Genomic DNA, 121896 nt, shown 5'->3' on the forward strand with positions numbered 1-121896 from the left:
TTAACCAGGTGACAGCTATAGGTCTAGCCCATGAGTCTTTGATGTGGGGACATGGAAGGTTTTAAGACAAGTGAGAAAAAGCCATTCTGAAAACTGCTGCAGGACTGGAAGTGTTGCACGAACAGCCTGTGCTGGTGCAGTGTGGTTTCAGTTGCTCGCAGTTTGTGTAGAGGTTTCATATCACACCATGGGACTCTCATCGTGTGTAGCCTGACATTTCTAGAGCAAGCAAAGGCAGCAGTGAACATCAGTGCATACATAACAAGTGCTGGAGATATTATCTGGATCTCCAGATGGGTTGCATGAGGCAGTTATGAGACTTCAAGCTGGCTAGACTTCTACAACAACGACAAGCAAGAAAAAAAATTAAGTAGCTCATTGGTTTTTCCACATACCTCAGGCCTTTGAAGGGACAGAGGTCACTTCACAATAATCCTTTCCTGGATGCTCTTGTCCAAGAGTTTTTGTTCCTCCTTGATGAGTTCAGCCCTGCTGCAATGATGTCCTTGATAAGGAGGCCAACTTCATCACCAGGAAACCTCTCTTTCCAGGCTGATTTTTAAACAAAGGTGTTTCAAGCATATGCAGGGTGTGAAAGAGAGAGGGGGAAAGGAGATGAGTTTATGCAGGGCTGATATAGGACCTTTACCCTGGCAGAGAAGATGAGAGATTTACCCTGGCAGTGAAATTAAATGTGCATGACAGCTGAAGGTGAGCATGTGTGTTAACAAACACCCCCACAAAGACAAAGATGAAAAGGGAGCTAAAGAAAGCAAACACCAAGGAATTCATACCACTCAAAGACATGGTGTGATCCTATTGCAGCCGCTCCACCAGCTGCACATCTGTGGCCATGCCGTGTGCTGCTGTGCACAGCCCCTCCTGGGACAAAGTTTACAGTGGGGGACAACATGCTGTGGAGTGTGGGTGGGACAAGGGACAGGACACGGGCCAGGCAGTACAGCTGCATTAACTCCTTTACAGGTAGCTGGGGTGAGACACAAACACACAGCGTGACTATCAGCCTCCCGGCCACACATGATGAGCCCTCCTGCCACCCACCCCCAACCACTGCATTAGCCTTCAAGGCTAAAACATCACGTGCCCAGGTGACCTCGGTGAGAGCTGCTGAGCAGCATGAGACATTGCTTGATAAGCCAGCCAGGAGGGAGAGAAACAAAACGTGGTGGCAGCTGCCAACCCCCATCCAAATTATGGATGAGCCAGCAAGCCAGCCAGTGGGTTTACTGCGGTGGCCTGCAAAAGGGCCTACGATAAATCCAGGATTCCTGACTCAGATTTTTGCTGCCTCCCTTGCCCTGGTCCTGACCACCTCTTTCTTCACTCCCCAGCCTGAGACACAGAGAGTGAGCGTCAGTAGATTGCAGATAACACCACTGCATCAGTTTAGGCTCAAGGTATGTTTGAGGTACAGATAGAAATTTTCCCTGTGATGGGAAAAGCAAGCTGAGGGAGCATCAGACCAACAGCACAAATGTACCCTCGAGTATGTGTCTGTGCTGGGTCTCCTTGCCCACAGCAGGGAAAGACCACCCAGCATTACCCCTAACATGAGATACCCTTGGAAAAGAAGTCTCAAGCTCTACAGCCATGCCTCCTCCCCTTGTGCTGCCGTTCCCACAGTGGTCTCACACTCAGCCACCTTGGCACCCTTGTTGGCTGCCCTTGCTACATTTGACTTCTTCCCCTGTGAAAGTAAAAAGACCAGATCTGGACGCAGACACTGCTGAGAACAGAACAGTCTCCCCACTGTGGGGAGCAAGGCTAGGAACTGGGTTCCCACTTCCCTGGTCCCTGGCCATCCTTCCTGGACTCTCGCGGCACTTTTACCCCATGGGACAGCACATCCCTTCCTCTTCCACCTCCTGCGGCACGAAGCAACTCTGGTTACTCCTCTGGCCAGCTCTGCTGCCCAGCACACATCAGTGAGCCATCACGGTCCTTTCTGAAGGACAGGCAGCTCTCATAGCAGTAAACGCCAGGGTAGAAGACAGCAGAAACTTTATTCTTCACCCCCAAGAAATGTCCACAAAGTTGCTGTGGTGTCCCTGCCACAGCAGGGAGCATTCTCTGTCCCCTTGCTTCTTGTAGTGTTTTTATCTGCATGACATGAAGATGCTGCAGTAGCTGGGACTCAGCAGCAGGTCCCAGGAGTTATGACCAGCAGGACACCCATACAGCTGTTGGGACTACCCCAGTCCGATAGATTCAGGCCTCCCTGGGAACTCGTGAGGGTTTGGCCCCGAGTATTAAAGTTGCTCCAACAGTAAAGGTTTTAAAAACACTTGCAACCAGAACTGTGGCCAGGATGCTGCACTTGAGAAAGCTTAGGAAAAAAAGTCCAAAAAAATCAATATGTATACTTCCATAATGCATCAAGCTCTAAATTAGCCATTTCTTCGGGCTCCAGCTCAAGCACATGAAATCCTCTCCTGTCCTTAGAAGGGGAGCACCCCAGGGAGAAGCAGATCAAGAATCCTTAGAAGCACTAAGGAAGCCTCAGCGGGCTGCCAGAAGCAGGGACCCAGCTTCAAGGGCACGAAACTTCACTGCCTGGGCTAAAACACTAGGTGTCTCAGCTTGGGGGCATTGATCAAAACCAGCGATCTCTTCAATGCCTAGCCGCTAGAGTAGAAGAGGGACAGGTATTTATACACAGCATGTGCTATGCTTGCAATGACCAACAACCAGCCTGGGATGAGCCCAGACTCCTCTAAGGTTTTGGACAAAGGGCACCAACGAGCTAATGAGCTGCTGAGCACCTCATCACTGTTGGCCCAGCTACCAGCATCTTAAATAGAGCGAGGTTTTCAGTGTAGATGCACAACATTCCCAATTCATAACCATAAAGACATGCACCCCTTCCCTTGAAATCGGTTTGAATCCTGAAGCCGAGGAGATTTGCAAAGCAAAAACGACTGGTGCACTTCTGGCTGCCTCCATAAACCATGCGGCTGATGGCCAGCGGTATATCAGACTGGCAGAGGAGGGAAAGCTGTCGTTACCTGGTGTTCAAACAGCTCACAATTTAGCCTGCTCGTGCTCACCAGAATTTAGGCTGCTTTAAACCATAAGCCCACAATCTCAGCCAAAACTGAGGAATATGAAGCAAATTGAGAAACTCAGAAGCAACAGAAAACCCAGGGCCAAAGCAGAAACATTAAATACAGTTCACCTTGCCCATGTGCAGAATCAACCGTAACCAAGGCATCCCTGCTGAAGGCATGGGGTCCTGATGAGCAGCTTGAGGGAGGGAGAACCACTCATTCACATGAAGATGCAATGCCAAGAGAGACAACAATGCCACAGAGGAGATGGCAGGAATCAGGTGGAAAAAACATTTTTCAGGGCCTCCACAGTGACCCAGAGCACTCCCACTGCAAGAGGCATTTCTTTAAAAAGCACTCTCGATAGGGATTTATGGGTGAACATGACTGTATATTTTACAGTACATTCTTATGGCCTCATCGGTCAATAATCTGCATTTAACTCAGTCCCTTCAGAGTGTGATGGGCCATAACGCTTGTGAAGCAGCTGCTACATGCTGAAATAATAATCAAGGAAGCAGAGAGCAGAGCTGGTAATTGACTCTGCTAATGTGCAAGTCAGGACTTTGAGTTATTGATCAGATGTGCTTCAGTGGCTCAGCAAGAGCCCAGTCCTCCATGCCTAGAGGTTATCGACTCAGATGTTACCAAGGGGTGGGTCCTCTCTTCTCCCTACATACTCCCTTTTTGGATCGTCACCTATTCTGGATTTCTTTCAACATTTCCGCAGGGTCTGGTCTAACATAGACACCTGAAATTACCCAGTGAAGCACCTTTGTCCCTGCTGCCAGCCTGCTGGTGTCCTACACACCCAGATCTTCAGTACCAGGGACATAAATATGCAATGCTGAGGAAAATGACTTTCACCCCTCAGTACCTCTTCCTGGCACCATCCTTGGCATAGACACCCCTTCCCATCAACCCCTTTTCCTTCTACCCCCCAAGTGAATCCATCACTTCCCCCTTCAGGTCTTCCATCCACCTCTCCTCCTCCTTCTTGAGTGACCTAAGCTTCACTGCAGCTTCGGCATGTTTCTTCCCTGTCCCAGAGGTTACCGTGCCATGGCTGATCAAGGCTCTGCACTGACACCTCATCCCCCATGCCACTGCTGCTGACTCCCTCAACTCCTAGCCGGTGTTGGAGCCATAGTGATAAGCCACTTCCTCCACTATTATCTGGATGTCTGCAGTCACGTCTTGAACGTGCCCTTGCAAAAAGTCTGCTGAGAAAGCTATATAAATGATGTCAGACAGTTCTTCTTTCTCAGCTAATTCACTGGTTTGTTCAAAGACTTGCAAGAGTTCAGGAAATGCGGTTTCCTTTTGCAGAATCTCTGCAGGTTGCACCTCCGAGCAGTCTTACCCATGTAAGCTTCACGGCCAATTCTCCTAATTTGCTAGGTATTGCATTCATTTGCATGCATGTTGAACAGGCCTGTAATTCTCCAGATCATCCTAAGAGCTGTTAAAAAATGTGAGTACAACATTCTCCATCCTTATCAAACACTGCTTTTTCTTCTGAGTTTCGGGGGGGGGGGCTGGTTCACGTGTGTGTGTGGTTTTGTTTTTTTCTTCAACGAGAGAAGAAACATTTCTTTTCAAGATGCAGCCCTTTCATCCTTGTGTTCCTCAAGACCTCTTGGCTGTACACCATCGTGACCTGGCAGCTTACTGATACTTATACAGTCTGGTTGTTCCAGCTCCTCCTCTCTCAGTCTCTGATGTTATCTCACCTTGGTCCAGAAAAGAGCAAGGTCTGCGTAAGCACCTCTAGAGCCACCTTTGTAGTGGAAACTGATGTAAAGGAATTATTCAGCCCTTCAAGAACACCTTTAGTTTCCTTAATTGCTCTCTTTTAAGTATAGGTGACTCAGTCCTCTTGGTATGGGTTACTTGGGAAATTAATGCTTTCACACCTCTAGGCTTCTGCATGCTTAAACCGATTTTGATCATCTAAGACTGGGAAAAATGCTGTCCAGTGAAGGGCATGAAGAACTTAGTCTGGATTGTCCAAAAACACTTGTGAGATGCTTTAAGCTAGTACCTTAACAGGAGTCTTTAATAATTCAGTGGAGAAAGGTAAAAGAGTCAATGGCTGAAAGTTAGAGCCAGACAAGCCCTATCAGGAAAAAAAGCCACATGCTCTTATCTTGAAGATAATTATCCACTGTAGTTCACTCCAAGGGGAGGGCTGGAGTCTCTCCATCTTGATGTCCTCACCACAGCAACATCATTCAGACCTAACCCAAGATACCTGGGTGAAAAGCTCTGTCCCGACCGAGGTCAGTCAAAATGCTCTGGCAGCCTTCCTGACTCCAAATCCCACACGTAGCCCCCCCCAGTGCACATTGCCACACTTGGCCCCCCGCTCCCTCCAAGACGCCAGCCAGAGCAGCCCCTGGGAGCAGCTGTGCAATGTGATTAGTGGCCACACAGCACCTGCCCAGGGCCTCTCACTCTCCTATATCCCACCCCCCCACCCCCCCGAAAGGAGCTGAATTGGGGCAGCAAGGTGTCCCCTGCCATCATCCTGGTGCAAGGGGTCCCTCATGGGTCCCTGTCGTCAGAGGCCAGATGATGTGCAGAAAGGGCTAACGGAGACCCACAAGCCACCAGTCCGCTGTAAAAACTTTTAAGAGGCGACTAAGAGAGGTGTGACGTGTGGCCTGGTAACGGGGTGGGAAAACCACCACGGCGCTGAGCTGTCTCTCAGGTGACAGCCACGAGTCATGCCACCAAAGACCGAGCCGGTGGCGGTGGCAGCGGTTAGCTGCACTTCGCCTCCCGGCACACGCAGCTGCCGAGGCTGGTCTGCCTGGCGGTGGGGCGGTGAGCCCCCCACAGCGCCAGACCCCGCTGGGGAGGTGGCCCGAGCAGTGCTGCCGGTGCTCAGAGACGTCCACCGAGCCACAGTGAGAGCCAGGGGCTGCGCCGTGGGAGAGAGCCTGCAGCTTGCAGCATGCCCCTCCTGACCTAGTGTCACCTTCGCCGAGCTCAAAACTGAGCAGATGCTCTTCCAGGGCCAAGCAGAGCCCCTCGCAAGGCCAGCAAAATAATTCTCTCTCCAGCTATTGCTTATGAGGCAGGATTCTGCTGGTAATAATACTGGTTTTGACCAAAACAACAGGCCATGGTGATTTCTTCCAGAGTTGCCATGGTTTGGTGATTCTCAACATTCTGAAGCAACAAATCATTGGTTTTAATTTGACTTTCTTGGAGATCTCCCTGCAGCCGCCTTCTCTGTCTCTTAACCAGAAACCCCACAAGGGCTCTCACTTCCTTGGATCACTCCTTACTGCTCTGTGGGCCGTGGCTCTGGGGCCAGTGTCATAGTCTCCAAGCCACCCTTCTTCAATGCCTCCTGAACAGGAATCAGAAACAGAGGTTCATCCTAACCAGGAGTTGGATTTCAAAATAAAAAACAGGATTCAACAGCCAACAGAGCTGATAACAGCTAATGGGCTTCAGGTGGAAGTCTGGCACTGCTCCCTGCCCACCACTGTACCTCTTTGTGGGGAGGATGGGACAGGCTGGACTCCCCAAAACCTAGCAGAAGAGGTCAAGTATTGCTTCCACCAGATGATAGGTGTCCAATGGACTCCGCTTCCCTTCTGTCTGCAGAAGAGGAGAAAGTTAGCTTCCCATTCGACCGCAACCTGCCAGGTGCTGTGGGACAGGCCCGTGTTCCCACAGCTCTGTATGGCCCTTCTAATTTTCCAGGTTGTCTTTCCAACCGGATTCATCTACTGCCAGATATTGCTCACCTTGCTGAGTCTGTAGCTCATGCAGCTGCTAGATTTTCACAGAGGTTCAGAGTTTTTACCAAGAGTAGCAAAAAGTTGACAAGATGCTTGTGGTTTTGCTGTGGCTGACAGAGTGCTGAGTTGCAGCAAGAGAAACAAGAAGGCTCTTGTTCAGCTCACTCCTATGATGCATGAAAAGCTGAGAAATAGCCAGGCAGGCAGGGAAGCAATGGCTCCATATGGAGACTTGGGATGCTGAGGGTCAGCTCTGCAACTCAGAGATGTAGAAGGTGGGGATTTTGAAAAGAAAAATGGCATTTTACAGAAAGAAACGTAAGCAGTTTCCACACAAGCATCAAGAAAATACTTTCCAAATGCCCATGCCAGCTGGACGGAGCCTCACCTGGAAGATGCGTATGCGCAGAACATGAAGTGCCGGGCAGCAGAGCTGCAAGGCAGGAGCCACAGCGTGGGCGCTGGTGGCCTCCCCCAGTCCCAGGCCTCAGCACTTCCCATGAGAAAGGAGAAGCTGCTGCTCTGCAGGGGTGGGGAGGCCACGTATCACAGCACCTTGGGGTTCTGGTTGCATCAAAGACTTCCTGACCGATGCTGCAGTTACTTTATCCACCCTCAGCATGTGAACAACCCCTGCCACCCACGCTGGTGATCAGCTGCCCTCTGCCTGGGGGGATGGCAAAGCACTGCAGCGTGGCAGCCAGCCAAGTTGAGTAGTAACTCCCCTGCAGAAACACAAACCCTGCAGACAAACGATCTGCCCCCCAGGGCTCTCCTGACTTTGGTTGCATGGAGGGACTCAAGGACCACAGGGTCCTGATGGACAAGGTGAACACGAGTCGGCAGCGCACTGCTGCAGCAACAAAGGCAAATCGGATCCTGGGCTGCATCCACAGGGACACTACTAGCAGAGATAGAGACGTGATCATCCCACTCAGTGCTTGTCAGGTCACATCTAGCATGCTGTGTCCGGTTCTGGTCCCCACAATTCAAAAAAGATGTGGACAGACTGGACAGGGTCCAAAGGAGGGCCACAAAATTGATCGAAGGGCTGGACAACCTGCCCTATGAGGAAAGACTGAAGGAGTTCGGTCTTTTGTCCCTAGAGAAAGCTCATCACAGTTTTCCAGTACCTAAAGGGTAGCTACAAATTAGACAGGGGCTCTCTCTTCACAAGGAGCTACACAGAGAAGGAAAGGGGCAACAGGTACAGGTTGCACCAGGAGAGATTTCATCTTGATACAAGAAATAAATTTTTTACAGTGAGAACAATCAATCACTGGCACAACCTCCCCAGGGATGTGGTGGAGTCCTCATCACTGGAGGTTTTCAAGACACAACCGGACAGGGTGCCAGATAATCTCATCTAGGCTCTCTGTCCCATGAAAGGTTGGAACAGATGATCTTTCGAGGTCCCTTCCAACCTGGGCTGTTCTGTGCTTCTATGAGACTCGTCCCATCTCCAGACCCCAGCCTCCCTCCAGGTCTTTGCACCTTCTGGCCCCTGTGCAGCCCCTCTCCTGGGCATTTCCCCTGCTACCCAGGGACGCTGCCTCCAGCCATCCCTCCCAGGGTCCCCTCCCCTGCCTCTTACAAGGAGGAACCATGACTGCGACGTGCCCAGACACCATGTGCCCTTGGACAGGAGAAGCGTTGTCTCTGCTTGCAGGCCCCTCACTGCTGCTTTTCTTCTTCAGAAGAATTTGTTGCCTTGGTCATCCTTCCATCTCCTCCTGAAAAAGCAGACAATAAAAAGGGAGACAAGCCTGCCACTTTGTTGCCCCTAATCAGAAGGGTGCAGGGAGTGGGAGAGGCTGTATTTAGGAATGTATCTGAAGGATTTTTGATATCCCACCCACATACTCATTCAGCTGCTGGATCCAGACTCCTCTGTGTCATTTATACTAATCTGTCCCCTTCTGCTTCACACCAATCACCCTTCAGCATGAGATCAGACAACTCCTACACCCACAGCAGCACACAAATCACCAGTCCCAATCCTGTCCCAAATAAATCAGGCTAATCTACCTATTGTAGAGGAACAGGGAACAAATCACCCACTAACCAAACAGAGCCAGGGAAGTGCTTTAGAAAGAGTGCTGCAAAACACACCCAACATGGAAACAGACTCCAGCTACAGGGCAGGTCCCCAGCTCCCAGCGATGGATAGATGGTGCTGACAGTTACCCAAAGGTTTCACCATACGTGTGTGTACACATCTCTATTGCCCATGCTGCCCTGCCTGACTTCAGAAATAGCTCCCCTCCAGCTCAGCAAGGAACATTTCTACACTGGAGCTTCTAACCTCCATCACATCAACGGGGACCAGATCTGGGGATGCTGTCCCAAACCCTTCATCCCCCACTCCACAGCATCTGCAAATGAGACGGAGGTGGAAATGTCTGATCCAAACCTGAACCAACTGCCTCAAAGGTTCAGAATGAGTTTCTGGTCCTAATCCATTACTAAATGCTGGAAAGTTCAGAGTGCCTTACAAGCCTGCTAATGAAGCAAGTGCAATAGAATGCACAGGAGCCCATTTCTGTGCCAAAAGTTAATTCAATTTTGTAGAGAAACTGCATATTCAATACTGGGCATCCTGTGATCACTCAGTTCCAGTCTGCTCTTTTCCTTCCCTAACAGGATTTTCCCAGCACTACTTACCTCATCAGCCTTTCATTGCTACTAAGCCAGGATTCCCGGACAATCTGTCCCACTGCCTCAAAACAAATTTCTGTCTATCACTAACAGGTCTGCAGCACCCATATGTCCTGCAGCCTCCACTGCTAACAACAGTCTTAATCTTATTCCTTCACACCAGTTATCAAAGTAACACTCTGAGGCAGGAATTTCAGATCATTAGCAGAAAACAGAACCAATTACGAAAAAAACAGCCAAGAGTAAGAGATCTCACACTGGATTAAAAATAGATTGTTTTTATTCAATTCTCATGACTTCAATTTGGCACGCAAACAGCAGGCTTTGCAAGCTCAGAAGAGAAATGCGCCTGGCTAAGAGGCCGGCAGAGATGGCCTGCGTGGGGATGCACCCCCCCAGCTCACGCCTGCAGCGTGGAGGAAGGTGTGCGCAGCAGCACGGCTTGTTTTGTGGGCCTGGGATAGCTCCCGGGGGACCTGGGCAAGACCGGCTGGGGAGCGGGCAGGTTAAGCTTCTGTGCTGGGTGGCCGTCGTTGCTGGGCACGTGGGATCAGAGGCCCTGCTCGGAGCTGAGGAGGCAGCAAAAGGGTGACAAAAGTTGCTCTTCCCATGCAAATCTGTTCAACACTTCATACACTGACATAGGTCACGGGCCTCCTCAGGGATTTGAAAGCATCTGAGGAGAAAGACTATCTGTCAGGCACCTGCAGCTCCCCTCATTGGTCTTGCTGGAGGGTTGTAATTTCCTTTGACAGCATCCTTTCCTCATACCTTCAAAAGCTTGGAGCTGAAAACCACCAACAAAGGAGAGACATAACTGCTGCCATCACTAGCGTGTGCTTTCGATGGTAACAGCACGGCAGGCGCTGACAAAACACAAAATCTGTCCCAAAGCAGGGAGGAGGATGGGAGGATGCCTGCAAAGCCAGTGTGGCTCTCAGCAAGCACTAAGAAACAACTGAAACTCTGGGAGATGAAGCGTGTCTTCCATCGCCCTGTCGGAGAAAATTTGGAGAAAGAATAGTTTCCAGCTGTAGCAGAACACCGAAGCCCAGCAGTGGGACAGTTTCAGCTGCTGCCCCCAGGCTCCAGCACAGGCTTCACCTCAGTGACCGTCACCACCCCAGTGCGTGCAAGAGCCCAGTGCCTGATGGGTGACCAGCGGGGGGGATTGTTCATATGGACTCAACAGCAAGTCAATAGCTTCCATGTGGAACATTACATTAAGATGGGTTGTTTAAATGCCTTGAGAGTTTATTTTGGCTGGGACAGGCACACAGGCTCAGGGGAGGGAACAAGAACACTCGATAGAATTTGCACGAGGATTGTTTGTTCTTCAGCATCTGAAAAAGAGTCCCAAAGTGCTATCATCAGTAGGCTTAAATTCATGATGTGGGGCTCTATAGTGCTGCTGGGAAGTGCTTGGGGGGGTCTACAAATAGGCACCTCACCAAAAAAAAAGTTGAAAGGCAATGTGAAATAAAGAGGGAATAAGAACATGGAAAGTTTGTGTGAAGAAGGGTAGCCGCAGCTTGGCTATACAAAAGCTTCATCTATTCCAAGTATAGCAAATGGGAATAAAACTCTGAGGCAGACCTTATTTGTCCTATTAATTTGGCTGAGCATAAAGTCACAACAGAGGGGAAAAAAGAAAAAAAAAGGAGATACACAAAACAGCCTTAAATAGCTTAAACTAAACCAAATCATTTATCAGCACACAGTCACAATAAAAGCAATTAGCATGCAAGATATTAAGAACCTATCCCATCTTTAAAATGTCTATGGGCCACAAATAGAGGTGCACAAAAGATAGATTAGGAACAAATCTCAACCTCTTATGCCATCAATTCTTAAGTTAATTATCTGATAATCACCATGGCGTTCATTTACTGAATAAATATCCCATGTAAATTTAAATCCACATGTAAATAGAAAAACAGTTAATTAAGGAAACAATAAAGTACCCAGCAATGTAAACACTCTGCTGACTCCACTCGCCATTAGCAGGAAGAGTCTGCTGGAACTTTGTGCTGAACTCCCAGATTGAAGCACAGGGGTCTATGTGCTGGGGTCTGTACTTTTGGCAGCAAAGCAACATGTGCTGTCATAAAAAAATAAGTTGCAAGTTTGTCAGTGGCAAGGAAGCACAAGAAAGCCCGGATCTCAATTCAACATAGCTTATCCTTATTTCTACCTCCATCAAATAAAGCACATAAGCCTCCATGGAAATCACATGCTTGCATCCTGAGCTGAATAGGGATAAGCAAAGAACATGCTTAAATATTTTGCAGAATTAGATCCACAATCTTCATTTCATACTGCAGTAATTCATGTTCAGAGAAATCTGTTACTATGGAAACTTATTTTGGGTCTAGCAGAGAGATTTTTCCCTTTGATTCTCAGTTTTAGAGCCAGTCTTTCCTCCTGTCTCCTTCTCTAGAGATGTTCTTAAACAGCAGATTTCTGATTTCTTTGCCTGTTTCACAGCAAACTGCTGTGTCTAAGTTCCCTCATTTGTTAAGCAGAGAAAATTCTCAACTATGCTACTGTGATGGTGTGAAGTCCTCGAATGGAGGATGCTGTAGAAAAAGAAAGGATAATCTAAAAACTTCATCTTGCCTAGTAGGGGGTGGAGGAGGAGGAATGGCCCTGCGTGGAAGGTGTGGGTGCACTGCGCGTGTACACAGCAGCAAAATGATGCTGTCTGTTTCAGTCTATCTTTCCCCATAACTCACAACTTCTTGTTTGCGATCTTGGCTGCTCAGAACATCATGCGGATGTTACATACATCTGGCTATTCTCACATCAAGATCTTGCTTCCGAATGATAACAGTCAGCTCAGAGCCCGTCATTTTATATGTGAAGCTGAGACTGACTTTTTTGCCACCATCTCTCACTTTAGTCACCTACACAGAATGTCACCTGCTGTTTCATTACCCAGTCACTCAGTCTCACAATGCCCCTGTGCATTTCATCAGAGCCAGCCCTTGTTCCTAACACCTTGACTAACTTAATATTATCTTTCTTTGCTTAGTAGTCATCCTCTTTTCCAGACCATTTGTGTGTTCGTTGAGCAGCACAGATCTCATCACTGCTGACCTCCCTTTTCTGTCGGAACTATTTACTTTCTTTTCTGCTTTGTATTTTTAACAAACAGTTTATCCATGCAAGGACCTGCTAGTTTTATCCCATCGTTACTTAGTTTCCATAAGATCCTTCGATGATGGACATTGTGGGGACTCTTTTAGCTCTGCACAAACTACATCCATGAAATTTTTCTCATCCACATGCTTACTGACTCCTTCAAAGAACCTTAGTTTTGTGACCCACACCTGCCTTTTTCAATAGCCAGACCATTTCTTCCTTGCTTGGTGCAGAGTTCAATCTTCCCAGCTGCCTGCAGGTCCCTCAGCCTTCCCGTCTGGCTAGTCTAGCATAGCAACTTGCAGAGCCATCCAAGCCTCTGAATATCCATGTGAGACATACAACAAACTCTGGCCTGATCCTAGGACCCAAGAGCCTTGTGTTAGTGAAGAGTGTAATAAATATCCCTGTAGACATTCATTCTTCAAAACAGGTCAGATCTTTGCCCAAAACAGAGTCTCAAGAAGATGCAGTTGTCCAATGTGAGCTACCAGGCTCCCAGATCCCTGCTTCTGGCTTGATGGCTCTAGAGTCTGCCCCAGAACTGCCTCATCGGTTGAGTCACAACAAGTTTTGTCTTGTTCAAGTCCAATTAAATGCCCAAATGATAGCACAAAATGAGCTACTTAGCCTTCCACACCTTTTCCTCACCTGGGGAATGCACCAAATTGATGCTCACATTCTGAGACCAAAGAGCAGGACGACCTTGCATTGCCTGTACAGGATGTGTGCCTTGCATAGACGTGTATGTTGATAGCTTCTCTCTAGGCACAGAGGGGCTAGGGACTTAGCCACAGGCATAGCTTCCCAAGGACAGAATACAGGGGACCTCGTGCCACACCGATGGTGGTGAAAGTTACCCGTGACATCCCCATCCTTCCTCCCCATCTCTTTAGACCTTCAGTAATTCCTCTCTGAATTGCCTGCCTCTCCTAACATTATCAGGCAGAAGCGTACATCCCACTTCATTAAGCCTGTAAGCCACTGGTTGGATGATATCTGACTTGCATCCGTTTGCAATTTAAAATGGGCATTTGCTTCAGATCAAAGTGGTAGTGGCAGCAGGGACAGAAATTAGCATCTCACGGTCTCTCTCTCCCTGGTTTCATTGCCACAGTGTGTCTCCCTCATTACCAGGGAAATGAAACATCTTTACAGTTCAGGCTGCCTCTGCCTTTTATCCTGCGGCCACCGCACGAGGCATTACTGCCACATTTAACAGTGATTGGTCACGGCCCTTCTTTTTCAAATGGGACAGTGGGCCTCTCCTCCCTATTAGCATCCCATGAGGGGGCTGCGAGGAGTCACAGCCCCTTGTGGTTTGCCATACTACTCCCAGCATTCACCCATTCATTCCCTCACACTTAAAATAACAATAAAACCAATGTTTTCCCTCCTGCTGGTGAATTTTCACACTTAGTCGACAGTCGCAGCAACGAATGCTCCTCCCACCCCTACAAGGAGCAGGTAACAGCACGCACAAGGCCGGAGACCGGGTCACCCCCTGCTTCGCAGCCGCCCCCCCCCCACGCTTTGCCTTCATGATGGTCCCCAAGGAGGAGTCTGAGGACAGCACCCATCACAAGGGCAGGTTCCAGGGATGCCGGAGGAGCAGCTCCCTTCCCTCTCCCCTCACTTTGCCCAGCAGCCCAGGCACACAACCTGCACCCAGTGCCTGCAGAGGGAATAAGCACAGCATCAACTAAAAGACAAAATAGCCCTTGCTCGGATTATTTTTAAATAAAGCTGCCGCTGGAGGTGAGTAGTTTGCTATGGCAGTAGTGAGCTTGTGCCCACGCGTCCCTGGAGAGCTCGCTAGCACTGGCTGTAGAGGAGGGCTCAGCTCCCTGCCAGCATCACTTATAAACATAGAACTCTCCTTAGAAACATACAGGAAAAAATGTAATGAATGAATGAATGAAAGAAAGCAAGCCCAGATGAGCACATGCTCAAATTTGTTGCTTGTGGTATTCTGTTTCCTGTCTAGATTGCAGAAGCAAGTAGTGTCTGGACCTTACTTTCCAGTTTGCGTTTCTAAATAGGAGCTGCTATGGAGACATGCTTGTGTTTGGTTTAAATGATGCCCACAAAAGGATTTTTGGGGTTTGGGGTTTTTCTTTTAAATGCCCAAGCAGGTAGGGGACTATTAATCTTGTCAGTCCCACAACCAGCCTCTTTGCTGGTGAGTGCAGCTGGCTGAAAGGGTGCTGAGCTGGACCCTCCTGCTTGCTGCGGTAGCAAAGCGAGCCAGATACCACATTACCTCTCACACATCCTTCCCGCCTTGAGCCCCATGGTTTGTACTGCTTCTGCCTTGGAAAGCATTGCTCTAGGGCAAGGACTGCTTCTTCCTGCCCTTTGCAACAGCACTGTAGTCCCATAATATCTGCTGGAATAAAAGAGGGAGGAGGCAGAGGATTGGAGGAGAAGGACCAAAAAAACAGCAGTAAGCAGATATGATGCAGCAGTTCCTTGGTGTTAAGGAAGGTTTAGAGTCCTAAGAGAGGTTCTGCTTTGTTTTAGGTGCCAAAGCCCAAGGCCGAAAGACGCGCGAAACAAGCAGGGGCTGTGGGAACCAGCTGGAATGCAAAATAGCACCACGTGAGACCAAAGCACATGTCAAAAGTGCATCTTTTATTTCCAGTTTTTAAATATTGTATCACAGGAAGAAAACTGAATGTCAAATTTCAAAACCAACTTAAACTTAATAGGGAGGAATGAAGAGATGCTGCTTGAGAGGGGACATCCCAGGAGAAATCCAAGTCATTTGTTTGGAAGCATTTCTTGAAAGTTTGGCAACCTTCCTCAACAACCTTGCCCTGGCAGTACAGGGCAGCACACTGCTGCTGTGCCCTCTGCTCCCAGGCAGCGGGGCAGGCCAGGAAACCCTGAGCCTTCGGCTGCCAGAGGATGCAAAGTACCTCCTTGCTTGCAAGCCACTTCCCACCGCTCCTGCACAGCAACTAACTCATCACCCACTCTCCCACCTCGCAGGATAGAGGAGCCTTGCAGCAAAAGGTCCTCAGTACACCCATCTTCAGGTGAGAGAGTCACTGGTGTGATCCTTTGTCCCACTGCGCTGGGTGAGCTGCCCCAGCGGTCACTGAGCACTGGCTTTGCTCCTGCCCAGAGGCAGGTGCCATAAAAGCATTCCAGGAAGGCAACGCAACACGGGGGTTATATTCCCACCCGTCCTGCCCTCACATCATCCATCTTCTGAACAGTGAGGGTCTGCCAAGCTGCAAGGTTGTGCTGGCTTGCCTGGGAGGCAGTGCTGCTCTCCTCTCGCCTTATAGTTTCCATACCTTCCTATAGAAACACAAGAGCACAACATAGCTCTCATGTTTCTATAGCCCCATTCAACCACTTCCCAGTGGATTAATTCTTGTTGGAGGCAGCTCTGCACTGCCCTGTAGCCCCTTCAAGCTGCTTTAAAGCCTATGACAGGACCCTGGACCTTCCCACCGCACGCTGCCCTCACACAGGACGTTCCCTGGGCAAGGATGGGGGACGGGGTGCAACAGGGGCACTGCTGTGCTGCAGGGTCTGCGCTATTGCACTGTTTTCCCCCACGGGGCTGTAACAGCTAAATATATATTTTATCGGCTGTTCTAATTTACATCAGAGGCTGGACTTGGAAAAAAGGTGGCAATGGGGGTGGGTGAAGGTGGCCAAGAGCCCCAACAGCAAAATCAACACCATCCCCTGACCCACCACACATACACGTCTCTCTCCCTCTCATACATTTACCTCAGCTGAGTGAAATGTTCTCTTTAAAAATAGGACTGGTTTGGAGCTTTTGCTGTGATAAGTTACAACTCTTTCTAAGTTCACTCACGGAAAAAAAAAACATCTTAAAACATATAGCCGAAAGGTTTGGCAGTGACCCACCAAAGCCAGAAAAAAAATAAAGAGGAAAAAACCCCGCCACTGCAAAACCACACATTTTTCTTGCAGACCCTTTTATCAAGGCCCTAGGCATGCTTTGCAAACTTATATTAAAACCTCTAAACCTGTGTGAATAGAAAGCTGCTACTTCCATAGGCCTCTGGTTAACTGAGCAAAAACGGGACAGAAGAAGAAAGCACCCTGTTGATGGGGAGACCTCCCTCTCTTTGCCCACTTTCTTCCCCCAGTCCACCAGACACAAAAATCTCGTGTTGCAGTAGAGTCTGCAGTTTTTTACACGAAGATCAGATGGCAGCAAAGATGCCTCCACAGACTTGCAACACAGTGCCGAGGTGGCCGAGCAAGGGGCCAGCGCGGGCTTGGGGGATGCACCAAACCCAACCAGGTCACTCACAGCGCCTGCACAGCTTACGGAGACTGACCCCCACACGTGACCACGGCAGCAGGGTAGGGGCTGTCCCACGCCACCACCCCAGCAGTCTGCTAATGAGTAGCAACCTAAATAAGTTTGATTTTTGAGCAGAAGGCTGGTCTTGATGAGGTTCATCCTAAGACACGTAAAGAATGGGCTGTCAGGCCATCTGTTAGTGGTTTGCTGTGGTAACACCTGAGGAGTGTGAGAAACCGAGTGACAAGAAAAGGGCAAAATTATTTTTAAAAAGAAGGGGAAACTGAACACCTGCATCTTCTTAACTGCAATCCTCAGGGAGATGCAGGGACATAGTAATTACAAGCACCTAGAAGAATGCAAGAAAAAAAAAGAAACTTTTTTTGGTTTGTTCTGAACAAAAACAGAGCACGTCAGACCTACCTAATCTTCCCTGCAAGAAGTAGTCCTATGGGAAGCTAAGGAAACAATCCAAACAAAAACACAGGAGGACAGCACAAAATTGGTAGATAAACTACATGCAGAGATTAATTGTTACTAGTTTATGGTCAAAAATGGTTCCTTCTTTCCTTTCTCACGCCCTAACACACCTACATCTCCTTTCTGTGTCCCCTAATTACGAGCTGGATGCTAGGCAGCCAGTGTATGGCTGGCTCAGGGCTGGCTGTCAGGCAACTCCCACTGCAGCCTTCCCTTGGTGGGACAGCTCGCCTGCCTCCTCTCCTTCATCGGCTACCACTTTCCACGAAACATGTAGGAGTTTAATGTCCTGGGAGCATCTGCTTCTCTGTCAAAACAGACTGAAACTGGTCCACGAATTAAACCATTACTGAGACAGGACTAAGACAAACAGACAGCAGGATCTTTTGCAAACTGGTGCAGAAAGCTGTTCAACAGGCCCATGCAAACAGTGCTTCAGTTAGATAGGAAAAGTCAACAGCCTGAACACACAGTGGAGAAACAACTTGCTAGACAGCGAATCTGCAGGAGAGGAGCCTGCCAACTGCAAGCCAAGCGCAAACAGTGCCACATTGTCACAGGCACACAGAAAATCAAACATCCTACTGGGATGTGTAAACGGGACATAACCCACAAAGCGGGGAGGAAACCTCTGCAGAGAGCCCCACATGCGGCTCTGAGCACTCATGCCACAGGAGAGACAGCTGGGGTCAGGGCAACAAAGAGAAAAGCTGCACGAGGTCCGGGAAACATAACCCACAGGGAAAGGCTGAGCAAACTGGAGCCAGCCAGTGCAGACAGAGGAGGCTGAGCAGGGAAACAAGAGCAGTAGTCTTCAAAATTATGCAAAAAGTGTTTTTTCAAGGAGAAAGGGAAGGAAGCACCTCCTAGTTCCTCGGGATACAGGGCAGGCAGCTTTTCTAATTGTAAGGAAGGTAAAGGACTTGAACAGTTCATCTAGAGGGGCTGTGGTGTCTCCAACCCTCCCTCCAGTCAAAGGAAGCAAGTTCATAAATGTCTGCCATGATTTCCACACAGCTGCTTTTATCTGAGGACAGCGCTTTGATCATCACCCTGACGCCTGACCTTACAACTTGCTGGGACCACGTCCCACTTTGCACAATTAGGGCTTGCGTATCCCTTGACTTATAGGGATGGGATCGAAATCTCCTTTCCTCTAATGCATCAGCAAGCCAGCCTTCAGGTAGCAGAGCTCCTCAGCCTTGAAAAAGTGAGCCTGAGCTGGATTCCAGAGCATAGAGGAGCTGCCCTGCAAGCGCACACATGGCTTTTTTATTACATGGTACAATCGGGAGGTGTCTAATACCACGTCCCAGCCATGCAGCTTCAGCATGAGGGGCTGGGTGCTGTCTTCTACAGCAGTCCCAGCAAAGGAAGGAGCTGGAAAGTCTTTGTACACTCATCTCCAAGATGGCTTGGTGTCTGCTTCTTCCTCTGGGCTCCAAGACTCTGTGCAAGTCCCTTACTGGGTCAACAAGATTCAGTTTTTGTGGATGGCTATGGTACCCCTGCTGTGGACTTTCTTCAGCCCCAGCCAGCCTTGCTCAGTCCTCATGTTCCTGTGACAGGTTTTGTGATCCTTTTCCTTTCAGAGAAGATGCATTTTGGGCACAGGTGCTCCCAGAATGAGGGGACAGCAGTGTCTGAGAGCTTTTCCAGCAAAGGGTGGACAAAGGCAAGTGCAATGCTTTAAATTGGACACCAATACTCTGTTTCCAGCTCTGCCACTTTTTTTTAGCCTGCACACCACATAGATTTTTTTTCAAGTCACCTAAAATGATTAGCAATTTGATACCTTTGTGTCGCAGTGCAAAGAGAGCTGGTTTTCCCCCCTTATACCTGTAGAGAGTAACACCACTTCCATCCACAGTGGGAGACACATACTACTGCAAGGACCTCAAATATACCACAATGACCAGAGTGTGAAATAGGTGGGCACCTAACATAAAAGACAGGAACACCTGTTATGAAAAAACTATTTGCTTAGTAATTCAAAGCCACTTCATTCCACTGCAAGTAAACACACAATTTTAAGGATTCATTGCAAGAGCTACTACAAAACAATAAAAAGCACCTCTCCAAGTACTCAGTCCTCCTCAGGTGTCCAGTTCTACTCCTTCAAGTTACATCTGCCATTATAGATCAGCTAAGTTTTCTTGACCCCTCCAGCTCCTTGTAGTTCCATCAGCTGGTCTCCTGTGACATTGCCCTTCTTGCTTTTTCCGAATTTGAAGTACAAGCAGAAGACAACAAGGGCCAGGAGAAGGATCAGAACCAGTGGTAAGTAGAGGATGAAGTTCAGCAGTGGTGGGGATGAGCAGATCCTAGACAAAACAGTTGACTCTGGAGTAAAAGAAAAAAAAAAGAAAAAAAAGAAAAAAGAAGTGAGGCCCCAAGCTAGTTTGAGTTTCTCTCTCCTACTGTTTCTACAGGTTATCTTTTTACCACTTTCCTCTCAATCTTCAACAGTTACCACGAATTTTTAAGAATTCATACAGGCTACCCGACGAGAAGGGGGAGAGAAACCAGGTAACTTGCCTCAATTTCTTGGTTTTGGAGCTCAGATAGGGCCCCAAGTCGTTCAGCTGAAACATCCCAACAGAAACAGCATGGCTCTCCAGCTAACCCGTGCCGGACTGGGCTCAGTAAGGAAAAACCACATACCCTTCACCCCCTGGGTCCCTGCCCAACACCAGTGACAGCGAGGTGAGGTGGAAGCCTGCCAGAGGCTGCACCACTGACAAGGAGGGACAAGAGGAAAGCAAAGGAAACCAGATCCAGAAGGTCCCTGACTTCCCCAGATGCCTGCCCCTCCTTGCTTCTGCGGCTCTGCTATCAAATTTCAGCCATGCTCAGCTGCAGGCAGCTGTGAGCCCCATCCCTGGCAGCTCCTGCAGAATAGCTCCCCAGTTGAGGTGGGGGCTGCCTGTACTGCTGGTGTACCCTCTGGGTACTTCACAAAACCATGTTTGATAAGTCCCATGCTAGCTGAAAAGCTCTCATTTACAGCCTCTCCATTTTTGTCCTGGGCTCCTTACAGCCACCCATTAATCCTGGACATCAAAATCTCCTCATCGACACGTAGCTTCAACATCACAGACTGACCTCAGACGCACCTGGCCTACCACAAAGGGTCATGCCAACTCCTTTGGGTCTGCTTTATCCACCTTAAAGCAGTGTTCCTCAATTCTCCTCTTTACCGAAGACCCACGTGCAGATGTTTTACGCTTGCTCTGCAGAGCCATGCTGAGCATGCAGGTCTGCTGATTTGAAGCTGTCCGTGGGGGACCCACACAGCCTGGTGGGTGAGGGATGAACCAACCTGGGGGCTACTCCTGGTTGTGAAACTGGCTTTCACCTCTCTACCTCTGAAGCTCTGCACCCCATCTGCATAGGTAGAAGCAACATTTACTCTCCCATAGGAAGACAGGGAGAAGTCTCCACTACATGAATGCCTCTATAGTACTAGGGAGGTATCCTAAAATGCAGCATCAGCGATTAGAGCTGAAGTTACTCCTGGTTATGGGTACACTCGCACATGGCTGTGTCATTACCCCTTGGAAAACTCCAAAACGTTGAAATTCATGAGCCAGAGGGGCATTCTCAGATACCTGCGTCATTACAGAAACATACAAGCACAAAAAAAACCAACCCCAAACCCAAAACCACCCAGATAATCTCTTAGATTTTATGAAAACCATGAAAATCACTTGGCAAAAACACTTATAAAAAATTGAAGGACAATTTTCTAGCAGTTACTGAGCAATTCTAGTAATGGTTACTCCACCAGTAATGGGTAACAAGAGACAGAGGGAGCTGATGAAGGAGAATTCTGAGTGCTAGAGGGAGCCATGATGGACAACAGCAGGAGCATAACAGCAGGGGAATGAAGCACTGTCAGTGCCTCCCTGTGCAATTAAATCCAGATTAGATCTGCTGTAGGTGCAAAGTCATGTAAGCGGGCTCTATGCTTGCCTGTGACAGCAGCAGGCACAAGGGAGGGCTCTACAGTGTGCCCTGAGCTCTTCCCCATCGGTCAGCATTGGCAATTCCTGCAGAAGCTATAACTGCACATTGGCACCCAGGCTGGCTTCGGGCATGGCAACTCCAGGGCTGAAGGCATGAGAAGAACTGCAGGATCCTCTCGGCTAAGTGCAACATGAACGATTTCACAGTTCATATTTTTAACTCCACATGGGTCATCCAAGCCTCCTATTTCCCCAAAGAGGCAAGAAAAGAATATTTTTTTCCTGCCTGTTACCTCCCTAAACACGCTGTATGTGCCTGACTGAAACCTTTGCTTTTATTTAAAATTCTGTGTACAGAATTGTGTTGGTTTTGGCTGGGATAGAGTTAATTCTCTTCATAGCAGCTAGTATGGGGCTATGTTTTGGATCTGTGTTGAAAACAGTGTTGATAATGCCAAGATGTTTTTGTTACTGCTGAGCAGTGCTTACATAGAGCCAAGGCCTTCTCTGCCTCTCACCCCACCCCACCAGCAAGAAGGCTGGGGGGACACGAGGAGTTGGGAGGGGACACAGCCAGGACAGCTGACCCCAACTGACCCAAGGGGTATTCCAGACCATAGGATGTCATGCTCAGCATATAAAGCTGGGGGAAGAAGGAAGGGGGGACATTCGGAGTTATGGCATTTGTCTTCCCAAGTCACCGTTACGTGTGATGGAGCTCTGCTGTCCTGGAGATGGCTGAACACCTGCCTGCCCATGGGACGTGCTGAATGAATTCCTTCTTTTGCTTTGCTTGTGTGCGCGGCTTTTGCTTTACCTATTAAACTGACTTTACCTCAGACCACAAGTTTTCTCAGTTTTACCCTCCTGATTCTCTCTCCCATTCCACTGGGAGAGAGGTGAGTGAGAGGCTGCATGGTGCTTAGTTGCCGGCTGGGGTTAAACCACAAGAATCCAGCTCTATCTTTGCACCCAGCATGCACCCCAACTCACCCCGAGAGGACAGAGGCTGTTTTTTAGAGACCTTGCTGGAGGTGGACTTGCCAGAAAAATCACACCAAGAATTTTTTTCCCCAAAACAGTTAGCATTCCGGCCCCAATGGCACGACCAGGAGCAGAGGTTTCTGCCCATGGTCCCACAGAGACCCCACAAGCCACAAAGCACTGCAGACACAAGTGCACTCGGTGGTACCCTCTGGGCCACATGCCTCACAGTTAGAGCTCTTGGTATCTCATCTGACCACCACCTATGGCATTTACAATGCCACGCACCTGGTTTCAGCCACTGGCAGATCAAGGGGACTGGGAACAGGATCTCATTGCCTCCCCCACCAGGCCCATAGCATGTGTCCCTCGAAGGGCTCTCCTCCCTCCCACAGCTCCCAACACAGCTCTGGTGATCTCCCCAGCACTGACCCCTTCTGCAGTCCCTTAGCAAGTCCTCCCAGCCCCTCTGCATTCTTGCCATCGCAGCCAGCATTGCCAGCAGAGAGCTGCCGTGATCGTCCCCCCCATCCCAGTATGGCTAAGGGGGAACTGGTGCGGGGTGAGCTGCCCCTCGCACCCAGCGGCGTTACCTGGCGGGGTGGTAGTGAGCCGGGTGTACCCTGAGCACGCCAAGGCTTGCAGAGCCCACTCCGTCCCCTCGCTCTGCTGCTGCCACTCCTGCACCTGGCAGTGATAGACCCCCGCATCACCCTCCTCCACGCTGCGCAGCGTCAGGCTGAAGTCACCGGTGGTGGGGCGGCGGAGGTGCAGCCTCCTCGCCAGGCTCTCCACGGGGTACTCGATGGCACCGTCATGGCGGAGGGTGAGCAGGGGCCTGACGTGCCTGCTTTCCTCTCCCCGAAACCAGGTGGCCGAGAGGTGGGCGGCGGGCAGGTGGGCACCTTGCAGCAGGCAGTGCAGCGTCACCTCCTCACCCTCCCTCGCTGAGACGCTGCGGTTGGTTTTCTCCAGCTGCAGTTCACGCCCTGGGGGGTAGGATGCAAGCAGAAAGACACGTTGCAGCATTGCACTGCCATAGAAATGCTCCTGCCTGTGCCCGCAGGCTGACAGAAATCTTCTGGAGCAAAGTGGGGGGGATCGAGATAGGGTCTTGCAAGAACCTCTGCAGGACACCCACAGGACCCTTGCTCCTGTGACTCATTCGCCCTGGGGTGGTCCTTCCTCCTCATCATCTCTGCCCCCTGTTCACAACCCTCTGCTGTAATACTTCCCAACCCCTCCAAGCAAGTGATAAGGCATCCTTTGGACCAAAAGCTACTTAGGAAGCTGGAATTCTCTGATCCACTTTTTTTAGGGCTGCAACCCATAAGCCAAGTGAGGCTGAGGGAGGGAAGAACTGGGCCAGGGAGACCCACTGTGCACCCCAGCGGTGCAGTGCCCAAGGTGGTTGCAGCTGAGCCGTCAGCCTTGTTCTCAGCAGCAATGTGCTGCAGGGTAAGGAAAAGAGTATTTTGCTTCAGGATGCTCAGGAGTACCACGAAATGGCTTCCTCTCTATTCGCAGCACTGTACAACCAACCAAGCGCACCATGTGATGGAGTGAAAAGAAAATGCCACGATTCGCTTTGTTATGAAGCATTAGACATCATCTGCCAGTGGCAAAAATACCAGCTTGGTTGGTTTGGGAGGATGTGGTAAATCCTCCTAATTCCCTATTTCTCTTTGAGAAGCACTGACACCTCCTGCATCCCTAAGTCTCAGATCCAATGCAGGAGCCACTGCTTCTCCTAAGCCCTGCTAGCTTAGGAGAGGTCTGGCAGGGGCCCCCTCGTAAGTTGATCCGACCTTCTCCAGCAGCACCTATATGAGAGAGAACCATCTGCTTACCTGGGAGCTTGAACTCCAGCATGGTGCTTCCTGATGCTCCCTCTCCGAGTTTGTACCAGCCATCCACCAGCCAGAGCCATTCCTCTACTACACAGTAGTACCTGCCCTGGTCCCCAGGGTTTGCAGAGAGTATCCGCAGCCAGAAAACGTTGCTGGACACCCTCTGGCTCAGGAACCGGGACTTTTGTGCAGGAGAGCTGAAGTCAGCCCCATATTCCAGTATGCTGCTGTAGTCGGCCCTTAGGATTTGCAGGGGGGTTGCATCTGCCAGAGGAGGAGGTAGGAGGTACCAGGTAATGGCAAACTGAGAATTGTTCTGGGCAAACATGATCCTGCACTCAATGGCTGTGTCGGCACCGCTGACAGTCTCCACAGAGCTTTCTTTTGTAGCTACACGAAGCTTGCTTTCTAAATGGAGAAACAAAATAATCATGCTGGCTGCAGCTGCCCATACAGGGATGCTGGCAAGGACAGGAATAAGGCTGGTCTGAGAGACCCACAGAAAGAAGAGGGAGGAAGAGGGTGCTCAAGGGACAAAGACCCATTAGGGGATGCTGGAGCAGAGGGGTGGGGGAAGGAGGGAAAGAGAAAATCCACACACCCTTATTTGAACTGTGGTGGGGAATCACTGGGTGCTACTGGGCAGAGGAGCAGCAGAGGAGGCACCTGGGGGACCATGGGACGGAGGCAGCCGCTGTGTTAGAGCTTGGAGGCAAAGCCTCTGTCTGAAGCAAATATGTCCGTCTACCACTGCTTTTATCGGCAGGCTCACACATAAGCGATAGAACCAGCCTGCAGCTTTGGAGACTGTGAACAAGTGTCTTATCTCAGAGAGGTTACAGAGCCTGCATGGGTTTCACTAACAGTCACCGTCTCCGGTGTTTGCTGTGGTTATTAATCAGAAACCACATAACACGGTCTTGAACATCCGCTGTGATTACACCTAGCAATTGCTCAATTTAGCACTGAGCAGCTCAGGAGAGGAGAGCTGCAGTGCTGCCTGCAGCTCTGCCCCCCTGCAGGGTACACAATTGCTCCCGATGTGCCTGTGCTGCTGCTGGTTTGAGGGGCCCCCTTCCCCCTGCACCTCACCTGCTGCTGGTGCCTTTCCTTCTCCTCCAGCAGTGGAAAGGCTACAAACCGGTCTCTTCGAAGGGCCTCCAATGACCGGCATTTCCTCTTGGCCCTCCCCTCCAAGCTGAGACACCACCTCTGTCAGACGGGGTTAGCAGTCACGCGAAGGAGTACCCACGGCTATCTACCCGTGGGTAGACAGAAATTACTCAGCACGAGACACCTTCAGGCTTTTTAGCGACTGCAGACTGAGCTTCCATTCTCAGCACGTTCCTTGCGTACGAGCTGAGCAGCAGGACGCCCTGTGCCGTGGAGGCTGGGCGCAGCCGAGCTCCCTTCGGCTCAGCCCCTGGGTGCTGGTTCAGGGACGGGCCGCAGAGGACACACTGAGATGCCCCTGCAGAGCATCCCAGCCCCCTGCCCTCGGCCGCAGGCTCAGCAGGGCGCTCTCTCCTCCGCAACACCTCCCCGAGGGATGCCATGGCAGCAAGTTACGGAGAGGGCCTATGAACCAGGAGGCAGCTGCAGCTTCTCCCACAGGGGCAGATGGAGAAGAGGGACACCACAAGAGAAAGCCCAAGCATTTCCTCTTCCTTCAAGCATTTCTTCTTGAAAAACTCAAGCAATCCACTTCAGAGGCCATCACTGCCTCTCTTGAGGCCAGTCAATGCAAAATATCCCAACTGATGGCTCTTGACAGCCCTGCACATGGGCCTCTGCCCCCATCTCAAATTTGCCAACAAAACCTCTCTGCTCACGTCCACTTATGCTGCTCTTCTCTCTTCGCACCCTGTTGTCCTTCCTTCCCCTTCTCTCTACACTGCAGACAGACACATTGTCACCAAAAGGTTGACAGTCTCCTCCACAGCAGGACTTGCACAAGTCCCAGTATCTGCTTACTGCCTCACCTCAGTGGTGAGGATTTCAGCAACAACATTCACTGGGAAGTCTGGGAGGTGGCCACTCCCAAGGGATCAACAAAGTCCTGTCCAGCATTTCACAGTGCACCTTTGCTACTCTGAAGAAACAGGTAAGGGCAAGAAGCAGAAGAAACAGGAAAGCAATCACCCTAATTAGGAAGCTGTGCAATTAATCAGATCCACATACAGAGAGATCAAGCAGACTTGAGTGCGCTTAGGAAACAGATGCAAGCTGATGTCCTCCAACTTCAGTACTTAAAAGCACACCCAGTCCAGAGCCAGCTCTAAGGAAGCACAAATCTTCAGGGAGGGACACTGTAGATATTCAAAAGCTGTCTGGAGATGGTCCTGAGCAACCTGCTCTCGGTGGCCCTGCTTGAGAAGGGGGCTTGGACCAGATGACCTCCAGAGGTCCCTGCCAACCTCAACCATCCTGAGTTTCTGTGACAGGTGAACTGATCACACTGCAAAAAATAAGACACTTGGTTCTTAACTTCAGCTGTTCAGTACAGAGAAGTATCACTCAGCAAGCCTGCTGAAGTTCAGGAGCTTTATTCAGGGACCCAGAAGTGAACTCTGACAAAGGGAAAGAAAAAAATACTCCCAGGTGTTTCAACTGGAGACTGCTCCCACTTCAAAGGCCACAGGAGAGGAATGGGCAGGACCAGGGAAAGCGGTGGACATCGGGGACAGCTTTCCCGTGTCAGACACAAGGATGTGCCTTCCCCAGCTGCAGCTGCCAAGGAGAGCATGCCGGCAGAGCAGCCCTGCCGCTCATCGCAAGCAGTTCTGCCACCTCTCCCAGCAAAAAGGAACTTTAGGAAAATCAGCTGTGGGGCCATGCTGGACCAAAACGTGCATCTCTCCAGGTGAGCTCCTCCTGGCAGTGCTGCTGTGGTCAGGGGCAGGCAGGTAAACCCCAGGACTTTTCCCCAAACCCAGAGAGGCTGCCAGCACAGGAGACAGCAAACAGCCCAGGGCAGAAGGCCCCTTGCTTGAGTACGGCCCAGCCTGAAAATACTCGAGAGAAGCAAAAGCTACTAGAGCTCAGAGAGGAGCCACAGAAACCACTGCTGTGAGCACTTGATTTTGATGAGAAAAATTGCTGCTACACTCTCAGAGAAGATCACCCCGAGAGGAAGCAGAGCACTTGCTGCAAAGCCCCTTTGTTTCAGCTCCAGGTCTCTTCTCACTACCGCTAAAGACCAATTACCAAAAAGGGCAGAGCAGCTGCCTGCCTTTTCCTTTGGCACAGAAAGACACTGTGCTGTTTTCCCTTTCATTTTCCATTTAATTAACCAAGCCAAGCCTCTTGCTGCCCATCTCACTGCGAGCCCTGCCTGCTGACGCTGCGCTTTCTGCCCAGCCCAGGAGCAGCAGAGCACACGGAAGGGCACGGCCGCTGCAGGACCCGTGCGGGCCAGCCAGAGCGGCTGCTAGTGCAAAGCCCCCCGCGGTTCGCTCCGGAGCCGGGGGGAGCCACCGCGGGCAGCTGCGCTGAGAGGCTGATGGGAGCATCCCTGCTAGGGTTGGGCAGCATCTGCCTGCCAAGGGCACTAATTATGGGACCCCATCAAGAGTCAGATGCTGAACTACGTAAGAAGTCAGAAATGGAAAAGACCTGTCCTCCTTCCCTTCTTGTTATGACCTTTCACGCGTGTCCCTCCCGTCTGAAGCTACAGGCCAGATCCACAGCGGTGTTTAAACTCCTTAAGCACCGACTGACACTGAGTGGTAAACAAAGTGCTGAAGCAAAAGTCAAGAGCTCCAGTCTCTCTGCGGTCTCCAACCATAAGATTTTGTATATGAAGAAACAGGTTGGCGATTTTCATGATTTGCAGCTTTATTTTCTACAGCTTCACCTCATCCCATTGCCGTTAGAGCTGGCTTCCTTCCCAAACTTACTTCTCTACCTTCCCAAATATCCTTCACTGGCTCATGCTGCCTTTCTGAGAGAGATGGCACTAGAGCCAGCAGCCGCCTCCCATTGCACATCATCCCCTCCCAATTCCCACCACCTTTACAGCACCGCAGTATCCAGTAACGGCTGCAATACATTTGGAGCCAAATGTCGTAATATCTCACTGCTCCACTGCTACCATCTCCTCTGTGTAGGCGCTCTACGGTTATACCTGTTCGCCTTAATGCCATTTACACTACTAACGTACTACTACTCACAGACGCTGTCCGTTGTCACCCCTAGCCTCAGTACCACCCTGCAGACCCCTTGCCCCCAGCTGGCTGGAGCTCAGGTGTAATACAGAGTACCCCAGCACCCAGTTCTGCAGGGGTGAGGAAAGAGCAGCAGCAGAGCAGGGGAGGGAGCAGCACAGAAACAAGCCCAAACAGGGAAGGAAACGTACCAACTTACTACAGCAAACCCAGCAGTGAAAAACATGGAAAACACGTGATTTTAGTTCACTGGGTTGTGATCCCAAAAATCCAAGGATTAGAGGAAGGAGCGCTTAATGCATGCAAAAAGAGCAAGAACTCTCCTTTGCTGGCAGAACAGACACAAGGTAAAAAAGAATAGCCTGTATTCTCATGCCTGCCTCCACAGGCTCAGAGGTTTTGCCTGGGACAACGGCTTCCATTCCTGCAGCAGCCCCAGCCACGAGCAGGGCAAGCTGACACCATGCTGCTGCCAGGGTGGCAGGGAGCAGGCGCGCAGCGGGCTGGCTGGGCGGCTGTGGTGTATTTACAACATCTCTCTTCCATAAGAGGACGAGGCTCCCTGCGCGATGCTGTCAGGCACATTGGCAGCACGGACCCTGCCTGCAGAGCTGGCCATAAAAGGGAACCCTAGCCAGGACTCCCAGCTGCGCAGCCCAGCCGTGCCTGGGAGGAGACACCTCCACCCAGGGCCCCCAGCACCTTGCAGCTCAGTGCCGGCTCCCAGCACGGCAGAGAGCCCTGGCCCTTTCTCAGTGCACCTCAGATACACTGGGGGAAGCTTGGGGGACACAGACATATCCCAGCACCAGCTTTGGGGGCCTGCCTCTCTCTACTGCCCTCCAGCCCCCCAGAAGCCCACACCATGGGAGGTATCTCACACCCCCAGCATTCAACTGAGCTCCTTGCAGGGGACTACTTCTTCCCAGAAACAAGGCTTAAAATCCTAGTGGCAATGCTGATTCCCATACGCTTGGCATAATCCATGGTCCTGGTTGCCCCTGGTCATGTTTGATAGATTTAAAGTTGCAGAAGGAGACATCTCTGCTGAAGAAGCGCCCGTGGCACTGCTTACCTGGCAGCACCAGCTTTATCCCCACGGCATTGGACCTGGTGGTGGCCGCCGGCTGCCCCAGCGGCAGGGTGTTCTTCCTCCAGACCTCCACCTCACACTGGTACGTCCCCTCGTCGGCAGCCGCGGCATTGCGGATGCGCAGCCTGAAGGAGGTGGCAGCCTTCGTCAGCTGGGCTTTCCCCTGGAAGCGTGGCTGTGCTGCTCCCCAGGCCACAGTGCCGCTGGGAAAGACCCGGACCAGCTCGTGGTAGTGGCCGGTGGGTGGGCTGGGCTGGAAGAGCCACCCCACGGACGCCGGCACCTCCTCGAGGGTGTAGCTGGCGCTCACTTGGCAGACGAGTTCAAAACTCTGCCCATATTTGACAGTGGCAATTCGGCTTGTCAGCGTGGCGTGCAGACCGAGACCTGCTCGGGAGGAGAGAGCTCTTGGCGCTGGGACAGAAATCCTGCCCCGTGCCATCTTGCCGCCACCCTTCCCACGTAGGGCCGTCCCCGCCGCCGCAGCCACCACAGCCCCAGGGCAGCCAGCAGTCCTGCCGCTCCTCTGGCCAGCGCTGCTCTCCCCCAAGTAGCACTGTGCTCTTCCAGCCCCACACAGTCCCTAGCCCTCTCCTACCTCGCCTCCCGCTCTCCCACCCCCAGCCCCTTGGGCAACCCTGAGTACCCTCTCTTCCAGGCTCCCCATCCCGCCCTGCGGCAGGGAGCCAGGGATCCTCTGCTGATCCTGCTGCCCGGTTTGCTGCCTCTTTCCACCCTCCACAAAAGCCTAACAACTCCTGTGGCCCGACCAGTGCTCTCAGGCTCTGGGCCCAGCAATAAGAAAGGAAAACCACCCTAAATCACAGCCAAAAGCTGCCACTCCATAAAGGCACCCGTTCCAGCAATCAAAAGAAGAAACGGCATTGCACGCCGGGGAGGTTAGCGGCTCTGCGCTCAGACAGGAGGGCAGGAGAAGCGATCAGATGCCAGCACCAGGGGTGTATCTCTGACGAAGGCCACCATACAACTCATCAAGTGCCTTTGTTGAGCTTAACTACTGTAAGTAATTATGCTGCTAGGACAGATATTTTGTATTTCAAGTTAAGGAGACAGACAGACCTGCTGAGCAAGCCACCGCCTTTCAGGTCTCTGGGCATTTTAGCTGTTTTGTCCCACTTGTCTCTCCCAGAACACCTCATGGAGGACCCAAGCACCCTGCTAGAAATGGGGAAACTGAAGCACTCCAGGGCCAAGCAATCAGCCCCAGGTCACCCTGCAGCAGTAGCGGAGCTCAGGGCACAGCAGACCTCTGTCCTAACCACATGTGTCCACCCGCTTCTCCAGCCTTGCCTCCAGCATGACCAGCTTGAAAGCCCAGAAATAGGGGTGGCCCAACTCACCCATGGAGCTGACTGTCACTGCTGTCTCCCCCTCCTCCGTCCAGCTCTGGCCTCGGGACCACTCCGTCACTTTGCACCCATACCGCCCGCTGTCGCCCTCGTCCAACGTGTTGGGGATCACCAGGGTGAAAGCGCCGGAGCTCGCTTTCTCCAGCCGGAGGCTCCCTCGAGTCCTGCTGTCCCGGTAGGCGTCGCCCAGGCTCAGGGTGCCGTCCCGCTCCATGGTGGCCACCAGCACCCGGGGACCCGGGTGCTGCGGTGGCAGGTGCCACCACCGCACGGACACAGGGCTGGTCGCTCCTTGCACCTCACAAAGGAGGACCAAGGCGTCTCCTGCCATGACCTGTGGCGTGCTGGTGGACACGGACAGGCGCATGTGGCTCTCTGCAAACAACAGTTACTGGGTAGGAGGGAACATTTTTGTGCTCCCCAGAGAAAGCCAGAGATACTGTGGCATTAAATGGAGAGACTAGACAAATCCTGACATTGGAAAAGGAAAGGAATTGCCTGAAATTTTCAACCAGCCTTTTCTTAGAACTTTGGAGAGGGCTTTGGTTTTGTTGGGTTTTTTTTTTTCTTTTTCTTTAGTGTCTTTCCTAGGACATGGATACATAAAGAAATACTTAAGAAATAGAGTCCCAACAGGCAGCTCCTGCTATATCAGAACAGTCATTGCCTAGCTATGACAAGGAAACCAAGAGTCTCCTACACATCTTTCTTAGACTGGTTTCTCACAAGTCATCCCACCAAAACAGGGAGAGCACCCTGATGGAAATGGCAATGATCCACCCCATCCAGAAGTACCTGTTCTGCTGGGTCATCCTGTGATCCTCAGGAGTAGCAACAGGTGTTGCTCATAATTTTCTGTACCAACAACACAGGAGGACCCCACCTCCCCAGAACTCTACCTATTTGCCCAAAACTTATTGCAAAGAGACTGAGCTAAAGTTTTACACTTTGTTGACAGCTGCTGCATCTGTCATGCTAATGTTTGCCAGAGCAAGCGCTTTTCCTATTGTTATCTACTAAAAATCTATGGCACATTTGCGCTCTTGCTGCAAACAGCAGGTATGTTGCTCCTGCCAAGATGAGGCCAGACTTGAAGAGCTCCCTAGTCAAGGATCACTGCAGGCTTTACCCAGAAGAGCAGCTATTAGGATTTACTAACCTATTGGCTTCACATTGACTTGGATGCCTGACGACAGTTTGGTTTGGATGCTGTGAATGTCTCCAGGAGTCTTCACTTCCGAAACGGAGCAGTGATACATACCGTTGTCCTTCAGCCCCACCTCATAGATGGTAAGGACATAAACTGTGTTGCTTTGCTTGAATGCTTGGAGATGCCCCAGCTTGGCTCTCTCCTCATATTCTTCCTGCCAAATCAATATCCCATGGGGGTCAACCCTGGCCAATTCCATGCCATTGAGGAGCCAAAGCACTTGGAAGTGCCTGCTGCTGCTCTTCTGGGCTCCCACCGTGCAATTGAGCTGCAAGGTATCACCTTCAGAAAGGGAGCTTTCAGCAGCAGTGATGTCCATGGAGAGGTCTCTGCCTGTGGGCAACCAAAAACAAAGAGGGTGCTGGGTGGCCCTGCCATGCTTCCCTCCTGCCTGGCAGCACCAATGGCCATACAGAGGGAAATGGGAGAGAATTCTCTATCAAAACCTTTTTTTTCATTAGAAGAGTCATCAGGATGGAAAATTTTGCCCATGGGGAGATGGTTGCCAGCTCCAGGCCCTAACCAGCAGTCGCAGGTGGAGGAAGAACCAGAGCCCTGAGGAGCTGACCTCCCTGCTTCAGGAACAACTAACCCCCCCCAGAGCAGAGCACCCACCAGGACGGCCTCAGGCCACAGCCACCTCCCCCGCTCCGCCCCGCTCAGCTCAGACATCCAAACCGAGGGCTGCCCTAGCCCAGAGGCATAGGCTTTTGCAGGGGGCTGGTCTGTCTCACCTCCTGTTCTGCTTCATGTAACATATATCCTGTAAACCAGAAAGGGGCACAAAGGGGCTTTATCACTCAGTGGTGTTTTTAAATCTGCTGTCTGTGGTGGGAGAAGGTATGTGGAGGGCTGGCACTCCAGCTGCTTGTCTGAATCTGATGCTGCTGGTCCCGCATGCTGCAGCCCTCACTGGCTGCTGCAGGATGTGGGCAAGAGATGCTCTCCAAGTTGGAGAGATTTTGGGTTAGTTCCTATAGAAAGCAGAAATGTCAAGACTTGTCACATCACGGGGAGGTCGGAGGGAAGCAAGAGGAGGTAGAGGTCTCCTAGTCCCTGTCCTGCCCCCCATACCAACTAGCAGCAGGTGCCAAGCAAAGAGGGTAGTGACAGGGGGAGCACAAAGTCATCTTCCCCTTGGCAGACCCTCTTGGGCAGTCAGCCACACCTGAGGTAAGGACCCTGTCTCTAGGTCCTATGATACGATTTGCCTTCCTTGCAGGGCATTCAAAGCCTCTGCCGCTAATGCCCCCTGGGTCCTGGCATCAGCCTGGCTGGAGAATGGCTGCAGGCAAAGACCCACAGGGTGCCCCGAAACCCTGTGCCGTGACCCCACACAGCAGTGGCACAGCCAAAAAACAGGAGGTAGGGCTGAGCCCTGACTCCCTGGGCAGGCAGCCTGGCTCACACCACTCCACCTCCTTGGGTCACTGTGGTGCCCTCCGTGTCTAACAATGAGGGGCAAGACTACATGCTGTAGTCTGGAGGTAAAATGGAGCAGCTCCCAGACTGCCACTGAAAGGGCTCAAATAATTTATTGAAAGAAGAGTACCCTGTGAATTTAAACACTGGTTTATAAACAGTTTGCAAAGAGGAATCCCAGCTGCTGTAGATATGTTTGGCATTCCCAAATATTTGCTGGAGAGTTTATAGAAACCGCTGGAGCAGCTGGCCATGGTCAGAGTGGTCACTGGCTCCCAGTGCGATGGGGCACTCAGCCCCACAGCCTGGGGTCTCTCACAGGGTGCTAGAGGGAGACCCCAGCCCTGCAGGTGTGATGTGCTGGAGGGCTTATATGCCTGCCACCGTTCCCCCCAGCAATACCAGCAGCTCCAATACAACCACCATATTATCCTCTTACCATCATCGCCTCCGTTCTACCCTTAAGAACTAGCACACTGCAAATATTAAACTCTCACAAAGTTTCTCTATTTCTGAACAGAAGAAACAGGGTGCTTGGTCCTTACCCATCTGTTTCTTTGGTTTCCTGCTCTGACTCACCACCCTCCCACAAGACACCAGTTCCCCTCACCACCTTGGCTCTGCAGCCTCCTCCATCCGCCCCGAGGCATGGGGGACATGGTACACCACCTCCCCGGGCATCTTTTCTGAGAGACTTGCTCCCATTTTCTTGCATACTACTGCCTATGTTAAAGAGCATCAACTAGACACAGCCTTGCCTTGGCTCCTTTGAGGCGAAACTTACTGGTGGGAAAGAGAGATTTTCCCTTCCTCTGGGCACAGCTACCCACACGCAGCAAGAGGAAGAGCAGGGTGAGGGACCACAGCAAGGAACAGGCTTGCAGCAGGAGGGACGGCAGGCAGGGTGCTCAGAGGAGTGGTAGCAAACACACAGTGCTGTAACCATCCCAGGGCAGTGGGGAGAGAGGGATTTTCGCACCAGCCCTGGGTGAGGCAATACAGAGCTTGCAGATGCCAGAAGCCATGGGAAGCTGCTGGGCAGAGGGAACAGGAGGTGCCTGGCAAGGACAAAGTGGAGCAGGCGTGGATGGGCAGCACTAGCAAGAGGCTGTTTTTCAAACTTTCCTATTCTAATCCATCTCTCATATGGTAGCAGGTCTAAGTCTCCTCTTTCTAAATACCTAATACTATATTTTGCTAGACTTCAAAGCACAGTCTGACCCACAGTCCCATTACCACCATATACAAACTACTAGGAGGAGACACAGGGATGGCCTAAAAAACAGCAACAACAGTTCCTCTGGAGGCCAGCAGACTTGCGACAGCATGGACAGACAAGCCACCTCCAGCAGACACCAGAGCTGTGCAGCACACGCAGCGCATCCCTGTGTCCCTCAGTGCCCGTGGCCGAGGCACCGCGATGGGCAGCTGACTTATGCGCTTCGGTTTCTGAGCCCGCGAGACCCTCGAGACAATCTAACAATGCGTTTTCCGCATACTGGAGCTTAACGCTGCCAAGGGGCCAGCCTGCTGTGGGCACACGCTGCTCTCTCTGCTAACACCTGGCATGGTCCCATGAGGTTACACAATTGCTGCCCGCATTGGAGATTCGGCTGCGCGAACCTGCAAAGCAAGAAGTAAGTACCAACAGCTCCCGAACCAAGGGCTGCCATGGCCCTGAGCCTGCCCGCCTCCCTCAGTGCCCAACCGAGGCGGCCAGACCCACCAGTGGGTCCCTGGGCTGCAGTGGAGGCAGGCAAAGGCCACTGAAGGCTGCTGCTATAGAGTCTCGAATGCACGAAAGAGTTGGAGCCAACATGTGAGTCTGCAAGGGCCTTACCCTGGCTCATGACCGCCAGCGATGTCCTCTCTGTTTGCTTGTGGGAGATGTCCTTCCACGTCTCATCAGGATCCTCAATCCACTCGGCCGCCTCGCAGTACAGCTGCCCCCGGTCGGACAGCTCTACGCCCCCAATGGAGAGCTTGTAGGTGGTGTTCCCAACCTTGTTCAGCCGCACATCCCCCGCCAGAAACCTCTGCACGTAAGAGGGCCCTGGCCTCAAGACGAAGTCCTTGGAGAAGGTGAGGACCTCCTCGGCGCGGCGGTCTCCTGCTTCCTGAAGATGGTACCAGCCAACAGAGAGATGTGTGTGCTGGGCAGTGGACTTGGACACCTCGCAGGTGAGCTCCACCGCGTCCCCTTCAGTGTGGGTGAGGATCTGGGGGGCCATGGAAGCCGAGAGGGTGTCTGCAATCACTGAGCACAGGGGAGAGACACGGAGAGCAGCTGGTTATAGGAAAAATCATTTTTGGCCTCAATGGGCAACCTGCCAGCCACTACAAAACCGCACCCAGCCCTATAGTATCCGACAGCATAGGAGAAATATCTTTTGTAGCTGATTGACAAGGCTTCCATCAGCCTATGCCAAGATGCGAAGTGGTTAAAACCTCAGCAGGGAAGAAAGCACAGTGAATCTCTCTGCAGTACCTTCTTCAGTCAAACTACGGGTAGTATTAATTAGGCAACCCCAAAGAGATTAACATCCAGCACCTCACAATCCCAAGTGCAGGCTGGTACAACGCCAGGATAAAGGAGGGAAAGGGTGAATACCAAGTGGAAGTACCATACCACCACGCAGACTTGGTGAGCTCACAGCAGGGCCTTTCCCTTTGCCTCTCCACCCCATTGCCTTCCCTCTCCCAGTACTCTGCAGGGGCTGCTACCTCCCTCCGTCTGTGGGTATCCCGCTTGGGTCAAGTCCCACACCCTGACCTAAGAGGACACCAAAAGCTAACGCACAGAGCCTGAAAACTCCTGCCCTCCTAAGTGCTTAGCTGTGAAATGCTACGGCTGCGTCAGGAGCTGAAGTTAAAGTTGGGCCATGGGACAGCAGAGGCTTCCCCTCCCTTCCCTTGCCCTGGCTAGGAGGCAACGTCCAGAGCAACCTGCAAGGGGACACGTGGGCAACCCTACCTTGGCCACCCAGGGGTAGGATAACAATCCCACACTGGGGAGAAGAGGAGGAAAATTTGTGCCCACCAGTCCCATTAATCACCCCTTTCCCCAGCTGCCCCTCTGGCAGGGACCCAGAGACGAGCACTCCTCCCCACTGCAAAGGTGAGGGCAGTGGAAGCCTGTCTGCACCCCTGCCTGGCAGGGAGCACGGCTCTCTTTCAGGACCCACCTGAGAGGTTCGTCTTGGCGCTGTAACTCCCAAAGTACCTCTCATCGGTGTTGGGCGTGTGGCACTCGTACTCCCCGGCGTCCCGGTCCTGCAGCTCGGTGATGTGCAGCAGGACAGCGTCCCCCTGCACCCGCTCCACGTAGATCCCCCGGCTGCGCACACGCTGGGTGTAGATGGCGTAGGGGAAGGAGGGGTCGACGGTGCTGACGATCTGCACCTCCCGCTCGGGGGCCGAGGGCAGGTAGATGGACCACTGGAAGTTCTGCTCCGCCGGGCCCTGGTAGCCGCTCACCTTGCACCACAGCGTGATGTGGGACCCCCTCACACGGTAGAGGGGACCCTTCTGAACAGTCACCACCCGTTGGCCAGTGCTCAAACCTGCCAGCAAACAGTCGGCACACGTGGTGTTTGCAGGGGTATATGCAACCCGAGGGCTGCAGACCGAAAACGGCAGTGGGTCTGGGCATGTATGCGACCACAATGTAATACTGGAAAGAATTGCTGTGCAGTCTTATTCTTTGAAGCACGAAGTCCAAGGGACATTGCACTCCTTGCAATTGTAAGAACAAGTCCTGTAACGATAAACCTCCAAACTTTCTTGTCTCCTAGCACACTGGGGATCACACAACAGAGACCACAGCATCATGGCCAGGGGGCTGGCAAGCCTGTTCATGGCTGGAGAGCATCTCTCAGCCAGCTGTTCAGGGGAAGCAGCAACCAGGCTGAGGTCACTGGAAGAAGCTTGTGGTGTGTTAAAATTAAGAGGGCCAAGCACTCCAGTCCTGCACAAGCTGGGGGGAAAAGGGAGTAGGTGCCTGAGCCGACCACTGCCAGAGAAGGTGATACAACACAGAAGCCAAGGGACATGGGGCAGCAGAAGGAACCAGCAGGCAGGGTGCTGCAGAGGTGCTCCATGAACAGAAACTGGGGAGGGAGTGGGAGAGGGGGCCAACAAGAGCTCCTCCAAAGGCAGGGAGCACCAGGAGTCATCAAGGGCTCCCTCTGTTTCTGCCTGCAGAGGGTTTGGGGAGGTGAAGGCCACCCGTGCACCCTCCCCTCCTGCAGAGCTCACAGTGGTGACACTCGCTCCATTCCAGTGCCCAGCACACACACTTGAGCAAAATGCCCACAGGACATGGGCACTGAGTAAAAAGCTAACCGTGGAGACCAGGCCAGGGAAGAGAGCTGGTGGCAGCACAGCCTAAGAAACATTCAGAAACCCCCTCCCAAGGGAAGGGGGGGAAGCGAGGTAACCCCCTCCACACCCCCAGCAGCCATGCAACAGGGGCACGCACATCCCCTCACCAAAACCCTGCCAGGGTCCGGGCTATCGCTTTGGAATGAAACCACAGTGCCGAAAGAAGAACATACCACCGCACCTCTCCCCATGGCCACTGAGCCGGACCAGCGCTGGCCAGGGCATCCCAGCACGCATCCTGGCCCGCACAGCCGCAGCAAGGCGCCCCCCGCTGAGCCACCCATCCGGAAAGGTCCCATCCGCACCGAGGGGGTGCTTCACCTCCCCCTTGCCTGCCCCAGGAAAGTCCCCGCTACGGTGCGGGCCACTCACCCAGAAGGAGGAGAAGGAAGGCAGGTGCTGGGCACCGCTCCAGCCCCATGGGAAACTGCTCTGCTCGGGTCCTCTCCCAGCAGGGCAGTGGAAGGAAGGCTCTCGCAGGGGATGGCAACAGCCACCCTGCTGTTTTGAAAGTGGCTGGGAGGAAGCTGCCTGGCGGCAGTGGTTTCCTCTGCTTAGAAACAGCAGGGAGAGGTTGGGGAGCGGGGTGCAACAGAAAAGCAACACGTCTCTGGGAGGTGACAGCCGGCACCCCGGCCCCATGCCACCCGGGCAAGGGTGATGCCCAAGGCCCCTCCTGCCACTGTGTGCGTGCCAGGTGCCCGACACTACCAGCTGTGGCTTTGCTGTCCGACAGCAGCTCACAGGCTAACCCTCTGCCTCACGACTCCCGCTTCGCTGCATGGAGTAGCTTGGTCCCTGCTAACAGAGGGATCAGGGACCAGACCCCAGGGAGGGACGGGGGCAGATTTCTAGGGCTGAAGCTCCCCTCAACTATTTATTTTCCGTAGCTGCAGACAGCAGCACAATGCCTCAGGTACAGGTTGGGGTAGCACAGTGCTCCCCGAGGATGGCTGACCAAGCTCTGCCTTGGGGTGCAGTGGGGTACCCCAAGCATGATGTCTCTCCCACAGCATCCCCACCAGCCCATCAGCTACACAGACAGGAGACCCTCCAGCCTAACAGCCAGCCCAGGCGGCTTATCGGCTCTCAAAGGATCACTGCACAGCCAGAAATCGGCTGGGAACGCTCTCCTGTAAGCACATCCCATGGGCAGGCACCCAGATGCGGGGGATCCCTTACCAGCACTGCTTGCAGGGGCAGCGAGATTGCCGGGAGCTGAGGCAGGAGCCTGCTGGCCACAGCCCCAGAGGCAAGTGCTGCAGTTATATCGGCTGCCATGTGGCATCACACCTTCAGCATTGTGTGGCCCGGGGCATGCTGCTGCTCCTGCTGGCAGGTGCCAGGGACATGGTGGGAGGCCGAGAGGGGCACATCCCGGGCAGGGGAAACCCAGCCTCTCGGGCATGCAGCCAAACACTAGCAAGGGTCTCAAACCAGAGACACACTCTGAGAGCAGTTGTTTGGAGTTTTGGGGGTGGTTTTGTTTTGGTTGTGGGGGTTTTTTGTTGGGTTTGGGTTGTTTTTTTTCCCAGAAAGGATGGCAGCCCAAAGCATTTACCCTTGAGCGACACTGCTGGGGCATCGACTGAATGACTAAATTAGCTCAGGGATTCACAAGCAAAAACCAACTGTAAAACAAATCCTTTTGCTTGATCCCACGGGACTCCTAGAGGGAACAAGATTCATGTAACGAACCAAAACAAACACAAGGTCCCTCCTTTCCCCATTTAATAAACTGATTCATATGACAGCCTGAGGGGCTGGGAGGCAGAGGCCCCTTGCTGCAAGGCTCGTACATCGATGAGCCAGCTCCTCATCAGCCTGTGCACGCACCTCCCATAGCACCAGGCAGCTCTCCAGAAAGCCAGATCCAGTCGGGGGTACGGGCTGTTGCAGCAGGCAGAGAGGTCCCTGCAGGACCTCACCTGTTCCCTGCCACCCACCCTCGTTGCAATGAAATGGAGCAGAGGAGCAGCACCTGTTTTGGGGGAAGAGGGTGCAACACAGGGCTGAAACCCATGCGCTGGCTCCTCAGAGGAGGTGAGCAGATACAGCAGAAGTGGGCAAGCGGTGGGGTGCCCCAGCATGCCTGTTGATGAGGAGGGCCCACATCCTATGGCAGTAGGACATAGCCATGGACAGCCATAACTGCATGGTAGGCTTCTATTCCCTGCTGCAGGATGAAACCCTCTCGTCTCAGAAGGAAAGGGATGAAGAGGTTTGCTTTCCAAGAGCAACCCGCTGCCAGCAGTGCCCTGGGGATGATCCTACTGACAGTAAGCCAACCCGCTTACCACTTTGGAGGAGGCAAAAGCATCTTTGCTACAGTGACAGAGTAAATGGAAAGGAAACTTGGAGTTCAACCTCAGTGAGTTTCCAACAGTCAGTGTGCAGATAAACACACACACGGGGACAGTTTAACTCCAAGCTTGCAAGTCTAATGATGCATGAGTCACTGTTTACACTTGCAATAGAGAAACGGAGAATAGGATTGCCTGGCCCAGCCTTATCACTGGCAATGATGATGCTTTGTGGACAAAACCAACAGCTCCCTCTTCCTGGGACTGTGCAGTCTAAAACTTACTCTCTTCCTCTGTGGGAAATCAGTGCAACCAGACATATGGCAGGGCTATTAACCACGCAAGGCAGGGTAAAGGAAGAGGATCAGATAAGCATTTACAAAGACAGCATTGCCATTAGAAACCACATCAGGGAAGCCAAATCCGTGGGGAGAAAAGATCCCCTTACCCTATTTTCCTGGGGATGAAAGCATATGAAAAGTGAGGGGGAAATACGCTTCTTGGATAGCACAGAAGGTCCCTGCCCACACCTACAAGGAGCAGAGGACTTGCCTCCCCCAAGCCAGGCGGTGCATGTGCCCTTGCACCTCATTTGGTGAGCCATGGAGATTAAACGCTATTGACCTCTAGCCCTTGGCACAGCCTGCCTACCGCCAGCACCTGAGCAGCAGGGCCACCTCTCAGCACACCCCAGCAGGGCACCTCCATCTCCCACTCCACAGCACAAGGCTGGATGTCAGGTTGCCCACAGCACTGGCTTTGGCCTTCACGCAGGTGATGACCACCTTTAATTGCATGCCTCCATACCCATTCTCCTGCCTCCCTGGATCCCTTTGCAGCCACCTTTTTTGGATGCTGCTCAGGCACTTTGGGCCAAAGCTTTCCAGAAAAACACCACCAAAAATGGAGCATGGAAAGTTTTACCAAGACCAGTGCAGCCAGGGTGAAGTTAGACCCTACCTAAAAGAGCACAGTAGCAATTGGTAACACCCACAGTGACTTGGAAACCTCCCAGACAGATGAGAGCTGACCAGGCACTCCCGTTGCACACTGCAAGGAGGCTGGGGAGGGATGGGGATAAGGCAGAATCACTCCCACAGCAGGGCAGAAATGCTACAGAGGAAGTTGTTGAGGATGAAGGAGGCGACCCCATGGTCAGTGTTGGTTTTTAGGGGGAACAGACTGCTGAGACCCAAAAGCAATTGGGCAAGCATAGGGGAGCGGCTGCAGCCCAGATCCCCTGTCTGGCCATATGGCCCCCATGAGCTCCCTCACCCCATTTGGGTGCTTGGGTTGAGGGCAGCTGTGGTTTCCTCTGCCTGCAGCCATCAGTTTTGGTGCTGGCTTCCACCCATCGCAGCAGAAGGCACAGCCTACCCCACCTTCCAAAATTTAGCAACGAACCCCACCTTCCAAAGGAAACCAGACCTCAAACCACGTCTTGGGCAAATCTGGCTTTGCACAGGAATAGTTTTCAGCCACTACCAAGGTTGCTTGCTCTGGGAGAAAAAAAAACCCCAGCCCTTGAAAGGGAGGGTTCCCCTATGAGCTTTGGGCATTGCTATGCAACATCCCAGGTGAAAGCAAACTGCTCTGGCAGGAGCACGAGCTCTGGGGCCTCTGCTCAGCCCTGTGGCTCTACCATCTCCTCAGCCCCATCCAAGTCAGCCCTCAGCAGTTATCTGCCCTCTGCATCTCTGCTCACACAGACAAGCACCCTGGGGTTCCCCGAGCACCAAAGCACAGGTGGCAAAAGAGCTAGAGACTAATTTGAGGCGGCAAGGTCCCAGCAGAGAGGCTGAAGGGGGCAAAGACAACACAGCCCTCTCCTCCCAGCTCCTCCTCACCCTTCAGGTGGTGCGAGCTGCCCTGGAGCAGCGATGGGAGCCCTGCTCCCCAAAGGCTTTTTGGAAGGGAAAGACACACTGTGCCTGCTTGGCTGTAAACACCTCGGTGCCTTGCAAAGGGCAGCTGCAGAGAGCTCCCTGCATTTCAGGCTGCTCTTGTGACCAAATGGGGAGGGGGAATACAGTCCAGTGGTGCAGGCTATAGGCAAGCTCTCCAAAAATGCCTCCTTTGCCTTTGCTTCACAGATCTCAGGAGGCACGTCTGGTCCACAGACCAGATATGCCATTGCCACATACCCACAGGGACCGGGGAGGGGCAGAAGGACAGGGAGGGATGGAGGTTGCACCCGCAAAAGCGAGGGGCTGGCACCAGGCAGAGCGGGGGGGATGCAGCGAAGAGCACAGCATTAGCTGGGATAATCTGGCAGTCTTGGGGGACGCGCCAGAAGCCTACAGATAATCAGGGGAGCTGGCACAACAGACTTTGAAGTCTGCCGTCAGGTTTTCTCAGCCTGGCTCAGACATCAAAGGCAGCTGGTTACTTCCCCCAATTACAGAGCAGGAGCCGGCCAGCTGCCTGGCTTCCCCAAGGCCGGACGGCTCAGCCGCAATCCCCCGAGCACGCTCTCGTGGGCAGAGACCTCGTGAGCACAAATGCCCAAATCCTCCAGCTCCTGCCAGACCCAGGCTCGCTCTGCTGGGAGCTTGCCTTGCAGCTACGAGAGCTTTCACCTTGGGCTTTCGAAGCCGAGCGAGATCTCGGTGGATAAAGATCTCCCCGCTGACGTGCTGCCGAGCCAAACCACTCACCAGTCTGAGGGAAAAGAGACAGCCACGAACACAGGGGGAAGCCTAGCAAAGGTGAAAAAAATAGCAACCTTTTCTCACAGTGGTGGGAAGGACTGCTTCCATCACTCAAATCCTGCGTGTCCTGGGCCCTCGTGGGATATGCCTCCAATGTATGACAAGGACAAGGTCTTCACAAGCAAAACCCACAGCAGCACAGAAAGGCTATTGCAATTGTTTTGCACCAAAAAACACAATATCATTGGTACAGAAACTGAAATAAATCATTAAAAAAAATAAAAGCAATTGAAATCTAAGAGCGGAACAGGCAGGGAAGCAGAGAGACACCTGTTCTGTGCAACTGCAGCTTTCTAGGACTCTGGCTGCTCTCAGTAGTGAGCAGCCAGGGCTGGCCTAGGAGGAGAACACCCACAGCTTTTTTGTGGTGAACTGGTGTTTGCACCATCATTTCTACTGCAAAAAGTCAAATAAGCACAAAATTGGCCAGGGCACTGCAGAGACACCAAAGTCCTTCAAGGAAAATGGAATGGTTTAATCCTGTTTCACTGCCACAGCAGTGGGCAAACACGCTTGTTCTGACTCTGCTCTGCCAGCAGGATATAAGCAGAGTTTGAACCACATGCCTCATATCTTATCCCAATAAAAAGTGCTCTTTAGTCATCCCCCCCCCTTTTTTTTAAATCTTCTACCCACACAAAAGGGCTGAAAAGCCTCACTCCTCTATAGCCATAGCTCCACCAGCCTTTGTAGTTTGGGCCAACAGTGCATTTCTGGCATAAATCTACTGGACATCTCACCTTTGCTGCAGGCAGCAGAAAGCTCAGGGGACAACATGCCGCTGGGGATCAGGAGGGGTGCTGCACCAAGGGAGCTAACTCATCTCCCTCCTGCCAGCTCCTCACAGCGCCCCAGGAAGGAGCCAGCAGTACAGCACCTCGGCAAATAGGCATTGCTCAGCACCTGCCCTTTCCTGCGTCACATCAGGCCACGCTCCTCTGCCGATGGGGCTCGGCTCCGAGGCGGCACAGCCTGCCCTTCATAAATCCCAGTGATCCCCCGCCACAGCACATGCAGGGCCAGATCACGTCACCGTGCAGGCTGCAAGCACAGTCCCCTTGCCCAGGTCAGCTCCTGCGCAGCACCAGGAGCTGCTACACGCCGCCCCTGGACCTCTCCGTGCTGGCTTTTGAAGCAGCATCAGCATCTTTTAAGCAAGCGGCATCATGAAAGACTGTTTGAAGCAGAGCAGCAGAGGGTTACGCCTAGTCGTTTCAGTTCCCAATGGACACAGCAAGGGCAGAGGCCAGGGAAGAGAGGAGGGAGGTTAAGAGAGGGAAAGAGGGAGAGCAATCACAGTGGGCCGTTGTTCAGAAGGAACTTCAGTTGGGGAATACAGAACAGTATTACGTGTTGAGAGAGAAACTAGGTTTTAATATTAAGCTGCTTATTTAGGTCTCTAACTTATGGAGATGCTGCGCTTCAAAACTAATTAGATTGACAGAGCTTGGATTCGATTACAGGATTTCCAAAAGCAAGAGGGTTTAAAAAAAAATAAAATTAAATAGCTGCCCTGGAAATGTTAGCAAGGGAATTAAACAGCCATTGCTGCAGCCAATTGTTAAATACATCTAAGCTGGGAAAAATGACAACTCCAGCTGCCAAAACCCACTGCACCAGTGGATGCAGGATGCAGTAGGGAGGTGCTCTCCTAACAGGCCCGAGTGGAAGATACACAAAACGTATGTTTCCCAGTCCTAGAGGTAGGCAGAGGGTCTCCAAGGCTCTTCAGGAAGCATGTGCCTGCCTCTGATGGCAGTGTGTGAACCTGAAAGCACATGGATTTCTCCCTGCCCTGAACCAGCTGCGGTGAGCGGAGCATCCGGGAGCTGTAGACAGGCAACTGCAGGGCTGGGGCTGAAGAGGAAAAGGCTGCAGGTCCCACTGAGCAGCACAAGGGCTAACCCTGCCGCCTAGGTAGACAGAAAGTCCAATCCTTACCAGCCAGGACACTAAAGTGCTGTCTGCACCAGAGGAGTGTGGCCAGCCCAGCACTACGAACAACATGGGAGTGATAAACAGCTATGCTCCTGAAGCGATAAAGCAAGGTGGCAATGGCAGAACTATACTTACAGCTTGCCTAGCATCAAAGCCTTCACTCATCTGCCCGAAACAAATCCCTCTTTCCCATCCTCTGAGATCATGGGAAAAACAGCAGTTTCGCAAGGTCCAATAGCAGAGCCAGAGCAGCCCTTTTTAAAATCCCAGAACTGCCAGCTTCAGTTCTTCTTGAAGCTCCTAAAATATCCTTCATCTGTGAATAGGAAGCTTCCCTCCAAGTACACATACACAGGTGTCCAAAGAAACTCACTTGGGGCCTGAGGGAGTGCCAGGGGGACCTTGACTCAAAATGTAGTATTAACATGCTGTTTAGCAGCCTGGATGTGTTTAGCTACCAGACAGCTGAACCTGGCCATGCAGTAGATGTTCTGTTCCTGTATGCCACCTTTCCACCCTCCTTGGGTTTGGGAGGGACACTCTGGACAACACCACTCCATGTTGCCCTCATTGCTGCATAAGCATCCCAAGAGCAGAACAGCAGAACGTGGTGTAGGCAATACTGATGCTGTTGCTTCAGGTATCCCCCATTCACAGTAAAGGAGGATGTCTTGGCTATAGTCACAGAAAGGCTAAGTTATATTTACACTAAGCCAAACAAATTTCCTTCAACCAAAAGGCAGGAGCTGCAATGAACTCCAGGGAAAGCCTGCAGGGTACACAGCTTTGATTAAATGGAGATGTCAGGAAGAGTTGCAAATGTACCCACTAGAGCGCACTTCTTTGTGCTCGGATTGTCAGTCTCAGTGTGAAAGCAACTCCTCCTTCAGTGCTGCCACTGAAGGGCTTGATGAAGTATGCGCCCAGTACTGCAACACAGCAACAGTTATCTTACTTTTGCCTGACACCTTCCACCTAAGAGAGGCTGCAGCACCTCCCCTGCTACTCCCAGATACTTGGGGAACATCTCTCACCACTGAAATGTGGGTCTCAGTCAAGCTGGGAAGAGGTAACACTGAGATGACATGCTGCTGCCACCATCGACACAAGGTAAGGGAGGATTTAAACACAGCAATGCCATTCCCAGGGGTCCTGAAAAACATCTTGCTAACACTGTATAAAATCAGGTCAAGGAAAGGGAATTTAATGAATAGCGACTTACAAAAGACCTTTCTGGATGAATGCAGGGGACTGTGGAAGACAGAAGGAAGAAAGAAAGAAAAAGATAATGGCACCAGGCAAGGACACCTCAGCATGCACCTGAAAGGCTACAGGAAAAGCCATCAGCTTCAAAAAGACCTTAACATCTTATTTCTAAAGAAAATGTATGCTTCTGCCAGACTGGGCACTCAGAGCTGAAGGGGCTCTCCCTGAAACACCAGAGACGGACATTTCTGAGCTAGAGGAAGAGGCTATGCTTGTCAGCCAACACTCATGGGGTGGGGCACAGTGGGAAGAGGGGGCAGTGACAGAAAACAGCTGGTAAAGTCTGTCCCTGTGGAAGAATGCCCAACACCCAAGAAAAGAGAGAGACACGGTATCCTTTTCATTGCTGGAAGACTTACCTTACGGCAATGATTTTGCTCTAAATACTTCAAGAAGCTGGGTCAGTCACTATTGGTACAGCTACCAGAAGATACACCTTCAGAGGAACTGGACACTGTGGATAACACACCAGGGACCTCAGTATGAGACTTGGTTGACTCCAGTAGTCACATGGCAGAAAAACTGCATGGCTGAAGACTAGGAGCCTGCACAAGGATAAAAACCACAATTAGAGTAGATTGAATCCATCCTGATAACTGTCATCCAAGGACTATTCTTATGCAAAGGCAGACATGTTATACAAGTAACAAAACAGAGATTAAAATCCATCCTGGAACTGTTTTCACAAAAAAATAAGTTGAGAATGGTTGTTACAGAGATCTTGAGGACCCACCATCTGTCTCTTGGTTGAATAACGACTGCAGCTATCTGCTCTGGCTTCCTCCCTCCTTCCCCAGCCCATCACTAGAGGGAGCTGCCATTACCTCACTTCTCTCAGCGCCTACCTGCCTGGGCAATACTTTTATACATTTATCTTGCCTAATTCTCATGTTTTAGGCAAGCTGCCTTTCCCTTTACAGCTAATGGTGAGAAACGGGTACCTTCAGATTCTTATTCTAAAATGCATGTCTCAAGTAGGTCAGATAAATTACATTCTTTAGGTATCTGTTTCTCAAGGCCAGGGTGGCTAGCCCAGGTGTCATCTTGAGAAATTACTTTGCTTCGTACTAGATACAATGTTCAACGTAGTGGTTGCTTATCTGGAACTCACAGACACTGAGCAATATTTGTGTTATGATAGCAAGCAGCTGCTTGGGAGAAAGACAACCAAACCCATCTTTCTTAGAAAGAAAATCTGTCCCTTCTGCTTTGGCAAAGGGAATCCAAATGTCTCTTTGGAGACATTTCCCCATCAGAAATGCTTGCATACTGTCCAGAGTCCTCATGAGGAAAGAGACTAGAAAACATTTGCGTGCACATGTATGGGGTGCCAGCCTTGCAGATGATCTGCAGTGGGCACTGGGCTGGAGTTCTGCAGCCTGAGCTCTCAGCAGATGATTCAAGGGTACACCAGAACAACATACCCCTGCTCTTCCCCAGAGATGAGCACAAAAGAGCATGGTGCTTTAGAGATGCAGAGACATAAAGGCAAGAAGAGACTCCTGAAGGGAGAATGGGAAACAAAAGAGGGGAGGCAGAGGGAACAAAACATAGAGGAAATGAGCAAACAAGGTTAGGGACAGAAAGAGTGAGCATGTACCTGAACACCAAAGGGGAGGTTAGTACTACTGTACTTGCATTCAGAACCTGCATTTGGCTGTAGCCACATACAGCTTTCATATTTCCAGGCAGATGCTAAGCAGCATGGATATCTTCCCTGTTTACCATAGCCCTAGCATCCCAGCCGCTGCACACCATGCCCAGGGCCTTTGTAGAGCTGGTCAGCACAGAGGCAACAAGAGCCAAAAAGGCAACACCAGTCACAAAGGCAACACCAGTCACAAAGGCAACACCAGTCACAAAGGCAACACCAGTCACAAAGGCAACACCAGTCCTGTCCTCTCGGATATCTCTGTGGGTTCTTGGATGCCCAGTAACTAGTATGTTAGCTCTGCTGGAGGAGCTCTGGAAGCATCCTCCCTTCTCTCTAGCCCCACCCTTTAAGAAACTTTTGGGAACTTAGTATCTTGGAGACTCCTTGCCTTCTGTTGAATATGCCAAATCATTGGCAGGATCATACAAAAAGGAACAAGGGGGCGTGAGCCAGGTTAAGTTGCCAAGAAATAGAACTTCACGTCCATCTATCTGCAGCTTCATTATTCACTTCTGAAGCCAGCAGAGGTGTACTCAGAGTAAGTCTGTGGTCTAGTCTAAGGTCCAGTACATGCTGGAGTTTATAAAATCCCGCATGAACAAAGCATGATGTAATACTAACTTGCTTTCACAAAGTCTGCTTTGGAAAGTCCTGCCTTTCTACCCCCTTGGCAGAGGTGGAAGCAGACATGCACTTACACTTCTGGCACTTTGTGGAATGCAACTCGGCTGCCAGGGAGAAGAGAACAGTATGTCTTTGTGGCAGCTCTTCTGAGGGACCTGGAAATCCGCAGAACCTGGCCTCCTCAATAACCCAGGCATTCCCCTGCAGCTCTCAATATCAATCATCTGCTGGCTACAGCCTAATGCCATTTTCCTCAATAACAGGAGATCCCTTGTGAAGGGCTGTCCAATAGAAGGCTACGTGCTGTATCTAGGTGTATTTACCTCACACAAGAGCAAGCAGTGGCTTTTTCTTCAGTTAGCATGTTCCACAGCTTCAATCAGTTGCTAAAGGCTCTCTCTTGAAACACCATCTGTCCTGATGCGTGCTGTGCAGACCTCAGCCCCCTGCAATCATAGAAATGTAGAAAGTCCCACTGAAAAGGCAAAAGCCATACATTTCCTTGGAAGATTTGCATGACCAGGCTTCACCTTCACATGACGAAGAGGAAGGCAGGTCTTCTCACGTATCCTACTCAACAGCAGTTGGCTTCAGCCCGGTGGAGGTTTTAGGACTGGCCCTGACCTGAGCAGGGCAGTCAGCCAGAGCCATCACAGCACAACTAGGCTGTCGTAGAACAAGCGCAACCAAGCACGTTGCCTGACCCTGGTGCTACGGAAGCAACCAAACTCTCAGGTTCTGGCACAAAAGTGCTTTTCAGACTGTCTCTATGACAGTAGGCAGCTAGATGCCTCTATAGGCAGGTAACTAAGCTGAACCCATGGCAGATACAAGATGATGCTGGAGACTTGGTGACTCCCATCATTCATGGCAACACTCCAGCAGTTACTTGCAAGTATCCCCCTTCATCTCCAGACTTCAAGTTTGGGCTTTCTTTTTTATGATAAAGTCCTAGCATGCTTGCAAGAGGAGTATTAAGATCCAGGTCATCCCAGGGCATGGTGGAGGCAAGAGGATTTCATAAAGCTAATCCAAACTTACCAGTAAGCTGTAACCTGCACAGCTAGAGGCCAACGACTGCTGTCGCGCAAGCGTGCCACTCATTACTTGTGGATGCGTATGTGTTAAAACATCTACAGCTGCTGAAGGCACTGCTGAGGGATCAGAGACCATTTATGACATTTCCCTATCTCAGCTGATGGTCCCTGCCACCCCTTAAGAACTTACAGCTTGGTGCCACCTCCCAGCTACCTGTAAGCATACACTACAGAGGACATCTTTCCATGCCAGCTGTGACACCACCATCTGGAAAGAAGCCAAAGGTACACATTTGCTGAAACTGGCCTGCACTGCAGCCATCTCTGACAGAGGATGCACCAGTTTGAACCCACCTTGCCAAAGCCTGTCTTGGCCTCCCAAAACAACTTCTGCCTCAAGCAACTTATTAGAAAGCAAGTCACTTCCTTGCTGTACTATCATGGTGTCCTTCCATGGTTGCTGGCGGGGGGGGGAATCCTAAATTCAGCCATTAGCAAGGTAAGCAGGAAGTCTACTTCCAACACTACTGATTTTTGTCCTGAAACCTTGGAAATGAGAAGCCTCAGGAAGGGTTCAAGGATGACTCAACATCTAATGCCCAGGTTTTACAGCAGATATTAAACACACACTTCTACCTGTGACTCCTGGCCCTAGATAATCAAAAGGAAACTGCCCCAACAAAAAGGTTGGCTTACAGTGGGGTAGAAACAGGATAGACTCAGAAAACAATTACATTCCCCAATTCATCACACAAAGGCAAATATTTAAAACTTACTGTAAAAGATACCTCATGCTTATTTTACACGGTAACAGTGCTGGGAACAGGACTGTAAGGTTTACAATTGATACCCTTGCCTCAACAATAGTGTCTGCATACATGCGAGGTACAATGAAAGAACTGCCCATAGCTAAAACATCCAGACCCACAGCACAGACATAATCAAAAAGGCTCGCTCTTTATTTTAAACATAAAAAGAAACATTTTACACAGCATTGTTAGAACTATTCAGTACCTGCATTCCAGAATTGTGCCAAACACTTTATTTTATAACTTTGAAATTAAAACAAAAGAAAGTAAGTATCTTGCCCTTCTGCTATATGATGTTCAAGCTTGTCCTGGATCGAAATTCCAAGTGCCTGGAGGAACTTACTAGCTTAACCAGGAAATGTAGCAATGAGAACAGAGGAAGATCAACATGAGCCCTTAGGATACTTTGACAATACCACAGGTTGCAGCAGGGAGGATATGGATGCTTGCACTGCATCTCAGGCAGCTTACTCTTCTGATACTCTGCAGGTTTAATACACAACCAGATGCACACACACCTCCACTCACACAAACCCTGGTCACACAGGAAATAATAATAATAAAAAACATGAAAAGTGACCTAGTTTGTTTTTTTTTTCATTAGAGATAAGACTCCCACTCTATTTTAAAAAAGGGGATAATACAAAATTGGCACAAGTAGAAGGAAACCTGGGGGATAAGTCCGGCCCCTCAACTTCTAGCCTTCCAACTACAGCAAATACAGGGTGGAAGGGGATGCAGCATTGCCTTCCAAGGGGCTGGCAGCAGTACAAGCTAGCAGTGAACTTGCTTCACTTGGAATGACAAAGATGGTTTGTTACAGGCCACGAAGGAAGATCAGCATTAGCTAAGGACATGGGGACCTTTCACTAGAGGAGCAGGGAGCCCTGACCAAAATAACCCTGAGTTTTTTCCAGCAGGGAGAAAGTGTGCTATGTCGTGTGCTTGGGAAGAGCTGGCGGATCCCTGCTCATTCATTCCCTAATTATTGCATTACAGTCATGATCCTCTCTCCCTAAAACTTCACCAAGAGCACATAAACAAGGAGTCAATCTGCAAGGACAGAAAGTGACTGATGCTGTGCTTCAAACTTCACCACCACTTACCACCCCTCCCAAGATGCCCCAATGCCACAGGCCTTCCATGAAGAAAGCAGATGTTAATGCAGGAAAGAAGCTGCTAGATCAGTGTGGGAAGGACAGCCAGCATCCCAAACATCAGAATGGTGTTTCATAACACCCAAAGAAAAAGCAGGATTTCACTACAGCAGACAGACAGGAGAGGAAGAAAAATTCTTGCTGTCAAAGTAGTATCTGAGTGAATCCTTTCCTCAATTCCCTTCCTGTGGAAAGTACCGCTACAGATTTCTGGGCTTTCACAGCAGAAGCTAGAGATTGCTTCTGCCCTGTTCCTCAGCAGAGGCACCTACATCTGCCTGCAACATAGGCCTTTTCAGAGCTCTTCCAGAAAGTAAAACATCAGGCCAGAAAGAAAAGTTGCTATGAATGTTCAGACCAAAGTCTTCCAGAGGTTTATAGGTTTTGGGTGTCGTTTGTCCCATGCATCAAATAAGTTGCAAGCCCCAACTCTGCAAATCAAGTTCATTTTGAAGATGTCTCACATTCAGCTTCCAAAAATCACTGGACACCTCTATGCATACATATGTATTCATATGTGACTGCATATGTGTCCACATGTGGGAAGCAGAACAGCCTTCTAGAAAAAACCCTCACATCAGCCTCAGAACAAAGGTCACAATGCAAGACAGGAAAAAAACAACCCCACACAAAGAAAACTTACCACAAAAAACCACCCCAATTTTGGAATCGCTACGGTGTTGAGTGCAAGGTTCCACAAACACTAATGTGAAATGAAACCTTCATAGCACAGATACTAGACCTGCAGCTCCCCTGGAATGTGCAGTGGTATGAGCCATTAGTGAAGCAGATGGTCTAGTACATAACTAATGTCTAGACTGGCAACAGCACACCACAGCCACTACCTTCCATGGATGCTCTCCTTTAACATCTTTTACCTTAAAAAAAAAATCTGGAAAGGGTTGAGCCCTGGCCTCAACTCTACATCTCTCACACTTCTTGATGCGAGCCAAACCGTGGCTGACATCAGATTGCAGTACAGTCCTACTTCCTTGTTTGTTTATACACAGTATCTTTATTCTGACTTTTATTGCTTAACACACCAGCTGTGCTGGGGAGACAGAACTGCCTGGAAAAGGAGCTGCTCCCACTCAGGAGCCAGGTCAGTGTATGTGGAAGACCAGAGCAGGACTTCTGTACTATAGCACCTAGGAATAGGTCTCAAACCCATGGGGACAGCCCCGCTGCAGGCCCATGCACAAGACCAGGACCACTGGAACTTGAAGGATTCTTGCTGCCCTCTTGGGCTTGCTCCTATTCCTACCCTGAGCTGCACTTCAGCTACTGCAGATCTCAGAGTCTGCTCACATGTTCAATGGTTACCACTGAGTGACTGGCAGAAGCAGCATTGCAGTCTGGTCTGTGCATTTGGTAATATATAGTTTACAAGCCTTCTCTAAACGTGATCAGTTGGCCAACTGCAGACAAAGGTTTATTTTTTGTTGTTTGGTTTTTTTTTTCCATAAGTCACACCATCACCAGCGGGGCAAGGTCTCCCACCTCTCTGCCAAGGCCAGCAGAAGGCTGGGCCTTGTCCCTAGACACCATGTGCCCCCTGCCACAAGCAGAACAGGGTCTCAGGCACAACGTGAGCAGCTGTAGTGAGGAGAAAAGAAAGTGGAAGGGCGGGGGAGAAGGTGGCCATAAGCAGGCATTCAACAAATGTTTGTCTGAGGATTGACTCTTCAGGGTTGCCAAGTTAGCCCCTATTCACCACAGCTAAGAACTTTGGGCACTGAAAATAAAATAAAAAGGAAGCTTAAAAAAAGTGTCTCAAAGATCTCCAGGCAAGTTATGTTTTGGGGATAACTGCAAACGCCAGGGTAGAGAAGGCATGCTGACAACCATAAACCAATTCTTTGCTGGGACAGCTTCATGAGGCACCAGCAGAAGAACTTTCTCCAGCCTTCAACCCAGCACAAAGAAGTCTGTGAGATACCAAGGCGGACAGAGAAAGGGAACGGGATGATGTGATGGTGGTAGAGGGGAAAAGTAGATTGGTTAATACAATGAAAGTCTAACACTTCTACCAGCCCCTTTCCCACCCATTGCTCTGCCCATCGTGCTTTCATACAGGGACATATTTTCAAAATCGGGGGGGACGGACAGGGGGGGACGGGGGGGGGGGGGGGGGCAGGACACAAGCAAACAAACAAACAAAAACCTTAGTTAATTTTGTCACAGGGCCCTGCTGAAAGAAGGCTCAACAGTTTGCACATTGGAAGGAAATGATCCCTATGCAGAAAGTGCTGCTGGAAAAGGAGAACTCCAAGTCACTAAATATGGCCTGAATGCTCTCAGGACATGACGTGTAACAAGGAGAAGCTTGAGGTCCAGGCTGAAATCAGAGAGGAAACACACTGTCTTGTCTGGCCCTGTGAGTGAGTGTCTCAGCACAGTCAAGAGCCCTGTGAGTCTCTCCCAAAATGCAAGTGTGTCTGGCTCCCATGCTCAGTCCATCTCCATTGACATTAGCCGGCGACGCTCTCGTCTTGTTTCTTGCACTTCCTTCTTGCAGCACCAACGGGAGCTGCAGTAGCCAATGAGGCAGGATAAGAGTCCTATGACAGTAGCCAGACCGATGCCAATCAACAGGGGATACTTGAAAGCATTCAGAACTGAAAAAGGAAGGCAAAGTCATTAGATATCACTGAAGGATTCAGAGATCCCCTTTATTTGTTCTTGCTTAAAAAAGGAGAAAATCCCACATTATTCGCTCATGGGCAGATTATTTTTTTCAGAAGGAAATTACACTAATTTTCCTTCTTCATTTCTGTCTTTTGAGGTTTGGAAAATTGGTGTCTTACTGGACTCCCTTACCTCCTCACCCTAACTCGTCCTCTACTATTTCAAAGCCTCAGGGAGGCTGGAAGCACCAGAGGAGTCTTGGAGAGAGATAGCAAAGTAGAGGTAGTTCCAAGAGGTATCCTGTTACCTGCTCCCCCAAACAAAAGCCTTGCAAAGTTTCCCCAACAGAGGCAGACTGTGGCTGCACTCTTTGTAACAAGTTTCCAAATGGCAAGGAGTAGATTCCTTTATGCTTTGCTTGATTAGAACTACTCGTACAGTATATTCACTACTACTCAGCAACCCTGTCTAATCAACCTCCAAAGTTGGTATCTAAACAAGAAATTTGATTCGTAAGCATCTACTGCTCAGTTAAAAGGCAGGGTCAAGAACTGTAAGGAGTTTGGAAAGTACAGTTAAAATAGTTATCCGCACAGTAGGGAGAACAAAAACTTCTGATTCCTTTCAAGTTCATAGAACTTCCCAATATGACCTTTCCTGGAAACATTGAGAAGAAAGCAACTAGTTCAAAACCCCTTCTCCATTAATTTTTCCTCCTTAGCTACGTGCTGAATGCAGCATCTAGCATGCAACTTGCTTCTCATGGAGTCTAGCAACACTTGCAAATCAGGTTGGAAAGCACACAAGTCATTAAGTGCAGGGAGCAGAATGTCTTGTGGTTAGGAGAGGAAGGAAGGAGTCAGAGCTCTGACTTTCTGTTCTCAGCTTTGATATTAACCACAATGCAACTCTACTTCAGCACACCCCATCTGCAAACCAAAATTTCCTTCTGCAGGCAACAGAAGGGTTAACGCTTGGAGAGAATACTATGCCTTGATTGAAAGATGCCCCAGCATCACCAAGAGATTATCAGGAAAGCAAATACTCCAGTCTTATAACTATGATCTGTTCAGGCCTACCTAGTCAACAGAATCTGTATTCAGAAATTGCAAACAGTAGAAAAGGATAACAAAATCTAATGAGATTATCATAGGCACCTTTAAAAACAGTCATGAGGAAAATTTGTCCCAGAAAAACATAACAAGGTGTTAAAAAAATTAAAAAATTATGTAACACATGTTGCAATCTCTTACCATCCATTTTCACAGACAGAAAGATGGGTTTGGCTTTGATGTCAGATTCCCGCTGCCATACACCGGTGGCAGATCGCACCCACGGGGTCACTACGCAGTAGTGGTTGCCAAAGTCGTGGTCCTCACAGCCATGCACACGGAGCCTGAATTCCAACGGGCTGATTCTCTCCAGGCTGAGATCACTGCTCCCGTTTCTCCTGCTCTGCATCACAATCCCCCTCCGGTCCAGCGAGGCCAGCAAGACAGGCTCTCTGTCCAATGCAAAGGAGCGCACAGCAAACCAGGAGACATCAAAGGACATATCATCTGCATTTTTGGACAAAGAATTTAGACATGTTGGTGAGCTCTGAAAAGTATTCACAGTGCCATTTCTCAGCAGAAAGGTTAATCTGCAAGCAGCATAGCCAATAAGGGGGGGAACGGGTACCCTGAACATGTCCTTTCCAGGAGTATTCAAGCAGTGAACTGCAATGAAATGCACTGGCAGGTTGACTAGCTGCATAGAAAGGGTGACTTACTAGAGGGACAACAAAGAGGAGATTTCTTGCTTTCCTGCCTGCTATCCTAAAATTTATATTTAATCTCTGATCTAAGTTTTCACCAAGCAGGCCTAGTGTAATAAGAAGTTCTGTAATTATGCTGAACCTACAGTGAACAGGGAGTGGAAGTGCCAGGTATTTGCTAGCAGAGAGTGATTTGCCATCACTATCTTCATGCAGGGCCTACACAGCCACAAAGCCAGCAGGTTCCTTCCTGGAGGCCCCTTCCTTGCATTTAGTCTGCCTGAATGAATACAGAGATTCTGCACAGAGCATAAGAAATTACCTACAAAAGTACAAAGCATTCAGGAGCAAAGCCTGACCACAATGCTTTTATACATTTTTTTTCCAGAGTTGTGGGTTACTGTCGCACATCATCAGGCATCATGCTTTGTACAAGTTTTACCACCCAAGGAGATAGTCTATAAAATGCTTTTACAACACCTTCCACATTTAACACAGCTGACAGGTAGTCAGAGTTCATCAGCACATCTAGCTCCTTCTACATTCACGCAAGATCCTGTTGATCCCGTTAGCTGATCTCAGTCTTAACCCTATTAGGCTGATGTAGCTGAGTATCTACTTTAAAAATCACTGCTATTCTTTGCTAACCTGAGCCCAGCAACACCTGTCAGAGTCTGAAACCTGCCATGACCTAAAGCATAGACAGGAAAGCCTGCTCACTTGTTTCATCAACAGGTCTTCCTTCCGGGCACATCAGCACACTGATGGGCCCAAAGTGGAAACAGAGGTTACTATTTCTGTCCTGAGTTTGGGGTACTGGTAAAATGTGTGCACAGGGCTTAACCTTTTCACACCTAAGGCAGTCCCAGTGATTTTGGTGATGTATCAAACCTCCATTTGCTAGTATTGAGATCTCTGAAAAATACAGTATTAGCAACCTGAAATTTAAAACTGATCTTTCGCCTAATTGAGTTTGCTCTTCTTTAAACTTTCACATTTGATCTCCAGGCTAATGGAAAAATTAAAGCCCTAAACCTGCTGCTGTACTCAAACTCTTTACACATAGAAGCAAAGATGATTTTTAAGCCTCTATCAGGCAAGCTAACACTTTGGGAAAGAAGGGAACCTTAAAATAATATTTTAAATTAAAGTGAAGTAAAGGGACATCCACAGCTCTGCTGCTGGAAGTATGGCATCAGCCAGGTAAGAACATTCCCCCTTACTGCAGACAATTATACCCCAAACAATGGGTGTTTTTTTTAAGTCCCTCATAAGGTGCACTGGTTTTACAAACATTTTCAAAAACAAAACAAGAAGATGAGAAAGTAGATGTTACTACCAGAGGCACTGGCTGACCCAACTGTTTTGGGACACCAGCTGGTTTCCTGCCCTGTGTGCCATGGCCAGGTGCTCCAGGTGACAGCACCGAACAGTGCTCAAGAGAGCACCTGGCCTGTTTTGCAGCCCTACAGCAGGAGTAGGTCTCCCAGTCCTACACGGGGGTCGGCACAGGTCATATGGACCAGCAGACCTCACAACAATCCCTCCTGCCTATCATACTACAAATACTACTATTAGCTACTTGGCATAGCACTCAAACTGCTTCCCTTGAAAGCAAAGTTAATAAAAATTAGCATAAACAGATGTTCAGTTAACAGGACCAAACTCTGACCTCTGCTTTGTGTACTCATCCAACTGTCTGTGGGAAACAGGGCCTCTACTGGAAAGAGCTCTGTTTCTATAAACTACTCTTCATCTCTGCTGCCTGTTTATGCCAAATACGGTAATAGCACTGGTCCACAGGCAGTCACATTGGGAACAACCAATTCCTTCCAAAGATCATCAAAACTGCCATTAGCTCTCGTGTTTCCAGGTACCATAGGAGCATATGAACACCTTCCAGGCTAAGTCCAACTATGCTGAATGCACCATTGCACTTGCTGAAAAAGGTTTAAACAATTAATTTAGATATATAAAATAAAATATCTAGCCTCAATTCCCAGGCAACTTGCTACCTTTGAAGAATTCCTTCTTTTCAGCCTCAGTTAATTTGAGGTTCCCTTCCCTCCACATACAAAGTTGAGTGCAGGCATTTGCTGTCATTTTGAAATAGCTGAATCTATCTTCTGTAATTACAATATGGGACAACAGTATTATGCCAACATGTTTTATTAGTCAGTATACATAGTGTGCAATTAGTGACTCACTACAGACAGTCAGAGGGAGGATTTGGCTCTGAGTACTCTTTGTCACTATCCTCCTTGAAATAGCTTCACACAGCAGAGTCATCTGATTCATTTCTATATATCTCTGGTTTTCATCCAATAAAAACACAGGAAAATTTAGCAAAACCAGGACATAAATCAGGTGCTCTCTAAAGATCAGTGATGAACATGCAGCTCCTAAGAGCTAATAAATATGTAATTTTACTGACATAAAAGAGGTCACGCTTCCCAAAACCATTTGTACCATTCCACACTCACCTTGCATCAGTGTTGACAAGTCACTCTCACAATTTTTGTTCTCAATCTACAAAAACCAAACCCAACCTCAAGAACAACACTCACACGTAACACTACCAAGGTTTCTTTCACTGGTTCCTTCTGTGCTCCACAATGTTGTAAGTAGTGTGGGCCATCTTGACAAGGTGCCCCCCATTAGAGGAAACCGTAACAACCCAGTGCTAAGCTCAGAAGGCCATCAAGGACCTCAGTGCCCCCAAGTCATGCAACTCAGCTGCTTTCATAAAGAAACACAAAGCGCTGGGAGCTGGAAGCTTCAGAGCTCTGTGAGCAGAGTAATAGTGGTGCTATGCTTCCTCCCCTCCTCAGTTAGTGAGGATCATCAACATGTAAAGCACATCTTTATGCACATTTCAATTTGACACACAGGACTAAGCTGTCTGGGTTTTAGCTGCTTCCCTGGCCAATCACTCCTCAAAACAGGGAATCCTATTTCTAGACCAGCTCTTAGGAACCATACACTTCCACTGCTTAGAATGGAGCTCTCTCAGCATCTTGTTACCGTGTTGAATCACAATTTTGAGACCCTTTTTGTTTACTACATTTAAATGAGGTTGAATAGGGCTTCCTAGAGAGCTGAGCAAACCACTTCAAGCCATACGAGAGGTAAACAAGCTGGTTTTGTTAAATTCTCCAGAGTGCCCACTGGGTCTGTCTGGAGTAGATAAAAAAAAAACATCTCCTTTCAGGCACAGTAAGTAATACTTTTAAATCCCTAAGCACATAGCCCAAGAAGGAGTGATCTGGGAAGTCTAGAGAGATCGTTTGTGAAAATGTGTATTCAACAGAAATATCAGAAGCAGCTTTTATATCTTCAGGGCACAGAAGAACTACTATTCCCCCCTGACACACACATAGTCCCCTCATATCAATTCAAAACACCAACCACAGCTGCCAAGCCAAAGGAGCACTTCTTTAGATGGAGCAACTGCTGCTATGTACTGAGCTTAGTAATACACACTCCATTTCATCAGAGTCTCAAAGAAGCAGAGGAAATTAAAGCAGGCAACAGTCACGCCAAAACCTTTTCCACCCTTTTGAAAACTTCCCACAGAGTGTGTACTCACAAACACACACAGACTACTGTGAATTGCCTCTACCAGACATGGGTCCAACCAATAAGTAATACTTCTAGAAACAAATGGATGGATCTAACTGTAACAAAGAAGGGCACCGACAAAGATCATTGGTCATTTAACTTTTCCTCAGCTCCTTGGAAGTACTTTATTTTTCTGATTGTGCATACAAAGAGGGAAAAGAGGTGGCACCTGACACCTCAACTTATTACAAGAAGCATACCTACTAATACACATGCATGCTTGCAAAGTTGAGTACCTATGTGCACAAGAGCAGAGCTGGCAGGCATACCAACTGTGTTCAAAGTGCTTTCAATGCACATTTAACAAGACATCCTGTGAAATTCCCTGATGCTTTGCTCACAAGAGGGCCCAAAACACAGCCCTGCAGCAGGTCTGACACCAGAAAAGTAGATGGCCTTTGAAAGCCATCATGCCCCTCAGAAGAGAGTCAAATATAATTGCTCTGCTCTCCTTTCTCATCACATTCCCAAATGGAAAGACCATGTCTGTACTGCTGCCATCTGTTTTCTTTTAGGAGATGCTGGCAACTCTTGCTCTGCTTATCTGATTACCTGGTGTAGGCTTTCCCTAACAACATGCCTCATTTCCCCACTGGGATGAGACACCCTGTTATTTTCACAGTCTGTCTAATGCTGGGCACTCATTTAGAAAGCAAGTTCTCCATTCCAGTTGTGAAATAAATTGTGATACTGACTCAGCATAGAGACGGATAAGAGATGGGATACAGGGATGTAAAGTTACCACTGAGGAACTACATGTGTTTGTTCTCATATAAGCCCTTAAGGCCCTTCTTCACCTGACATGCTCCGTTATCCCACTGCCCTAGTTCCCTCCACCTCTCAAGGCCGAGGTGGCAAACTGACGAAGGAAGTCTGCAGACCCTACAGCTGCTGCACAGATTCCAGCTTTCCCTGCAGCTCTTCTGCCAGTCTCAACCAGAGGACCAGCAAAGACAGGAGAGGGGCCAGCTTCTTAGGCTCATATGAAAGGCCCATATGGGGTTTCTCCACGCAGCATGGCTGGTTAGGCCCCAAATCCTGCTCATTCAGCAACTAGAGGCTCAGAGCATGGACTGAAACGTTCCCTAAAACCTGCCACAACACCCCATTTTACTCCATTCTAGGTGCATCTGTTACCTGTGCCTTATCTGCCCCATGACAGACTCAGACCCAAAAAAACCCCCACAAAACCCAACCCAACCCAAAACAAAAAAAACCAAAACAATCAAACAAAAAACCCAGAGGCAGAGATCTGCCACATTCAAGATGACATTACCCAGCTATGGAACAGATTACAGTGCTGACATTTAAAATTCTGCACTGGCTGCTCATGACTGCTGGAAACAGTATCATTTCCAACTCCAGACATCATCTATCAACAGACATCCATGAAGTTGCCCAGTTAAAACTTCATCGTGTCGATGAGCGGCTCCTCAAAGAGGATACCTTTTTACTTTGATCGCTTTGATTATCCTTATCTTTCTTGTCAGTACTTGTCTCAGTCTCAAGCTACCAAACACAAAAAAACATCACAAACCCAACCACAGCAGCGCACTGACAGAAGAGCCCCACTGTTACTACGTGGCCTCTTTTCAAGTTTTAAGTGAGTCAAGGATGCTGAGGCCTCTTTCACAAGGCAACCCCAAGCTTATTTTAGCTGTCAAACACCAGCAGCAGCAGCAGCTGCTCCCTGCCAGCAATTACCGCTTTGCAAAGGAAGCCAGCTGCTTTGGGTACTCCTCACAACAATACCTGTAAGAGCTTGGACACACCTCAACTTAGAAGAGGCTTCCTGCTGAGCAGAAACCGCAGGACAGACCGAGGTGTACGTACAGGTATATATCGCTGCTTGCTGTGTCCAATATCCCAGGCTATGAGTCTTTTGACAGCAATAAAGTTTACTCAGCTTTTCCTCCCTACCAAGCATTTCAGTAATACAATCTACAGACTTCTATCATTTTTTCACTGGCAACACACAACTGTAATCTTGCAAATCGCTTCCCCGCTACACTCAGATTTGATGTAGAACAGACATCTTGGAATTTCAAAGTGATGGGCCTTTACTAAGCGTGGTACCTCATCTCATCAGCTACTACATTATAAGTAATATTTTCTGCACAGCATCTCTTTTGTAGTGCCTCACGCATAGATTTCCAAGTTTCACATGAATCATGACATCTTTATATTTAGGTATATACATTTATATATTTATATTTACATATATATTTATAGATTTATTTAAAATACATTTTTATATTCAGAGAGAGAAAGAATGACTTAAAAAAACCCACCACAAACTAAACTCACTCCAAACCCAAATTTTGGGTATAATAACCAGAGTTATTCTCACAGCATTTTGAGGAAAAGCAGCTCAGACAATGCTTGGCAAGCAGCTAGGTTTTGAGCAATTCTCTCAACTTTTCAGCTCTTCATAAAAATTTGCCTTTAAAGAATCCATTATCCTTTTAACAGCAACGAGATACTGTGTTTCTTTCTTCTTCCACACAAAAAAAAGGAGGCTCACCTCTGAAAGCATCAGCAATAAACATCCATTTTTGGCATTTAGGCTGCAGTAGTCAAATTATTGTGATTTTTAGATTTACATTCAGCCTTAAATTCACTCTGAAGTGTGAGCTGAATGGCCAGGTAACTTTAAGATTTGTTTACAGATGACCATTTTCTCCTAACAGGTTTTGCCAATGGACCTCCCTTCCAATTAAAGGAAACAGGAATAGTTTTCATGGCCCGTCTAGTGGTTGTAGGCTGAGATTCCCAATAGTGGGATCAGTTGGTACAGACAGCACAGGAGTGTTTAGCAGTGAGAACACTTTTTTCCCCTCCACTCAGAATATGAAACAAAAATCCTTGTTGTAAATTGGGCTGTGTAAAGCAAACATGCTCTCCTGTATTTACCTAGTTCTATAGGATTTTCAATGCCGATTCTCAATTCGCCAGCCTCACTAAAAGGACATAGGGTTGTAACTGTGGGTATTATTCTGCCTGGTGAAGGCAAATGAGTTACAAGTAAAATAATTTTACCAAAATACCTGGCTCAAGTGCCATTCCTTCCATTGTGACGATACACAGCAAGTCTGCCAGTTCACCCTGGTAAATCGTTGGGTTATCAGAATGCACCGAGACATTAAACACAGGACCTAGAAAAGAGTAACCACAATTATTCATGACAGGCTTTTCTTCAGTATCCAAAACCTTTCTTGCATGTTTTTGAAGCATTCTCTGCTAGTTTGTGGAGACAGAGCTCTGAAGTAGGGATAAGCAATCATGTAAGCTTTCACAAAATAGTTATCCATTTTTAGCCATTAATTCCTGCATTAAGACAAAGCACCCAAACTGCCAGACCTGTCACCCAACACAGAGGCTGCTGCCCAAGTCTGCCTTCTACTGTCCTGCACAAGAGGAGCCAGTCTTCCACTCGTGACTCCTCTAAGAGTACAAGAGTTCAGGTCTTCAGGCTAATCCAACATGGATCTTTTTGGCTGATGCGGTCAACAGGAATTCAAGTTAGAGCAAACCAGTATTTTAACAATACAGATGGTTCTGCTATGGAACTGAAACACAGACAATACAAAAAGCGCATCTGATAACACTTTTCTGCAGGTTTTCTTTCAGGCTCTGCCACAGATAGCTTCTTCTGTAGAAGATGTCTCAAAGCCCAAGGGTACAGTAACTCCTTGAGTTGCAAAGTGGTGATGATATTGATGAAAACCATTAGGCTGTTATGAATGCTCAGACACCATGACAACACATGGTGTTTGACTTCTGAAGTACATAAGTTAAAAACCAAAACTTCTCCAAATTTTGACAACTATACCTCTGGTGCAAAATTAACAAAACCACAACTTCTCAGATATGCCAACATTGCTAGTACTCTATTTCACAGGGCAGAAATGTGTCAAAATACCCTTAGTGGTTTCTCTACTAAACAAGGCAAAGGAGATGAGTAGGAGGAAAGCTGATGCTAATAGTGGCCTCTGCAATGTCTTTGGGGGAAAGGGCCAGGGAACTCAAGAAGGAACCTGGACTCAGATTAAGTAGTAACTCTTTTTACCCTCCCTGGACTCTGTTAACTGCTATCATTACCTGGCTCAGCTACCTCTGGGACAGCAGCAGCAACAAGCACAGAAAGGTGGTTTGGGAGAAAAAAAAAACAACCACAAACCTATCGGAAGATTTGCCTTCCTCCACTCTTACATGCTACTGTTTTAGTACAGGAACTGTAAATTTCAAATCCACTGAAGATCAGTGGCAAACAATGCTTCTGATGGAGAACATTTAAGGAAATCATCCAAGACAACTCCCAACAGGTTTCTGTGGAAAGCTATGCTGATAACGCAACCACACTGCACATACTTATCACATCACTTCCAAACTGAGGTTCTGGAAAGAAACTTGGATGTGCCATGAAGCTAGAGCAGTCTTTTTTGGTGAAACTACTCTAGACTACAAGGGCCTGGCTTGTTTTGGTCAGCAGAGATTACACAGCACACTAAGAAATTAATTCCAATTACAGTGCAATAATTACTTCTGTGGCTTCCAAAATTCCCCCCACAATTTCCACTGGGCACAATGTGCTGCTCTTTGTTATACCATAGACTTCTTACAGCCCTCTTTTCTGCCCCAGAAGCAGCTGTATTTTGTGCACAAGGACAGTATGTAGACATATAATCCCAGAGGTCCATACCCATCTTGACACTAGAAGTCCTCTCTATTAAAAATTAAGATTGCAAGTTACCCCAACACGCAATGATAAAAGGGTGGTAGAGATGCAATAAAGGTTACATGTGGACTACCAGCTAAGAATCCTACATGCTTGTGCTAGAACATATTTAAGGAAGTAAGAGACCCAGAATGCTTTGAAGTTCAGCTGTTCAGGTAGTGACTTCATCAGCAGGCTGCAGCCCTAACTTAAGCTCAGCATGATGGGATCTTTTTCTGGGGAAATGGAGAGGGATTAACCTGATTGCTTCCTCAGCCTCTATCCAAACTCTTTCTATGTGAATTCAGCTTGTTTCCTGATATTCACATACACACACCTCCCAACCATATTCCCCTTGCAGCCTATCTGATTATTAGTCTTCAGATAAAACAAGACATTTTCCATCATTTTCTTTGGAGTTGTACAGACAGAAGTTCAAGGTCCTAGGGGACTAAAGGCAGCATGGACCAAGGCACTCCAGCCAACTGCAACCGGAAAAGTCTCAAGCTGTGTGTGAACTGTCACAGCAACAGAAACAAAGAGGCTGCCAAAATCTGCCACAAACATCCCCGCATCCCCAGCACATACCCTCTGCTGCACCGGTCAAAGGCAAAACAGCAGCATAACAATCTTGGTGCTGTCTATAGCTTGGGGTCTATCCTAAGTCCTAGCAGCAAGGTGACATCATATCAGGAATATGGGACATGCTCTACTCCAGCCAACAGGCTCCATCCTGGCTAGATGCTGGCATGGATTGAGCAAGGGAGATATGAACTGCATGATCTCAACTTTGTCAGGCTGCAGATGGGCTGCCTTACCCCTGCCCTGGCAGGGTAAACAAGGAAAGACAGAGTACACATAGACAGGACTTTTCAGGCCTTATTTCTAGGTTGAAAGTCCCCCATCTACTGCATTCAACAGACACTGGCTTCAAACCCTGGCATGCCAACAAACCACTAATGCAGAGTGCAGTCTGAGCACTCCTGGCCATTGAATGTCACAGGGGTAAAAGCTAAGCTTGTTTGGTCACTCAGCCAGGAAAGGCCATGTATCATGGTAATGCAGCACTCCCTACATACCCTTCAGTTCTGGGTCACCAAGCGCATCTCTACCGTGCCTTCCACATGAAGAGTCAAAGCTTCCTGGGAAGTAAGAAGGCTGCTAGGCAGCAGTTGCTCTGTCATTTCATGATCATACTTCCCCTTGGTAAGCCACAAACAGTTATTTCCCTTTTGTTATTTCCCTACTAGGATACATCTCCTGCAAATTACCATCTGTACCTCCAGGAAGAAATCACTGTCCTGTGTTAGAAGAACTGGATTTCAACAGAGTTGAGACATGTGTCAGGGGTTGCGCTCCTCCATCTTCAGCTGAAGAGGGAAAACAATTACTTTTTTTTTTTTTTTAAACCTAAGCAAGCTTCATTACAATGAAAGCTTCTTAGTTCAGTCTTGAAAACTGTGTGGTTGCAACTTCCTAGGAGAAGCATCTTCTTTGGAAGTATCTCAGGCCTTCTGCTGACATACCCTATGCCCTGGGCCCTCAGGCATGAAAGGACAGAATAAAGCATCTTCATAGATTTAATTCTTTTCCCCACTGCAAAACCTGAAAAGGTAGGAGGCTGTTTCAGTAGAGACAAATTAGCCCTGAGCTGGACCACAAAGACCATTTAATCCCCTACCCTGCACCATAAGGTACACTTGAGTCAGAGTTGTAGTCACTACGCTGCCTGGGAAAGATTCACAGAATCTGATGACATGGCTCTAATCCCTCATTAAAAGTCATCTGCATGACGCCCTTCTCTGTAGACAGGTTCTGGTCTTGGTTTTGTTTGGTTTTATTCTAAAAAACCCCAACTGACCAGTGCTTTTAAATCAGGCAAGTTACAATCAGGTTATGTCCCCAGCTTAAACAATTTACTCCAGCTTCAACTGAACCTTTCTGGCAACAGGATGAGAGAAGCAGAAATGAGCTGCATGCCAATCTCAAACAAAAGCAGCAGCAAACCAGTGTTTGTTAGCGGCTTACAAGCAAAACCATCACCTTATCTAAGTGGACATATGCTTTACTGCAGGCTCAAGAAAAGCACCTGGGCAAAAACCAGCACCAGAGCAAACACAGGATGCTTCCAGACACATTTTCAAGGCTCCTGAGGACCTCCCAAGAGGTCACAAATGTGCCACAGAAATCTTCTGCAAGGTGCAGATCCTGTTGGGGGTTTTTTTTCCCCCATTACCAATCACACCACAGTATTCAAGAGGCCCTGGATCTAGACTCCACCAAGCAGGGCTTGGCACAAAAACCCCCAGTGTTTTTCTTAAGTTATTACCCTCCAAGACACGACCCCTCCCCTCAACCCCAAGCTTACAGATGCAGGCATGCAGTAACAGGCAACTCCCAGTAGACACCGATGACACCGACTATCAGGGTCTCAGCATTGCCATACTCAAGCACTTGCAGTGTCACAGGAAGGGTTGGGGAGGTGACATGAATTCTCCTTCGACGAGATCTGAGTTCATGTTACATTAACACTGAGAAAAATAAAACTCTACAGATAACAGATGATGTGGCTTTGCTCACCTTGCCACCTGTATTTAACAGTTTGAAATACTGTTATTGGCACCTACTGGTCACTTGGGAGAATGAACAAACTAGAATTTAGTTTCAATTGCAGGGTTGACAGATCAAGCATGACCTGTAAAGCTCATCAAGAACAAAACAAAGTGTCGGAAAGCTGCTCAGGAGTTTGAAAGCTGAGAAATAATTGGATATTAATAACTTCAGGTTTGAAGATAAGTGTCATGCCCTCAGCTAATTCAGAAATTAAAGAGCACAGATTCGCAAAACAAACCAGCATTCCCAATTCTAAGAGCTAAGCATCAGCCTTCCCCTAAATTGCCATCTTCTGCTGAGACCTTTGATTTAAACTAAGCCAAAATCTCTGTTCCTCACTGTAGTAAGGCTGTATGTAAGTTTAGATACAACCTAACTGTTGTTAGCTGTTCCCTAACAAGTTTTACCCCAAACCTCACAATAACTGTTAGTGGAAGAAGCCCCCAGTGGTTTAACCTGTGGTTTCTACTTCCATCTACAAATTAATGCACACAGGCACAAAGGCACACAATGACAAAGCATGTTCCTGCCCATTAACATTGGCTGGAAAATACCAGCTTTTCTTGCCAAAAAGTGTCTGCTGTATCGCTCTTCATTCATTTTCATGATTAAAGTTTCTTTCCTTTAAGAATCTTTCTATTCTCCTTTCTTGAAACTAAGTATCTCTCAGGGTCATTGCAGGGCATCATTTCATTTTAATTGCAAGTTCAACATCAATACTCAGCTCATATTTCAGCAGCTCTCAGTTTATCTCAGCTTCTTCCAAAGTGAATGATAATACATTGCTGTGCAATGAGCTCACATGCAGATGTAATCCAGAGTTGAAGATTTAATTGAGACGCTTCCCTTAAAGTTCTTTTATTTTTGCCTCTCCAGAGCTTTCTGCCCTCTGATGAATGGCACAGGGGGAAGCCAGCTGAGAGCACAGCCAAGATCCAAATGGTGTTCTCTCATAACATACTTCTCAATATGAGATTAAAAGCTTCCTTCTCCCCACTTCCCTGAAGGAAAATAAGTCACTTCTGTGGAAATATCTATGAGTGTATAGTGGGCAAAGAGACTCTAAACACTAACATAGGTTGCCAGGTTCAGGGTCAAAGGGATAGAAAATTAAAGGACAAACACCAAAGAAGAATTTATGATGCCAGGATAAACCAGGTGGATTTCACAGAGACCAGGTGCCTCAGCACTAAAAAAACAGCTGCAGGCCAGCTGGAGCTATTTGAACCAGATATCTGTACACAGACCTGCATCAGATAAGCATTCTGATCTCAAGGAAGTTCCCAGCTATTTGACTCCCACCTTTGCTGGCTAGCTCAACTAAGGCTGAGGGCAAAGGGGTGTACATAAAAAAAAAAAAAAGACAGCCTTTCTCATCTGCTGCTCAGCCCTTGCAGTGCAAAGGCATTACCACTGGAGCAACATCTCCAGGTGACCAGAAAAGTGAGATATTTCAGTGTGGATGGGTAGGATCACAAGTCCTACAAGAAGCTGTCTTCATACACTGGTTTCAGAAGAACAGCAAGGAACAGAAGACGGGTGTGTTCCAGGCTGAAAGAAAGGCTACGTACATATATATCATCCAATAGCTCAAGAGGAGAGGATGCATTTGAGTTTCAGCAGAAATGATGCAATGAAATTAAGAGAAAATTTAAAGACAAACACTGACAGCTGCTCTTGTCCCTCACATTGCTGGGCAACCTTTGAAAAAGAAGTGGCAGAACCTCTGTTCTAGACTGGGAAAACCAAAAAAAAAAGCACTGAAGAATACTGAAGTCTTCATATGGGACAGCTTCCCCCTGCCACCCAAAATAAGCTTAGTTTGCTTACAGCTACTGGGTATAGAGCAGGCATTCAGTTTATGAAATTAGTCTAGTGATCCATGTTATTCATAAGGCCAGACCAGACAATTCACAAGATCCTCTCTGGTCTTAAAATATATCCAGCAGAGAACAATCTGCCATTGACTGAATATTTGAAAACTAATGACCTACTAGGCTTCTCCTCACCACCACCACCCCGCAACTTCCAGTTTATATAATTCAGTGGACAAAATCCACGTTTCATTTTTTAGTTCAGGAGGTTTCAAACAAATGCCTTTACATTAACATTTCAGATCATTAACCAAATAGAATAAATATGTCCCTCTGCAACAGCAAGTGGAGAAAGAAGAAAGGAGGTCTCTGCTGGCAGCCAGCAATTCTGTCTTGAATGGAAAGAATCTGAGCAAGACATTTTCCACAGATGTTCATGGAAAAACATTTCAGAGCACTGACACATTTCAAGCCTATTGTGGCAGGAAACACTGAAGTTTCATGTGCACAGTCCCCAGCTCATATATAAGGGCTTACAGGCCTCCTGTCATTCAGATAGATCACATTGCACAATGCATATGCACACTAAAAACCCCTCCTTGAAACATCACTCAACTCGGAGAGGTCTGGGAGGGAGTCAAACTGGAGGGAAGGATTTCCAATCCTAGCAAGTTTCCCCATCCCCTGTCAAAGGGGAATCAATAAAAACAACTGAGAAAGAAATTCCTCCTACCACTAAAAGCTTCATGTAAAACCCTTTAAGGGCTTCCTTCTGCTGAAAATGCTGCTTCTGTATTGATCACCTCCCCACTTCATCCCCCATGGTGCAAGCTGAAAATGCTGTCCAAGCCTTCAAAGTAGGGAGGAGACCGGAATACTCTATTTTTCAAAATTATACTGCCTTACTATATCCTGTCTAGCAGTCTCAGTTAAAATTTCTTTCTGTTACAGTTTGAGAACCCCAGAACCAAGTGCAATTGACTCATTAACAGTTTTCCTACCAGGGACAAACACACCCACAAGCTACTGATCACACCCTATCCTCCCTTTAACTCAGGATTTAGCAAAGTGGTGCTCTCCAGCTTTTACAGTTGCCTGGAGAGGTGTATGCCCCTGTTTTTTCTGACCCTTTCCTGTTAGTATCTTCCCTCCAATTTTGGAGAGCCTGTCATTCTCCCTAGAAGCCACTAGCTACCTCAGCATTTCTGCCTTTCACCATTCCCATTAGGGAACAAGTTTGACAGCTGCCTGTACCACAGGATGCAAGACAAGAGAGTGATATCTGAGCTGTGTTTTTATAGCTCCTCCATAACTTTGCCATTCACCTCCAGCTTCCTGACTCAGTTTGCATTGAAGACAGTACAACTCAGCAAACAAAACCAAAGTAACACACCCACAAAACCTCTTCTGTCTTGTATACCTGATTCCAAATAATTTTCCAAATAACGAGCACAGCTAGAATGGACTAACTGTGGAATTATCACGTCCTCCTCATGCCAAGATGAATGTCGAGCAAGGATATCTGAGTAACAACTAAAGGACACAAAGTTCATCCATCAATTGAAGAAAGGAAGGTATTTCAAGTCAGATTTTGCTACATGCCAAGATTATTTTGGGAAATAGCTCTCCAGTAAATTGTGTCTGGGATCTCATTTCTCTCTCAGTTATTTTGTAAAGAATGAAAGGCTGACAGGGCTTCAGGATCATCCCTCCCCTTGCTCCAGCCCTGCTACTGGAATTCACACATTCCCAGGGCAGTTCTACAGGCTGCCTCCCTTTCTTTACTCCATGCTCCAGAAATCCTATCTGGGTGAAGAGGCTGGGAGTAGAGAGTGACAGCAAAAAGAAGTCAAGTCTGCAACATGCACACTTCCCTCCCTTGCATAGCTCGCAGGTTTCCCTCTGAACCACAGATATTAATAGGATCCTGCCAAACTTTTTGGCTGGGAGTTCAAAGTGACATAACATGAGCAGTGTTGGGAGAGTCACCAACCACCACTTCTGTGCAAGAAAGCCTCCATGTAAGAGCTTTGAGGGGAGGGGTTTGGGATAAATCTCATTCTTGCTGGTTTCTTGCATCACCCCTTTGCAAATGTGCTCTCCTGCTGTGTCTGACCCAGTTATCAAGAGTAATAAGGCTAAAACTATAGTCCATTAAACCATCCTGAGAAGACAACGAGTCTACAGCAATATTCATCTGTGACAGCGCTGCTCTACGAGACATTCGGAACATAAGCAACTAACATTATTTTCAGAACAGTAACCATAAAACTAAACAAAAAGTCAATCAGAAGTTATCTAGACCTGAAAGAAGCATTGAGCTGAGTCAGTGTCCTCTCTCTGGCCAGCTTAGGTCAGGCTGCATCTTCATTAGGGTTTATATCAGGATGCTACATTTCCAAGCTTCTTACAAAGTGATGTCCTCATTGCAAGGCTTCTCCCTACACTCAGCCCTTGTCCTTTTCCCAATGGGCCTAGTATAAGGAAATTCAGTTTTTAGAAGTCACCTCATAGAGAACAGTTACCTTAGTTACAGATGCAACCAGAAGTCAGGCTCCTCTTGCTTAGTCACAGCCACATCTTCTAAAAAAACTACAGCCCCGCTATTATAAGCGGAATAACTCACATGAAGAACAAGGGATGTTAGAAGAGACCTTCTCCCAAGCTGTGCTTGTGAACAGGAATGGGGGGGTGCAGAAGGTTTGAGATAAGGCAGCTAGCTAGAGAGCTCCAACATAGGATGCACTTTGGGCTACACTGAGAGCTCTTCAAAACTGCTCAGGAAATCACCAGCTTGGTTTAATCAAATCACGAGATGAGCCCTTCACTCCTAAATGCACCACCATTATAAAAATGTGGCACTTCCCACCCACATAGCATGATAAGAAGTCGGTGTTAACATGCATCTCTGATGATCCAAACCAATGCTGTCCCTCTCTCCTTCCGCCCAACAACAGAGCAGGACAGGCATGCTTCTCTAGAAAAATCTCAACAGGCAGACTATGCTACAGCTGAAGGTGAGGGTTTCAGCAAGGATGTGAGGAACAGGATGCACCTCTGGGTACTGAAATTCATCCCAATTTGTAGAGCTTTGTAGAACAGCCACAAGGGGCCTCTAAGGTCTTCCAGTGGCAGGACACACTTGCTGGGATGGCTGAAATATTACCATTGCCTTGACCTGACCATTTTTTGCAATTACATCAACAGGAAGGTGTGCTCAGGCCATTTAATGCTATGCTAATCAAGTCTGGTTTGGAACAGAAATCTAGTCTATATTAGTGTTCTTCCAGAGCAGCCACTACCTAACAGCAATCTAGTGATAAAGCTGGCAAATGTGGCAGCAGTTATTCCATACTGAGAATCAGCTCTGAGCCTGCAGAACCATAAAAGCTGCATTAGTAAGGAAAAACCCAGGGGTTATGATTACAGCCAATTCATTGAACATCTTTCTGTAAACAATCAATAGCACAAAGGACACAAGTACCACCAAAGGAGACAAGCATAGCTCAGCCATCATACCATTCGGAGACCCCTTCCATGTTCCGAAGAGTAGGCATTTCCCAGAGGCAGGGAAACCACTGGGAGAACATCACAGAACTCTCTTCCTTTCTGGCTTAAACACACAGCTACCAGATTCTATACCAACCTGATGTCTGGAAGTCTATCTGGATAGGGTTGGATAAGCCATTCACTGCTTCACGCCACATGCCACCACCACCTGGAGACCAGGCAGTCACCACACAGCGATACAAGCCAGCATCAGAAATTTGGGTCTGATACATCCTGTAGCGGAATTCATTCTCCTGGACCTTCTCCAGAACCACACCGTCTACACGAGTCTGGTCCGTCCAGTCTTCCAGCCGCACTACTGAATCCTGGTTCAAGGAGATTATGCGAGTGGTTCCATTGGGATTTGACTGATCCGTTAGTGGCTTCTCAGCTGTAATGAGGACAGAATAGCGTGGCGTCTTGATGTTTTTCGAAGACACTTTGCATGTCATCTCAAAGGTGTGACCTGCTACAAAGAATGGCTTCAATTTCACGGCCTCCACTGTAAGCGTGTAATCTGAAGAGGGAAGGAAATAAGCAGCAAGAGAGGGGTAAATAAATAGGTGCAGATATTTCTGCAGCACCTTTCAATCTAGAACATTACAAATAAGCAAAGTACTCTTTTTTTGAGAAACAAATCCCAGCACATTTATCTAAACACATGTGGACATCCCAGAACGCTACTCAACAGTGCGCACACACCAGTACATAACAGTTTGGGTCAAGATACAACAATTCAAACGAACACGAGATACTGAACAGATAATGCAATACACAGGTCATAGCATGACAGGACCGCCAGGATTTTTTTATTGAGGAGTAAAGATATTAGTCAGACAAGACTCAGAGTCCCAGTTTTACACTGGATCTGGAAAAGCACCCTCAGCAACAGAGTACAAGGACACCACTGAAGTATTCATGACTACTGCCAAAAGCTGCCACTAACTGAATCGGCAGCACTTAGTGTAGCTTCTTTTATTTCCCTTGAAAATCCACCCTAACAGCAATCCAGACACATTCAGCTGAACTCCCAAGATCAGCTGAAATTGCATGACAAAAAAGTTGGTGGTAACAGGAGAAGTCTCCATCCCCAACACCCCCACATACACACCTCTGTGTTGAAAGACTTCAGTATACCTCCGCCTCCACATGTGTTTTTCCCTTGCTTCTCATGCATTCTACCTGAGTATAAGCCTACCAGAACCCTTGATGTTTCTCAACAGTCTATTTGGTATCAAGAATGCCAGCAACACTTACTGCTCAGTTTCCTTCCCCTTCTTCAGCATTCTCCAAGTTTGCCAGCTCCTCAATCTCAAGAATCCTTTAATTACAGGGTTTGGGAAAATTATACATCTAGGAGCACAGCCCCAAGACACAAAAAATACAAGCTCGCAGTGAGCAATTGAGAAAATGAGTGACTGAAATCGGAATCAGATAAAAGGAAAGGGAGTTGCTAGTTTCTTGGCACAGTGATGAAGTGACATCCTGCACACCCAGGTTCTTCCTAAGAAGGGAGGGCTGGGGCAGAATATATAGCTTACAGCCACTTCCCAAAGTAGCAGTACTGCAAAAATACAGCCAGTCCAACTTCCTGGACTTACTTTGCTACAGCACAGTCTCCCTTACCCCCTTTATAAAAAATGAGTGTAGACATGTTAAACAAAAAACTACACAGATCACCTTTATGCAAGGTGAAACTTCTCAGGAAAAGGGAAATAAGCAATGGTGAGATTGTAGCACATTCCCCAAAACTGAACTAAATGCAGTAATATTTATGCCCTCCCCACAAGAGCAACAAGATACTTGTCAAGATTACATTTTGCAGTGTTTTGCCTTCAAGCAGCAGTTTTCACAATGAGTAAACACAGCCCACAAGATGAGAAACCCGGTATGACAACTTTAAATCAGTACTGTATAAAGCAGATCACAGTACAAAGCTATATAAAGAAACAGCAGGAGTGGCAAAGGCTGAGCTGCTTCTAGTGGTCTAGCTGAGCACAAAATTACTTGATACTCCACACCAAACCCCCCTCATGCTTCCATCCACTAAGCAAGTGGGAATACAAGAGTTGCATATTTAAGCACTCAGGGTACAATCACAATTGAAGTTGCACGCACAGAGTCAGTCTCTGCTCCCTTGTGAGAGAGCTCATCATTCATCTGATTCTAGACTTCAAATCCATTTTTTCTTCATTCTGTGTCCATGAGATTCTGGTATCACCTTCTTCATAAGGTTGCAGCATTTAGGAGCCCAGCACAGATTGAGCTTGCCACATATTTTAGAAATATAGTAGACAATTATATTTTGCCCCCAAAGCAGAAGCACAAACAGCTAGCCATACTTTTCTGCCACATACTGCTGCTTTCTAGGCATTATGAGGCGGCTCTGGGCAAAAATCCCTCCTGATGCAAATGTTCTTTATGTTGTCGATCTTCACATCAGAGGACTGGGTCCACTGAAAAAGAAATCTTGCATTTGGTCTATCATACATGGGCTTAACACATACCTTCACGTGATCAGAGCAGTACAGATGTAGCTGAGAATAGACAACTCTCCCTACTAACTGGGCTCCAAATGCCTTACTTCAATTATTCCCTGAGCCACAGGTCAGGCAGCCATACATAGGGGTATGTTTTGTCCCCTGCGAGGACAGAGTAAACTCCGTTCCTAGACATCCTTTCATGACTTTTCATTTGAGGGCAGTAGAAAATGCTGCTTTTACCAATTATTTTTGCTAAAAAAAAAGGACAAAGAAGTGGTGGTAGCATGGGACAACAGCAGAAATGCCATCTGTAGAGTTTGTGGAAGAGAACATCTGAGGCTCAGAGATGCAGCTGGAGAACAGTGGTAGAATTCAAAAGGGTTACAAATTAGGATGCTGAACAGAGAACAGGAGATACATTCTTATGAAAGTCCTTTCAAAGGATTTTCCTACCTTTTAAAAACCCAAAGCTCCTTAGGTTCGATGAATACAGAAGGCAGAGGCACCTCCTCTTATGCGAGACCATAAGAAATGCAGACCAGAAGAGAGAAGGGGACACAAAAACCAGCATATACAGGTGCTGAATGTTTCTTGTTGCAAGAAAGTCAAAAAAGATCAAAGGAACATTTCTGAATCTGCAATAATATTAGAGACCTGCATATGTAGTAAAGCAAAACAAACAAAAAAAGCCCCATATTCTATCAACTAGAAAAGTCTGGATCACCATTCTTAACAGTACAGTTCGGTGCCAAAATTGTTCTCCTTCAGTAGCAGCAGATGAAATGTAATTAGCACTCCATCACCCCCACCTAGAAAAGCATGTAGTTGTCTCTGCGTGTAACAGCACATGTTATGAGAAAGAGGAGAGACCAAAGATTTGGCACTTAGGTTAGAAATAACAATAATCTGCAAGGAAAGTGTCTTCATGTTTCCCGTGTCATCAGAAACTACTCATCAGATCTTACAGCATAAGATGGGCCCGAGAGGTCAAAGAATATTCTCTTCCAAGAGCTACAGCTCTGTAGCTCTTCTCATTCCTAATCTTCTGAGAATTGCCAAGGAAGCAATGTCTATGTCCTGACCGCTACTCCATATGCTTTTCCCTCCGCACACATGCCTGCAATCCCATGCAGAGTCTCATCTCCTTCTTGTAAAGCTCCATGAATGAAAAGCATGATAAAACACACCCTGGTCAGTCATATACAGGAGGCTGCAATCTGCAGAGTTTATGTTGGAAAGGGGTAGGGGAAGAGATCCTAAGTAAACCATACTCAAAGTTTATAAGCATTTTGGGCACCACTCCAAGACAGAGGGCTAGCAGCAAAAGAAATCCTAGCCAAATGATTCAGATAAAATTTAAGTAATAAACTGTACTTTGGAGCCTGGCAGTGCATGCTTCTGCCTTCCATCACTGGCCAGTCCAAGTGGTTAAGCCACACCATAATTCTTCTGTTGCTCTCTACCACAAAGTACGTGCTCAGCTTCAAGAGTACTTCGTGGGTAGTGACCAAAAAGCATTTTCACCTCATCTAAGCCAGTCGAATTGCTAGAGAAGCCTAACACCTACACAGGCAAGAAGACCTCAGGAAACAGCAAACACCTTCCCTGCACTCCACTGACTCTGGTTGGAAAAGCAGCACAATGGCCACAGCTAACAGTAACCTCAGAGCCTAACGCCTTGTCAGCAGCCTCCAGTAACGCCACCTCAATATTCATAAAGGCTCCTTCATCCCCCAGCGCACCAGCTAGATTGCAAGTACAGGGAATGCAACAGACATTAAGGTAATGACAGCTTTGCCTTCATCGGAGAAGGAGGCTATACAATGCCCTGAGGTACAATTGTAGGCCCAGCAGGTCTGATACCAAGAGCTCTGAAAACACAGCAGGCGCACTAAGGCCTGCACCACAGCCTGATACGTGTACGTACAACGCAGCGGCTCTCCCCACCGCTGCGCACACAACTAGGCCGCCCTCGCTGGCCGGCCCCCTGCAGAGCAAACAGCATAAACGCTTCACCCTCACGCAGAACGGCACGAGGAGCCCAGCCACCCCCGACTGGGGCTTGTACACCTAACTTAATGCACTTTCTTATTCCTGCACCCTAACTGGCACGTACACCTCGGTGCCATGGGTATGGGCATTTCTTTGCTCAAGAGGAACTGCGTGTCTATACTATGCAGTGTCTATTATATACCAGCAACGGTAAAGAAAAGTGGGCAGCAGAAATATCACCTGTTCTCTATTCACAGGACTTCCTCAAAGATTAAGATGCCCTTGTTCCCAATTAAATGTAATGGGAGGGCCTCAGCAAGCATTTAGGACAAGTAACATTTTGTTAAATACAACTATTCCGCAAATTAAAGACAGAAGTATTAACAGAACCTCAAATACTAGTACCCTTGGGATTTGGAATTTCAATTAAAAGATAGTGTTCTCTTTTTCAAAGACTTCCATGCAGATCCAAAGTTGACAACACTGGTTTAAGAAACAAACGCCAATGCTGCATTCCACTGCAAACAGCAACTGTGCTCCAAATATAGGCAGTACTCACACTCAAACTAATAAATAAAGTTATCTTTCAAACTATCAAACATTTTTCTGGGTTGAAAATCATCCGCAGAGCCAGTCAAAAAAGGTTTTCTCCCTTCCTTTACCCCTTTTTACTGATTGGCATTTGTACTCTAAAAAAGAAAAAAAATAACAATATAATTTATGCTTTTCTTTTTTGACGTGAGATACAAGATGCTTTCTTTGTCACCTTGGCGGGAGAGAGGGTAGAAAAAAGAGGGGAAGAAACAAATCGGGCACACCATGTCAAAAACAACAGTGATCTATGATAGCAATTGGCTGTATTTGCAAAACTGAGCATGCAGAAAGACGTAAGCATTATTGGTCCCAACAGAACAAAATAGGAAAAGATGATAAAAACCTCAAGTTAAAATGGGCAAACATACAACTTATTATACAACACACACACAAAAAGGACTTTGACATCTTCACATGATGTTTACATTTCAACCAAAGGCTTTCTTATCCTGAACACCCCTCTGTGCTGACTGACTCCCAGACACAACAAAAAGCCATTTCTCCTTTCTCAAAAACTCAGGACAACCTTTTCCAAAGTGGGATTTCTCCAAAGTCCTCCTCCCCAAGCACTGCTCTGAAGTTAACACAGATGTTGTAAGTAATGAAATAGTTGGAAGAAAAGCCTCATGTAGGCACAAGCTATCCAAGGAAGAGGCAAATTTCTGTTCTCTTCTCTCCTTAGGCGAACACGTGGGAGCCTGGCTGCTGCTTTTATAAGCGCTGGGAGCAGTTAGGGACTCAAATCACCAGAGATACTTGTCAAAACAACAGTCAGAGAGCAGAGGCAGCGGCAGATTAACTCCTTCATAGCTGCTGGCTCCAGCACTGGGCTCACAGCCGACTCTGGAGCTCACATGAACAGGATATGGCAGAGGACAGGGCATGCAGAGAAAGGCATCTGGGGCTAGGCTGCTGCAAGAGCGCGCAGGGGTGCATGAGGGTGGAAGGGAAGCAGGGGAAATCAAACCTATATATTGCACGCCATATATACATATAACATGCTTTTTCAGGAAGAGGAGGTGTTTGTAGGAGAGCTCACTTTCACATCATAAATCTCCCAACTGCAAGTTTTGCCAACAAAATATACTTTTCAGCATGGGGACTATAATATTTACATTTGTATCGCAAAATTAGCAGAGTTTTTGGAATAAATCCAGAAACAAGGGAATGTTCACACCTGTCACAGTTTGTTTTCCCTCAGAAGTGTCAACACAGGCTAAGACTTTTCAACTCCAGCTGGTCTCTCTAGCTGCTCTGAAGGCAATGATCCATTACGCATGCATGCACATACACACACACAGTCCGTGTTGTGGCATAACAACTGAACTAATTGTTACCAGCATTCAGCATTAACGAGAGATCTCATTGCTGCTGGAGAAGTCCGCTTCAGTGAAAAAAATGACCTTTTCGTGGACCACGCTTGTGCTGGGGATGAAGGGAGTACTGAGCAAGCAGCCCACTGTTTTTTCTCTCCACTGAAGCAGAATCACAGCAGAAGCTCTCCAATTCACTGTTTAGGGATTATCCCCAAACAACTTTAAACTGATTTCAAAGTACTTGTCTCTGAAATACAGTTCTCTGCCTGTGGCTGCCTGAGCTAGACTGTTAAACAAATCTATCAGGGTAAATGCAGCTTAGCTAAGCACAGACTTTTGCCAAAGACATGACGTCCTAGGTTATTCTATTCCTTCTGTCCCTATCCAACAGACCCTCTTGCATGACCTCACACCTAAGCCAAAACAGTATCACTCTACAGGACATCCAGGATACATACACCCATTTTAAACCAGTGTTAAGTGATTCAGGTAAGTCTATTGAGCTTTGAAGAAATGCTCCCAGAGTCAGTTTAAATACTGACCAGAGCTAGTACACTTCTGCCTAAAAAAGGTCCAGACCCAAGCAAATCACTGAATTAATTTCCTCTGCCATCCACTTCTTTTTGGATACTCTGGTACTACTATGCCCATGAACTTTCTCAGAAGTGCCTTCTAAACATGGGCTTGTAGGAGAACAAAAAAAGGCCTCTCAAACTGGCAGACAGAGAATACTTAAAGTAAGTGACACTCCTCTTTTCACCTCAAGACAATCCTGTTGCTAGCAGCAACATGCATCCTAGAGAGACCAAAATACTCGGAGTCATGAAAGGGGGCAATGACCCCAGCATCACTGCTGGATGTCACCCCTGCCACAATGACAGCCCAGCTCCTGGAAGTCTCAATGCAGTTTGATTGACATATCTCTGCTTTGCATTTTCACTCTGAATTGTTGCATAAACTGGTGAGTGGTGTTAAGTAGTTACTTCCCTCGACAAATAAGAGGCTTTTACACAAGGTAGTAGTGTTTTTTCCTCTTCATAACACAGAACCCCATTTCCAAAGCCCAATAGCAGGCTTTCTGGCTGATGGGCCTACTCAAGAGAAAACTATCTCAGCTATCCACGTCTTTCAGCAAACAGGTGCAAGGTTCCTACCTTGTGTAGCCCAGAAAATGCTGACAGATGCAGAAGTCACATCTTTGCTCTTTACCCAGCTGTTGTTGCGGTGCCTACTCCACGCAGAGATGACACAGAAATAATCACCTCTGTCACTTTCTGAAGTCCACTGGATTCGTAAACTGAAAATGTCAGCAGTCTTTTTAGAGAAGATTATTTCCCCATTCTGAGTCCGCTCCCTGCTCCTGTCCCCAAGCAGCAGAGTCCAGTCTGCATCCATCGTGGCCAGGAGTTCCGCTGTCACCACATCGTCGCTGCGCAGGCGCTGCCTGTAGTACCAGGAAACTGTGAAGCGGATGTTTGCTTCGGTGTCCTGTGCATTTGTGATCCTGCAGTTGAGCTCTGTGGGGTCATCTGAAAACTTAGGTGTTTTAGAGGCATTCAGGAACACCTCATAGTCTGGCTCTGCAGAAGAGGAAACCCAGAAGAAAGAGGTTAGAAGCTACAAGCACAAGGGAGAAAGTACCAGAGCTTATCAAGACATACTGCTAACTTCTAACATCCAGCCTGTGAAAGCACCTGAGCTAGAAGTCAAGTACCAGAATATGCATTTTTCTTACAAGAGCTGGGGACTGGGAACTTGGACTTCAGCTCTCAGACTCGCACCAGTCTGACACAAGTACCCCTAAGCCTACATTTCCAAACAAGATCTTTGGTTTCGTATGTCTAGTCAGACCATTTCACAAAAATCAGCACCAAGAGATCTTGTCAAGCAAAATCATTCCCTTCTTTGGGCTTGGCCCCAAGAACCCACCCTGTGGGTTCAGTTTTAGCCCAGCCAGTCACCTTTTGCACCTGTTCAAGTGTCCAGTGCAGCCTGCAGCAACAGGAGACTCATTATTCTCTAGCTTTGGACTGACCAGAGACATGCCATTTCCCCAATTTCTCTGCAGGTTAAGAGGTGATTTCCCCCCCTGAAATGCCTTCTTTTCCACACTTAACCATCCCATCATGTCTCTACAATACAGATTAAGAATGTTAAAAAACAACCCAAAAACCAAACACCTCACCCACCCACTCACCAAAACTAGGGGGCACAGGTATCACCATTGGCACTGGCCACAGGCAGCACTAATAGCAGTGCACAGTAAATTTCAGCGGGCAGCATAATAAACACTAAGTAGGTTAAGAGTCAAAGATGCATAGATCAGAAGATCTTCACAGTCTGAATAAAGAAGTATGTGCTGTACAGCTATGAGGCTGGAATACCTCAAGCTTGAAAAGGAGTGCCTGAAATTCATGGGTTAAGAATGGGGCTGTTGTATTTAAATCTGAAATAGCTGGCTGTCCAAAGCCTAACAGTGATAAGGCAGCCGCATGACTGTTTTCTCTCAGACTACAGAGATAGTAAAGAAAGATTACAGCAAGAACCTCACACCACAAAGGAAATACATATTTATTTACTAGTGTTAGAATATTTTACTGTCTTGCTGTCTACTATAATTCAGAAAAAAGACTAGCTTTCCAACTGTTCGGCCAATACTCATCACATGGCTTTTACATTGCAAGTGTATTCACTGCTCTATATTTATTTCTTGCTTTATGTTTTATTTGGCATTTTGCCCTCCTACAAACAATTAACTGAAGCTATAATTGGGACAGAGAAGGCAATCCAAGGCTAAAACTTAGGCTTAGCTCATCAATGAGCCAAGATAATAAAGCATCTTAATAGAACTGCTGTGCAAACTGTGTGTGCACATGCACTTTTAGACTTCAGATGCAAAGGATAAAAACAATTGTTATCAAGCAAACCGGCTGCTGCTATGTCAGCTTGCAGAAAAGATCTCTCGCCATTAAGTGTTATGTATGCAGCATTCTTGCATCTAGCAAGAACAAAGGCATTAATACACACTAGACACTCGAGTATCTGGTGATACTGATGGTGAGTTTCTGCAGTGTTAGGTAACACACAAGCATAAAAGTACTGTTTATGTAAGTCCATAGTACCTACTACCAGCAAACACAAGTGCCTATTTCTGCGCATTTTCAGGATAAGGCAAAATGAAAAGAAAATGCACATAATTCCTCTGCTGCAACTGAGGCATACATTATTAATGGTGGCCAAAACCCACTTTTGGTATAAGTCCCCATAGATCCTACAGCTACACTACTCTTCCTGTCTCATTCACAAAAGACTAGTCTTCTCGAGGGCCTCATGATATATTGCTCACGCTCTGCAATTTTCCTATCATTCCCCCTCACCTCCCCTTCCCTCCCCCCAAAAAGAAGGCATTCAAGACCAAGTAATATTTTCACAGCAACAAAGACTATGAAAGCAGAAGTTCTTCTCTAGACAGGAACACAAGTAGTAAAAAGCTGCAAGAAATTCGAGTTCTTAGAAAATCACTTCAGGTTTGATTTATTTGTGGGCAGGGGAAGGACCTCTAAGAAGAGAGTTTTGGCTTTGACAGCACCACTCCAGATAGGCGCTTCACCCTGACAGACATTCAAACAGAGGATTTAGAAAGAATAAAAGGCTGGCTGGATAAACCTCATTCCTCCACTCTGTCAGCTGTCAAAGAACAGCCTCACTGACAGTTCAATGACTTAATACTCCAGCAGCTCTTAACTTCCATTAAGGAGGAGGAGTTGGTGAATTCTGGATGCAGCTGGAAACCTCAAATGCTGAAAATTTATTCTACTTTCCCTTGCCCTAACAACCAAGCATCTGCTGAAGAGCAGATTTTATTCTCTCCTGTTCCCAAATAATGCCAAACTGGAATGGAAAGAGTAAGAAATAGTCCTACAGGTATGAGCAGTACAAGAGAGTACATGAGCATGCAGTGCACCTGTACACACATGAATATGTGTGTGTGCATGCAGATGCACACAAGTGGAGGAAGGAGGGAATACTCACAAGTTGAATGTGCAATTTGAATGGCTGAATGAGGACAGGAAATTAAGACATTCATCACTTGCACACTTCTAGCACACATTACAAGTATACTTGGAAACGGCCATGGCTCAATTGCTCTGCACAATGCTAAAATGCAAAATTTAAAGTCATTGTTGCTGGGATTCAACCTTGTGACACAGCTATTTATTTCTGAAAACCAGGCTTCAGAGTAGGCTCTCTATATGCTGGCCCTCATTCAGTACTTTTATGTTGGAGGAGCTCTGCCTTTGTAACTGCACAGTACCACTAGTTTCTGATAACAAGAGGCTCTGAATACATTGAGAGGTTTTAGGCCTGGATACTCACATCCAGCCAAAGCTGGTATCCCAGTTTCAGCTGGGATAGAGTTAATTTTCTTCCTAGTAGCTTGGATAGTGTCATGTTCTGGATTTAGGATAAGAATGTTGATAACACACTGATGTTTTCAGTTGTTGCTAAGTAGTGTTTAGACTAAAGTCAAGGATTTTTCAGCTTCTCATGCCCAGCCAGCAAAAAGGCTGGAGGGGCACAAGAAGTTGGGAGGGGACACAGCCAGGACAGCTGACCCAAATTGGCCAAAGGAGTATTCCAGACCATATGACATCATGCCCAGTATATAAACTGGGGGGAGTTGGTGGGGCAGGGGGATGGATCACTGCTCAGGAACTAACCAGGCATCGGTCAGCAAGTGGTAAGCAATTGCATTGTGCGTCACTTGTTTTGTATATTCCAATCCTATTACTATTATTATTTTAATTTTATTATTATTGTTGTTGTTGTTATTATTTTCTTCCTTTCTGTCCTATTTAACTGTTCTTATCTCAACCCACAAGTTTTACTTCCCCCCCCCCAATTCTCTCCCCCATCCCACTAGGTGGGGGGAAGTGAGCGAGCAGCTGCATGGTGCTTAGTTGCTAGCTGGGGTTAAACCACAACAGCTGCTAACAAACACCAAGTACTACAGCTTTGCCAGTTCTCCCCCAGCTCACATCTAGGTTCATTCATGCTTCCAACATAACTACTACTTTGTGAATTTTAGCAGGTGCAGATACCTTACCTACAGCATCCTGCAACACAATACCAAGTTTCATTGCTTCTAAATTGAAGCTATTCACTCCCCAAGATTAAACTAGGAGACAGGATGGGTAGGCTGACATATCTAGACCTATCCCTAAAATGACAGGCTTTTTAGAAGTTCTGCTGGAGTTTCATTTTTAGTATTTCTCCCAGTTAACTTCACTTCTAAGGATATTTGCATAAAGAGAGATCTCCAGAGCTTAAGACTTCAGCTGGGATAATGCAAAGCAAAAGCTTTACAATCTGCAGCATGCATATGGGACAGTGGATCTCCAAAACAGATTTGTCTTGGGAAAGGGGTGTAGGGAAAGATACGGTCAGCCTGCTCTTGTAGGCCAGGTAGATCAGATAAGCCTGTTGAATCTCTTACCTATGGCTTCTGCTCCTCATTCAGTCAACAAGTCTTAAATGAACAACTGTTAAACACAGCTGCTTCTAACTAGCCCCTTGCAAAAAAATGTGGACATTGACAGTATTAGAGCTGTAAGAAGGGAAAACCACCAAGAACAACTAGGGGATAAAGGAAGGAGAGAATAAAGGGATCATCAAGTTTCTGTTTAAGTAGATTCCCCCCCTCCGCGCCACTGGTGAATTAAAAGAACTTGCTGCAGAAATGCTGAAGTAACATATGGAAGCCGTAACTTCAAGTGCATAAATAATCCTTTGCTTGTCCAAAAGGCTAAAAATCCACTCATATCTACAACTGAATGATGAAAAAAGCACCACATTGAGTAGGATGTTAAATACTGCAGGCAAATCTTTTAGTGACCACTATGCTAATCAACACTGCTAGCATTAAGTTAGCCACAAGCCAAGTGTCTCTCAGTCACACTACTCAACAGCTATGTGACATGGTCTCATAAAATGGACTTGTGTGTTGAGGGAGGAGAATAAAGCAGTATAAAGTCATCTTCCATTCTAAATCCATTAGTAGGATGTGGTCTCTCTCTAGTGATTAAAACAACAAAACAAAAACCCAACAACTTTGAAAGCTATGAAAGTTCATTATGAAGTTTCCATTATAAATAATTTTTATGGTATATGATTCAAAAATCAGGGGAAGCATCTGATTTCACTGTGTTCAGAGCTCAGAAAGAATGCCTGTTGCTGGACCAGAGCCCTGCTAATGGTACGAGGGAGGTGAAAGGGGACAACATGACAACAGGGGCAGCTTCAGCACCTAGAAAAAAAGGCAGGCTTTTAAGTTCTATTTCCCAGTTACAGACTGTTCAATGACATCAGAGAGTGGAGTGTATGGGTAGGACCCTATAATATACAAACCCAAAACTCTATAGCATAGATCAGTATTTTTATATGCGAGAGAGATACCCTACATACAGATGATAGATGCAAACGAGAGAGAAACTTGCACAGAAGAGATTCTGCAAGATCCTCTCCCTTTTCTGATGGGACCAAGGAATGAGTGGTACATTACCCATGAAGTCTGAAAGCAGAATCACTCACCTAATGCTGTCACCACCACACTGACTGGTGCAGATGTCCTCTCCACCACCTTATGCCAGCTCCCGTTGTGCAGTGGTACCCAGACAGCTGCTTGGCAGAAGTAGTAGCCAGAGTCTTCCACATCCACCTCACGCACCAACAGGCGATACGAGTTCCTATCTACATGGCTCAGGCTGATGAGAGTTGAATCACTGACAACAGAATCACGGTCCACGCTCAGCAAAACCTGAGCATCTGACAAGGTATCATCAGGTGACGCAGAAAAATACCACAGCACCTCAGCTTGGAAAATACCACTCCTGTCTGTTGTGATGTTGCATGTAAGATCCAGGGAGTCTCTTTCGGTCACAGACACATTGCTTGTTGAGATGACCACACCTAGAGCTTAGAAATGAAGAGACAAAAATTCAAACAAAAAAAAAATTAATTTTTTTTTTTTAAAGACTCCACTGTAAGTTATCCAGGACTTCACATTCTATTGCAGAAACTTCTGAAGTAGCTCAGTAGCCCTACCTTCAAATGCCTGTTGGATATTGAACTGTATGACCTATTACAAGGGTAGTTCACATTATCAGTCAAGCAAGGGATGCATGATGAGAGAGGGGGGAGGAAAGGAGGGAGAACAGGGGTTTTATAACTCAACAGCAACTGGTCCATGAAGGCTTTGTCCCAATCACAGACCACATGTCACCTTCACACAGCGGGAAAATGTGTACAGGATTTTCCATCCTCACAGGAAGGTCACTGTTTTGGGACTACCTCTCAGAAGAGAAAGTGTCCACTGAAATCGGGGAGAACTACATTAGAACTCAACTTGGTTTCTGCTGAAATGGTTTTGAACTCCTCTAACAGAGCAGATTTAGATGAGAAGCAGCTATGGCCACGTGTTAGAGTCCTGACTGACCTCAGGTGTGTTGAAGAAACATGAAACAGAAGCAAAAAGAAGGCAGCAATAACTCCTTATACTGCTGACTCCTCCACTTACTGTTCTGACCAACACACACTGGGGACTTTAAAGCAACCCCATAGCCACTTAAAACACATTTAACAAACTATTCCACTGACCAGTAAGTATTTTTAAGATCCATAGCACGTATGGTCATAGCCAGCATTCAAACAGGACCTTCTGCATTCTGTAGGTTACCAGCCTGGCCACAGCTTCGTTAAAAGAAAGCCATGGGCTGAAAGTGTCAGGACCAGGAGTAGAAAAGCTTGCCTTAGTTACTGGTGAGAGGTGAACCAGGGGTGCTCTGTGTGTTGTTTCTAAACCTCAGTGCAAGTCATTCACCAAGTTACCTGGCCGCCACATGTCTTCGCTTGCTCACTCCCTCATTCTACATTGCCTAAGGATTAGGTTTGTATCTCAGTGCAGCATCGTTCCCACAGTGGGTATTGCAGCTGCTCTTGAAGCCTCAACTGAGGCCAGTAGACAGGGCTGCTACAACAGTGGCTCTTCTCAGCAGATCTACAACCAAGACCATGAGCAAGAATACATATTCCTGCCTTAAACAGGCAGCTATGTCTCTGGTACAGATCAGTGATTTCTATGTAAAACCATGTTCTACTATATAATAGGTACCCATGTGTAAAAGCTTTGTAGGATTACCATCAGGAATGAGAGACAACATATAAGGGCCAGAGCCAAACTGAGCAGCCACAACTATTGCCAATAAAACCAAGCAATATTCATCTCACCACTCACCACCTCATAGCACAGAGCAGTCAAACTGAACAGCGGGTAGCAAGCCCCAGCCAAGCGGTAAAGCAAAGTCCACTGTCTGATGAGTATCTCATTGGGACTTCCCTCACTGTCTTATTAGGAGATTGGAATCAGTACAAAAGGCTAGTTAATTTCACAGACTAATAGCAGAATACAAAACAAGACTCATCTGCAAGGTTAAGAGCAGCATTTCTCCAAGGAACACTTCTGTCTTCATGAAATAGTGACAGGCATAAGAATCTGGCAGTATATGCATACACAGGGACTCGTAAGAGAGTTTACCCATATGTATAGCCTCAATGCTCCTTTTTGGTTACAGACATGTCTGCAGGCCTCACTTAGGGTTATATCCCTGTTGTGCAAGGCACTGTTAAAAAAAGACATAGAAGAGCAAAGTTGGGCCCAAAGATGTCATGATATTAGGAGATGAAAGCGATGGGCAAGTAGCTAGAAGAGCAACAACAGAAAAAAACCCACACAGTTACACAAGGTAACCTGTGCATGACTTCTTGCATTAGATATGTTAAATCATCTTTTCTTGTGTTTTTTGGTTGGGTTGGTTTTTTTTTTTTTAATTTTGTTTCTACAGATTCAACCCCACAGTTCACAGTAGGTGAGAAATGAGGGAAGTGCAGCAACCAGGCATACCGTTTACAACTCAAGTTCACTTTAGCATGCAAGTGCAGAGGTTTCAAATGTCAGCACAAGGTGCTCTTCAAAGTCCTACTACAGATTGTGTGGGTAAAAATTTCCACAACATTTTGCTGGAAAATAACCTATCCTATTTAGCATAACTTTTAAAAAAAGCCTTCATGCCCCTGACAAAGTGCCAGTGCTGCCAATGACTGAGCTAAAAATGAAGGCAAAAAACCCTAAACAAAAAAAAACACAAACAAAAAAACCCACAAACAAACAAAACCACACACCCAAACCACATTAAAAAACTGCAGTACTACTGGTCCTGGCCATCTTCACCCTGTTTTAAGCCACTGATTAAACCCCACCTACTTAAACCAAACTCTCCGAAAGTGCGACAAAATAGAAAATTACAGCCCTTAATTAAGCAAGCCCTGCCTCAGCAGAGAGCACTGGCAAGCTTTACTGTGTAACAGACACCCTGAAAAAGAGGGGGCAGATTGATCCTGTCAAATTTCACATGCTAAGTAGCACCAGGATACTAAAACTACATCCAAATCAGCTAGCCAAAAAACCTAGCAGTTCTGGTTTCTCCCTATAGTGATTAAAGGATTATAAAAATGAAAAGATACTCTCACTGTCTGAATACTTCTAAAATACTGTCATAATCTCACATTTCCAAGGGACCATCATTGCCTGTTTTTCCACCTATTGAGTGACAGGATGCATCACCCCCTGCGTTCCCTCCTCCAACTAGCAGTGGTAATGCTAATGCAATTAAGTGCTCAGTGCATCTACTCCTGAAATCTATATGGACAGGGACATCTGGATATCCTCAGCACAGCACTATATGTATTTTTGTCTCCTTAGTCAAGCATGCAATAATGTGTTTAACAGAACCATTACTGTCCTAGACCCCTGCCAACACGGTGGAGCAATCAGACCAGTGATCCAGTGTCAGTGATAAAAATCACTGGATAATTTGTCCTGTTAAATTATCACTGCCTTCCTCCTTTCTCTTGATCTTTCTATGCTATTTTAATAAACCAAATACAGAAAAGCTTTACATCTGTCACTGAATCACAAGCCACTTTTACAGGGGAAGTGCAGCTGTTTAGTGCTATGGAACAACCCTATGTTAATGAGAGAGCAGAGGGAAGGTTTGGGGTGCTCAGGGGTTAAATACAGTGTTTATTTAAGAAATATAAAAACCAGAAACAATCTGAAGTGAACTAAGAATGAGATAAAAATCTAGGTCTAGGCATCTAAGAGGTTCCAGTCGATCTTTCCACGCCATTATCCATCCCCCTTCTCCCCAAAATAAAAGTTAGAAAAATTACACCAAGCATTTTCTATCAACTCAGATGTAAACAGGCCAGCTATCCAAACAGCAGTCTAGGTTCTCCTAGAATGTATCCTCATTTAGTTCACCTTACCCAGTTTCTGCTCTCAAAGTATCACAGACTGGACACAGCACTGCTGTAGCTACGAGTTGTGACCCCAGCCCATCAGTTACACTCACCAGTCCGCTGGATTGCCACACTTGCTATCTCCACGCTCTTCTCCTGAATCTTCTGCCATGAACTATCTGCCCCTCTCACCCACTCGCTCACAAGACACCTGTAGGCACCCCCATCCACCGACGAGGCCTGGGATACAGATAACCGATACGTGTCATTCGCTCCTGTGTCCAAGCGGATATCTCCATTACGATAGCGCTCTTCATAGCCGGGACCCGGATGGAATTTGCCTTCATGAGTCAAAGATAGGATGTCCCGCCAAGTCGATCCACCTTTGATCTGCCAAGTCACGTGCAGGTGAGTGTGCTCTGGTGAGGTGGTAATTGCTGAGCAGCGCAACTTGAAGGAGTCACCCTCAGACAGCCTGAGAGACACTGAGGAACGTGCTTTTGAACCACTCACTGATAAACCATCAGAAATCACTATTTAAAAAAAAAGACCAAAAGACACAAGCATCATAAAACAGAAGCAAGAAGAGAACACCCACACTGATCTGTTCAGATATGAGGCAGTGTAACTACCACAGAGCAACACATGGCCAATCATGCCTTCTTCCACACATGAATATATCCCAGGAACAAGGAAATTCAGCTGAAAATCCATTAAAGGAAGCACTCCACTTTAAACAAGCCAAGACAAGCATTCAAATTCATTTATCCTTCCCCTCGCTTCAGTTTCTCATCCAAACATCATCGTTCTGACTATTCACATCCAGAATCATCTTGATTTTCATGGGATTAAAATGTAAGACACTTGAAAAAAATAGTCTCCCAAGTTATTACTGAAGAACCCTAAATGAGAGAGCAAAGCTAGGGCATGACTGCAGTATCAACATGCTAAAGGGGAAAGGGAAGATTACCTCCTTCATATAGAAAGAACCCTAAATGACACTATAAATAAGAGAGAGAAGACAGGCTGTGGTTTTTACCTGAAGTTAGTCTCTCTACCCAGAGTCTTAGGGACATTAAATATGTGCAGACATCTTCAGAAAACCCACTGCTTATTTTTCCCATTTTTAGCTACATATTTACTACACAGAAAAAAGGAAAGTGGTGTTTATAGTAAACAGCTTCTCTTCACTTCTTCACCTCACTTGTCTTTGCTATCATACTTCCCAATTTTCAGTTTTGCTTTAGGAGAATTAAACAGAACAGGGAGAAGAAAAAGAAAAAAAACAATCACAATGCTTATAAGCAACAGAAATTCAGCATTCTTAAGGGTACATCTATAATCGATACCAAGAACAAATTTAGAGCACACCTCACTCTTCAGAAATACCTTTCACTTGGACCTCTGCATCATAATTTCCCTGAACGGTGGCATCAGTGCTGGGCGTGGAGCATTTGTACCTCCCTTGGTCAGTTGGCTGGATGTTTCTAATCACAAGTTCCACAGCATCGTTGCTACTCCGTCTCAGTTTGATATCCCCGTTGCCCACACGTTTTTGGTACTCCTCAGAGGTGAATGTAGAATCCCAGGTACTCACTATCCGCACGAAGTCAGTCTCCCGGGAGAACTCCCAGTCAAAGTTCTGTTCACTAGGTCCATCGTAGTCACTAACGTTGCAAGGAATCACCACCTCCGTGCCCATGACTCGAATAAGAGGACCTTTGGGCACCCTCACAACACGTCCTCTGCAGAAAGCTAGGCAGGAGAATAAAGGCAGAGAGAACACACAGTTAAAGGAATTACCAGGATAGACTTCAACAAAAAAAAAAAAAAAAAAAAAAAAAGAGAGTAAGGTTGGGCACCCTACTCTGCAGAAAGCTAGAACTAGTAAGAGCAATATTTCCCATTAACATTTAATCGCACTGGAGCAGGAGCCCCTAAACACACCATTTTTAGTGTGGGCAATCTTTGTTTCATTGCTTATTTAGTAACACATTAGGTAGCAAAACACTGAGGGAGAGAGAATTGTAAGGAGGAAAAAAAAAAAAAGGGACAGAACTAGCCATAGATCCAATGGGTAGCAGTTTCTCTGCTACAAGCCAAGTGCTATGTAGGACACTTAAACAACATTAATAAGTGGTTTTCATTACTACAGTGAGGGCATAATCTAACCAGGCATTGTTATAAGTCTGCTGCTGACATCAGTAGAGGGTTCGAAGTAGGAAACTAACTCTCCCCTAGCTTGAGGGCCATAAGAATGGTAAGTTGACATTCTCCAAAAACGAGCATAGTCACTTCTGCCCTAAAGGGTCATGGCTTCTCTAACACAGGTGAGCTTCCTTGCCTTCCTAATTGATTTAAAAGGAAGAACTGATTTCAACAGACACAGCTTGCTTGAACAGATTCTGCAACCATACCTGTTTCTAGCACACATATCCTCTTTGGTGGAAGTCCCAGAACACGGGAGCATGAGCAGAGAAGGCTCCCTCCACAGCAGAGGAACACATAGTGTTCAGACCATGTTTTCTAGGACTGTCTCGCTAGAAGGATAGAACAACAACAGCAGTTCTCTGCAGAAGGCTGGCAAAGCAGTACGTTATGCTCCAGGCAAAAGTGTGAACCACTTAAACCAGCCAGAGGACCTGGCAAAGATGCAGTAGAAGACTTTTCTGGTTGATTTGGCTCTGTAGCCGAAAGAATAACCCCAGCAGCTGCACGTGGATTTTGGCAGGTTCTTACTTCCCAGAAGAGCAAACTGCTTTGATTCATAGTTTCAACCAGAGAAATCTTTTCAGAAAGAGAGGGGTACTACCTAAACTCCATCTCCAAACACAAACTGCCTACTACATCCCACCAGCTCCATATCCATAGCAAAATATTTTAGCAACCAGGTAGAACAGAAGCCAGAACACTTAATGACAGATCTTGCTAAAACCAAGTAGATAGCCATAACAACATCAAAAGCAGCTGAACCAAAAGGTTGATCTGAGATACCAGAGACAAAGCCAAATTTAAACAAACAACCCCCCAACACACAAAGTCCAGCAACCCACAACTGCTCTAATTCACCAACTATGTTGGGAAAGCCACCAGCTAGTGCCATGAACACCCATATACTTGCTGAGCCTTCCACTCCTATCACTCTGCATGTCTTCTTGCTGTAGATTAAGATCCCACTCACTGGCTCAGAACCATCATGCCAATAGGTATCCAGGTGTGGGGAAAGAAGTTAAGTCTAACGGAGAGAAACCACCCCCTGGGGAACTTTTTTAAAGTGCAGCTTGTCACCTTCAGAGCAGTGTGGAGAGGGATGTGTTAAAGAATCAAGATTTCTGTGGGCATTTAAAAACTACACAAGCAGCTGTACACACTGAGCATAACTACAAGAGAAAAATCACATTTTTATCCCCAGTTACAGTTCAGCAAACAGTTGAACTAAGGACTGACACTGTCTTTACCTCCCCAGTTCATCACTCCTAGCGTGCTCTTTGCTTTGCAGGCTGTTCACGTGTACAGGCTCAGTCATAATAGTCCAGTTTCCTCATTGCCATGACATTCTGTATGCAACATTAGTACTTCATTAAACTTATTTGTAATGCAGACTGGGGTTAATCTCTTACCCCTTATATCCCTCCCAGAAAATGGTTATTATGTACCTGATCAAGTGATTGACTAGTCCTAATAAGGAAGCTGGACTTCTGTGCACCACTCACATGTGAATCAGAGAGAAAAACCTCCACTGCCAATGTATTGTTCCACAACCAGATGTCTTTAAGGGCACCTCTCTAAACACAAGCACCATATAGTAATATCATTGATACAGAAAAATAACCAAGAAGAAATAAAGAAGGCTACAGGGCTCAATATATTTCCTCACTAGGTCTTAAGTTGCAGCCCCATTCAATCCTTCAACTTATCCTCTTACAGAAAGCGATAACAGCAGCAGGTAAGCTTTGAAACACTGCCTGACAGCCAAACCAGCTTCCAGCAGACCACTCTGAGAAGTCAGCTCAGGATCCTGACTGAGGGCACTCCTCAAAAGCTGACATCTCTCTAGAAAATACTCTCCTGTGACACTAAAACAAGCAGACAACACTGTTCTGCATGTGTTTTCAGCTGTGGACCCACATACTGTGCACTGTACTAATCCAATCTAGAGGTGACAAAGGCATGACTAATGTGGCAAAGGCTGCACATTTGTGTTTGAGATTAGCACCGACAGCTCAGTTTCTCTTCTTCCAAGGTCACTAAAGACCCTTTGACACTAAATGAAGGTAAGGGGTGATTAGCACCTTTGTAAGAGCAGGCAGGCCAAAGGGAAAGATAGGGGCACAGTGACTCCTCAACAGATCTCTTTGGAGTCCCTACCCTATTGCTGTAAAGCAATGACTATCCCCCTCCTCACAGCACAGTCCCACAAGCAATTCCTGTTAAACACAAACTTGGAAGGAGGGCAGTGGAACAGGCTGCAGGAGGGAATAGCGACAGCCTGTAACAGTTTTTATAATTTACAAACAACAACATTTGTTACTGCTAAGATAAATTAGGATTCTCATAAGGCAGGAGCACACAGAGACAGCATCACAAGATAAGAGAATGAGAACTTACTGCAGAGTATCTGCTGTGCCCTGCCCACAGGTAAGGAGGAGCATGCACAGGGCAGACACTCCAACAGTGAACTGCATTTCTAGGTGACCCAGGAGGCTCAGTATCTAGCAAGCTGTGAATTCAGGGCTCTGCCTTTTGTCCTGCAGCAGTCAACAGCAAGAGTATCCCTAAGCTACTAAACAAGGTGTTATGTTCTTTGCTGTGCATCAGGGATTAACATTTCATGTAGTTGTAGCAGAAGGCATAGAGCTACAGACACTGATCTTGGCAAGAAGTAAACTCAGTTTTACTCTGGCAGATAAAGGAGAAGCTTTTACAAATATTTTATTCTTGCAGTGCCCCATGTTGCTCACACACACCCCCTCCATTCCCAGAGCAATCAAAGTTCAGTTTTCATGACATGAGAGCTTCATACTCTGTAAATTTTTTGGAAACATTTATTTTTCGTGACACCTGATATTTTTCACTGTTAATATAAGGTGACATGTTCTTAATGAATTCACTTGAATCCCATTTAACTGTAGCAACAGATGGATCAGGACAGAACAGTGTATACACCAGTGACAGAAAACAACAGAACTTTGACAATTCAGTATTTTTCAGTATCACCAAGACCACCAAAGATGTATATTTAGTAGGAACTCAATAACTGGCTCTGTATCATAAACTGCAATGCTGGATATCAAGCCTGCCTGTGTACAAGATTAATTGCCTAAATACAAAACTTTATTTTTACAGAGTTACCAGACCACCAGGTGAAACTGCAAGGAACTATTTTCCAAAATAAAAAGGTAATGGAGCCCCTGTAAGGAGGCCAGCACACAAACACAAGGAATAGGACTTGTTCCTTGGGTTCATTAAACAGGTGACAGGACTACTGGTGCTTTTGCATGGCTGGGCCAGAAACACCCAAAAAGTAGGGCAACCACAGAGCCTTCATATGGCTGCTTGTCAAGCACTTGATTAGAGGATTCTCCCAAGGGACACAGGCAAAGTGTGGCTCAAGGTAGAATAATAAAGTGGGGCCTGCCATATTAATAATACACAGGCAAGATAGCTTAGATATAGCCTAGGCCTGCCATATTAATAATACAGAGGCAAGATAGCCTAGACATAGCCTAGGCAGTTTTGAGCTAGTGTTTGTTCCCTAACAATGGTCCATGAAGTACTTTAATTAATTTGCCCCATCACCTAGATGCACCATCTCATTGCTGTCATTAAAGGAAATCCTTTTGAAGAGGAGAACAAGGAAAGCAGATGAGGAAAGTCTTCTAGGAGCTTCATCTTCACACAAGTTTTGCATCTATGTATCATTTATTAAAGAACAAGACGAGAAGTAATCTGTGGAGTCACCCACAAGGCTGAGAAGGTATTATCATTGCAAAGAACACACTTCTGCTTCAGCTTACACAAGGTGCTTCCTCCAGCCTGCACTAGACAGCTCTATCTAATAAGAAAACATGTTCTCTTAGCAGCCCAGAGGAGGTCTACTCTCTATGTCCGCCAGCCAAAGGAAAATGCAATGTGACATGCAGTAGGAAGCCAATTAAAGCCAAAAAAGTAAGAGCTGAAGAATGAGTAAATTGGCTCAGACTAAGCACTCGAGCATCTGCATCAGAAAGACTTAGAACACACAGTCCAGCTCTTCCACCAAGGCAGTCACAGGAGACACAGCTACAACTTTGCTGATGCCTTTCATCTCAAAAGAGCTTTCCGAACAAAAGGTTGTTTCATTTGCCAACTAAACATTACCACGTCTGGGAAGGAAATACAGCAGCCCTTTCAAATTCACAACAGTTTATGACAGGAAAAAAATACTGCAGCCAACTTTGCAAATGGTGGTAATGATTTTCTCTCCCTGAACTCCTCCATTTATTTTCAATCTAGGCACCACTTTGCTGCAGCACTGTGTAAATAAGGGGGTTGAGCAGGGACAACCCTTCTTGTGCCACACTAGAGAATAAGAAATGGTTTCCCCACCATCAAAGCTGTGCATTCTGCCTCCTATTTCTAACTAAATCCCAAGTTTCCCACTTCTGTACTGCTCTGCTTAACTAGTGTTTGTGATGCATGAAGCCATTTTTAAAAATGGAAAAAAAAAATTATTTTTGCAATTTTTTTGTCCCACCAGGGAGACAAGTCCACACAAACCCTCTTCCTCTGTTTTTTGAAAGAGAGCTGATCAGGCTCCCGCTGAGAGGCATGCAGTCACTTTCCCTAGTGAGCAGGCAGGTAAAGGGACAGACAGCATGCCACACATTCACAGGCTCTTCTCTGGGGAAGGAGAAACAAAGCATATCAGCATGGGAGAATATAATCCTTATCTCCAATCTTCCCCTTTTCCCCTTGCTTCTCCTCCCAGCTCCAATTATCATCAGGCAGCTATACATCAAGAATGTCATCTGGGAGAGAGAGAACAAGTTATAACAAACATGCCTATAATGTTTGAAAACCTTTCAAAATTGTTAATGCAATATTTTATTTTATATATATAACATGATTTTCCTAGAAGTGGCACATTTATACAAACAGCATGTTGCTTTGGGATTTCCCCCCCTTTTTAAATGCAATCAATTAAATTTTCTATCCTATACTGTATATGTATGAGAAGAAAAGTCAGAGACATAAAGCAGAATAAAAGGAATTTCTTTTAAGTACCAGAAATGCAGCTATCTATTGAAATTTCTTTACTGGTCTCAAAAAGAAAAGAAAAAAAAATATCTAAAGAAGTGATATCTCTTACCATTTCTACTTAACACAACAACATCATACTCTTCTTTCCAGTGCAGACAAACACACAGTAGGGGTTGTGATCTATGCTAAATAAAGTGGCAGGCTCTTGCTACCCTTTCCAAATTACAAAATTTAGATCACCCTAATCAGCAGAAGCAACCCGCACCTTACAACCAGACAGCCTGCACAGGGAAGGAACAAGGGGCTCCTTTAAAAGAGACCAAATTTGATTCCTTATGTCAAAGCTGTAATCACCATAAGAGCCTGGAATCATGAAGCACGCAGAGCTCCCTCCACACCTTGCAAGCCAACAGGACTGTTACACATCCCTGACTGCAATACTCCCTTCCTAAAAAAGGACTGATAGATTTTTATGGCTTGAAAGATCTGCAGCGTATCATCTGAAGATATCAGAGAAGAGCAAATGAAAGAGTCCGTGAGAGAGACATTTACATTGTTCTTTCCCAGGCGGTTAGGATTCTTTTTTTAGATAATGTAGAGCTCTTATCAAAAGGAATTAGCCTGGGTGTAATTGCTTAAAACCCATTATCTCTATCAGGATGAAGAAACGCATACTGCATCTTAAGCGAAGCCTCAGAAATGCTATCAAACTGCAAGGCTGCTGGATTGCTCTAATCTCCATACCATCTGAGATATCTCAGAAAAGCCACATCTCCAGCACTGGGTGAAAAAGCAAGTACCTTCCCAGTTGGACTCTATATCTATATCATGTGGATTAAGATTCACATGAAAGGATTAAAACAACATATATTGCAGCACAGTAATGACCTGCTGTCTTCCCCATTCACCCCCTCACCCACCACCCCCAAGAAAAGGGATTTCAAATGCACTTAAGCAAACCACAAGGCTTTCATTAGGACACAGTTCTTAGTCATCATAGAATCACAGAATGGTCTGGGTTGGAAGGGACCTTTAAAGATCATCTAGTTCCAATCCCCTGCCACGGGCAGGGACATCTTCCACTAGATCAGGTTGCTCAAAGCTCCAGCCAATCTGACCTTGAACACTTCCAGGGAGGGGGCATCCACAACTTCTCTGGGCAACCTCTTCCAGTGTCTCACCACCCTCACAGTAAAGAATTTCTTCCTTATGTCCAATCTAAACCTTCCCTCTTTCAGTTTAAAACCATTGCCCCTTGTCACTACAGGCCCTGGTAAAAAGTCTCTGTCTTTCTTATAAGTCCCCTCTAAGTATTGGAAAGGCCACAATAAGGTCTCCCTGAAGTCTTCGCTTCTTTAGGCTGAACAACCCCAACTCTCTCAGCCTTTCCTCACAGGAGAGGTGTTCCAGCCCTGTTATTGTTTTCATGGCCCTTCTCTGGACCTACTCAAGCAGGTCCATGTCTGTCTTGTGCTGGGGGCCCCAGAGCTGAATGCAGTACTCCAGGTGGGTAGAGAACAGAAGGAAAGAATCGCCTCCCTCGACCTGCTGGCCAGGCTGTTTTTCATGCAGCCAGCACACAGTTGGCTTTCTGGGCTGCAAGCACACATTGCCAGCTCATGTCCAATTTTGCATCCACCAGTATCCCCAGTCCTTCTCTGCAGGGCTGCTCTCAATCCATTCATCCCCCAGCCTGTACTGATATTGAGGATTGCCCCGACCCAGGTGCAGGACCTTGCACTTGGCTTTGTGGAACCTCATGAGGCTCACATAGGCCCGCTCCTCAAGCCTATCAGGGTCCCTCTGGATGGCATCCCTTCCCTCTAGTGAATCAGCTGCACCACTCAGCTTGGTGTTGCCCACAAACTTGCTGAGGGTGCACTTATTCCCACTGGCTGTCATCAATAAAGACTGAACGGTACCAGTCTTAATACAGACCCTTGAGGGACACCACTTGTTACTGATGTCCATTTGGACACTGAGCCGTTGACTGCAACTCTCTGGATGCAGCCATCCAACCAATTCCTTATCCATCAAATAGTCCATCCATCAAACCCCTATCTCTCCAATTCAGTGACAAGGATGTTGTGTGGGACTGTGTCAAAGGCCTTATAGAAGTCAAGGTAGGTGACACCAGTTGCTCTTTCCTTATCCACCAACACAGTCACTCCACCATAGAAGGCCTCCTGATTAGTCAAGCAGTTAAATTATGCTATGGTGAATCTTTCGATTTCCAGGAGTCCTTCTGCATAGCTGTTAGATGTTTACTGCCTTATATGGCTAGTTACCGAAGTGCTCTCTGTCAACAACAGAGAGAAGCTCTCTGAAAAACTTCTCCCACTGCTGTTTATGGTTAGAGCCTAGGGAGACAACCACCTGAACTCAGCAGAAAAACTAAATAGACTTTCCATGCTTCTCCCCCACCCCTTTTAAAAAACATTTTAAGAAGCCAACAACCCCCCCCAAAAAAACCCCCCAACAAAAAAAAAAAACACCACTCAGTCTAAATAAATAAAACACACCAGCACAATGGGCCAAATGAACACCCAGTCAGACCCGATCTGTTCTGCCCAACACAAGTGTCTGGATGATGTTACTTTGGATAAATACATAGTAATTGGCAAGTTCAGATCTGGAAACAGCAGTCATAAGGCCTTGTTATCTAAAAAGACGGGGACAGTAAGAGAACAATACTTCACCATATAAAATACACTGTATCACTGCAGATAGTCAGCAGATGGATCACTGCCCCAAAAGATCTATCTCGGAAAAACTTCACTGAACTGTCTTGCAGGAAGGAAAGCCTCCTTCCTCTGCTAAGGCAACTGCAACAGGCAGAATTGCCTCTCTTGCCATCTCTTGGGCTATCAGAAATAAAGCACTGTTCCCCTGTTCAGCTCCACTCTTTTGAAGACCAGCTGACTGGCATCTCTTTCACCCAAGCACACAACCCATTTCAATTCTCTGCCAAAATGAGCCGCAGGAACTTGCCATAAGTGCTTCCGTGTATTATTCTTGCTACAATACAAGGAGAAGAGACCAGTAAACTGCAGTGGAAGCTTGTAAGGCAGAAACCAGGTTGCATATGCAGTACTAATTAGAGATTAAAACACTATTGCCAGTTGCTGACAACACAGATCCCACTGTGCACCACTGCTTCCCAGTCACAGGGAGAGGTATGCTACTAGAAGGTAGAGCAAGCCATAGAGCAGGTAGAGGGGAAAGGAGAAGCCATATAAACTTCTCAGCTGTGCAAAGCAGAAGGCTAGTTTGTCAAAGAGTGGCCCTTGGCAGGCAGAGAACTGTGGCACCACTGGTCCAAACAGAACAAACATCTAACAGGCAGAAATAATACTGAAGATCGTGTTTTAGATTCCTCTGGATGTCAAACAACTCCATCACATATGATCTCTATTTCCCTTCCCTACCACTAACAGGCAGTTGAAGATAAAAGGCTCTATCTAAAGAACAACTTTTGATAAGTCTCTAAAATGCAACTGGGAGTAAAAGGGGAAGGAGAGAAAAAAAACAACAAAATGTAAGAGTCAAAATGCTGCTTCTTCCTGGGTTTCACCTGAAATTCCTGTCCCTGCCAACAACCTTCATTTACTTTCCTCCAAATACTCTTGCAGAACTCCATTTTCACCCTACTCTGCCACAGCAGCCCATTTAGGTTACCTGGTGACATCTGACCCAAAAAGTCCACAGACTCTGGAAGTGGTATTGAGATTGCCACACAAGACAGGTGATTTTCTGTTGTTCTGCCTCAGAAGCAATTTGTGTTGCCGGAGAAGAGGTTCAATATGTTACATTTTAAGGAAAACAGTTGACAAAGCAGTGAAGCCCACAACTCAAAGCTGAAGAGCTAGCACAGTTGGAAGCAGGGCTGCAAATATTTGCAGAAATGTTGTATCTAAAGTATATTCACATTTTCTTTAGTGGGGAGGAAGGACACAAGTTAAAAACTGTAATACTAATTCCAACTCAAGAGGAGTGCATACATTTACCAATATGTAAAAGAAGTCCTCACACTGGAATATAAAGAATTAACACCAGTGCTGTTCTGCAACATCATTAACTTGCACTTATCTGTTACCTTAAATCTTTCCCAAAGCAGTTAGAACTGAGCAGAGCAGTCCAGATCCATTCACTCTATACTACAATTTACTCTGGGCAGAGACCAACCATTTTCTTTGCTCTATGTGGAATGCAGCACACTGCTAGGATTAAACTGAACTTTCTTTAGATTTAACTGGAAAAGACAATCAGACTAGAATAAATCATTTCTAAATCTGCATACACTAAGCATGAAAATCCAAGGCAAGACAAAAATCCAGATCACGGACAAGATCGTGTTAAACTGTAACAGCTAATACATTTTTCAACCAGCATGATTTTAAACAGGACTTAGCACCTAGCAGAGGTGAGGAAGCTGGAAAACTAGGAAAAAGTATTTTTATCAAAAGACTTTTTAGAAGATGTACATATTGCGATATCCATGTGTTTCACAAATCTGTAATTTCCCAAATTATACATTTAAAAAAGGAAAACCTTCCCCTCTCCCCAAAATAATTTCCATTATTATCATCCCCTTTTCCTCACAGAGCAGAAGGTATTGATTTTTATTGGTGTGAAGTAATCATTTGTTTTCCAAGTTATCCTTAATGTTAGGTAACATCAAAAAAACACTCAAAATACTTTCAAATATAAGAAGTGCTGAATCCAATATAAAGTCTTTTACTTTTCATTGACAATTATATTAAAAACAAAAGCAAAACAAAAAAAAACACCACCAACATGAGTCTGGGGGTTGTTTTGTGTGGTGTTGGGTTTTTTTTGGTGTGTTTTTTCAGTTGGGTGGGGGCGTGTGTGTGGTGTTGGGTTTTTTGGTGTGTTTTTTCAGTGTGTGTGTGTGTCCGCATGTCTGCCTGTGTCCGTATGTCTGTTTATTTGCAGGGAGGCTTGGGGGGGGGGTGGTGGTGTTTTTTTGTTGTTGGTAGTTTTTGCAGGTTTTTTACCTGCTTAAGTTTGGTGGCACTCGTCCACCGGAATTTAACCCAACACCCCACCCATACCAGACAAAGTCCTGTCTAAAACCGAGTTAAGTCTAAAGGGGATCGGAAGGTGAGATTAAAAAAGCCACAAGCTTTCATAATCCAGACATTATTAATCTTAATCTCCACTTCCCCAAAAATTGTTTTGGGGCATCATTTCAAATCCCAGTACACAGAGACTAGCTTTCCAGCAAGCACTCCACTGAGTGAGCGAAGGCATCACATAAGGCTTCAGCAACAACAGCAACAGAGCAAAGCCCAATTACCGAAGTCAGCAGCCACAACACCGAATAAACCAATACACACGTTAGGCCCTCAGACTCTCTCATTGTGATCCTGAAGGGCAGCTTCACTCTGTTTGCATCTGCTGTTGTGAGAGATTATGGAAGAAGGTGGCTGGGCAGCAAGGCTGCTGGAACTGCTGAACAAGGCAGCATATGGCACTGGCCCACCTTGGCTCCATGCTTGACAACTGATTTGCAGCCATAGGAGCAGTGTTTATAGATCTTAGTGTTTATAGAGTAATCCTTTTCGTCTGTAATTTAATTATCTAACAGTCCCATCTTCACCATAAATAATCTCCAAGCAAGCAGCTACATTAAAAATGCCAACAACAGATGCACACAGAACGGGTGTTACGGCATGGGAATGACTGCCTGTGCCTCATCGGCACACGCAGGTAAGTGCAGCAGCATAGCTATTGCCAGCTCTTTTGCTGCAGAAGATGTACTTGGACAGATTAACCAACTAGACCAAACTCATGCAGTAGAACAGCAGCAGTTAGGAATAGATCACAGCTTTCCTGGTTTCAGACTTAGTGCTCATTTCACTGCATCACACTGTTTCTTTACATAAAGATGAAAACAGAAAGATACATAACAGCTAGGCAAAGATGACATAAGCAAATGCAAAGCAGTCAGTTTGTGCTCTATCAACTGGTGACCCAATAGCTCAGGAGCCCCCCCCCCCCCCCCCCCGCCGAGGACTTCATTTGGACATCTCCAGCACCACCATATCCATACTGCTGTCTGCAACCTGGAAAACCAGACACCAATGTTTTCCAACCCCTTCTCTCAAAGCCCATAGATCCAATTAGCACTCAAAAGCCAATTTGAGGTCATGCAGAGCAATACTGTTTAGTATGCTAATCTCTATGGAGCCTGCATGTTAGAAGCACAGATATTTTTCTCCTAGACAAGAAGGAATTGTAAGCATGCGTGCACACACAGAGTATGATTTAAGAGACATCGGGGCTCTTCCTCCTTTAATACAAGATTTACATAACTAATTCTCTAATTGAGAACAGGACTGCAAGGTATTTACAGTACTTGTTGCTGTTGAGCTTTTATTATTTGCTATGGCACTAATTATGAGAAACTCTCTTGCCCCAGAAAAGGCAGCTAGTCCAGTCTCCAGCATAAAAAAAGTGGACACATGAAAGTACCTGTTTTCAGAAAGTGACATTTTTTATTACGGTATTGTTTTCCTCTTGCAAAGGAGAGGGTTAGCAGTTTGGAGAGGGCAAGAGGAGGAAAGAGTCCCAGATAAGAAAAAGACAAGTAGTCAGGGACATAAAACAACATCTAGAAGGCACACAGGGATTCCCGTCAAGGTCTTTAAGAGGGTCTGTGTAACCCCCACACAGACCGTTAAATAAAATTACCCCCAGATGGGTCTGCAAAACAGCTGGCTTTAAAAACAGGCATGCCACAGCACTCTTCATTATTTGAAAGAGACAAATACCAACACAGACAGTTCTGGAAACACAGGAAAAAGCTTCACAAACAACATTCAAATCAATCTGGTTGGTTGCATTAAGACTCCTGAAAATTGAGAATAAGGTATTAGGTCAGCAGATGGAACTCAAGACAGCCTGCTTATTTACTTCACTAATATTTAAAAAGCAAAAAAGCTTATGCCCCATCACACAGAAATTTACTGTAGACAGTAGCACTACTGTCTACTTTAGCACCTGGCACAGTCCAAAAGGAGAAAAGGCAGTAGAGGGCAGTTGGTGCTGAGGCCCGAAGAATCACACTATGTGTGTCTGGAGGTTTGCATTGGACCAGGTTCGGTGCCCTAGTCCAAAGACCCAAGGGCACCTGAAGCACAGCAGATACACTCCCGGAGTGACACTTCTGCTTCAGTGTCCTGGTTTTGGCTGGGATAGAGCTAATTTTCTTCCTAGTAGCTGGTATAGTGTTATGTTTTGGATTTAGGATGAGAAGAATGTTGATAACACACTGATGTTTTCAGTTGTTGCTAAGTAGTGTTCATACTAAGTCAAGGATTTTTCAGCTTCTCATGCCCAGCCAGCGAGAAGGCTGGAGGGGCACAAGAAGTTGGGAGGGGACACAGCCAGGGCAGCTGACCCAAATTGGCCAAAGGAGTATTCCAGACCATGTGACATCATGCCCAGTATATAAACTGGGGGGAGTTGGCAGGGCAGGGGGACAGATCACTGCTCAGGAACTAACCAGGCATCGGTCAGCAAGTGGTGAGCAATTGCATTGTGCGTCACTTCTTTTGTATATTCCAATCCTATTATTATTATTTTTATTTTATTATTGTTGTTGTTGTTATTTTCTTCATTTCTGTCCTATTTAACTGTTTTTAACTCAACCCACAAGTTTTACTTTTTTTTTTCCCCAATTCTCTCCCCCATCCCACTAGGTGGGGGGAAGCGAGTAAGCAGCTGCGTGGTGCTCAGCTGCTGGCTGGGGTTAAACCATGACATTCAGTTACATCCAAAGGAATCCTAATTGCACACTCAGATTGTTTCTCAGTAAAAAGCAATGTGCAGCAATTGGGACAGTGAGGAGATTCACCTCAGAAATTCAATCCTCACCCCAACTAAAATGGTAATGAAGATGGAGCCTGCATGCTGCTAAAGGATACTTAAAGGGCTGTTTACATTTAACTTGAACTTCAGTGTGGAAATGGGAACTCTTCCCTAAATCACAAATGTGAGCTAAGCAATGAACAAATGTATGGCTAGGATATGAAATCCACCCACACTTTGCAGTGTTGCTTATACATTTGTTGAGCAGGTAGCAGCCAAAATTTAAAAAAAAACATGCGAGAGTCAAAAATTTGCTGGCATTCATTGCCTCTGAGAGCTTGAAGGCAAATTAGCTGTGCAATTAATTAGCTGTCCATGCCCCTGAGTTCTACCTCTAGAAAGCTGTTCTCACATGTAAAAGGAAATGATACCTTATGCAGTTGCTATTTAATTTACTAGAAGATTCATCTTACTGGAGAAAAAGAAGAAACTTTGTGGAACAGGTGGGCAGGTATGTGCATGTGGGCAACACACAAGAGATTTAGAAACCAGAAGAGAGCTGAACTACCTCACCCAAAGCACACATCTGGTACAACTCCACTCCCAATTACCCCAGTCCTGGAGAGAAACAAACTCCTTTGTACTTGCGCCTTCTAGTGCAAGCAGAAAAAAAAAGAAACACCCCACTCTTGTAACCAAAGTTAGCTAGTTCAAGAAATGAAGAGGTTCAATTTTCAAAAAATCCAGAGTATTAACCTTCTGGGGGATCAAATCTTTGTAAAGCTTCAGGTTCACAGCCTCAAGCTTTCCATCACCTCTGAAAACCTTGCCCTGTATTGAATGCAGGTATTTTGTTATCTCCAGTAGCAGAATAGCAAGGCTCATCAATTCAGTACCTGGCTGAAGTAGTCCAGCAGTCTTCTCATGTTCCCCATTACAAACTGAAAGTCTTTTCTCCCTTTATATTATATGTGAGCAAGTTTTCACTGTTACCCATTTTGATTAACTCGCAGCATTTGCAGTAGTATCTACTCTTACCTCTACAACCAATATTGAACAGTCTCCCTGGTATAGACAGTAACACTTAGCACTACAGAATGTCACGCACATTTAGGCTTTTGGAGAGAACTTTATGCCATTGAACATTTGAGAAAACCCAGGTGGTGCAGCCATGTAGTGAAAGACTGTATCACAACATATTACTGCTTGGAGTCTTAGTAAAGTTTGGTATTCAGCCATTAGCTACTAATTTTCAGATAAGCATGCCTATATACACATCTTAAAATGTTTCCTATTATTCCCACTTTTAAAGAAATGTATCTCAGAAGTATTTACTTTGCTACTGTCATCAGCATGCTGTGTATAGGAAGGTCAACACCTCAGGTGATAAAAGGGAAAAGAAAAGTTAACACGAAGTCAGAGATGAGCTAATATGCACCAGCACCCAGAACATTTCAGAAAACAAAACTTCAGAGGTAGCCATGAGACAGAAAACTCTTGGACGAAATATCCAAGGTTAAACATGAGGATACCACCTCTAACTTAGGAAGTCTCCAATCTATAGATGATCATGAGACAATACACTAGGATAGTAACAGGGTGTGCTCAGTCTTCCCTAAGCATCTGCTCTCTGCCACTGTTGGAGGCAAGACACGAGGATGAATGGATCTTTGGTGTCAGCCTTCTCTCTCTTTCTACAGCTTTAGGAAGTAGGAGCTTGGAGGAAGTACCCTTTTACTACTGCTGCTCCTCAGTGGCCCCAGGCTGGTGATTAGGTGGTGCCCAGCAGTGAGAAGAGAGACAAAAAAAAGAATGAAAGAACATAGAATTTTCAAGTAACTCTTAAAAATCAGAAGAGAGGGAATCCTTTTGAGCACGAAACAAGAAAGAAAGGTGGATAGAGAACCAACATAATGTTAAAATAGCAGGAGGAGAACACAGTTTTTGAAAGATGCCCACAGGGAAAATGCTTAATTGTTTCTTTTCTACTGAAGTCTCCTTGCAGAGCTGTTCTAGGTTACGCTATTTAATAAGACAACCTATGTACAAAATAAGTAGCTGTTAATACTTGGGTGAAACTTAGATATGCTGAAATTATTGAGTAACAAACACTTATAATCAGCTTACATTGAAACAAACAGCAGATTGCATTCACCCTAAGCATCCTCACATTTGCTACATTGGGAAGAACAGTTATGTCCCATTGCACATTGTTCAACAGAACAAGAGACTCTACAGCTAAACTTCATCCCAACAGAGAGCATGCCAGCCATCATCCAGATCCTGAACGGGTACAGGTATGTAGCATAAGAACTAAAGACAACATTGCAAGTTCCAAATACCCACTGCAAAAACAATACTGCACTGCAGACTATGTCTCAGAAGTCTCTACCAGCCACCTTATTAATGCAAAGAAACAATTTTAACATCAACTGAAAAGAAATGGTATCTGGTGCAAACACAGCAACTAACAGCATACAATATAGAGCAGCATAAGAACAGGAGTGGAAAGTACACCACCAATTTAGAAAGTCAAGGGTGTTAAAATTCACCTGAAAAGCTGCAGATGGACTTGGCCACAGACACTAGAATTAGCAGTCCACACTTTTAAACTGAGTGAAGATTCTTAGTAGTACTCTTTAAGCACCTTTGAGATTTCTAGCTAACAGATGTCACCCTGAACTGCCCCCTTCACTCGAGGGCAAACAGCCCTCAGGTAACAAAGGAGATGTACTCAATGCACAGGGAGAGCTAATATTCCCCAGAGGTATTTCTGATTAGGCACAGAAAGCCAGAGCGTGAAACATTGCTGTCCAGTGTGCAGAGCAAGCTTTGATTCCTTTATCATAACATATCCTGGAAGCCATGTCAAGTTAAGGAGACCTGTTCACCCAGCCTTAGCACCAGTGACAATATGAACTGACATATCTTTCAGAATGCAAACACAAAACAGCTCCACATGTAAGAAAACAGGAAGAAAACAGAAATGTGAAATACATTTGTGCTACACCAACCTATACCCAAGAGATGCTCACTTGGCACTTAGGCCTTGAACTCAGGCTTCAAAAAACTAAACTGAAAGCCTGATCTCACAAACATTAACAAAAAACGGTTAAGCAAGAAGGGCACTGGATGCTATGCAATATCAGGAAATCCTCCTTGCTCTCATGCTTCATGATAACATCTGAAGAGATAGCATTACTTGAAAAAGTCAGTGTTATATCTAAGCCCCAGTAGGGAAAAGAAACGGAGTTATGCCTTCATTAACACTCAGAAAGAGACACAGTATACATGTAGTCAGACTTCTCAATGGATGGTTTAAAAATAAAGGAACCTCCTCCCAGGTCTGCATCTAGCCATGTCCAATGTCAGCAATACACAATTTAAGAATCATAACAGAAAACTGACAAGCCCTTCATACATAAATACAACTCTGTTTATTTCTCTTAATTTCTTCATTATTTGTAAACTAGTACTTTAAAGCTTCAAAGAACTATTTACACTCCCTGCTCACTTTTTATTTTACTACTTTACAAAATCAACTGGGTTTAGCTCTCTTGTTGGTATGGCAGTCATAAATCACGTTAACAGCACTATCCTATAACAAAGTTTGTTTATTAGTAGAGAGCAATCAGTATTATTACTGTTATACGGAAGTAACAAAGTACCTAGAAGGCAATCCTGCTGCTACTGAAGACGTAAATAGGAGAAGGTACATACAGCATTTACAGAGCTCTAGCTAACTATACAACTAACTTTCCTCTCACCTCACCTCCTGCCTCCCCACTTAATTTTTCAGAAATAAGAATGGCTTTTTAGAGATTAATGATCTGAAGAGCATCTCCCAGAAGCTTAAACCAGTTAAAATCCACAACATCAAATTAAGACATTTCAAAGAATTCAAACAGAAGAGCACCCGCTGTACTATACAGTGTAAGAGCAGCCTAAAAATGCCTCCACTGTAGTTTTATAGCCTAAGCCTACCAAGAGTCAAAATCCAGGGTACAAAGCACACAACGAGATCAGGTTTTGCCTCTCCCCAGACAAAACACAGATTATTTCAAGATCTTTGTCAGTTTCACAAGGGATAAGCAAGCCTTGGACAAGCAATTGCTAGGAAGATTGCTAGGAAATACAGAAGTCCAGTCTACCCCTAGATTGAAAAGAAGCACTCTTTGCCGTTATGGTAAAAGGAGATCCTCTGCCAAAGAGAACTGGTTTTCAAAAAAAAAAAAATCAGTTTAACACTTGAGTAATTATCTTCCCTGGGCAGTTTTAAGGTATTTGTATTTTTGCCTGCCCTGTTCACACTACTGTACGTTCATCTGTTAGCAGTTCAGTGCAAGAAATTCACTACATGTCCATCACCTACAGTTGCTCAGTACAATCAGTGAGATCTCCCAGAATTCTCTGAGATCCTATTGAAAAAATCCTCTCTACTGATGAAAAGAACCATCTTCATTAATCTGCCTGGCGGATGTATTCTTCCCTTCTAATCATTATGGGAGTTTACAATTTTAATAAAGCTGTACTCACATCACATTATTCAGATTACAAAATCTCTGGAAAAAGAAAGCTCTTGGGCATGGTGCTGTAAATAATCAAAAACACTTCTTATTCCTAGCTGATAAGCGCTTTAAGAAAGGGTATGTACATAGCTGACTGCTAGGGAAGAGTCACAGGCATGGTCAGTCAACTGGTTATCATTGAAACAGTTCTGTTAAGCAGCAGAACTCAACTGACATTATAATCAGAACCCTATTTTCTAGAGCAAGGATATATATTTATACACCATTTAGCCCAAACTTTGAGTAAACCCCACCCAAACAGATGTATTGTAAGCCAAGGCTGTAAATTATCTGCAGAGAGCCTGAAACAACAGCAGAGGTAAAAGCTGCATCCTTGAATGTCAACACTGAAAGCTAATAACAAATTTGGCATCACTATCGTGGACTGTTTCAGCATTTATGTATTTTTATGGAAATGTGCAACAGTTGAACGTTGAATTGCAGACATCAAAGCCAAATTAAGACCATGAGACAGTACTAGAGTTACAAGAAACATCCTGCAGGAAAAGTTTAAAATGAGGCTCCTTAACTTCTGCCTGTAAAAGGGAAGAAAAAAGGACAGACTTCCTCAGCCTAACTTCACAAGCTCCTGCTAAGCCTGGGTGTCACTCAGTTAAATGTTCGTCCCGATTTACCTTTAAATGCCAGAAATGTCAAAGGACAGGGAAAGAACATACTAACTCTTTCCAGTTAGTTTCTATCTCAACATAAAAAAAATTTGTACAACAATCTGAGAGTTAGATGATGCGGGGGGGGGGGGGGGGGGGGCAATCCAGAAATGGACAGTGGAATTTCTATATGACTATCACCATAAATTCAAAGAATGTTCTGCCAACTATTTCATTTTAGAGCTTACTTTGTTTTAAACTCCAGTTTTATTATTACTTGGGACTTGTGACAGGAGCCTCCATGCAATGCATAACTCAGCATGCATGTGGCAGAAATCATCATCAGAACTATAACTTCAAGTCACAGAATACCTGTATAAATTAGTAGTAGTATTTATGTAGCCACAGTGGTCTAAGGCAATAATCTTTAGAGATCTTTCATTAGGCCAGCTGATATAGTCAGAAGAGATGGCATACAGGTCCTTCTTCTGAGACAGATGCAGTGAGGAACCTCTGGAAAGTTTCACACACACAGTTATACCTTCGCTATCATCCTGCATCAACGAGCTCAAACTCAGCTCAGCTCAAGTCCCATGGCTTCTCACAGTTCTGCCCTATCAGGAGTATGCACTCCAGTGCTTCTACCCATTAGTGACTTTCCTGCAGAAGAAAACACCCAAGATGACCTGACAAAATCCTTGCTGGCATTCATACTTCTGACACTGTACAGAAGACTGTTTAGGTAGAAGTGGATTCAAATGGAAGAAAAAAGGCAGGCAAAAGATGACTTCATGCACAGAAACAGATGTTCTGAAAGAGACCAAGAGAGAGATTCCACTCTCTCCTAAAAATGCCAACAATATAGACGACCAGATAAGCAGAATTGTGTCTAAATGAGTGCTATTCAAGTTTCCCAGCAGATATTCACCGCCCTTCATCTATTTCAATACAAAGCAGGCATGCCATCTTTCTCAAGAAAAAGGAGAAACACCTCAGTACGTGCAGGCCAGCTAGGAGAGACTCTCTAGGCTCTTGCGGCAGAGGCTACAGATCCCCACAAGCTCGCAACAACCATCCAAGCTACACCCAATGTATGAACCTGCCGTCTCCAAAGAATGCCACAGCAGAACAAGAACACAGGTAGCCATACTTGCTCCATTTTGCACATCTTTAGCGAGTAAGTGTCCAAACCCAGCATGACTTACCCAAACATACTACTGCCTCTGAGGAAATACTAGAGATCTGTTTTAAACAGGGTAAATAACACTTGGGAGCAAATTTTATAACAAATTACAAGAGAGTGGGTATATGCAATTGCCTGTGAGGAATTTAGGGGTCTTGCTACACAGACAGGAACAATCATCAGGATATTTCCTGTCATAATCTAGTGGCACACATGCAGGACTACACGGAGGTCTTAAAGATAGGGCTTTAATTACCACGAGTTAAAAATCTCCTTGGCTGTGTGTATTGAAAGCTATCATCAATTCACGAGCCTTTCAAATTTATAATGCGTGTAAAAACAACAATCGATGGGGAGGTGCAGAGGGAAGTGGTAACATTAAATAGTACTGAGAAGCACTCAAATAACCTTGAAGGCCAAAGTTCTTTGCTCACCCACACAAACAAAATGGTCAAGAACAGGGTAAACAAGGCTGTCCCCTCAACAGCCTCCATGTGCATTTGTCACTCACAGCCCCCACACATCTGGCTGTTTTGTACCAGAAACTGGGTACCGAGCTCACTCAGCCTTGTTCAGGGAGTGATCTTGTTGACTAGAATGCCACTCAGTACCTGCTCAGGCAAGCAGATGTTATATTCACTCAGTTGAAGCAAGACAGTAATTCATTTTACACAGGCCCAGCAAAAGGTGGACACAAGGCTGGATTCATACCCACACACTCAAAAGCAGAAAACTCTAGCTTCACATTACCAAACTCACTGAGACTAGATGTCCTCCACCACCAATTTACAACATGGGCCCTTATATCAGGTATCTTTGTCCTCTGACAGTCAGCACAATGCTTCAAGCCCAAAGCTATCCATCACATTAACCCTGTCACCATGAGAGTTATACACCTAAGCATGGAGGTAGGGTGAAAGAATACCTAATCTACAATCAGTCTTCTCAACAGGCCTTCAATACTTTTAATGCACACAGGTCCTAAGGAAAGGGTCCAAAGGAGGTCCAGCACGTGTCACTGCTAGATCATCTGTGAGCCCATGGCCCCCTCTCCTCACACCCAGGTATCCCAGGCACCATTTTTTTCCTTTTACCCCCCCACCTGTGCACCCAAAGTCAAAAAAGACCTTACACCACAAGGCCAAGATGAAAAAAAATCATCAGCATGAAGTGCTCTCCATCACTGTGCCATTCACAGAATCTGCAGCTTGGCCCTTGCCTCCTCCCTGCCAAAACCTCCAAACATCTTCCCACTCCCATGCACAGCCTGCTCTTCTTCAAGGCTCACCCTGTAGCTCCTTGACTGATCATCTCCCCAGCAAACAGCTTCTCTGAACACACTGTTTCAACCCAAGTGGCAGGCACAGGATGTCTCATGTTAGCAGCATCCTCTGAGGTGGAAACCTTAGTTGCAGGACTTTAATTCCAAGAAACGTCTATGTACTTATCACAGTCACTTGACCAAAGTCCCACTTTGGACTGCAAGCAAGATCCTACAGCAACAAGGCAACACTGGAGGATTGCTGCTGACCCCAGACTGTCACTCATGTGAAAACAGTATTCAAGCTGGCCTTTGGCCAAACCCACATATGCAAAGCAAGTTCTCACCCCAATGCACCAATACCAGAAGCGCAACAAAAGAAGAAAATAGAGAAGAAAGAGAAGCCAGCAAGTTATTTTGATGGCATATGCATGTTCTGTGAAATTGCTGTAAGGACACTAGTTTCTTATTCTGGGTAGGAATTGTTAAAGCAAGGAAAGGACCCACCTCACAATCTAGGTACGTAAGTGCCCAGTGCATCTGCCCTGTATCCATCTGTAGGTTACCAGCCTCTGTCCACATGCATGAAGAAGAGTGTTCTTCTACAGCTTCAAACAGGGGAAAAAAATCTCTCTGTATACATACAAACCAAAAGCTGACCGCTCACACCAAGAGGAGGGTCAGTGAGAAATACTTAAAATCACCTTTAACAGCTCCTTTCTAAGTAGCTTTGGCCTATCTCCATTGATCCTTATAGGTTTATGAGGCAAAGTCTGGAACAGGCACACTCCCTGTGCCCTCTGGTCATGAGTGGGAACAAGGGTACCATCTGAAGTCTCATTTGTTCTTCGCCTATTTTGGAAGGACATCCCCACCCAGTAAGTCTATTCACAGTACTGTAGCCTCCTCCTCACCCCTCCCTTTCGGACTCAAAAGGCAGATACCAGCATCAATTCAGATGCCACAGCATACCCTGCAGCCACATGCACCACACTTCAGTCCTTGTATAAAACTGCAGAAGTCTACAATTAGCTATTCCATTTACCTGCCAGTGGTGAGCAGACAACTGCTTAGAAAACTGGGGTATTTCAAGACTTGCTTGCAAAGCTTTGAGAAACTTGTGGTTTTTACCAAGGCTGTTTTTTGGTGATAACTGCCCCATCACCACCATCTCATGCAGACACACTTTTAACTCATTCTTCCATTTTGAACAAGCTATTCCCCTACCTCCCTTTCTCTCTAGGAAGTGTGTCCTGCTCCAGTACTCTCTCCTCACCTTAATTCCCCCACCTCTAATTTCTAGCAACAGCCACACTTCTGTGCCAATTGACTCCTGGCTATACGTGCTATTTTCTCAACTTTTTTTTTTTTTTAAATAAACAAACCAACCCACAAACCTAGGTATGTCAGCAGCTTTGCAATTATTGACAGGTGCCTATCAATACAGTTGCCAGCAACCAGGGCTTAGTCAATAGCTTTAGTGTCCATTCAACCCTGCTTTGTGATAGACATGAAAAATCCAGGCTTACCTTGCTACCTCCCACCTCCAGACAATCACAGAGTGATTTTGTCTCCGATAAGCTGTCATGCTCTTTATTTTCTCACTGATGAAGCCCGTTTCAAGCACTTAAGCCCTCTAAGCCAAGAGGTACAGCATGCCTTGTCTAGAACCAAACCCTGAGATCAAAAGGAAGCAAGGTTGATGCAATAGACTTATTACTCTGCATTAATTTAAATCTCTGTATGAACTGAATATAACAAGCACACTCTACACACAACATAAAGGCTCTTTACATAGACATAAATTCCACCCACTGACACCACCTCCCAATACACAGTATGTCACTGGGCTTCTAAAGAACATAACGCTTCTTTTGGGAGATGGCGGACATTGTAACATCTGGGTAAATATTACGGGTGGTGCTCTGAAAGCACAAAATAGTTTGTGGCAATGGCAAAAAGCAAAGGCAGATGCATCACCTCTCCCACCCTCTAACACTCGGAAGAGGATTAGAGCACAGACAAAAAGACTAACACCTCGCTGCTTACTCTAACAGTTTCCATTAACAAATAATGGCCTATTTTCACCTCGGTATTATTTGCTGTATTCAAGCACAAATGAACACATGTACTGATTAGACATACATATCTGGAAAAAAAGGGTATTGAAACTTAAAATTATTATTCACAAATTATGCGAGTTCTGAATTTTTCTCAAAAAAATTATGTTTGGTACCCTGAAAATTTAGGAAGCATCCTCTATTAGTTCAGCATCTGTTTTGTATTTAGAAGCTATTCTTTGCAAACGCAGGGGTCATGCTGCTCTTAAAGCAGCTCCTGCCAATTCTCTTTTGCAGGGCAGATTTAATAGCAAATTCCACTGCCACAGGATTCACTATGTAATAATGAAGGGTAGTGTGTCAATAGATGAAACTGAACACATCAATAAGAAGCTGGCAGAGGTCCCTGTGGATGCCTCTCTTGCAACAACCATTTTAATCCGTGTAGGAGAACAATGCTGTTACAGCCTGCTCAAAGATTCCCCACAGCCACATTGCATCAAAGACTGACTCAAACACGATGCTAAATCTCTGCAGTTGGAGCTAACAGTGGAACATGCAGGGAAACAAAGTCCTTTACATTGGCAATTATTCTTTTTAAGACTAGCAAACCTAAGCAGAGCTAGCTTTTGTCAGAACTGGACTCTTGCTAACCAATGGTTCCACCAAACTCTTTTTAATGGCTACTGATATGGCAAGAAAAGAGTGACTCAAAAAGCATGAAAGCATGCAAATTGCAGTCATGAAGCAAGTACCAAACAGCATAGCTAAACCACATCTTTAAGAAAGTCAGCAGAAAGGCAAGTCCAGACTAATCAAGCCTGTTAAACAGAAAGAGTGGCATAAGTTGTTGGGGTTTTTTGGGGGGGTTGGTTTTTTGTTTGTTTGTTTTTTTGTTTTGTTTTTTTTTTTTGGAGAGCAACTATAGCAGCAGGAGCTGTTTTACAGCCAGCATGAAGTAAAGGACAATGGGGGACACCTAGGAGAAAGCCTGAGAGAAGAACTGAAGGCAGAGAATAAAATTTAAAAACCACACATAAAGTTTACATTGATTTTTTTTTTAAAAAGCCACCTATAAGAAAGATGATATATATACTTTGTGTGCTACAAGCAGCAGACTCTCACAGTAGATCTGATCAGTGATCCACACATACCAGCACTTTGCTCCAGCATTGGCCAGTTTGGCAGAAGGGGGGAGAGAGAAAAAACAAAAAGGAAGGGGGGGGGGGGGAAAGGACTTCACAATACATTTACGGAAGTCTGAAACTGGAATAAAAAGGAGGCTTCCACTTCTCCACCCCCAATTCCAGCTGTAAACTTTTAACACTTTAAAAGCAATGACAGAGTGCTTACTCTAGGGACCTGAGAATGATTCCCTACCAAGCATTTACAAACGGATGCTTTTCCAAGTCTTATAATGTGGCCAAATTTGGACATTTTTCATAAGAACAGCAAAAGCCACATTCTTGATGCAAAGTTAAGTCTCCAGCCAAATTTCCAGCTCTTGCTCTAAGGCACAGAGGTGCTAGAACTTCTCAGCTTAGCAGCTGAGATTATTATTTGTTCAAGAGTGACGAGTGAGAATAGGCCAGAACATACAAGAACTAAAAAGAAAAAAAAGCTGCTTCTCCCTGCTCCCTCCCCAAGTGCAACGGTTGGAAATACTGGAGTTTTTTTTTGGGGGGGGGGGGGGGGGGGTGTGCTTTAGTGGGGGCGCATTTTCTAGAAAAAAGTGGCAGACACCCAGCTCAGAAAGTTTCAGCATGAATGCCTAAAGTCTTGCAGAATAATAAACAATCAAAGAGATGGCCCTACTAACAAAAAGTAGCAGGCAGATATACTACAGGCATTGCTGGCAGCCCTGCCTATCAGCAGCTGTGACAGCTTGCCTGGGAGCTCCAGTCTTTAATTAGTTCTCATTCCTGAAGTTCACAAGTCAATTAATTCCAAAAACCATCCTCAGATCTTTTTTTAAAGGAAATCCTGTGTCTTACTCGCTTACCTGTTCTTCCCATAGCTCAGCTAACAGTTCGGATCCTTTAGAGCATCCATGCAAATTCCATCTGGCCATAGAGATTATCACAAGTCAAACACTTTTAGCTTGCTTCAGCAATTCTTCATGTTTCTGCATCAGTATTTTGCCATTGCTGCATACAAAAGGTATTGCTCTCCAGGCTGCTTCTTCAGACCCTGTCATATAAGACTTTCCCTGCAACTTGCGTCATCCAGAAAAAGGAGCACCGACTGCAATGCTTTACCACAACTTTCAAGCAGTCCCCATAGCAATTACATCGACTCAAACCTACCAGCATTACCATACTGCTTTATAAATTTACAAGACTCTAAGGCATTTAAGCAACTCTGGTTCTACCTTCTATCTACCTCACTTTAATTCAGAATACCATAGTTAAAGTTGATAATGGTTTCCACCAGAAATCCAGCTTTGAAACCTCTTCCAACTCCACAGGAAAAAAAAAAGAAAAAAAAAGACCATCCGTTTTTCTCTCAGACTTCAGTTAGAAGAAATCAGTTATGCTTTACAGTTATGAAAGCTTACATGTAAATGAATAAGCCAGTTTCTGATATGAAACTCAAAAACCAAAGAAACTCGTTTAAGCTCCATAACTTCTGTCTTGCTTCTTATTTTAGATCTGATGACGACCTGGAAAGACATTATTCAAGGCTTTTGGCATCTGAGCGGCTATTTTTCAGATCATCCTATCCCAAAAGCAGTTTGGTCTGAAACTGATTTTATACCTTTGCCCCTTGCAAAACCTAATGCATAAAGTATGTTAAAAGTTTATCTCATTATTTTTAAACCCCTTCTCAGCAAGTATTCAAGCCTTGGAAGAAAACTACAATTTAAGGTTTTCTAAAGAATCAACTGACAAAAAGCTGGACAACTGGAGAACTTAGCATCTCATTGCTCATAGAAGCTCATTCCTTCTTTAGGGCAGGAGATCCTAATAACCCAGACAAAAACTGGTTTATGTTACAGTCTCTCCCTCCCTGTCTTGTTCAACCCAGTTTTGGGGTACCTTGTTCAGGTTAGGAACTAGAGTCACACAGGAAACTGCTTATTATTCAAATTATGGGACAGAAATTGAAAGACTGGTATCCCTAGACAATTTCACCTTACAGGTCTCTAGAGAACAGGCTTTATCACTTACTACTGCAGATCTTCTAAGCAGGACATCTAGCAGGGGCCTGGGAAGTAACTGCAACATCTCCAATAGAAGTCAAAAGCAAAGTATTGGAAAGATATTTTTCTTTGCATTATGATAGAGATTCTTAGTTTATACTCCACCTAATATATTTCTTTCAAAACTACTAGAGACCTTGATAGACACTGACATAACCCTACTTTGACTCAGCTCATGTTAGTAATGTTTTTGAGTTCTTTCCAACTTAACTTTCAAGTGATTGCTTTTTATACATAATCAGAAAGAATTCACACTTTCAGATAATGTGTCCATTTCCCTTCCTTCTAAAACACAGAACTCCACACAAAAATTATATCAGTGAAAGGCATCTAAAAACAGACAGTTGAAATGTTCACTTTCTAAAAGTATCTTATTGAGATATATAACTAATTCCCTACTAAAAAAAAATATACAGGTCTGTTTTGCAGGTAAGTGTTTGAGAAGGACTATGGAGACTAGGGAAAAAAAAAAAATCAATCCAAGAACAAAAAACAACCACACAAAAACAAATCAACCCATGAATTTATTAGATGTGAAAGCTGAAATCTCAAATGTCCCTGAATGTTTGTTTATAAAGCTAGAGGGATGGGTACATGTTATTTCTTAAGTACATTCCCCTCTAATCAAGCATGTGGCTGCATTTTTAAATGACCCCTACTGCTTACTTCAAATCTTGTTCAGGCAGGTTTATACCTCAGTTCAGGGATTAGAGCCAAATACAACAGAGGCTACCTAAAGAGAGCAAGCTGTTGCTATGTTGAAATGTAGCAATCGAGAAACCTGGGGAACAAGGTCGAAGAATTTCAGAAAAAACACCCAGACTCCCTAAAAAGGAGCCTGGACAGGAACCTACAAAGACACAAGACAGCCAGAAAAGGTGACTAAGCTATCATTTGCCAACCCAAAAGAACACAGGATGTAAAGGAAAAAACACTCGCTACGCTGCTTGCCCTTTGATTCCCACACCTTCCCACAGCCTACATGCTAAGAAAATACATCAGCATGGCAAAACGACACAGAAAGCACTTCCTCCTCAGCAACACCACCTGCCCTTCAGTGCCTCACCAACCCAGTTCTAACACTCACTATGTGCTTCTACTGTCTTAGCAGTCTGCAGTTGCTAAGACCAGGACAGGCTTGTCGGCATTTCCCCTTTGGGAGCCTTTTTAACCACCTCTAAAGCTACAACAGAGATAGGCAGGCCTAGCTGTCAGCTCCTTCTCCGAGTACCAGCGAGGATCTATCTGAGCCTGCCACCTTCCAGCAGCAGGCAGGCAAAGGCCACCAGCACCGGTCCTGGGCTCACGGGCAGGTGAGCAGGCACCACCAAGGGAACAGGAAGCAGACTCCTCTCCAGCACACCTTGAACACACCATGGACAATCATCCTTACGTAGTCTCCCTGCCCTAAACCTTGAGGCTCTCCCATTTTCTAATGCCTTCACTTTAGCTGCAAATGCAAGGAAAGATTAAAGCACGCTTTTCCTTGAAGTTCACAATCACAATAACTTAAACTAATTACCAAAAGCTTTCTATTGCAGAGCTTGAATTAAACCTTGATTCAAATGACTAATTGTTGTAGCTTCTGAGGAAAAGGGAAAAAAAAAACCACCACACAATAAAGAATTTCAGATATGAGTTGTAGGAAACAACTCTATTCATGTATACACAAGGCTCCTGGGGATCTGGCATGCTGGAACTGACTTTCATCATAGCGGACAGCGAGTGTCACACAGGTCTAAATGGTAGCAAGAAAAACACCATCTCTGGGAAACCCATCATCAATGGTTTTCCCCTAGGATCTACTGAGTGCCTGCTCTCCTCAAGCCCCATAGCACTTAAACAAAAAACACCTTTTTTTTAGATACACTGAAATTCTTACCTTGAATCTCAAACAAGAACCAGGGGGGGGGGGGGGGGGGGGGTAAATCCAGGAGCTACAAGGCTTACTGTTTACAGTCTGAACCCTAGTAACCACCAGATACCTGTTTTGGTTTTTGGATGTCTCATCCTAGGAGGGATTTTGTGGTTTCCAGAGCATTTCACAGGTTGATTAGGCAGACTGACTGCAGAATGAAATAGCACAAAAAACAGGCAATGGCAGTGCAAAATGCCCTCATGCTGCCCTTCTCAGGATCTTCTCAGGATCTAACCACACCAGAGGAGGGAAGAGAAGAGGGAGACTAGATCAAGCCTTAATCTCAGGATTCATGATCTCCTTACCAAACAGATTATAACTGTACTGGATCCAGGAGAAAGGATGAGAAAACATTCTTATTTGTCACAGCCAAATACTTAAGCCATTTACATCCTTTTGCTGGATTATTTTGTAAAGATCTGAACAAAACAATCAAGCCTAAGTACACACAAGGGATGAACTCTTCTATGCTTCAACTCCTTCCCTCCACCTCCCTCATACAAGAACTCAACATTTGCAGCACATCAGTTAACAAAAAGCCCCAGCCTGTCTCTCTATTAAAGAATTGCTAGAAAACACATATTCACAGAAGCATACTTTCCCCATCCAGAGTTAGACGAACACCACCCTCCCAACCTCTTAACATTTTGAGTATCTCATAGAAGCTACCAAGTAATGGTATCAGAAGTTAGCCACAAACACACACCACAAGTAAGACTGAAAAGTTCAGAGGTTGTTTTTTTTTTCCTGCACACAAAAGCACTTTCAATTTTAACAGCACCATTCCAATTAAAAAAAAAAAAATCCCCAAAAGGCAACTCAGAACATCCAGACAAACGCCATCACGAACAGTGGCCGGATATCTGTAAATGCACATTTTTAGTTCTTCTAATTATTTCATCTGGAATTAAGGAGGAAACAACTTTCCTGTTGCACGTCATCCTTAACAGCTTTTAATGTTTTGCTACATGACCTTGAGTATCTGAGAGTCCTGATTTTCCGCTTGTCCTACTAAACCATTCTCTTGAAAAATTTTATTCCCTTTCTGTTTCTAAACAAAAACACTAAAGGTGTTCTCTCCAATTCTTCACTGTTTCCCCAGCTGGCAGAATGCCTATATTGTAAAGATAAATGAGATGACTAACCTCAGCTGCAAGTAAGAGAAAGCACAGCGGACACCTTTGCGTGGTAGGATCTTGACTTGTAGACACCCCTCTGCCCGGATTGCCTCACTCCCTGTAAGCGGCCTCAGGAAAGAGACTGGGACAAGCCCGGGTTTAGGAAGATGACTTTTCAACTGTAACTATCTGCTCTGCAGACCTGGCTATGAAAGACTGAAAAGCCAAACCATGAGGAAAGTGCTCTGGCAGACTTCAAAAAAAGAATTAGCCATAGCAATGTCAAAAGTACAAGCACAAACTAAGTCAGCAAATAGAGTTTTGTTTAAAAAAAGTGTTGCAGCATGGGATTGGGGCACAGATTAGTTACTCTCTCCTTCCACCCCAAACCTGGAAAAGGCTCCCACTTACTACCTGCAGTTAGTCAACTGTTCTGAATCAAGAACTGCATGTAGTAATTTGTGGGGCATGCTTGCTCACCAGCACCTGAAGTACTTCTGGCTGCAGAGAGCTGACACCGAACTGCTTAAATACTACGCATAACTATCTTACCTGAACAATCCTCTTGTTCTCTAGTTAAACTCACTGCTACTTCTGTTACACTGTTAGCAACAATGCTACAAGTCCAGTGTTGAAGAAGAAAAAAAAAAAGGCAAAAAACCAAAACCCACCACCCACCCTTTTTGCATAGTTCTTGCAACAGCCTTTATTTTTGCGTGCTGCCTGCCTGGCATTGACACTGGTAAGGAACAACGCCACATGTTAAGCTAACGACAGCTATGCAATTACGTGAACACAGCAAAAAAGATCACCTATGCCATTATTCGTTATCTCTTCGCAGAAGAACTTCACGACTGAGACGGCAAACCCCGAGACCCAGGAGGGGAGGGCGCAGAAGCGCCGCTTCCCCCACAACACCGTCGTGCCCGGGGAACCCGGGTTTCTGCTGCCGGCATGCAGGGCGCGGGGACCCCTCCTGCAGTCTCCCTCGTGGAACAGGCAGGAGAAGGATCACCCCCTCGGCCTCAAAACGAGCCACTCCACGCTCTGCGAGGTGAAACGGCACTGCCCTTTACCTCAGAGCGGCCACAGCCCATGCACCAGGTCGTGTATCAGCAAGTACGGCTACACCGCCGCGTTACCTCAGCCGCCTGTGGAAACCCCTCTCGCCGGGGAGCCATGCCAAGCAGCACCCCCCCCACACACACACCCCCATCTCTACTCTGAGGATGACCCTTAAAGTTTCGGGGAGACGCCCGGCAGCAATCCGCGCCCCGGCCCTTGGAGGGAGCGGGGGGGGGGGGGCTGCGGAGCCCTTAGGGCTGCGCCGGCCGCTAACGCGCCCGGGCGGGCCGGGAGAGGGCGAAGGCAGCGACGGCCCGGCCAGCCGGGGGACGGCACAGCCCGGCGGCGCTGCCCGGCCCCCCGCCGCCCCTCGGAGGGCAGCGCCCCGGCTGGGCTCCGCCGCGCCCGAGGCGGGCACGGCACGGCGAGCCGTTCCTCCCCGCCGAGGGGCCCGCGCCCACGGGCCCGGCCCTCCCTCGTTACCTGCGGGCGAGGTGGCCGGGCCCAGCCCCGCCCGGCCCGGTCCGGCCTCGCCGGCGCACTCCCCGCTGCCCCCGGTCGCGCACCCCGCGGGCTCACCGAGCAGCAGGAGGAGGAGAGGCAGGCAAGACGCCCTCTCCCCGCGGTGCCCCATGCTGGCAGGGCGGCGCGGGTACCTCTGCCTCTGCGAAGGGGACCGCCGGCGCACACGCTCGCCTCACCCGGGGACCGGCGGCAGCGCGCTCCTCAGCCGGCCGCTCGCCTCCCGCTGCCCTGCGAGCACACGGAGACGCCCGCCCGCCCCGACCGGCCGCGCCGCGCGGCGCAGCCAACCACAGAGACAAACTTTCCCCAGCGCCCGCCCCCGCGCGCCCCCGCCCGCAGGTAGCGGGGGCGGCGCGGGGGTCCGGCCGGGCCCGGCCCCGGCCCCCACCCCCTTAAAGGGGAGGAGAGCGGGCGCCCCTGGCCCGTCCGCCGCCAGCCGCGGGGCGGGGAGCCGAGCCCCGCGCCGAGCGGGGCCGCGCGGAGGGCGGCGCTCCCCGCGCCGCTCCCGGCCTCCCGGGGCC

General features: G+C 46.7%; 2 protein-coding genes across 9 annotated transcripts; both read right to left on the reverse strand.

Moving 5' to 3' along the window:
* Positions 1–18833: 18833 nt before the first annotated feature.
* Positions 18834–38272, reverse strand: CD101 (CD101 molecule). The gene is made up of 9 exons (XM_075033989.1): positions 38224–38272; positions 36654–37031; positions 35309–35725; positions 31996–32379; positions 30828–31211; positions 29449–29853; positions 24208–24615; positions 22951–23346; positions 18834–19748 (listed from the first exon to the last, which is right to left on the reverse strand). Exons 1-9 carry the CDS (start codon positions 38270–38272, stop codon positions 19552–19554), a joined length of 3018 nt encoding a protein of 1005 aa, XP_074890090.1. The 3' UTR covers positions 18834–19551.
* A 12500-nt stretch (positions 38273–50772) lies between these two features.
* Positions 50773–121623, reverse strand: PTGFRN (prostaglandin F2 receptor inhibitor). 8 transcript variants are annotated; one of them, XM_075033995.1, is made up of 10 exons: positions 115550–118481; positions 113017–113164; positions 90179–90544; positions 88903–89322; positions 85025–85408; positions 79588–80013; positions 72146–72565; positions 62403–62510; positions 55232–55537; positions 50773–53968 (listed from the first exon to the last, which is right to left on the reverse strand). In XM_075033995.1, exons 3-10 carry the CDS (start codon positions 90489–90491, stop codon positions 53802–53804), a joined length of 2544 nt encoding a protein of 847 aa, XP_074890096.1. In that variant the 5' UTR covers positions 90492–90544; positions 113017–113164; positions 115550–118481; the 3' UTR covers positions 50773–53801. The 8 variants fall into 8 exon arrangements, with proteins under 8 accessions (XP_074890096.1, XP_074890092.1, XP_074890097.1 ...); XM_075033991.1 differs by lacking the exons at positions 113017–113164; positions 115550–118481 and adding an exon at positions 121430–121623; XM_075033996.1 differs by lacking the exons at positions 113017–113164; positions 115550–118481 and adding an exon at positions 111995–112071.
* Positions 121624–121896: the final 273 nt, after the last annotated feature.

This window comes from Buteo buteo, chromosome 8 (genome assembly GCF_964188355.1).
Source record: "Buteo buteo chromosome 8, bButBut1.hap1.1, whole genome shotgun sequence".
Classification (NCBI taxonomy): Eukaryota; Metazoa; Chordata; class Aves; order Accipitriformes; family Accipitridae; genus Buteo; species Buteo buteo.

Coding starts and splice junctions, on each gene's coding strand:
- CD101 (XM_075033989.1), bottom strand. CDS start 38,272: ATGGGGCTGGAGCGGTGCCCAGCACCTGCCTTCCTTCTCCTCCTTCTG. Junction 35,726..36,653: donor CGCCAAGACGAACCTCTCAG/GTGGGTCCTGAA, acceptor CCCTGTGCTCAG/TGATTGCAGACACCCTCTCG. Junction 29,854..30,827: donor AGTGACAGTCAGCTCCATGG/GTGAGTTGGGCC, acceptor CCTCCCGAGCAG/GTCTCGGTCTGCACGCCACG.
- PTGFRN (XM_075033991.1), bottom strand. CDS start 121,484: ATGGGGCACCGCGGGGAGAGGGCGTCTTGCCTGCCTCTCCTCCTCCTG. Junction 80,014..85,024: donor TGTGGTGGTGACAGCATTAG/GTGAGTGATTCT, acceptor CCTCTTCTGCAG/AGCCAGACTATGAGGTGTTC. Junction 62,511..72,145: donor GATAGACTTCCAGACATCAG/GTTGGTATAGAA, acceptor ACTCTTTTCTAG/GTCCTGTGTTTAATGTCTCG.